The sequence below is a fragment of the Liolophura sinensis genome, chromosome 1 (genome assembly GCF_032854445.1).
Source record: "Liolophura sinensis isolate JHLJ2023 chromosome 1, CUHK_Ljap_v2, whole genome shotgun sequence".
Taxonomy (NCBI): Eukaryota; Metazoa; Mollusca; class Polyplacophora; order Chitonida; family Chitonidae; genus Liolophura; species Liolophura sinensis.
Window position 1 is genome coordinate 54356449 of NC_088295.1, and position 115322 is coordinate 54471770.

The 115322-nt window shown below is 38.7% G+C and overlaps 4 protein-coding genes across 4 annotated transcripts; all 4 read left to right on the top strand.

The window, feature by feature from the left end:
- The first annotated feature begins 1149 nt into the window (after window positions 1-1149).
- LOC135481022 (serine/threonine-protein kinase Chk1-like) lies at window positions 1150-9782 on the top strand. Its single transcript, XM_064760956.1, has 14 exons — window positions 1150-1419; window positions 2556-2667; window positions 3029-3128; window positions 3814-3937; window positions 4155-4219; window positions 4438-4507; window positions 5066-5254; window positions 5607-5711; window positions 6433-6534; window positions 7015-7120; window positions 7480-7651; window positions 8174-8305; window positions 9023-9124; window positions 9576-9782. The coding sequence occupies exons 2-14, from the start codon at window positions 2603-2605 to the stop codon at window positions 9684-9686; spliced, it is 1443 nt and encodes a 480-aa protein (XP_064617026.1). The 5' UTR covers window positions 1150-1419; window positions 2556-2602; the 3' UTR covers window positions 9687-9782.
- A 6705-nt stretch (window positions 9783-16487) lies between these two features.
- On the top strand, window positions 16488-18202 carry LOC135475134 (arginine kinase-like). The gene has a single exon (XM_064754898.1). The coding sequence runs from the start codon at window positions 16553-16555 to the stop codon at window positions 17642-17644; it is 1092 nt and encodes a 363-aa protein (XP_064610968.1). The 5' UTR covers window positions 16488-16552; the 3' UTR covers window positions 17645-18202.
- Window positions 18203-20932: 2730 nt separating this feature from the next.
- Window positions 20933-102222, top strand: LOC135462098 (tubby-related protein 4-like). Its single transcript, XM_064739457.1, has 14 exons — window positions 20933-21044; window positions 33130-33643; window positions 61558-61686; window positions 72043-72207; window positions 73772-73949; window positions 77316-77432; window positions 79352-79494; window positions 81384-81611; window positions 93947-94184; window positions 94701-94903; window positions 95618-95855; window positions 96904-98150; window positions 100636-100830; window positions 101947-102222. The coding sequence occupies exons 2-14, from the start codon at window positions 33386-33388 to the stop codon at window positions 102061-102063; spliced, it is 3456 nt and encodes a 1151-aa protein (XP_064595527.1). The 5' UTR covers window positions 20933-21044; window positions 33130-33385; the 3' UTR covers window positions 102064-102222.
- Window positions 102223-110832: 8610 nt separating this feature from the next.
- LOC135461910 (small VCP/p97-interacting protein-like) lies at window positions 110833-113369 on the top strand. The gene is made up of 3 exons (XM_064739195.1): window positions 110833-111064; window positions 111370-111540; window positions 112909-113369. The coding sequence occupies exons 1-3, from the start codon at window positions 110999-111001 to the stop codon at window positions 112921-112923; spliced, it is 252 nt and encodes an 83-aa protein (XP_064595265.1). The 5' UTR covers window positions 110833-110998; the 3' UTR covers window positions 112924-113369.
- The last annotated feature ends 1953 nt before the right edge of the window (window positions 113370-115322 follow it).

Here is a 115322-nt window from a genome sequence, read left to right on the forward strand (position 1 = left end):
AAAATGCTTGGTTTTTAACGGCCAAATTGGCAATGCCAGCAATTCATTTGTTTTTTTACTTATCTGATTGCTGTGATTTAAAGCTATATTGAACAACTTTTCACTCTGGTAATTAATGGTTTCGTTGTACCAAATATCCTTTCCAAATGCATGATTCATGCTCGTAATATACCCTCTCTGGAAAAAATCAGATATCAAGATGTTGCTCAATATACTTGGAGCCAAGGGGACTTGATTTAAAAAAAAAAACAAGGTGTCAATACATATGTATTTGAGTACATACATGTATAAATACATGTGTACGAAGCACTGTGAAATGCACAGAATGGGTGTGTCGGGCTGGCCTACTACTGGCTGCAGAGTAAACCGAAGATGTGGTTCTTAAATTAAGTTATACAGAGTGGCAATGTGTTTTTCTTTTTATGTATGCCCGTGCATGACCCTCAGTGACAGTGTGATTACCAAAATTGTCATTATGACATCAAAACAAATGTACCAGCAACTCAGATGTATTGGTTGATGTAAATGGTCACACTGGGATTTGAACTCGAATCTACTGATCGGAAGTTCAGCTAAAGGAAAAACCCTCCCAATCACTGCATACACTAAGCCGCACTGAAAAGGTGCTTCCACGATTGTTACATGTGGAGTACTTATTCATGGCAGTGATGTCGGCAGAGAAAGGACTGCTTCTCCAGTGAGGTGATGGCATCAGATTTATCGGTGGAGGAAAACGGAGTGCCCAAGGTAAACCACTACCATTTGTCAGGTACAACTATAGCGGCAGCTATAGATGCAAGCTGGATTTGAACCTTACACCTGTTCAAAAGACCTATAGCGTAGTAATTCTTTGTGACAATATAGATAAATGAATTGACACATGGAGCCAATGTGATACACACGTCTGGACATATCTTCCTGCATTTACGAACACAGTGTAATTTAATTCATTCTAAAAAAAATTCTTTCCCGCCATATTTCTGGCTCATGCACATTACATTCAGTCCCTTCTGTTTGGAGGATGTACTTCCGGTCTTCAAGCAGCTGTAGGCTGTTGTCAAACTCTTCGGACAGTACTGAAAATGTTGTTGTTGTTTCAAGAATCCTCGGGTCGTTTAGACTTGTATTGAGTAATTTATAATTTCTTTCAAGACTTCAACAACTTGAGTGTGCAGTGTGTGTTGCGTTTTGATGCAAAACAAGCATTAAAAACCACTGTTACGATCTACCCGCCTCTCTGACGTGGAGCAGTATCAAGGGTCAAAGGTTAAAGGCCAACAAAAAGCACTTGCTCAGGACACCATTCAGCGCCACCAACTGACCGAGGACAACTCCATCAGCACTTGCAGTGGAACGTATCTTTCATGAGGGAAATGTAACAAAAGAGGCATATTCACGGATCAGGCGTTTAATATGACCGTAAGTGTAACATTATAAGATTATGGCAAACGTGTTTTCCACTATTCAGGTGAAAACTGTACGTAATCAATATTTGGCGCCAATTATGAATCGCAACGTAGTTACACTGTACCTATCACTCTGAGCCTGACTATAACAGTCCGTGGCTTCAAGTTTAGTGTTCGTACAGGCTCAAACACGCGACAGATCCTCAGGCTGATCGCTGTTGGGATCCATATACATCAAAATTCAGCAAGCTGAAAATTTTTCCTCTGTATTTTTGATTATGATATTTACCTGGTGGTGGATGCAATTATCAGACTACATTTATCTAAGCCTACTAGATTTAAAGCATTTATAAACTTTTGACTCTTTGAACTAACATACATGTAGTGTGACATGCCAAATACCACAGTGGATAGCCAGGGAATGGTGTACCAGTACTGAGTAAGCTCCCTGCACTGCCCAAGCAGTCCTCGGTTATACATGCTTGGGAAAAACACCATAATTAGGCTATGTCAGATTGTATCATCTGACTTCTTAAAACAGTGACACTTTATTCCTTGTTTCCCAGCAGTATATTGTGGAAAATTGGTGTGGACAGGGGAACAATTTATTTTCGGCATTATTATTTTTGCAATCTTTTATGATAATCTCAGCTTTTGGTTGTGACAAAATAACTAAATATTTTGTTCAGATGAAAATGGCGTGTGAGCGAAGATGGGAATAGACTGGGAATTGCGTGAATGGCCTTATATCCACGTCGCTTGAAGTAAACATTACAAGCCACAAAAATGGTGATGGGGGCTACCATTGCCAAGGGGCTTAGCATGCCAGCGCAGCGCAATGACCCAGGAGCCCCTCAACAATGCAGTGGCTATAAGTTCAATTCCAGCTCATGCTGGCTTCCTCTCTGGCTTTCTGGCTGAAGGCCTGTCAGCAACCTGCGGATGGTCATGGGTTTTCCCAAGGCTCAGTCTGGTTTCCTCCCAACATAATGCTGGCCACCGTTCTCAACATTCTTGATTATGGCATAAAACATTAATCAAATAAATGAATAAATAAAAGTGATGACTTTCATACAAATCACAAAAAACAAAACACAAAACAAACAGATCCAATATGCTGTGTTACTGTATCATATGTGTCTGTTGTAGATGATCTTGTGGGGTCTAGATGCCTGGAGAGTGATTTGCCAATAAAGATGGTGACAGCCTTTGTGGAAGGCTGGGATTTTGTCCAGACTCTAGGAGAAGGGGCCTACGGAGAGTATGTTCTTATCTTTCTCAGCTTCAGAATTCTCATAAGCAGTAAATATGGAAATCCGAGATTTAGATTCAGATTTATGGTGCAAAAAATTCTCACTGAAAACCAAGTAGAAATATGAATAGTTCTCTCAGGATGTTTCAGATAGTTGCAGAGGTGGTTGAAAAGGTTGAAGAATTACAGTAATATGCTTTATGTTCTTCCGTTTTTTTGTCTTAAGTTGTTGACTTTTCATAGTTCTGAGTTAAATTTGAAAGTATCAAAATCATTTGTTCAATCCAGCTAGCACATGTATTTTGGTGTTCTAAAAATTGAAATAGATTCAGCATCATTGTTGTCAACAATGCTATTATTTATGGTTGAGGGTGAAGCTGGCGGTGAACACAGAGACACAGGAAGCTGTGGCCGTGAAGATCATCGATCTTGAGAGAACACCTGGAGCAATGGATAATGTCCGCAAAGAGGTTATTTTTTTTCAAAGTGTACCCTAAATGACCATAAATTTCGTCCTTGACTAACTTGCCCATTTTACCTCATTCTGAGAGTTGTGTTGATTTTATATAGGGGTTTTGAGGTTTGCTTGGACCAGGGGATGATATTCTACTGGAAAATTCTCAAAATAATATTTTGTGATATTTATTTGCCACTAAAAAATGCACTTTTGTGGGCGAAATTTTAGGTCGTTTAGGGTATTTCACATAAAGGAGTAGAACAAAGTACTTTCTGAGTGTTTACTTCTGCTACACAAATTTGTGTATGTTGGCCAATACTTAAGCAGTTACTGACTTGATATCAGCGACAGTGAAATTTATACTCCCCTCAACAATCAGACAATAGAATATTGCGAAATGAAAGCAAAACAGGCTAAACCAGATCACCCAAGTCAGGTCATGCAGCAAAATAAAAAAATAAAGTGTATTTTTTTTGTCTTCTGCTAAGTATTCATAGCGGTGAAAGTACTGTAAATAGTAATGTGTTGGGTTTTATTTTCGTCGAGATGCAGCACATTGAGGCACTAGAAATCTTATGAATATTCTTGAGGGAGACATTACATTTATCAAGAAGCAAGTGAACAAGTTCTTCAGATTTACTTTCATTCGTTTTACACTTTATCAATCATTTATTTTTGTTTATTTTTTTTTCTTACAGATTTGTGTTCATAAGCTTCTAAACCACGAACATATCATCAAGTTTTACGGCTGTCGTAAAGAGGGCAGTATACAGTACTTATTTCTAGAGTATGCCAGTGGTGGAGAGCTGTTTGACAGAATAGGTGAGTTTATGTATTAAACTATTCTTACAAGTTGCACAAAGTGATTGGGTGAAAGGCTTAGCCACAAGAACAGATGATTTTGCACATGTTTTTTGAAGTTTGAATATAAATATTCATTCATTCAACTCCTACCTTACATTTGTGTACTGTACCTTGTCATGCATGTGGATGCTATCAGTCCCCAGAACTCAGAATGTTTGCTTTGCTGTTTTCACAGAGCCTGATGTGGGAATGTCATTGCCTGATGCCAGCAAGTATTTCAAACAGCTCATAGGTGGAGTAGTAAGTTTCTAGCCTGTTTGGAAGATATGGCCAACGGAGAATTTAAAGAAATATTTGAGTTTACTGATCACTGATTTTAGTCAAGTATGGCTTTATTAGACAGTGTACAATACTAAACTGAAGGCAGAAAATCTATTCTGGTTGAATGCAAATCGATTTGAATCAATATTCATTAAGAAAATTGAGAAAAATTTAACGTTTGTTTTCATTTCTTTCAGGAATATTTACACTCACGGGGTGTAACCCATCGTGACCTGAAGCCTGAAAATGTCCTTCTGGATGATTTTGGTAATTGTAGCTTTCATTGAATTCAGAATTTTGGTGCTAAGTGTATCATGCAGCTGTGTTATGTACATTGAATATTAAAGTCTGCTACATGTAACTGATGTTTTACTGGTAATTGAAGACTTCATTGAATTGAGGTTTTCTCTGCAGAAATTTGGTACTAAATGTATCGCCCTGCCGTGTGATGTTTCATTAGATATTAAAGACTGCTAGTGCATGCAGTGCCGCGGTTATGTTGGTAGATGATGTGACCCAGATATAAATTTGGCTTAGGCTCGGTGACAAATCTAAAGGGTTAGCCCACGCTGGATTAAATGATTAAAGCCCTGGCTTGCTGCAAAGGCCAGGGCCTTGATCAGCGAAGTTCAGATTTGTGTGTTTTTTGGCTGTGAGTTTTAGTCAGGCTGTCCAGTAATTAATTACAATTGGTTGTTTACTCCATTTCGGGTTTCATTCCCATAAAAACCTGGTCAGTTAGGACCGGCAGTGAAATGTCATTATTAAAACATGTATCAAATAAATAAATGAATGAAAGCTAATTGGAACCTGCTGAATTTTCAGACAACCTGAAGATTTCCGACTTTGGACTGGCTACAGTGTTTCGTCACCAGGGTCGTCAGCGAATGATGGAGAAGTGCTGTGGAACAGTTCCATACCTGGCCCCCGAGGTTCTTGTCAGGAAGCCATACCATGCTCAGCCCGCAGACATATGGTCATGTGCCATCATACTGGTCGCTCTGCTGGCTGGAGGTTAGTTCATGCTGCACTGAGGTTTCAGTCTTGTTTAGCTGTTTCACTGTTTCAGTTTATTACTGTACTCAAAATTACTGAGTGGAAAGACAATTATCAACTTGTTTCAAGGTCCAGAGGTCTTTGAACATAACAAGGAAGATCACTGGGACAAGAAAGATTTGTGGGAATGTTTATGAATGACTTGCCTTAGGTTCACTAGGATAAGCTGTATTTTTCTACACACAAAACTGACTGCCGTCATTTAATTGGAAATATTTTCAAGTGTGGTGTTAAGACTCAACCCAATAGATACCAACTAAGTACTGTACGTAATATTTATAATCAACATGTTTTCTTCATCTTAAAACAGAACTACCGTGGGATGAGCCATCATATGCTTGTCAGGAATATTGCGACTGGAAGGAAGGGAAGATAACTCTCAATCCATGGAAGAAAATAGATAATCTGGCCTTGTGTAAGATATGCATTGAAGAAGTTCGTGTTTATCTTACAAATGCCTTTTTTATTTTTATTTGTTTGCTGTTTTACTGTCATTCCAATGAGACTTGCCACTTCAAATAAGATGATCGACAGTGGCTGACAGTTTTTGACCACAGTCACGTGATGCGTTGTGGATTTCTTTGCCATTGAAAATTACGTGTAGATGTATATTTCAGATTGAAGCCTATAACATTGCATGGTTTGAAAGAATGTGTGTACGTTCTATGACTTACTTCATGCTGGCTTCCTTTCCGGCTGTATTTGGGAAGATCTGGCAACAACCTGCGGACGGGCGTGGGTCCCCCCACCGGGCTCTGCCCAGTTTCCACCCACCATAATGCTGGCCGCCGTTGTAAAAGTGAAATATTCTTGAGTCAAATAAATACATAAATCTAAGACTTACTTCTAGCCATAGATTTTTGCAAGTATCCATTTCCAATATACTGTAGAAGACAGGTGGTACTTAGCGTACACCCAGACATGATATAACTGTAGTATATACTTCAGTTACCCATCTATAGAAAACTGCAATAGTATAGGTGATAAGGCACAGTTACTGCCATTCTTCAACCTTTTTGCATGTTTTCAAGTTGTTTATTAAAAAGGGGAAATAAATAAATAGGTCTGCATAACAGTTTTCAGTAAGCCTGTGTGTTCTGCTTTTTTTCCCACATTACATGTCTCATATCTTTCAGCTTTGATACGAAAGATCTTGGTAGAAAATGCTAGCAAAAGATATACTATTCCTGATATACAGAAGCATCAGTGGTTTAAGAAGAATTTCAACAAGCAGAAGGGTGAGTTGTGCAGGACTCAGGATTTTGGAGAGCCTGTTGATCTATCTGTGGTTGACCATTGCAGTTGTTGTCTTTCTAAAGCTTTTTATATATGCTGCCTGATGTTAGCAAATGCATCATGATGCCGGTATTGTATCACACATACTTGTATATCATCTTATACTGTGGCTAGTACTGTCATTACAGATGTTCTGTTTATTATGGGGTCTTTGTAACAATAAATGGTTGACAGTGCTCATATGACTTGTTGCACAATCTAACTTTTATTGAAAACCACTTTCCTTCGACCAGTGTGACCAACATACATGTACTTCACACGTGAAAAAGTTTGTCAGTAACTTACCAAAGGTATGTGGTTTACTTCTCTTTCCTCCGCCTATAAAACTAACCACAGTTGTACTGCTCAGGTGTACATGTGTCTGTAGGTCTGTTGCGACAACAACTCTGTTATTATGTGGACATGTGTTCATGATGTTACAGGGGCGTTTAGCAGGTTCCCGTCCAATTCCCCCTCCCAGTCACCCACATGTACTGCTCCGTTTAAACGTTTCTGCTCAAGACAAGATTTATCGCCACCTGGAGCTGGGTACGTCATTATACATTAGTCTCAGAATAGCAGGTCTTTGTGGTTGGTTGCTAAGTTATGATAATGTAGCGTTCATGGGAATGTCAGGGGACTGTGTGGTTACGTCATCGGTCTGTGAAAACGTGTCCCACGTTCACCTGGTATACATTGTAACAATAACTTGAAAATCTAATGAGTTTCTCATCTTTCCGAGTAATAAAATGCTGTACGAATTATGAAAGTGTGTTGAATATTGTGAACAGTTTCTCTCTCGTCATTGACAGCATAGTTTATGTAGTGAAATCTCAAAGAGAGAGTACGTGGTATTTTCTCGTCTTGTTGGCCTGAGAATAAGTTGGAAACTACTTTGTTTGCTTCAGGAATGGGAAGATCTCGTGTTCACAGCCTGAGGCACGTCTGCTGGCTCCCCCTGGTGACAGCCTGGCAGAGAGAGTGGAGGACGGGGCAAACACAATCAGCTTCTCCCAGCCCCTCCACCCTGACCAAATGTTCCTGGGTAGCCAGTTTGTGGGCACACCTGGCTCCTCACAGGTTAGTCCCTTAATCTTTCACTCTTAGTTGTGTTAGTTACACTTAGGTACTAGTGGATTTCAAGAACATAATTGTTCAAGTATTACAGTCAGGGTGTTTGTTAGGTAGTGGTCAGTGGTTTACTCTGTTTTCCTCCATCCATAAACCTCTCAGACTCCCATCATATAAGCTACAAGTTTGTGAACACAATGTTAATCACCAATCAAGTAAATAAATAAATGAATCCAGAAGATAATTTACAAATAAGACAAGTTGGGCATTTATTAATATACTCTCAAATGAAGCAATTAATTTGTCCATATGTAAATGTTTTCATCAATAAATTGATGGAGAGAATACTGTGAGATCCTTTAAGGAGAATGACATTTGTACAGATTTCTCTCAGTAACATCATTTACCTTATTGTTTTTTGTTTTTGGAATTTTCTCAAGGGTCATTTATTTATTATTTCCCTTGTACCATTTTGAATGTGTGACTTTTATTTCAGATAATTTATCTGGTATGGTCTGTATTTCTTTTTAGACACCACTACAAAGACTAGTTAGGAGGTTGACTCGTTTCTTTGTTAAAACAAACAAAGATGACACAGTGCTACATCTGAGCAAGGCTTTTGATAGGCTGAACTACCTCTGGAAGAAAAACAACAGATCTTTGGTAAGTAGCTGGTATTAATCTGATTGGACAGGGTAACTCTTTGAATCACCATGACCTGTTTCTGACATCCATCTTTCATTGATAAGTGACTAAATGACTGACTGACTGACTGAAGGAGTCAAGGTCAAAACCACATCAGTGAGGGCCAGATTCAAACGATCGTGACCATCATTAAGCAAACGTAGAACAGGTTTACCAAGAGGGCTTCAAGAGTAATAACACTCTCTAGCCTTTGCTTGAGGCTTCTTCTATTATGGAGTAGGACTTTGTACAGTTAAACTCAGTTTCAGTAAGTTATTAAAGTAAAATAAGTAATTTTTTGTGTGTTTTTAAGTATCATTTTTAGAGACGTATTTACAGATAAACTTGGTGTGATACCCTTGAATTCTGATTCTGACATCACACAGTGCTGTAAAGAGACTTGCAGTGTCTTGTTTCTTTTGAAGTCTCTTTGAAGTGGAACAAGCAGAAAATTTAATGTTAAAGTTTCATGTCCTGGGGCCACATTCACATAGCATTGCATGTCATGTTTCTTGTACATTTTTCCCACATCACCTTGCCTGTAGATTATAGCGCCATAAAGCAACATCATTTCCGAGAAAAATTCTGAAATATTGATCTAGTAAGTTTTAGTGAAAGCGGCTTAAAAGTATTGTGGTATTATATTCAAGGTGTTGGTAGGCTAACAGGGTCACTGTGCATATGTTTCTGTTACAGCTAACAATGTCCACAACAGACAGGAGAAACATGCCCCTGGTGTTTAAGGCTAGTCTCTTGGAGATGGGAGAGAATCTCATGGTTGACTTCAGATTGTCAAAGGTGAGCTCACTACCACATGGCAGAAATATCACTGAAATGGCATTGAACCTCAGTTATTTGTTCAGAATTAACCTACTATTAGGCTGCTAACAAAATGCACTAGGAGTAACTTTCAAATGTGCGTGTTTTTTCTATGCTGCTTGTCATAATTTATCTGTCCTCTCTTCTAAAGGTCCCATGTGTATGTCATTAAAGATTCACTAGTTCAGTAGCTTCTTTAAAGAAGTTCTGTCAAGGTCTTGCAAAAGTAGAGCTGTTTCTCTTTTTCACCTGTGACGTTAGGTTGGAATGTATGCACTCTCCAAAAGTGCATGTGTTAATATTCGTTTCCAAGGATTTTGTAGACATGTACATCTAATGCAACCAAAAGCTTTAACATGTACATGTTAGGCATTTACCATGAGATGTCGCATATCAGTTCAGTTTTCATTGGACCTTTGGCATTTTTCAGGGGGATGGTCTGGAATTTAAGCGACAGTTCATGAAGATAAAGGCTGAAATGAGCTCTGTTGTGTGCAAGGCAGCAGTGACTTGGCCCATGGCTCCCTCTCAGGCACGTTGATCAAGGGCCCTGTTCTCACCCAAGATTATTTTCCTTCTTCTTGATGACTGGTTCATGGTCAAGCTGGGGAGGATACCCAAGAAGAGTCATCGGAAGTTGCCTCATTTATATTCTCATTTATATGGCATGTTATGTCTAGCTCTGCTTATTTAACTTAGGGAATGCGTTACAAACTAAGAAAGTTATCAGTAGAGAGAAGGCTCAGTTCAAACTTAGTAAAATCTAGAGGAAACAGGCTTTTCCCTTTGGATATTAGTGGGAAGGCTGAAGATCTGTATCTGTAGGGGTTGTTCTGTACCTGGGAGTTACATGTGAGTATTATGGAGTGTTCTTGTCAGGCCTCTGGTAGGTTCTTCATGTGTCCATGTCCATGTGGCATCTGTGTACTGAACAGTGTGTAAGGTTGAACATTGGTTGAAGTGAAAGAAGAAATCAGGACATTTTCTTTAATGTTTGCCGGCTCATCAGCAGTTTTCATTATTAACTTGGCCATACATTGCTCATTTCACACAATGCAAGTAGTAGGCAATAAGTATGGGCAGAAATAGACTTACAAAAATAAGGACAAAAAGATAGATCTGAAGCAAGAGAAAGACATTGCAGTGCAATACAAAGACAATCTCATTGGGCACTAGTCAATTAGCTTACTTAGAATTATTCATATTCATTTGCTACATTAAGTTCCATACACATGTTAAATGCATATGTTTATAGAATTTTCAAAAGGAGGTTATCAACAGGAAGTGATTGTTATTGTAACTAAAATTAACTTGACTAAAAAAAAAAGTACAATAGACTCTCGAATTTGCAAATGAAGGCAGCAGAAGAGCTTAGCCGAATCTTTTAGCAATGAAACAAATCTTACAGTTCAGAGCAAATGAACCAAACATTTGCTTGCAGATTGGTTTCCTGAAAATCTTGAAAATTGAAAAAAAAAATTGGTTTATTATTTGCTGATGCACTCTTGTTTGATTAGTTCAGGTGTTCTTCCCAGTTTTGATTTTCCCAGATTAGAGCTCTTCCCAACATATTATGTGACACTGTAGGGAAAACTTGTGAAAATGTCAGGAATACTTGTGACACCAGGGAATAACTTGTGAAGATGTTGGTAATACTTGTGACACTAGGGAAAACTTGTGAAAATGTCAGAAACATTTGTGACACGGGGTGGGGGGACTTGTGAAAATGTCAGGAATACTTGTGACACTCTGGAAAACTTGTGAAAATGTCAGGTATACTTATTACATGGGGGGGGGGGGGGATAGTATTATTCTGTTCATTGGAGAAACACTTTTGACCTAGATTGTGGTTTTTAATTATTTCTGGGAATACTCGTTTTATGCCCAGAAAATATTAATATGAAACCTCATGAACACACCTGTACTCATTGCACATGTATGTACTGGTATGTATGATGCTATTTTAGAAAAAAAAAATAATATTACATAAATAAACGTACATGTATAACATGATTTCAAACAAGTGCTCCTTTTTTATTTGTCTCTTATTTCAGAAGTTTAGGGCATCCTTTCTGAACCTGAAATTGCAATAGTTCTAATCAGTTGTCTGGCTCTTGCAATTGCTACTCAATAGGTCTGGTAATCCTGGCCCTTGCCTTCAGTTTGTCCTGAGCAGAGAAAATATGTTGTGTTCTTCGCAATTGCTTAAGTGTACATGTGGTAAAAACGTCATGAAAAAATTGCAGAAATTTAAACCCCGAAGCAAATGATGGGAGGAAGGGCTTTGTTAGCTCAGAAGTTTAAATGACTGTCTTACTCCGACTGTCAGGCCCGTTATCAATTAGGTTGCCTGTTCAAATCCACTTCTTTCTGGATCGGCTTTAAGTCAGGCGGTCTGCCTGGAACATGTTGCAGAAATGCAAACTCTTAAAGAAAGGATGCAAGAATTTTAATTATAGGCTAGCTGGGCCGTATCAGAGATTTTAAAAATGTGTCTCAGATTCTTTGCTAGACGTAGGCTGAAAGGTAAAGGAACTGAATGGCCCTTTTGTGAAAAACACTGTGATTGATTTGGTCAAGTAAAGAGACAAGGAAACAAACCAATGCATAGGTATATCATGCTGGCAGTCTTGTGACGCAAATGTTTTAGTAAATTTCCATGACTGATTTTAACACACAACATTCGGCGGGCACGAGAGTCGGTGGCATCTGGTGGGCCACGAAATCCATAAGCTATTTGCCAAGAATATCATAGGCTTTAATCTGGCTCCTATACGTGTCGTATTAGTTATAAGATTTGTCATGTCAATGGCTAGATATCTCTTCTTCCTTGTTCTGTTACCTTTACCCCACATATGGACTTGACTTTCATCGAATGAAGTGAAATGATCTCTGGTATGGCGTGCAACAAATTACATAGATAAATTAAGCGGTCCATATTGAGTTCTGATTCAAGGTGTATCTCAGTTTTTCCCAACCTGGAACTGCAATGGCCTATACACTGGGCTGTTTAAGCAACAGTGCCATATTTGTGTCTTGAAGTAAGTGCCTGATCGATGATGTAACCTGATTTGACATTTTGAGGGATCGCGAAGTTTACACGATCCTAAGAGTCCTTTGGGCTATTAATGTTTAGAATATTGTTTGTATTTTTCTAATTCCTTATGTTCCCCAAGGTTGCAAGCCATGGTGTGATCCCCAGGAGCAAGATGCTGTCTTTTCTTCCACCCGTAAACCTGACCGCTATCCTGAGGCAAAATGTCCTCGAGTACGGCATCAAGCAGACAAATACATAAATTTTTCTATTTGACATAAAGCAATGGCGACAGATAATTTCCAAATTTTCCTTGATTTTAAGAGTTAGTATACCAAAACGCAACATTTTACTATATCTTACTATATTTTATTGTCTTACTGTTTGCCTCAGAAACTTCGCTTTGTTCCAGTCTCTCTTAAGCGTTTATGAAATTGCAGAGAAACATGTCGCTACATTGATCTGTTATTAGACTGTTTCAGCATCAATGCGATATTCGTGTCTCGAAATCATGGACATAAGTGCGTGATCGATGGAATGTTTGTGACGTTTTCACGCATTTAGATAAGCTTGAGGCCCTAAGACTCACTTAGTTTATTACATTTTGGGAAGATAGTTGTGTTTTTCCTGGCCTTGGGGCATGGCCTACATGCATGGTGTAGGTGATCTTAAATGGTGCCTCATTTTGTTGTCACAAAAGGTTAGAGATAAATTTTAAACACAGAAACTAAAGCTCCGGAATTGGTCTGATGATATGCTGTGGAAATGTTTAGCATCAAAGATCAATTAACCATAAGAAAGAAAGCGAATTATGTGCCAGTTTAATTTTTATACATTGCAAAATGGTGGCAGTAATGCATGAGTGGTGGCGTGTAAAGTTCTTATTGTGCGAAAAACAAAAAAAAAAGATCCATGTCTATGGCATTTGAAGTTGACAAGATAGAAACCTTTCTGCAAACATTCGTGTAGGGCTGCTCAGTGAATCCTGATGTCAGTGTGACCACATATATAAAAACCCTGACCCTATATATATATAGAGAGAGAATGAAAGTGGTTAACACATACACAAAATGAAAATTACTACTTTCACGCAAGAATGATCGCATGTGAAGTTCATTCGATTGTATTTAATACAACTAGGCTATTATTGTCGATAACTTATTCTTAGCAAACATGAACAAAGATATAACGTATTTAAAAGACCTTTTCGCCAGCATTTGTGTAGAGCGATGAGACTCTAAAGCGATGTCAAAGTGACATTATACATGTATTGTTGTAGTAATACTAAGTGAATGAGTGCCTAGGGTTTAACGTGGTACTTAACGATTTTGCAGTCATATGACGACGAAGAAGTCCTTAGAGTGCTTATAATGTGCCTCCTTGTTGCAGGACGGATTTCCATCGCTCTTTTATCCCGTGCTGCTTCACTGAGACGACCTACCGGAGGTAATTAAGCCGCCCCATCCGAGCCATTATACTAACACGGCTCCCCTTAATGCTGAACGCCAAGCAAGGAAGTTACAACTTCCTCTTTTAAAGTCTTAGGTCTGACCTGACCCAGGATTGACCCTGGATTTACCGCTTTCGAAGCGGACGCTCTACCAACTAAGCCATCGGGGTCGGTTTATTAATCCTGAAAACGGATCGGATACCAGGTGCACTATATAACATGGCCACCGTCGTACAGCTACCTGGGTACCGTTCAATGTGGAAGTCAGATCAAATGCATATAATTAAACAGTTCCAAAACCCTACAAATATTACAAAAGGTTTCCTTTAAATCTGAACAACCTGTTGGCTACATGTTGACATTTGTGATTTAAAGTAATGTATGATCATGGTTTTCCACCATGTTCAAATATTTTAAAGTGGGATTTTTTAAAAAGCTGTATGTAAAAGTATAACTTACAAGAAGTCCGTAGTTTACCTCGAGTGCTCCGCTTTCCACTATCCTTAAAACCCACCGGTATCATATATTTGTTTAAAACTCTTAACAATCATGTTAAGCAAAAATCAGACAAATAAAAGGAATGGTTGAAAATTGAGAAGAATAAATAAAACTGCTCTTCTCCTTATATATCAAATTAACTCTTAGTCACTGTCGAGTAGGCTTGGAACTTAAACGGCTGCATGAGATTACAGTCTGTTGAACACAATGAGATACTGGTACTTTTTGCTTAGGACGTTACACGTCAAGCATACATCTATACATGCATTTCGTTAATTGTAAATGTTAAGTTTGTGAGTTGATTACAAGTACTGTTTAGCAGCACCATCTTCTCGATCATTTTGGCTTCCAAGACACCCTCACGAGCTATCCATTGCTATGCATGGCAGGTGACCGGAAGACAGTGTCAGTAAGGATGTTAACCATGTGTATACATATACAATTAGTGCTATGTCAGTTTAAGTAAAATTCTTTGGATTTAGTTCATGTCTCCTATATATCACCTGGCACGTTTAACATGACTGTACCTTATACATGTACAGTACGGACATTTTTAGTAAAGAAATTAATCACTTTTTGAAATAAAAAATGTATCTCCCATAGGTTTATAGGGACGGTTGCGTTCGAGGGAACATGTAAACTCTATTTGGGCTTCCATCAACAGTGGCCGCGTAGATTAAGATCGATCAGTATACGTGTATACATGGTCAATGTAAGCTTTGTCTGGGCTTGATGCATGGTCGGTGAATGTATCCAGCCGGTACATGCCGTCGGGCATGTGGGCAATTCCATGCAAGACCCCTATAGTAAAACAACACTTGGTGTGTATATATATATATATATATATATATATATATATATATATATATATATATATATATATATATATATATATATATATTTTTTTTTTGTTTATAGAGTATGTAATGTAACCCATATCAAACGAAGGAATAATTTTGACACTGGTACACCAGCATATGGTGTATATAGAGCATGTTATGTACCCTAGTACACCGGCATGAGCAGTTACCCCTTTCAGAATTAAGTCAATGTGTTGTATACCTTGTAATTATATATCTGGTTTAATTGTTCCATCTGACGAACATATAGCTTGAGCTACATAAACAAAATTAAAGGCTTGTTGGGCTGTGTGTAAACGGATCCGGACCTGTACAGTATGGGACATGTTTATAACATCTATGGATTAATCACGTAGGGATGCATTGTAATCAGGTAATTTAGTCTCACACTAAATTTAATTGGCCGTATACAAAAACAGTCCCAATCATCTGTTCACTAATTTACGTACGTTGCTGTATTCCGGCAGGGGTCGTGCCTTTAAAACCCACGTCTCGGTCTAGTATGCTTCGTCAAGATTTTATGTACGGGACAACCATACAATAGCTGAAGAAGAACTGAGACAAACTTTGTTACTGACGTTAGAGAAGACCCAAGTTGAAGAAATGGAAATAGCCTTGCATTAACAGTGACGTAGGGTCAGACTGATTAACCTATAAATAAATAAATGTGTTTTCTAGTCACGTCAAAGTTTGTGGGGTTGTTGTCTGGGCCCTGGCTATAGCATTTCGAATCATTCTACTGTATAAACCTATATAGAACAATGGCGTGTATTTGTAGGCCTATTTAAATGGAAGAAGCTGTATAAGATTGCACATGGAACGAGAAGATCGTACCGCCTGATGTATTTGTTTTTCCCTTTGGGTGACCCGTATCTTAGAAGCATCTGTGCATATTATGTAGTTCATCTTCTAGGATTCCTGTATGGATTTAAGTGGATTTATCAAATCTTGACCTATAAAATGGCTCTAACATATAATAATAAATATTATACAAAATAAAAACTTACATGTAGAAACTTGACATATTTCCAATGACATCAATCAAAATTGTTTTATCAAATTCGCACTGTGCCACGGGTCTGTCATGTATCGATACAAGTATGTGTCAAGGAGCACTGAGTCGTTCAGATTCACGTCTGTTCATAAAATAACAATAGTGCTTTAGCTGCAGAAAACTACATGTAGTTAATAAACCATTATCCATTGCGTACAAGCCAATATCAATATATAAATCGTTCTAACATCTATAAATCACTCATGCATGCTTCCATACAACCTTTGTCCAGTTGATCACAATAGATGACACGAACGGGCATTAACATTACTGGTCATTCCTGGTCACGCCCGATTACTGGATTAAATAACTGCCAAGGTAACACTGTTTGTCAGTCACAACAGGAACAATAGTGTGCGCGAGGCCCCTTGACAACGCTTCACAATATATAAACACCATCTGACATATTGTACTTCAGTCAGTGTGATCGGTTTGGTACTCTGACATTGTACCGATTCCATAGAGGAATATACATATACTGTTGTTAGCTATTTTGCCTTGAAGACTCAAGATGTCGTCCCTAGACGAACTTTGGGAAAAACTGTGCGCCGCCGAGGACAGCAAGTCTCTGTTGAAGAAACATTGTACTGAGGACGTGTACAACAAATTGAAAGACAAGCAGACGAAATTCGGCGGAACCCTAGCGGAATGCATCAGGTCTGGGGCAGAGAACCCCGAAAGTGGGGTTGGGGTATACGCCTCTGACCCCGAGGCTTACACCGTTTTTGCGGACTTGTTAAACCCTGTTATCATGGACTACCACAAGGTCAAACAACTAAAGCACCCAGCTTGTAATTTTGGCAAAGTAGACAAACTTGACTTTGGTGATCTGGACCCATCTGGTGAGCTCATTGTTTCGACGCGCGTGCGGGTGGGACGCAGTCACGCTTCTTATGGATTTCCACCAACACTCACCAAAGAACAACGAATAGAGATGGAGAAGGTGACGAGGGAAGCCCTGGAGCAGTTGACTGGAGAGCTGAAGGGTACTTACCATTCTCTGGACGGAATGTCCCCAGAAACGCAAAAACAGCTTATGGAAGACCATTTTCTCTTCAACGACAGCGACCGTTTCCTGAAGGCCGCCGGTGGTTACAACGATTGGCCTACCGGAAGAGGGATCTTCTTCAACGACAACAAGACTTTCTTGGTCTGGGTAAATGAAGAGGACCACATTCGTATCATTTCTATGCAACAGGGCGGAGACCTGGCCGCCGTCTACAAGAGGTTAGTCGAAGGTATCAAAGAATTGGAAAAGAAGTTGGACTTTGCTCGCCTGCCCACATTAGGCTATCTTACGTTTTGTCCCAGCAACCTTGGAACAGCGCTACGAGCCAGCGTCCATGTTAAGATCCCCAAAGTTGCGGCCATGCCAGACTTCAAAGAAATTTGTGATAAATATCACATTCAAGCCAGGGGAATTCATGGCGAGCACACGGAGAGTGTAGGTGGGGTTTACGACATCTCCAACAAGCGCAGGTTAGGATTAACAGAGATTGAGGCTATCCAAGAAATGAGGCAAGGGGTGCAGGAATTGATACGACTGGAAAAGGGAGAGGAGAAAGCGCCTTCTCCGAAATCCAAAGGCTGCGTTATTCTATAGATGAACTCTTTTAATATTGTGAATCATCATGTGGGATCCATTTTAACAGCTACTGCACATACAGTCAAGATGTGAGTGTGGCCCGTTTCACAGAGTAATCTTATGCTTACATCCAAAACTTCTTTAGTTTAGAGTTTTATCGACTTGATGCATATATTTAAAACTTCAATTTAAGTTACAATTTTAGCCTGAAATGGCTTTGTTAAAGGGTCCCCTGGTACAAAGTGCATTATGGCCTGCATACATTTTCATTGCCAATAATTATACTTATAACGGCCTATATCTTACAAAAAGTACGGTGAAAAATGATTTAATTAGTTACTGTTATATGCCAGTTTAAAACTCTGCTTGCATAAAGATATGAACACTTAAAGAGCGTACACTGTGATATATATTTTGTCAGATATGCTGCAAATTTGTCAGACTATCAACCCTGGGGTTTGAACAATACCCCACGTGAACGAGAACCGTTATAATTGGTGAAATTTCCAAGAACATATTCTTCTGCCAACTTTATATCCTCAATAGTAGCAATGTTTGTAGCCATATAATGTTCGGTCACACTAAATATATGCATTTTGTTGACGTCTGCATTATTAATGACGGAATAAATCTGCAATAAATTCACTTTTTTCCAAAACAAAGTTCCCACACGTTTATCCAGTTGTGTCTTATTTAATATGTGCGTATGTATATGTGTGTATATAACACGATTGCCAACTGCCGTCCTTGCGTTTACAATGTGACAATGTATATGCTAATTACAAATGACTGGTAGGATCGTTTGGGACATTAAAAGGGGAGATGGAAGATCCAGATATTGCCTGCTTTGTGTATTATTTCATATTGGATGTCTAACTAGGATATAGCACAGCTTTGAGTAAATTGGGTTATATCTTTCACACAGCAGACATAAGAGCTGAGAAACTTAACATTTTTTCAGTCATGTGACGATGAGGAGTCCTTAGGGGTGTGTACATATATTGTCTTCTTGTGCCGCCGTTGAAGTATCATGCTTAAAGACCCCAGGCATTACAACCCACCCAGGACGCAAATGAAAAGTTGGGGTCCATTATCCCAACCAATGATTTATTTATTCATTTATATCATTGGTGTTTTACGCCATACTCAAGAGTAGCTAACACTAAAAACAATAGAAAACACTTATACGACGGCGGGGAGCGGCGGTGGGAGAAAACCGGGAACAGCCTGGGAGGAAAACCGCTTCGCCATCCGCAGGTTGCTGACAGGCTTTCCCACGTACGGTCGGGGATGGACTTGAACTTACAGCGACGGCATTAGTGAGAGGTTTTTGGGTCATTAGGCTGCGCTATCGCGCTAACCATCTGAGCCACGGAGGTTCCTCCTGCCAACCAGTGAGGCGAGGGTCCATGGGCCCCGGAAGCTTATGGACCCTATATAGCAGCACGCGCGTTTGAACTTGTTCTAAGAATGAAAAAATAAACATTCATCTTCAAGGTTGTGATGAAGAAGGCCTATACTGCACATTGGGGCACAAATTTAAGTTTCGGATCGCTTCCATATTTCCCATGTACATACTTACTTTCCGTTGAAATACCGATACGCGCTATGTGAATCGTAAAATATTTACTCTAATAGCGCATGCGGTTAAAGTGAACAATATTTATTATGCACTGACCGGAGTAATGAGGCCTGTAGAGGCAGAGAGGTGGTGGGGTAGTACATGTAGGCAAGCGGAACGACTAGCCCAGTCAATTATAGGCGGGCGTCCATGGGCCTTTAACTTGAAAATATTGAAAACTTGTGTGCTAAGACGAAGATCATCACAATAGGAAGCTACAGAAGTGTCCACAATATCACAAAGGGAATTCCTATCCAGCATTACAATAAAAAACCTAGGTAAACTGGATATGTATATTCTTATGTTCTTTGTGATAGAAGACATGGATGCATGGCTTCATAAATATAATTAATGACGTACGGCATGGAGAGTGTGATAGTTGGCAAATGGCCACACTTAGCCCGTGAAACATGACCTTTTTTCTGTTTAGCTCAGCCAGGGTTTTGTTCTAACTGTTCATGCAAATGCATAAATAGTAGCAATTTACACGCCCCCTTTAGCATTAGCACCGTTTGTATCATCGCCTTGCCGGATGCTGGGTGCTGGAGGATAAGTGACCTTCCGGAGGAATTACTAGACGTTGGTTTTCACTTGGTTTGAATGCTGAGTTACATTGCCCAATTTTGCAAATTACAAAATTTCAGACACCATGACAACATCAACGCTTTTCCCCGAAGTTAAAATATCTAAAATTACAAGGCGTTGAACAAAATAAAGAAATATTTTAACATCCAATTGAAACAGTGAAGAAAACAATGAACATTAAATATTTTTTTTGTATGTTTGGGTAGAAAGGTGTTTTTGGGAGTGGGGGGGGGGGGGGGTAGGGGGTGAAGAACATGCTCCCCTACCATTCCCCTACTTCTGAGACTGCGGATGGTCGTGGGATTCACCCGGGCTCTTCCCGGTTTCGTCCCATCATAATGCTGACCGCCGTGGTATAAGTGAAAAATTCTTGAGCACGGCGTAAAACACCAATCAAATAAATAAATAAATCAATTGACAGGTATTCTTTTCTAACTCATAGAAAATTTGCAATGCTATCCATGATGTTCAAAAGCTGTGGCTGGAAGACAAGGATGTAGAAAATTGAGAAGGTTTTCTTGTTTTTCTTAAACCTTTTCTCCACATCAAAAAATTCAACTTTTCACTGAGGTTTCCAACTCGCATATAGACTGCAGCTACTCGTGTATAACAATATCATATTCAGGACCTGGTAGAATGTCAATAATAGTTCAGATATTTTGAAAATTCAGGTCAAGTTGAAAGGTTATTACCTGTACCCGTGCAGAGAGCACAGTATGGTATACTTAGCTCAAGCTAAATGGGCTCGGGCATACTGCTTGTAGGCCCTCCAGTAGGAACATATGTGCGATACATCTTTTAAAGTTATGAGTCTGCGAATAACTTAGTACGATTGGTGCTTCATAAATCTAAAGAGAGAGTGTTTTAATTGGTGATAAAGATTTTACTCATCATTGAGACATTTTTTGGACGAGTTGAAACACAATCGTCCGTTTCAATGCTCAAGGGAAGGAACTCTTGAATCTTGACTCAGCAAGTGTTTACAATTAACTCCCTTTAGTTCTCCTCATATCCGGAAGCGGCAATCACAAAGATGCGCAGATGCTGCTGGTTGCTGTCAGATTTGACGCGGGGATGAGGCTGCATTCGCACATGACTTACTGACTTTTGTGTCGCTCATCACTTTCCAGTTGTTAATGTAAATGTAAGAGGGCTTGAATGAAACCGTGATCGAGCTGGTTAATCATTCAGAGGTTAGCTACGCTGGGCCAAGTAAGTATAGCTTTTTGAGCGAGATAGATATCTGTCAAACATGACTGTGTGGTGTCATAGGTTTGGGTCTTGGAACAGTTGTTCCTTTGGCTGCCTACATCAGAGCAGTGCAATGCTCTTAACGAACACAAGCATGTCTCGTTCTAAAGGAAAAATTGTAACCTAAATGTACGATTGTCGTTGATTTTAAAAATATATATATACATATATCCCGTGCTAAGCCCCTTTAAAATTTGAGACGGGCCCATGTATAAGGGCGCCTCCGTGGCTCAGTTGGTTAGCGCGCTAGCACAGCGTAATGACCCAGGAGTCTCTCACCAATGCGGTCGCTATGAGTTCAAGTCCAGCTCTTGCTGGCTTCCTCTCCAGCCATAGGTGGGAAGGTCTGCTAGCAACCTGCAGATGGTCGTGGGTTTCCCCCTGAGCTCTGCCTGGTTTCCACCCACCATAATGCTGGCCGCTGTCATATAAGTGAAATATTCTTGAGTACGGCGTAAAACGCCAATCAAATAAATAAATAAATCTTCCTATATAAGGCGAAGATACAGTAATTAGATATGTTAGTTTTGAAAACAAAAACATGCATTTATGTCAATGTATTTTATATACAGTACCACTTTGCACTGAAGCAAGTAAGAACTCTGACCCGACCCTTTTACAGCTGCATGTTATTTGTTATTGTCACACTTACACAGACACAGTGCTGGTGTTGCAAATATATATTCTAGACATAGATGGCAGAAATGCCGTAACACTATTTATATACTAACTATAAATAACAAGGTACATAACTTCAATGCCTGGGATAGAAGACCCATCATAAAACACGAAAAAGTAGTCCAATCTCAACCAAATATCATGCCTTTGATAGCTGACACATTAAGCTTTACATTGATGTATGAATCAGGGAACAAACATGCTTTCGTTTGGCTACACAAAGCCGGAAACCTGTATATTGGTAAGGTTTTCTATTTTAGTCTGACAATTCCGATAACAGGGAAACTACCGTCAGGTGACAGCTCTGGCTTGATTTCTCTGCTATGAAAGTCACTGGAGCCACTGTATTTTATCATTGACCAAGTGAAATGTTGTTTTAATAAAAAACTTGTAAACACCTTGATTGGTTACGCTCTATAAAAGTTATGCGGCTGTCTTTGTCTTTTACTCCATAAAGGTACAGCTGTCAGTTCAACTTGCATCCATAAAAGCTTTGCTCTGATTGGTCACTTATTTGTTTGCAAGGACTGTAAAAATTACTTTCGTCATGAGCATATGAATGTGTTGAATATTCTGAAATATACAAAAATAATTTGCATATCCATATAGTATATTAATGTCTCAAAATGTGGTGGAGATCATCCAGGTGTTGGCAGACATTTAAAGAATATACAGTTTGCATCAAGGTTGGTTTACACCTGGTTATTGTCAGTTTTCAATGAACGACTAGTATTCAAAGAATCTTAAACAGGCATTGAATATTTTTTTTGGATTTTTTTCAACCCAATGAAAGTTTAGTGAAACTTGATTTTGACAGGGCTTCAACACCAGCTAGGCAGTATATGACAGAAAAAAGTTGTGGATGTTGGCAATGAAAGTCAGAGTGACCAACAATTTATAGATGCTTTCCAGAAATTAGACACATCAGAACAATATTACCTCTTATACTGCTTAAACTGTTGGTGCAGTTGTACTTTTGAACGCCTGTAGATCAGCAAACTGATGATGGTTGTGAGTTTCATCCTTGCCCTGCCTGGTTTCCTCCCACCATAATGTTGGCTGCATTGCAGTATTCTTTGGTAGTCCCAAACAAAGTAAAACTTGATCAAATAAATAAAATAACTGTTGATACAATAGGCCTACTATCATTTACGAGGATTGCCAGCTCAGTATCTGTGGGTTTGTCTCATGGGTGATTCCTCAGTTACAACGTGTGGCCACTGCCGACGGGTTGACCTGTGACCCAGTTCAGCTCGCTTGCTGATACAATAAGGGCTCCTGGCTCAGGTCACTGTCTCTGGATGGGTTATGCTGGCGACGTGACCGCCAGGTAGATGTTTTCAAAATTACAACAGCATTGTTATAGGCTGGGATTCATGCTAAGTTTTTAAAACTTTTCTTTCTGACCTAAAGATTGCATACGTCTGATAAAACCCATCAGCTCCAACACTACACTTGAATAATTGTACTGATTTTGATACGCCCTCACCAGTAGGCAGAGTGTATTAATACTGAACTCCATCATCCAAATAATTTGATACTACCGAGATGTGTTAGTCATGACATTAGCTACAGTTTTGTGGTGTATCGTTATTTGATAACATAATATCAGTTTGGACTGCAGATTGAACTGCTGTGTTAGATATCAATATCATATATCCAGTCAGTTTACAGCTGATAGATCACACGGTACTGGTATACTTACTTAAGTACATAGATAAAAGAAGGAGTAAAATTTGTATAGGATATGTGTTCAGTTACAGGTCAAGTTTGACTTCTATTCTATCCCAGCATCTTGTGTTGGAAATGATGTGAAATAGTGTTACATTTCCTTGTTGCTCCTCAACATATTCTGGGTAAATGTTTCTGTAAGTCAGCCACCAGTTTTCTGGCAGCCTTTGGTGTTTACCTTTTGAAATGTTTATCCTTGTTCATATACATGTATGAACTTATAGCAGTCTTTATTCCAATATGAAGTAAACCCCATCTGTCCACTCAGTGGTCAGCAAGCAGTTGAGATTGGCATTGAATGGTAATGTCATTGATTATGTGTAAAAAGCTTCTTCTTGGAGAATGCATGGGCGTGTGTTTGGTAATTAATTCATGTAAACTGGTGGACTGGATTACAGTGTCGGGTTGGTGACTCATTTCACAGAACTGCATGACTAAGTCGGTTCCAATGAGCTGTGGAATGGTCATTGTGCGTGTGGATGGATGTAAAGCTAGGCTAACCCACAATCTATCAGACTCTCCATCTGGATGCGTTAGCCTACGGATGAGTATGTAATGATCCTAATTACACATATATATGTGTCATGTTTAACTAAACATCTGACACAATTAGGCATAAGCATTGTAGATCATTCAAGATCAAAGTTATAATGTAGTGTAGTCTCTTCACATTTATTTTTTACTGCAAATATAGAAATGTCCTTATTCCCATCTCTACTCCATCATTCATGACCTCCAGCTGATGCTGTAACAGTGACCTTCAACCAATGTTATAATGTTGACCCCCAACCAGTAATAGTAATGCCCAAACATTGTTGTAACAGTGAGCTCCAACAAGTGTTGTAACAGTGAGCTCCAACAAGTGATGGAATAGTGACCTCCAAACAATGAATGACCGCCTTCAACTGATGAGTGGTTTCAAAATAATACTGTTTTCCCAAGACTGTGAAGTACATATTATTCGTTGGAATTTATTTTCGTGGATTTACTTCAAAAATGGGTGAATGGAAATTAATTTTCGCATATTTAATCAAAGCAAAATCTTGAGAAATTGTCTTAGTTATGATATGGCCGAAATTACACAAGTTTGTCAAACAGGTATTATCAAGGGTGGCTTTGACCCTCTTTCATTTCCCGCGATGTCGCTAATCCTGGATTAGAGATTAAAACCATGGGGGATGTATTATAGATATGTAAGATTGCCTTGAACCTACTGTGAGCAGTATTCAGAGAGTTGTCACTAAAATTCGCACCTTTGATGAGTCATTTTAATCAACAACCAGTATTTCAACCCCAGTCATCCATTCTTGACTAACACAATCAAGCAACACGATTAGTTCCATTCGAAAATTAAATACTTCACAGTATATTGTCACTAGATGTTGATTTTGGTGGAGTTGCATTTGATTCCGAGCTAATCCTGGGCCTATATTTCCAAAAATGTCAGTTAAGAGAATTATAAGGGGAAATCCGTGGTCTAAACTGTGAAAATGAGGCAATTGCAAATATTCCCACAATGCAGCATTCGTTTATGGATTGCTCACGTAAACATGATAGCGAATTATAAGTCAAGTAAACCAAATATGATCTTCCTTTCTGTCAAACTTTGTTCAGCTGATACATATCCCTGCATAAAAATAGAAAGTATATTTTTTTGATTTAATTTAAAAATTTTTTTTGGCATGAATTGTGTTTGAAGAACTTGTACAATCATGTTAAAATCTGACTGATTTGTCATTTGGCATGTACATATTGAGAAGTTTATCAGATGCCATATGCTTGTGAAGTGGTTTGCCTTCCCTGGTTCCCTCCTCCGAAATTGTACAACTAACTAAAACAAAAACAAACATTAAAGCTGACAAAAATGTACTCTCTGACACTTTAATCCATAAGTAATATTGATGTTCAGCACCTGTTTGTGTATTAAAATGATGTGTTCATATCATGCTGTACATTGGATCATCCAGTGGCCTCTGTGCCTATGCATTCGCTGTGAGTTCCAAGTCCAGCTCATGTTGGCTTCGTCTCTAGTCGTATGTGGGAAGGTTTGGCAGCAACCTCAGTATGTTTCCGTGTTCCCCCTGGCTGCATCTGACGTATACCTTGTTTGCACGGCCAAAATTTAAACCGGGTCAAATCTGAAGTGGTTTAAATCGAAGCCAGTTGTAAAAGACTAAATGCCCCTACTTTGCGTTCACGTAGGTAACGTCAAACTGGCTCAAAGCCACTTTAGCAAGTTAAACCAGCTTAACTTTGCCCATGTGAATTGGGTATTATTTGCTGTATAAGTGAAATATCCTTGACTACAGCGTAACACACCAATCAAATAAATAAATAAATCTCACGACACCCACACTGAGTTGTCTAGATAGTTCATTCCTGGTTGACCATGAGGTGTTGTGGCTTCTGTCATATATTTATTATCCAAACAAAGACTGATATGGCTGTAAATATGCTCAGGTGAAATTTTTGACATTTTGACAGACTTGCCTGGCTTCTGTGAGTTGTTGGCAGTTAACACAGGCCCTGTTTACCTGTTATGTTTACCTTGATATACATGTACCACACCTGTTACCGTGACTGTTCACACAGGATGTGTTAGCTGTCCCTTATAGTATTAAATAATACAACGATTTGCACAGCAACAAACAGCCCAGTTAGTCATTGATTGTAGATCTTTTTGTGGGTCAAACTTTTGACATCTTCTCTTTTAACATGGGCCATTCGATTAACAAAGCACCAAGTGCATCCACCGCTAGTTTTTTGGTTTTTTTTTTTAAATTCAAAAACTGATTTGTGATCCTGATAAGATTGTGGGTTTCTCCATGTAACTGGCATCAATTTGTTATAAAGTGACAGTAAAAATGTTCACCAGCTCATCTGACAGATGTGTTTTAACACATAAGCTGTTCATAGATATCTCGAGAATGTATTTACCGTCATAAAGACAAACAGCTTGTCAGTAAGTCCATATTCACACTTTTTGACTACAAAATGTCTACACATATTAAAGATTACTGTTTAATTTTTACGTTTATCCATATCATATGTAACTGGAAGGAATCCCTGTCCTTTGATTTTCCCCACAGCCGTTCAACTGCATCATTGCCAGACCTCATACATTTCGGGTGCATTTCTGAAAACTCCAGGAAGTGCAGTGTCAAATTAAACGATAATGACATCACAAATTGGCAATGCACTGAATACTCAAGTAATATGGTTGCCAATGTTTTTTTCTGGCTTACAGAATGTACAGCTTTTAATACCACCAAGAAGACTGGCTCTTCAACGGCCAGAACTGACTTAATGAGGTGTTCATCCCCTGATGCTCAGTGATGTAATTCTAACACATCTTGCTCTGCAGCTTAGCAACTGAAGGATATTCCCACTGCCAACTTTGCCTGGTGACTCACTTTTTGCTTAGCTTTACTTCTACATGTATTTCTGAATTTAAAAAAAAAATAGGCCAAAATCAGGTGTTATTAAAAGCATTTTGCCATTACGACAATCATCCTGCAGCACAGAACATATTACGCAGTCCTGAGGGATGGTTACAGAATTGTCTTATGACAGTGCTCAAGTCCCTTCTACTCTGACATCTGATGGTAACCTGCAGCATGGAGCCTGCCATTTAGATCCTAGTTCCACTGCATGACTCCCTGTGGCATAAATGGTAGAATGTTGGTTATCCGTGTAAAGCGGTAATTATGGCAAAATACAGTTATTTTTTATGTATAGATGTACATGCGAGTGGAGAAATTTTGGAGCAGATCAAGAAAAAGTGTCATGTTACACAGACAAGTAAAAAAAACAAAAACTATAGACAGGTAGCAACTGTGAATATGATTTTGTAGATCAAAGTACCTAACAAACTTAGAGCGAGTGAGTGAGTGAGTGCTTGGGGTTTAACGTCGTACTCAACAATTTTTCAGTCATATGACGACGAAGGAATCTTTAGGGTGCATGTACGTGTAATGTGCCTCCTTGTAGCAAGACGGATTTCCACTGCTCTTTTATTTAGTGCTGCTTCACTGAGACGACTTAACGAAGGCAAGTAAGCCACCCCGCCCGAGCCATTATACTGATACAGGTCAACCAGTCGTTGCACTATCCCCTTCATGCTGAACGCCAAGCGAGGAAGTTACAACTTCCTCTTTTAAAGTCTTAGGTGTGACTCGATCAAGGATTGATCCTGGATCTACTGGTCCTGAAGCGGACGCTTTACCAACTGTGCTATCCGGGCTGGTGAACAAAGTTAGAATGGACATGTAAATTTTAGCCACAGACTTGCATTTGGGAGCTGAATAAAATGCATGAAGCCCCCAATTTTTTTTTTGTGTAAAGCAGTTTTAAAATTTGTCCACATCAGTCTGTATTAAATAACACATGTATGAAAATGACAGTTTTGACATTTGTTTTCTTATGAGAGGACTTTAAGAAAAGCACCCTGATTATGAAGACAAAACTATTTTGGATTGGTTGTCAAACTTCAGGGTTTCAAAATGTCTAATTAAGGCTGTTATCCAGCAGCGTTGCTTGGGTCCATGTCACTAGTCCTTTACCACTTCTGGTAGTTGTTTATCAATTTCATGATAATGGAAAAGAAAAAAAACATTGAAAAAATGGAAAGGAATGTACTGGATTTGAACCCTAGACTGCCAGATATCATTTACAATTTGCCAAGGACTGAAGACTAGCACAGAGATAAGGCGGCTTTGATCATTTGCTGAAAGCCCAGGACAAAAGACAGAAGGTCAGTATGTTGTTGCAAAGTTGTTACCTAGAGCAAAAGACAGAAAGAATACATTTTTGCAAAGCTGATGCCCCTTCCTACCTTAAACAGCAGTCAGTGGTTTCATGCAGTCAAGCTCAAAGCTCCCATGTTGTTTACAAAGGGTAGTTTTGTCAAATTGGTGATAATATGAAAACAACACAGTACAAAAATAATTTTTGCAGATTTGTAATTGTGACGTCAAGGGGCGTCGGATAGTGTGTTTAATGATTTTAAAGGAAAAGACCTCTAAAAGTCAAAGTAGGCATCACTAAATAGACCACTTAAGACTATGCACAAATATACTTTCATTTATTTTTTAGATTTTTGTGAAGAGAGTTCAAACCTTTGAATTCTGAGGTGGAATTTATGGACCATTATAACTATCAGAGTTCAGGAACACAGACTTCACAGGAAATTTTTCCAACTCTAATCATGACACTGAATGTTCGATTAACTCTTTCTACACGAGTAAAAGATTACTGTTAAAAGATTCCCAAAAGTTCCTGCCTTCTGGTGAACATCAGGAAAAAGGTGATGTGATGTCAGAGTTCCTAGATAATGTCAGTATAGCTCATAAAGCCCACCTTATTATTAAAATATTTCAAACTTTCAACACCTTAAAAAAATCTAAAAAAAGTAAATGAAAGTATTTTTATGCATAGTTTTCAGTTGTCTGTATGATGAACCTTACTTCGCATTTTAGCTTTCTTTTACTTTAAGCAATTTTACAAATTGACGTACTTTTGAGCCAAGTTTATTGGTCAGTTTTGGCGTTATTTGCATACCAAACTAAAACTTAATATGGGTATTGTGATCCACCCAAAAACTGAAAACAAAAAGTTAATCTTGACAGGTTTAGCTGTTTTGGAGAATAAGATTTCTTTAGCTTATCAATAAAATTCAAAACGACTGCTAAATCATGTGACTGGTAAAACAGCACAAAACGTCAAAAGTTGCTTCATATGTTCCTCATTTGGTTTTTCTGCCTTCACCAGTTTTCAAGATTTTTGCAGTTTTACGAGTTGACCAAGAATAATAAAAATAATAATCTGAACGATTGCAAGAGGTATCTCACTAAGATACTAGTTTGGACCCCTAATCATACCCCCCTTCAGCCAAGTTAGGGTGGGTGAGGGTAGGGGGTGGTATACTGGAATCACCCCAATTGTCTTGTCCGTAGATATGATTTTGTCCATGCATCTCTTCCCAAACTACTGCATTGATTTTGATAAAACTTATCATACATCTTGCCTATCATCTGAACTTGTATTTGCTTCAGTGTAAAGGCAAATCGGTAATTATTTTCATACTTATGACCATGTACATGTAAGACTTTGCATAAGGGTGCTCTCCATGCATTAAGATTTTGTCAATGCACGTCCTCCCAAACAACTTTGCTTGTCCGTCGATATGATTTTGTCCATGCATCTCTTCCCAAACAACTTTGCTGATGTTGATGAAACCTACCATACATGTTGCCTATAATCTGAACTTGTGCATGCTTAAGTTTAATGGCAATCAGGTAATTATTTTCATAATTATTTTCATAATTACCCCCATTTAATAGTACATATGGATTCTAGATTAATCTTAATCAGTCTGCGCAAATGCAAACATGCCAAAAGGTTGAAAAATTACAGTATATAGAGGATTATAAATTCTGTGAACAGGACATAAATACCTTACATGTAAATCCATCAACTTTAATTTGCTTGGAATTCTACTTGTTCAAACTTCTTTAATTTTAAGAGAAGAAATAAAAGAAATAGAAAGTAAATTATTCATGTACATGTTTCCCTGAAGTAATAATAATGTGCTCTGTATGAAGAAAATATTTGTTATAAAAACAAATATAAAATATAAATGATGGCAATTGAAAGAAGAAAAAAATCCATCACCACTTCTAAATGGACATTGATCTTGCATTTTTAGGGTACAATTTGATGCTAATCCTCATTCTTATCTGTGTCAAAGACAGCATGAATTTCACATTTGACAATTGACATTTCACAAATAATTCATATCACACAAATATGAATGAGGATACGTGTGAAATTCAGGGAGACTTTGACACTGGCCTAACCGTGTCTGTATCTTAAGCTGCTTTGTACACATCCCACTACATGAAATGAAATAAAATGGATCTTGATGTGAAATTATTGAATTGCTAAGTACATGTATACTTTGGAATCAAAAATTCCCAAAGAACAGCTTTGGAACAACTATCATTTTTAAGTGATAGTCCTCAAAAAGACAAAAACGTGTCGTGTGTACAGTGTTTCTGGAGTTGACAATCATGTTTGAAGATTCTTAGCATTTGTTGCTGAGATACTGAGGGGATTTTTGCTCAGTGTACGTGCTCATGTTATTGTAGCGTGCCAAATTAATACAAGTGAAACGGTTTTGACTTTCATTACGAAGCAAACATGGAGCAAATATAAAATTATGATCAATCATTCAGCGTCTGGGTTACATTCGGCCATGAAAGTACAATTCCGGGAAGCTACATGCGTTCTGTCCCACCATCATATTAAGGTGATGGTTTGGCTGATTATATGGTGGCTATAGCAATGTGCATGGCTTGCCGTCAGAAGAGGCACAAAAGACTCCAAAACATTGAATTTGTTTTGCCGGCTGGCACCTAGCCACATAGTATGAAAGTAATAAGACTGGCTGGATTTGCCAATTGGTCGGGGTGTTTTGTTCAGTTAGAATGTACGTATTGGTGATTGCTGGAGCCTGATGACCATTAGAGTAATCCTTCCATTGTCAGAAGACTTCAACGCATTCTTTTTAATATCTCTAAGCTCTTGTGTTGTCACATGGCTCAGATGATAGAGAATTCTCTGTATCTGTTTTATTAGCTGAATAAGGAGATTTAAGGAGATTTTCTAGAGTGTGGAGAACAGGTATAACATAAAGGAAATACAAAATAATCTTAAGTTCTATGTTGTTTTATTGCAACTGTTTTATTTCACGTAAGCTCTGTTTACATGAAAAACACCCACTGTTTAAATTCCTCAAAAATTGTTTGAAGTGAAACTCTACTTACGATCGCTATAAGAACTTGAGGTGGTAGGACTTCAAAATTGTTTTGAATAATTGATAGTCGGTTTTCAGGTTTACCATCTTGACTTTCAAAAAAAAATTAGATGCTTGGTTAACAGCCAGCTTAAGGAGCTTGGGACCACTTCACATTATCATTTATGGTGGCCAAAAAACCAAGAAAGACAACCACTATCTCGGTGCTTTTGTACTTTTTTGGCAATGATCAGAATTTTTCAAGACTAAAGAGTTATAGGTTGTTTTTGTAAATACTCTCTACTGCTTCACTGTTTCAAAAAAAAAGGCACAAAAACATAAACAAGTATACGTATATTTTTAGTGAAAATGAAAATTTCAACCTCAATATACATGTATACTTAACTACCATGGCAACATAGTACGGTTACATTTACCTGCAGTACTAATGAATGTGAAGGTTACATCATGTCCACTTTTTGGAATATTCCCCGTGAATGATAATATGGATATATAGCTTAAATATGTGCATGTAAGTATTAATCCATCACTCAAGCTCTGCTTGTCAGGTAGCCCGCTATGTATAATTGATCAGTTAATCAATGTAATGGTTTACTGTAGTCTACCTCTTGCAGACAGCGACCAGCTTTGACTACAGTGCCTGGCAGTTTCTCGAGAGTCTGGAGCTGGATTACACCACTGCTGTGTGTATAACACTGAACAGCATCAAACAATACTGAACTGACAAGACTATTCTCTTGGAATAAGCTAGGGGTGTTAACCTGATTCTGAATGTCAGTCGCTGCCAGGGACATATGCTGCCAGGTTCAACAAGCCTTAAGTGATGTTATATCAAATTTAATCAATAAAAGGCTTGCTCAGAGGAAGGGTTTCTGCAGACCTTTTAAGAATTCTCCATCCTCCACAAAGCCTGAAATGTAATAGTTTAACAGCAACAACTTACAAATCTCTGGTATGCTGCGAAAGCAAGGTCATCTGAAAGCCATGAAAAGGTAGTATGATGATTTTAGGTACAGGTAGATTCTGTGGTATGTTCGTCTTGGGTTAATCTTGTAATAGGTAGTGTTGAGTGCCCTTATATCAGAGCATAACAGGTATAGAGAATTTATCCTCAAGATGATGTAGAGTGGTCACAATACTGTGAAGACGCATACGTACACATGTTGATATTGTCAGTGCGGTCGCTGTGAGTTCAAGTCCAGCTCATGCTGGCTTCCTCTCCGCCCGTAAGTGGGAAGGTCTGTCAGCAATCTGCGGATGGCCGTGGGATTCCCCCGGGCTCTGCCCGGTTTCCTCCCACTGTAGTGCTGGTCGCCGTCGTATAAGTGAAATATTCTTGAGTATGGTGTAAAACACCAATCAGATAAATAAATAAATATTGATAATGTACACAAGATAAAACAAGAATTTTGTCAGATGTTCATGTCTGCATAATAACCTCCTTGACCACCACTTGCTCAGTGGCTTGCCAGGTTGTCTGTTGGTCTACCTTATATAGTGCTGCTAAGATGGATAAGCCAGCAGTACTACACATGATGTATTGGTACGTCAGGTGTACTGGTGAGGGCATGCAGGCCTTAATGTGGTCACTGCCTGGTTGATAAAGCCAATGATCCGATTGCTACAGACCAATTAGTCTCAGCTCTTGCTTTACGAATTAAAGACAGATCGTCAGTAGGAGTGGACTCCCTGCTGTAGCCCGCAGACATATGCTGAGTTTGTCTGCCACCTTAACCATTGCTTCCAACAACTGTAAAGCTACTTCAGTTAGCTTATCCCTCCATCCACGTTTCTCAGACGTTGCTTTTATCCTCTTTGCAGTTGGCCGAACCAATGCAGAATATTCATTGGAGGTAATCCAGAGCCAGGATGGTACTGTGCTGGCACATACAAGACAGCACGGCTGGGATGTGTAGAACATGGCTCCATGGATACAACACAGGCCTTGCACAGCCGTAGACCGGCACATAGCAGGGTGAGCGAGCCAGAGCTCTGGGACAGGATCACAGTGTCGTCATGTAACTCTTCTGCTTGTCCTCACTGGTAGCCTGGCCGGATCAGGCCTGGACTAGCAGTCATGCATGTCCACTTTGAGGAGAACAGTTCGTCGCGCTGTGACTGCACCATTCATTGCCTCTCCTGGATGGGCAAGGTGCCCGACACCCTGCCCGATGAGGAGGGCTGGAAGCTGAATCGCACCCAGTACTACCAGGAGGGCTGGCTGGCTGGAGGCAATAGCAAGGGCGTAGTGGGAGTCACCTTTACCACCAGCCACTGCAAGAAGTATGACCCACCTGCCAGATCCAACTTTAACCTGCGAGGTCATCGCAGTGAAGTAAGTATAAATCACCGTATTTTGCCTAAAATTTGGTGCTGGTATGTAAAAGTGAACGTAAATGGCTGAAAATAATACTTTTGAAAACAATGCTTTAAGTTTTTGTGCTAGGAATTACAAGAGAAAAAAACCCTTTAAATGTAGGCAAAAGTTGGATAAATCAATCAGAATCAGTCAAAATGAATTACTTGAAATGTGGTGAACTTTATGTGAATATGGTTTCTTGAGTTTGTTTTTAAAATATGAAGTAATTTTGGTAGAATTTCATTACCTCTTCAGATGATCCCCAAAAGACTATATGCACTGAATTAATGCTGGCAGATTTTGTACATTCACTTTAATTGCCAAGTAAGGTTACACTTGGTTTTTAGAGATTTTCACGAATTGTTTTTCAATATTATATAGTCTACGGTCACTCCTTTAAGAAGGGATTTTGTAGTTTGTTTGTAAAATTTTGATGCCAACGCTTAAGCTTTTGTTACAGAAATTAATCAAGTTGCACACACGAAAAAAAACTCTTTAAATGGCCGTAAATGGTGGACGAGCCAATCAGAACCAAACTAAATGTATTACTTGAAAAATGCTGAACTTTATTTGAAATATTGAATATGGTTTCTTGAGTTTTTGTTTTTTAATTTTAATTTAATGAAATTTTGGTAGAATTTCATTACTTCCAGTGATCCCCACAAAACTGTATGCACTGAATTAATGCGGACAAATTTTGTTCATTCACTTTAATTACCAGATAAGGTTATTCTTGGTATTTAGAAATTTTCTACAGTGTTTTGTTAAAGAAGGGATCTTTGTTTCTTGTTTGTGAGCCCACTTTTTTTTCTGCTTTGATGAACTTCTAGTGTAGTGAACTAGATGTCTTTCTGGTGTAAATGCTTTTCCAAGAAGTCAGTCTTGCATTTGCATGTCATATAAACATGTATGACAGCCCGGTGACCAGAACCAAGAAATGATCTTTGTGCTCTTTTGCGCTACTGCCATGTAATGACCCAGTAGTTTATTACCAATGCAGTCGCTGTGAGTTCAAGTCCAGCTTATGCTGGCTTCCTCTCAGGCTGTATGTGGGAAGCTCTGCCAGTAACCTGAGGATGGTTGTGGGTTTCCCCTGCGCTCTGCCTGGTTTCTTCCCACCATAATGCTGGCCACCATCGTATAAGTGAAATATTCTTGAGTACGGTGTAAAACACCAATCAAATAAATACATAAATAAATAAATAAATGATTTCAAATTTCAACCGCAATATACAGTGGAGGGCCCATATGTAGGATGTGAATATGTATGTACTTGTATGGGTGTATGTCTTGGTCACATGCAATACGCATGGGATATCATTCCTCAAATATATATATGTATTTCTCTTGGTCATATCTACATGAAGTGGATCACAAGGTTGGTTGCCGTACATAAAAGTACACATACCTTGTAGTTTATCAAATTTTAATTTAGAGGCTTAATGAATAGGGATGACTAAAAATGGACCCGAGCTCATTGAATATCCCGTCTTTTTTAGATGCCTCATTCATTGATATTGGAATGTGCCCACTATATCCAGAGGGTTATTAACGAGTGTTGATCGACTTGCACATTATTATTTGAATATTTAGATAGAAAAAGGATTAATTACTACTATCTGTTGCAGTCCTTAAAAACAACATTGTCAAATCTTGATGGAAAGGCATTTGTTACAACTTCAAAAATGAAGTTAAAAGCTTAGCACTAATACTCTGCATGATACAGACCAGTATCACAGCTTACATCTCTATGTGGTTTGATGTTATCAGTATAAACTTCACATGTAAGTGTTCTGATGTATTGTTTGTGTTACACAGTGAACATCATTAACTGAAATAAAAAAAAATTGATAATCGATTGCCTTTGTCAAGGCCCTACCTGGCTAAGACCTGCAGTCGTTTTTGCTTGAACATTCTATTTTACTTTTATACCTTATAAAGCTGACTGCCATCATATCAGTGAAAAAATCTGGACTACAGCATTAAACAGCAATCAGATGAATTAAATACTGTATTTGATCTAAAATTTTGCCTCTTCTCAGAGTACTGGTCATAGAAATATGGTTTGATTTTTATTTAGAAGGTTGGATTATATTCTATTGGACAATTGCACCAAAAGTAAGCCTTTTTGACCTTTATTTAGCTCAAAAAATGGACTCAAATTTTTAGGGAAAATACAGTAAACAAACATTCCTTGCCTTGTTGAAAAGTAAACCGTCGAACGGTTAATTGTCGTCATATGACTGAAAAATTGTTAAGTACCACGTTAAACCTCAAGCATGCACTCACTCCGAATGGTTAATGCAGAAAGACAATGTTAGTATGTCCTTGCTGGCCATGAAAATTTAATACAGTGTTTACCATAGTACACAAAGGAAATTAGTGTTGGAAGAACTGTGTACCATGGTGACTGTAACCAGTGCAGCCAGGGTGGTGGTGTACTCTTGGTTTCCTCCAGTCATAATTTGTCCTGTCCGATGTTGTATAAGTGAAAAATGTTCGATACAAACACCAAGCAAATAAGAAAATAAATATTAGGATCTTCAAATTGGTTTGAAAGTTTCACAAACAATTCTATGTTATTAATAGCAGTTTACTGTATGCTTTAAGGACATGATCTGAATAATGGAGCTTGTGTTCTGTAGTTTAATGGCATGTTTGAGGGCACTGGAGTGAAGTTGTGAGTCAACAATTTCAAGGCTACATAGTGTCATGAATATACACAATGGTTAATCCAACATGTTGTTGAAACAAGAAAGTATATTTGTACAGGGAATTATCGATCGTCAAAAGCGGCTATGGTCGGGAAGACAGTGTTATTGTATCCAGCCATAATACAGTATTTATGATTGCCAACCTCTTTACAGTGCTTGTCACTGTCAATATTTGATAACTTTCTGCTCTAATTACCCCTCTCAATCAGGCCACTCATCACTTGTGAAATGGGTTATTTGCTTGTAACCTGCTTGTTGAATGGTTTACATGGCTGTGAGCACCTGGATGTATTGCATGTGTGTGTGAGTATGTGGAGTTAATACTGTGGTCAGTTTCTTAATATTCCAAGCCACACATGTACGCTGTATGTAACTTGTAGATGGGTGTTTACCCTAAAACTTCAGCTCTAAAAGTACATTTTGAGAGGCAGGTGCTGAGGCTTACATCTTTCAATATAAGCTTCGACCCTAGCTATCGAGCAAACCTAAAAACACCTTTCTAAGGTCAATAGAAAGTTCTCCCAGAATCAGGCAAAATGAATCACTTAGTTAAGGGGCAAACTTTAGGTCTTTAAAGGAGAAGAAAATTTAAATATCAATCAGATACCATTGAAGAGAGTATGAATTTCCTTGCAGGTGCATACCATAAACAATATTCTAAAAAGTAACCAAATTGATAAATTATAAATAAAGTCAGCCCCAACCTCCGCTGTGGGTGACTCCATTTTGCCGAAGAACTATTCCTGAAGTCTTCTGTGTTAGGAGGAGAATTGCCGTCGAAAACCGCCGAAGTGCAGTTTGTACATTTCCTGTAGAACTCTTCTTCCCAGAAGGTAGCGGACAGTACAGTTCGTTTTCCGCTTGACGATCGGGAAACCGGAATGTTGGATGTAGGTTCCAAGTTTACACGAACCAGCCAGCAGTTTTAACGACTCTCATTGGCTGAGAGGCAAGACACCCCCAGCATAAATTACAGGGTGTTAAAGATGGAGGACGCGATGGACTCAGTGATTTATGCCAGCTTTGCTGTTTTCGGGCTTTACATGTATGATGAAGAAAAACTGCAAAATTATGCAGCAGGCACCACCAGATAGAATAAAATGTGCTCTTTTCAGCCTATAGTGTCGTTTTTTAAAGTTTTCTTCCCCTTTAATATACAGTAAATGCTATATTACCAGGTTTAAGACATAATTATGTTCCAGTTGCTAACTGTTACTGGATGTGAGGGTTGCACTGTGTGTGATGTGAGGGTTACAATGGGTGGTAAGGTTCTAATCTCTAACTAAGGGACTGACAGGTGACTGGCTGTAAGTTACCTGTGGCGGTGGCTGATGATGAGGGTTACAATGGATGATGAGGTTCTGGTCCCAAACTGAGGGACTGACAAATGAATGGCTGTGTGTTACTTGTGGTGGTGGCTGATGATGAGGGTTACAATGGATGATGAGGTTCTGGTCCCAAACTGAGGGACTGACAAGTTACTGTCTGTGTGTTACCTGTGGCTGATGTGAGGGTTGCGATGGATGATTAATCAATCTTGCTTGTATTTGTACTCAACATGGGTTATGAAACAGTTAAAAATATTTACAGGGGGCCTCCGTGGCTCAGTTGGTTAGCGTGGTAGCGCAGCGTAATGACTCAGGAGCCTTTCAGCAATGTGGTCGCTGTGAGTTTAAGTCCATCTCATGCTGGCTTCCTCTCCGGCCGTAAGTGGGAAGGTCTGCAGCAACCTGCGGATGGTCGTGGATTTCCCCCAGACTGTGCCCAGTTTCCACCCACCATAATGCTGGCCGCCGTTGTATAAGTGAAATATTCTTGAGTACGGCGTAAAACACCAATCAAATAAATAAATAAATAAAAATATTTACAACAGGGACTAGCCAACTAGTTTTTAATTGTAAGTGTTAAACAACAGTTATAGTTTACTATCACTTAGTGCAAGATGGTGTGAGTTGTAAAGTGACTGATTTGTTGTCAGCTACAATCCCTTTGGCCTCTTGTCCTAAACTCAATTGCCGACAGTTAATGGTATAGTAATGGTTACGTGCATATGGATAATGAGGTACTGATCCAAAACCCGTCTGACACATGTATTATAATTGGCAGATTTTACATTATGGTGCTAATCAAGAGAATTTGCTAATGGTTTGGCCAGCATGCTTCCTGTACTAACTGGAGGCTGTATAGCTGACCAGAAGATTTTGAGTAGCTGAAGATTTGTATACCTGTTTTTCTGTGCATATTGTTATTTTACACAGTTGACTAACTCATGGGATATAGGAGAACGGAAACTGCTCTCTTATTTTTTTCTATTCTTGGTTGAGTTTGGTTGTGTGAAGGTACACAGCGTGTGGTCAAATCACAGGCAGGTTTTGTGTTGTTGTTGTGTTGCTCTAATTGTTTTACACATGACCATCTCTCTGCATGCCTACTCATCGTTTTGTCTCCTATTGATTTTCTTTCCTTCTCCCAGCAGATAACTAGCCTGAGTGTACGGATAGTCAGATTCTTTGGAGCTTGTCTTCACTTCAGCCTGTCAATGCTGACGACCTAGCTTCACTGCCTTTCATTTATATGCTAATCTCGCTGTTCTTTTGCAAGCACCTTGCAGGTCTTTGTTACCAGGTAGCGGCAAGTAATTGGCCAAATTGTTCAACATTCACCGGGGTGATTTTAAAATGTTGGTCCCCGAAATGCATTTAATCTAGATAATTTGATTGATTTTCCGTAGTTCAATAGCAGGCTTTGTGGTATCTCTCAGAATCACTTGGATCAGCATTTCTGTGACTGGGAGGGTATGGGGATAGCATGATGGAGGTATGTACATCATGAAATAGAAATTGATGGCGTAGCTAAATTCACGAGTCTTCGTTACAAATAGTTTAAGTGTGTATGAATCATCTCATGGCAAACAAGATATATAGTTACAAAAATCTGGCTCGGAATTAACAGTGAGCATGGTGTGAAATTGAAACATTAAGCAATCCTATCGGAAGAAATAGTCTTAGGGTAGGTCAGTTATGAATTTTTAAAAAAATTTTTGTAATGAAAATTCAAGATAAGGATTTAAAGGTAATAAATATTGAGAGGAAAAAAACAGTTATGTGTAGTACCTGATTTTGGAGGGTCAGTTGGGTTACTCCCATGAACATATTTAATAATGGCTTTTATAATGAATAGTATTCATGTGCATTTAAGTATACATACATGTGCATTTAAGTACACATGCATATGCATTTAAGTATACACACATGTACATTTAAGTATACACACATGTGCATTTAAGTATGTACACATGTACATGTAAGTAGAAGAATTTTAGCAAGGGCATAATTGCATCTTTCATGGTAAGTTTTCTATTGTGGATACAAATATTCATCTGTTTAGAGACATGTACTCTCATCTTCGTTGGTCAGTGTATTGGGAAACGTTATTATTTTGGTGTGAGCCCATCTTAACGATATATATATAGTTAGGGCTTGGTAGCTTCGAACAGTTATATATCCTGTACAAGTATACACAGATGTAGGCTACGACAATACTGCTAAATAATATCCCGTTCTACGGCTATCAGTCACAAAATTGTGATATGCGGTACCTGTGGGAGTAAATAATAATAAATAATAAATAGTAAATAAAAGGTGTTTTCTGTGAGTTATACATGTAGGTGCTGACCTTCTAGTGGAGCTAATTCATTTTGAAAAATCCCAAACACATTTATCTCTAATTCATCACATCTAATTCATCATTCATTTCCCTGGCCTTTACCCTCCAGTGAGCCGTGGACATTTGCTTTCAGCCAGGGGTTTCGCTTTTATGGGATTTGTTGACATAGGGCATTTTGTTGAATAATGTGAATAAGCATGAAATCCAAGTCAAAGACATCTATACATGTATATACATTGGTGTCCCTGATGGTATTGTAAAAAAAGCGCAATATTGTTATAATCATATTTAATATGATATGTCTTGCTTTGAAAATCACTGTGATTTTCCTGTGAAGCAATATAGATTCTTTCCTAACTCTGATATCGATACACAGAATGTCCTTTATCCCCATCAGTAGATAACTATTATTTATAGGGACGATCCTGTTGGAAGGCGAATGAGGATAGTAATGGAAGCCCCATTGTCCTGACAACTAAGGTCAGTTGTCTCAGTTGTTCTGTGGTTAAACCTAATGAATTGATCTAATAACGACTCTGGCCACTCACTGACTTGTCTGATAGATTTGATCCTTTGCGAATGATGGTCGACCGTGGTGTGTCAAGTAAACGTCAGTATATTCCATCGAGCGAGTGATGATATGAAGTGGTTGACTAATTTGCCTGCGTATGGCTGTTGTTGCACATGAACATGACCAGAGTTTCCTGTCCATGTCACAGTAACCGGGCACCGCCGGACTGAAGATCATCTCACCTTTATAGATTAGTTTGGCTGCTTTCCAAATAATATTCCCACTGGTCATTTATTTTTTGTGCTTGTATTGTGGATGTCTTGGTTTTAGCGGTATTAGAGGCATTGTTGAAATTATTAAAATACAGTGTTCATGTGATAAGTTCTTTGGTACTGTACATACATCTAGCAGAAATGCTTTGAGAAATGTCCTTATAGAGCTTGTAATGCATTATGTAGTTGTAGAACATTTTTTTTGCCTTATTAGCTATTTATTTATTTATTTATGTATTTGATTGATGTTTTACGCCACACTTGAGAATATTTCACTTATACAACGGCGGCAAGCTTTATGGTGGGAGGAAACCGGGCAGAGCCTGAGTGTGGCTTATTGGAATGATGAAAGTTAGTAAGTTACGTTAAATAATAATTTTTATTAACCAAAATGGGAAAAGACAGTGCGGTTACATGATATCAGTACATTTGTACATGCCAGAAGTTGTTTTCCTCATTTGAAGTGAAACAAAATTACTAATAGTGACAGTTATCTTCATTAAATATGGCTGAGTCATTTTCCCACCAAACTTTGTATTGAATTGTAACAATTTTGTGTTTCTTTGATTGGTGTGTTTCTTGTTCCATATTCCAAAATATTTCACTCCTACAACTGGAGGAAACTGGGCAGAACCTGAAAGAAACCAAAGGCCATCTGTAGATTGCTGGAAAGACCTTCCTATGTACATGTAGGACATGAGAAGAAACAATGTTGTAAGACATGGGTCTTACTGTATAATCACTGCCATACACTGGCAGCAGGACTGTTTTTTAAGCATGGAAAAGCAATCTGATGTTTCGTGGCTATGAAGTGTTTTTCAGAGATACATAAACACATTGCAGCTTTAAAAATGATGCTGTTCTAAATTTCACAAACATGTGGTAAAGTGTTTATCAAACGTTTTGGTGACATTACATACATGCAATTTCACAGGAAACTTTCATCTATGCCGGCTTCAATTATTGTGTCTAATATTACAGAGACTGTATATATGACTTATGTAGTTTAATTTAGCTGGTAATATACTTTATATCATCTATTAAGGTTTAGTATTTTCCAGTTTTCACTTTTTTACTTCTGTATCACAGCTCCATCAACATTGTATGGCCACTTTAATAAAAGTAATTGTGCAGTGATTAAATTCTTACAAGAAATACGTGAAATTTTGGCATTAAAAGTATCATTATAAGGCATTCTGGTGGTCCTGAAAGTGCATTTTGACATCCCAAACTTTGGGTGAAGTACAGTAGCTATAGTCTGTCATTGGGAGACCCTAGCTAATTGCACAATTCAGCACATGATATAAATCATAAATGTAAAGTGAAAGATAGAAAAATAAATTAACACAAAATATACCCATACTCAGCTATCCAAGCTCATGGTGTACTTTAAAGTATTGATCATGAAAGTACAGTGTAAATCAGATTTTCAGGACTAGACAGACTATAGTCTCATTGTTGTTGAAAAACTCAAATGGTATTGCTCTACTTTGGCATTGGAAATCAGTTGTATTGAGGTATTGCACTGGCAGAAGTGCATATTGATGTGTGAAAGCTCATATATGTGCACATTTATTATACATGTGTTTTCATACAATGTACTAGCATTTTGTCAGTGTGTTGGAATTCTGAGAGATGTGGGCATGTGGTTGTCTGGGTTATGATACCTGCCTGTCACAGTATGGGGCTGCGTCATCATTTTAACATACCCTTACCTCTATTCACAATGTTAAGAATTAAAAATTTATTTATTTATTTGATTTGTGTTTTACGTCGTCCTCAAGAATATTACACTTATTCGATGACGACCAGTGGTATGGTGGGAGGAGGAACCAGCCTGAGCTGGACTTGAACTCACAGAGACGATATTGGTGAGAGGCCCTGGGTCATTGGACTCATTGGCATTCCAACCACCTTGGCCATAGAGGTCCCCAGAATATGATAGAATGTTTCCACGTAATAAAGACGAGGAAATGAGAAGACACAGTATACCTACGCATACCTAGATGTAATGACTCGTCATCATTAAAGAACTGAAAAATTATTAAGTATGGTGTAAAACCCCAAGAATACATACATATACACATATACATCTATATTGGTGTCTTAATTCACTTAACTGTTGTTTGTATGAAATTGGCTATAAATGTACATGCATAAGCTCTGAATCAAGGTACCAATTAATACCAGTATGTTAGTTTAAATGAAATGTTAAAGTGTATAGATGAAAACACAAAGACGTCCATGCACTCTAATAGAAATGCCAACATTTACAACTGAGCATTCAGAGTCAAATAATAATGATTTGTGGACATTACATAATCTTAGTATAAAAACTATATTCAATAATATTTGATGTACACAACAGTTAAATGAAGTATTTAAGGCATTTAGCTACTCATTTTTATACAGTGAACCTCTCAGCCAGACCCCATGTTGGCTTAACAGACTAAGAAATAAATATTTCATAGTTGGGCACACTAGTGGTTGAAAAATTAAAAAAGAAATTCAGATGAGACAAAGGCTGTTAATATTCAACTGTACATTGTTGCAAAAAAGTTGAATATGCTTCAATGAAGCTCTGAAACACCAGTGTACAATGTATTACAAAGTTACAATCAGAAATCAGGAGGAGTCATTTGGGGAAATAAAATCACACACTGGAGAGCAGTGGTATACGAATTCATAAACAGATGGTTGCTGTATTCTTAAATTTCATTTTCCAGGTCCCGGGATTATAAAGCAATCCTAGACTTAAGCCAGAATTTTTCTTGGTAACATAAAGCACGTTATTCTCTTGTATTATTTCTTTGAAATTTATTTGATAATGACATACACAGAATTTACGATGTCAAGCAATATTTTGACTTTGTTGCGTAAGAAATAACAGTTTTAAAGTGATGTGAAATTTTGACATAAGTCTAAAATTGCTTGGTAATTCGGGGCCAGGAAAGAAAGAAAACATTGCTAATAATTCTTACACATTGAATGTGTCAAAAGTGAGGTTGAACAGCCTTGTTAATTATTTGCCCAGGTTACATTGTAGAAGGTGATCCTGCTACATACACGTATTGCAGCTTCAGTTTTTGATGGTTTGAGTTGTTGGCTTGTATATGTTGGGACTACCGTTGTATTGATCAGAACTTGCTTCCACACCTTAGTTCATGACTATTAATATAATATGTTTTTATTATCAGAGAAGCTGTCTGTTGTATGTGTTTGTCCGTCTCCAGTTATTCAAACTCCACAGTGTCCTGTCCATTGTGTGAGTGTCAAGTTTTTTACGTTGGTTACACAATGCGAATTTTGTGGACATATCATTAGCCACACAAGGTTGCCTTGTGTGTGTGTTTTGCAATTCTTCTGGGAAGCTTGGCCTCCCATAATCGGTTTCTAACCCCCAGTAATTACCCCGTTGCAGTTTGTTTGGCATGTAAGTGGATAATTGCTTTTTAGATAGGCTGATTTTCTGTGGCAGTTAGGATGAAGCTGTTCGCCTGGAAACCAATGCATGCGGATAGTGCCTGAGGGCATACATCCATAGTGGTCACCAACAAAAACGCTGAGGGACTGAACAGAGCTCGTGAGGATGTGGCAGGCTACATTACTTGTACATTAATGCAATCCCAGAGACTTAGTCCTGAAAGGAAACCTGCTCAGATTTGCTGGCTTTCTGCTGACAAAGGCTTGTTCTTCTTCTAGAGTGTCAGCAGAAATAAATGTAGGCTTTGTTTGTGGTTTATTGGCTATGCATAGAATTGTCAGGCTAACATTCCATGGTGTGTAAGGCACTACCCTGTTGGGAATTATAGTGCTGATGTGATACAACATATGTGATTTAATTAGACAGGATTCCTGTCAGTTAAATTTCCTCACCTAGACTTTGTGCATCGCTTTTGTATGTAGGCTTTGCTACGAAGTCCACCAGATTGTCTGTAGGATCAAAATTCTTTGTGAAAAGGTTAACATTTGTCATTACTTACAGCAATAGGGTGTAAAATGTCTTTTAAGACCTAGATTTCTATAAAAGCAAGAATATAAACTTATATAACGTTACATTGGGCCATCATTGAAAATATGTTTGTTTTATGTAACCCTACCTACCCAGCAGAAAAAAGGCTGTAGGTAAATGCATTTATAACTTTTTTTCCAGATAATCCCAGAGCCATTTGTCATTAAATTCAAAAGTTTATTGAAGTAGTAAGAAAAAGAAAATACAAACATACCAACCATAATTTTCTGAAGATCAGTGAAACAAGCATATTTTGAAGGTTGGCCTTGTCCATTTATGCTTCACCTAGCTTTATACCAGGTTTTTATGGTTGAGTAATCATAAATGTCTGTACTTCTGGCCCTTGTTGTTGGCATTGATCTGGTGAAAAAGAGATATTTCCTCCACTATCATTTTCTCCCTTTCCCCTAACATTTTCCTCACCTTGTTATCTTTATGCATCGATGTACGTGAACTAGCTGTGTTTACCGGTAGTATATGCTTCGTATAAAATGCGCTTTGCAGTTTTGTATTAGGATATCATTTATCATACATTTGCAGTGGTACACAATAAAAGCATGTCAAATGTGATGGATGTTTTTTTATCATGCCATAGCAATGGATGGGATTGGCCTAAATGGATTGGAATAAACTGAGAAGCCAATCTATGCAAATTACTACCTGTGACAAGAAGTAAAAAAATGCTTTCCATCAAAGGAACCTGTTGCAATTTGTTGAAATCAAAAAAAAATCTTTTAAAACTGGGTGTCTGCACAACCTAATTGTTGTTCACTGTGTAATTAACATTTATTGTATACTGTTGACATGTCCACTCTATGTATGGGACTGTTATGCCCAAAATACATATTTGTAGAGATGACTATCGTTTTACTCATACTTTGATCTATGCATTTGATTAAATGATTCTTATCTGCATTATCTGTATGTCAGTGGTATTGTCAGGTACCTATTTAATTTTTCGGTCATGAGATCTAGGTTTCCACAACACATAAACCTGATTTTTTTAGGGCTTGTGTAAATGTGTCCTTACCCACCAATAAAGTCTAAATCTGAAAACATTATGACAGAGGTTATTTTCTAAAACAAAAAGATGTATTATGTCAAGATTTGGCTATATTTTCTATTTTAAAAGTGTTTGATAGAATGGAAGGTAAAATTGTCAGATGATAGAAAACAGAATTAAACGTAGAATTTGGTAAAAGGGTGTCCATCCATGATGGAAGATTTTTAGTCTCTTTAACTATGTTTTGTTTTGGTGACTGCAGTTTGTACGTATAATTTTCTTGTCCTGTCTCAAAGACAATGCTGAAAGTGCATGGTGAAAAGGTGGGATTACTGAGGGTGTAACAGGGCAGTAGACTGTGTTCTGTTGCAATGACAAATCCGACTGGGTATAGCTGGTAGGATTCCTGCCTGGGAATCGATACTGTACTGAACCAGGGCATGGATCGAGTAGCAGTGATCAATGAGATTTTCTGGAGAATCCCATATAAACCTTGCTGAATTGGCTGGCAGCCCTGACAGGGTTGTGGTGGGATAGTAGTGTCCCGGCCATGCTGGGGATCAATTCACCCATTGCCCTTCCATGGACCTGTAAACCTGACAATGTTTAAAAAGCCCCTGTTTACACATTGATTGGGTACGTAAGAAAACCCCAGCCGATGCCAGATTGACTTGAGATGCAATGTTGTTGAAATTGCCAGTTTTATTACATGCCCACCGAGAAGGCAGATTATATTACTTGTGTGTGGCGGTGATTTTGTCGTTCTGTCTTTCCATGTCTTTGTCTGTCTGTCCATGTCTTTGTCTGTTGACGTCTTTGTCTGTCTGTCCATGCCTTTGTCTGTCTGTCCATGCCTTTGTCTGTCTGTCCATGTCTGTGTCTGTCTGTCCATGTCTTTGTCTGTCTGTCCATGTTTTTGTCTGTCTGTCCATGTCTTTGTCTGTCTGTCCATGTCTTTGTCTGTCTGTCCATGCCTTTGCCTGTCTGTCGACGTCTTTGTCTGTCTGTCTGTCCATGCCTTTGCCTGTCTGTCCATGTCTTTGTCTGTCTGTCTGTTCCTCCCTCTGTGTGTTTTGTCAAGTCAAGTCAAGTCATAAGCAATTCTTGTTAACGGAACTCCTAAAGTTTTGTCTGGATTATGTTTTAAGGGGACTATTTGAAGATGCACAAGTGACTTTTTGCAATCTGGACATGGAAAACATGAAAGCACATCAAAGCAGTTCATGAAGTTTTGATGGCTTTTGTAAAATTTCGATGATGTGTTTAAGTGGGATAATATATAAATGTGCACATGTTTTTTGGTTAGCATTCATTGAATTATACTTCAGGTTATCACTTGGAATGAAGTCTGGACTGGATTCTGTACAAAACTCATACAACTTTCAACAGGTTTACATAAAACTTTTGTAAGTGTTAATTATGGTGACAATTATCTGAAGATGTGCATGTAGTTTGTTGGTTACAGTACATCATTTGAGTTTAAAGAGTAATGAAATTGTCATTATCCATGATGTATGTAACGTGGGGTGCGTGTGAAGCCAGGGGATATTTCATCTTCTGACTTTTGATATGATTCTTGTTTAGTTTTTGGTGATATCAGATATTTTTGTCTGATAAAGTGTCATGAACTACACTTATTCACTTCAGAAGTTACCATGGTAACCAAATTGCTATTAACCTTAAAACAACTCCACTACAATTTTATGTTCTGATTAAACTCTGAGACTGTTAGAATCCAATTTGTAGGCTACTATCTTGACCACATTGCCAGTAGCCTGTCTTATTAGCTGAAGAGTTATTCTGGTCACCGTTGATTGGGTCGTGACCGAGGTCATAGGCTTGAATCCAACTCTTTGCAGCTTCGATTGCAGGGTGTAAATCTGAAAGTTTTTTAGGTACTGTACCTGGTAAAGAATGTTTTCTTCCCTGAACTTTGCAATTGGAAAGTTCTTGAGTGTGAATTAAAAAAAAAATATTAAATACCTTTATTTATCAACCTTGGGGAAGCTGGACATCACCAAAAGTATCATTTTGCTCTCAGAATATGCTTGAATAAAGATTTTAGAACATGTGAAAAGAATTACAGTATGTAAACAAGTTAATTTTTATGAACTCTGATTCAGGTAAATATCATTACAAAATTGCCTGTAGATTCAGACCTACAAGTGTAATAAGTGGGGGATAATGTATTTATAAGCTGATGTGTTGCAACCTTCTTGTTCAGATGTTACCATATTAACCAGTTTGTCCTTACCGTTTATTATTTGTTTTATTTCATTGGTCAAGAATCTATAAGTTAAAGGAAAACAAATGTAAACCACGACAATTCTTTGCCAGGTACATGTGTAGACTGCAACCTGACTGCTGGATTCGAGGTGAAGCTTACAATGAGAGAGATGAGGACGTTGCACGTTGCAGTGCTTGTGTACTTCCTATGTATTGTGAGCACACATACACTGATAATTGTGACGTAACATAGGAAAGAACAAAATGATTTCACAGTTTTGGACACGGACGAGAAAGAGTTTTACGAGTTCCTCATTGTGACGTAGTAAAGAAAAAACAAACAAATGAGCCCACAGCTTTGAACCGTCTTGATACAGGCGGAAGGAGTTATACCATTTCATTGGTCATGATAAAACAAGTTTTAGTCCAACCGTTATTACCTATTGGCAGTTCCACATTAGGTATTTAATTGTTGTCCAGGTTACATGTACTTGTACATGTATGTGTATAACTGGTGTTTTATTTAGAGCAAGAATAAAATTGGAATTTTTAAAAAATTTTAATCTTTGCTTTCAAACATACATGTGCCAGTTTTCCTCCTACCATAATGCTGGCAGTTCTGAGGTAACCATCAACACCAGATTTTCATGGCCTGCTTAAATAAATAGGGTTTTCTTTTGGCGAATTGTCCATTTTGCTTGAATTATGATTACCTTGTTGTTTTCGAATTTACCAAATGCAATTCCATTGTTTTTTTTTTAAACAAGATCCTCTCTCTATGCTATAAAGCTGAATTCATTTGCCATTTCCATTCTTCCAGTGATCTGTCATGTGCAGACTGTAAACAGATCATCAGAATTTGCATTTCATGTTGTACATGGATGTATTTTGAGGTGTAAAAACTTGAAAAAAAAAAAGATGAAACTCTTTTATGATGTGATTTCCTATATTCATTCATCATCACACTGTGCAGTTGTCGATTTCTACTGAAACCATCATCACTTTAAAATTTCATGTTAGGCTTCATGTTGCTCTGACAGTGGGAATAATGGAATTTTGTAATTCCTCATGCGAATGTTTTAGATGGAAATTTGAAAAGAAGTATGATGAAAAAGACTTAATGAGAGCGTGTCATTGAATTAATGCATGGCTTCTCACCTATGACAAATATGGGTAAAAAAATGACGATACGTGTTCATGTAATTTGTATTACCATTAAATACATGACATGTTTCAAGGAAGTTTGTTAGCGCAGCTAAATTATCCATAAAAGAATTGAATAATTCATAGGTTAGCATCTGTCCTCAGATGTGCCGAGTTTTCTACTCACTACATTGCATTCTAGTATTCTGCGTCTGACGAAACAAACTCCTGTATCAAATTCTTGGTGTGGTGTCTGACTAATGGAAAAATGATGGTTTCATCAGTTATCGAGGTACACTGTAATCGCTGGACTGTTTTATTCACTGTACACTTGTTTTAATCATGCGGTGTACTTTTAGAAGAAATTGCGTGTTTGGTTCTCAGACCAGATTTGCTAACACTAGCTAGCTAGTGTTATCCAATAACAGGGCTTTAACACCTGACCTGCCTGAACCGGATGCAACCATTTTGGCCAGTGGTTTGGAGTTCAGTCATATTTATAGTCCCAGAGGATGTAAATTATACAAAATATAAAGTTACAGTTAAGGCCGCATGTTTTTTTTTTATGCTCATTTTTTTCTGCGCAGTGCTGGCTGAGTATGATTTATTCTAAAGAACTTTTGTCTCTTCATCAGAACTTTTTCACATGTTCCTTCTAAACTTTGTTTCGATGTTGAGAACAACCAAAAGGCTTTGAATAATAACTGACAGTGAGACGAAAACTTTTTATATTGAACAAACCAACCTGGCAGTGGTGTGATGTACAAAGGGAGTATGAAAAGCCATCAGAATATCTGAGGCAGAAACATTTAAGGCATGTAATTATCTCCCTTTTGCAACTGGTGCTGAATTAAAATTTCCCTGCCCCAAAACGCTATGTTTGTGCGTCTTTTAAATTAGGTTTTGTTTTAAAAAGTTGTGTTACTGTCCAATACATGTAGCAGCAATCTAATATTTATTTGCGTCAGGCAGCCCCTGCGAATCTGATCGATCAGGGGCAGGGATCCATTTGACAAAGTTCTGACAATGCTATGCCAAGCACATTTACTGTGGTGATGTATCTCTTCAGTAATATGGATTTCACGTCACACAAATGTTGCGACAGCTTTAAAAAGGCAGACTCCTGAACAGTACTCTGTCAACTAAAGCTTGAATTTCTGTGATAACTACTAGCTGTGTTTGCTGATCAAGTGAACAACCATTGTGACTTTCTGACCATTGTGTCTTTCGAGAAGTTAAACAAGCTTTACTTTATTTAATTGATTCTTGTTTAAGATCATAGTTGAAACTTTTGCAAGTGTACATTGTCAGTCATTTTTATGGAATGAGGAAAAGAGAGTGCTTTAGGTAATAAACCACACACCATTGGAAAGTTAACGATTAATTTTCTTATGTGTGACCTAGCTACTCACCATATTGATAGATTTATTTATTTATTTATTTATTTATTTATTTGATTGGTGTTTTACGTGGTACTCAAGAATATTTCACTTATACAACGGCGGCCAGCATTATGGTGGGTGGAAACTGGGCAGAGCCCGGGGGAAACCCACAACCATCCGCAGGTTGCAGGTCCCTCTCCGGCCATACGTGGCCGGAGAGCCAGCATGAGCTGGACTTGAACTCACAGCGCTGCATTGGTGAGAGACTCATCGGTCATTACGCTGCGCTAGCGCGCTAACCATATTGATAGAAGGCAAGTGGTCACCATTGAACTAAAGACTGAACAAATTGCCCCCTAAGAGCACCATTTAATTTAACGAAGCCCTCCTAGGAAATGATGCTTGGGGATTAAGGAACCCTGTCCACGGCTGTGATTGAACCAACGACTCACCTGCAGAGTGGTTGGACTAACCTGCAGAGTGGTTGGAGTTACCTGCAGAGTGGTTGGACTCACCTGCAAAGTGGTTGGGCGCACACACCTTTCCCTTTTACCATTGAGTAGTTACATTCTGTAGACTTAGTTTGTGATGCATGTGGACTGTGTAGAAGAAATAGATCTGTGATACATGTAAACTGTGTTGAAGAAATAAAGTTGTTATTATTAAGTTATGTATTTAGTTGACTACAATACCGTTTGTTTGAAAGCCATTGTAATGAAAATCTTGTCTGGAATCTTGTGAATTGTTTATTTTTTTGTTGTTTTGGACAAAAAACATGCCAGTGAAGGAAATGCACCAGAAGCAATGTTTCATTCACTTTGATTTTATTTTCCGAGAGCTAGATTGGCCCAAGGCATGCATATTTTCTTTTCCTGTAGCTTCAAAGGATTGAAACGGGATCCCATAGGCATAGAGGCTTCATATTACACTTATGAAAATCAATGAGTCTTCAGACAGTGCCTTGTGGGACTAAGGCAAGAGAGAAGGCTCAGTAATGAAAACATGACAGTGACAGGAGATAGTCATGCTGATTATCTCACCATTGAAGCATGTGCATACCAGCCGTCATAATGACATGATATTGTTTTAGAGGACAGCCGGCGATCATGTATGTGATGAAGATGTATGGGAATACTCACTATGGTTAAACTTTTATCTTTATCGTTGTGAATGTTAGAGGCATTGTGTGTTTTTATCTTTGTAACAGAGAATATTTCATATATATATATATATATATATATATATATATATATATATATATATATATGGTGGGCCTATCCTTCCATCTCTCCATCTGTCTCTAGGTCTATCTGTAGTCATTTCAAAAACTTCTGGAGAGGCACTTTCATGTGAGTTTTTGATGGACTTTCACTGAATTCACTGAAGTCTCACTCAAAGTTCCAAGTGGGATGCTATGAGCAATCCCAAATGAATTTCCATAGGCTTGATATACATACATTGATTATACATACAAAGTTAAAGACCTCTCTTAATAATGTCAGCTTTGATCACTCTTCCAAGGCTGATAGCGAAGTCTTAGCTTGTCATAAGAAGCCAGACTTCGTACATTAAGATAAGTCTCATAATTTCAGCTGGTCTTCCTTTAGTTTCTGGACACACACATACGTACATGGTGTAAATGTACAGGTAACATGATGTAAATGTACAGGTAACATGATGTAAATGTACAGGTAACATGGTGTAAATGTGCAGGTAACATGGTGTAAATGTACAGGTAACATGATGGCACTTGATGATGGCTGTGAAATACTGCAGTACATGTGCTTAGAGAAAACATCGGAAACTTACTGCTGGACGGGTGATCAATTTCAATCTATATTTGTAATTTAGAATTTGTACTAATCGATACGTGTGACGATACTCAGTCAATATGGATTGATGTGATTTAGAAAATGGTTTAAATGAATGTATAAACGACTTTGGCGTTAATAACTCAGCTTCAACAGTATTTCAGTCATATCATGGCGATTAAATGGTTATGCAACAGCATTATCATTATTTGATTTATTTATTTATTTGATTGGTGTTTTACGCCGTACTCAGGAATATTTCACTTATATGACAGTGGCCAGCATTATGGTGGGAGGAAACCGGGCAGAGCCCGGGGGAAACCCGAGACCATCCGCAGGTTGCTGGCAGACCTTCCCACATACGGCCAGAGAGAAAGCCAGCATGAGCTGGACTTGAACTCACAGCGACTGCATTGGTGAGAGGCTCCCAGGTCATAACGCTGCGCTTGCGCGCTAACCAACTGAGCCACGGATGCCCGTATCATTATTTGGGATCAGGCTTTATAAATTAATGTAGTATTCAATATGGACTGACGGATACACATAGATGTGAATAAGGTATGACATGGTTTAAGCAACAGCATTATCATTATGTGGAATAAGGATTTATTAATTAATATAGAATCCAATATGTAGTGACGGATACCCATAGATGTGAATAAGAAATGACATGGTTTAAGCAATAGCATGATCACTGTTTGGGATAAGACTTATTATTATAGATACACTGCGTTCCAGTATGGGTTGATGGATAGGGGTTAATTAGAAAATGGCTTAACCATCAGTATTAGTTAGATGCATTATTATTTGGATAACACTTTCTGGGTAAGAATTGTAATACTGAAAATTAGCTGCGACCAGCGAGGGGCTGGGACCATGCAGTGATCTCAGAACCTGGGACCATGCAGTGATCTCAGAGCCTGGGACCATGCAGTGATCTCAGAGCCTGTGACCATGCAGTGATCTCAGAGCCTGGGACCATGCAGTGATCTCAGAGCCTGTGACCATGCAGTGATCTCAGAGCCTGGGACAACTTTCCACACCATTCAACCTACAGGCTTCATACAAAGATACAAGTACATTTTGGGGGTTTGGCCAAATAGATAGATTTATAGTGATCATGCTTTACTCATCTGATGATCAGAGAGACGATACAATTTCCATAGGCTAGAACAGGTACCAATAAACAAAAATTCACCACTTTGTTTGAACCGAGTGAGCATTCTGTTTTCTGAATGTTGTTCAGAATATTTTGTATTCACTGCATTTTTTTTTTATTCTGAATACTTTTTAAGTCACTGAAATAACCTTATTCACTTGATTCTAGCAGTTAAATTCTGATCGTAGGAAGGTGTTTTGATGCTTGTTTGAAAGGGAAGGCGATATCCCCTCTGGAAAAATGAGTAAGTGTGAACACGAAAATAATGGTTTTGTTTGCCTCTAAAAATGCACTAAGGAGTGGGTTGGGCTTTATGGGAGGGGGTGGGGAAGAGTTGAGGGGCAGAGAGGGCAATTTTTAAGTCATGTATACTAAGAAATTGATCCCCATATTGTTCATTTGTTATACAATCATTCCATTTATTCTCCTATTTCGTTTTAAGAGTTGTAATTTTGGACAGGAATCTGCAGATTCCTTCACTTTGACAGCCTCTTCTGGTCTTGATGTCAGAACATGTATGTAGCCATCAGTGCTTGTGTGGGTGTTTGTGCAATTGTTGAAGAACTTTTGTCTCTGATAGGCCAGAGGTTGGTGGTTTATCCCAAGCAGTCAAAACTTACGGTATTCAAGCCAAAGTACACTGTATACTGTAGGGTAGGACTTCCCTGTAGTATCAGTTGTAAAAAGTTAAATTAAATGTAGGTCTTGCTAACACTGCCTTTTAAAGTTTATGCCCAAATTTAACAAAATCCTAACAAATGGCATGTGAGGAGTTCCAGATTGAAAGTCTCTGACCTTTCAGACATACTTCACTTTAAAAAATCATTTTGTGTTTGTGCCAATGTATCAGAGAGGTTTTTTGCATCCAGTATATTAAATGCTATTGACAGAAGTTCACTCCGTGTACTTCTATACAAAAGAGAGGCTGTTTTTCTTTTCTTACAAAGAGAAAAAAACCCAGACTCTTTGAAACCCCAAGGCTTCTAGCCCTTGTTGTCACACACTTCTGCACAAAGGGAAAGGATATTATATTAATTTAGGTTTGTCTGTCATGGATTTGCTTTTGTGCAACACCTCCTCAAACGTTGTCTGATTTGGATAACGTTTTGCGTGCAATTTCTTGAATAGATGATCAGGTTTGAAAACCAGCCCAATCTGTTCATAAATTTTGCATATTTAATGAATTCCATGATTCTCATTGGTTGTTTTCTGTGCAACATATGTAACGGTTCCAAATATTTTCCAAATTTGATAACATTTGTGAGTGAGTGAGTGAGTGATTGAGTGAGTGAGTGCTTGGGGTTTAACGTCGTGCTCAACAATTTTTCAGTCATATGGCGACGAAGGAATCCTTAGGATGTATGTGATGTGCCTCCTTGTTTCAGGCACGCTCTTTTATCTAGTGCTGCTTCACTGAGACGACTTACCAAAGCCATTATACTGATACGGGTCAACCAGTCGTTGCACTATCCCTTTCGTGCTGAACACCAAGTGAGGAAGTTACAAACTTCCTCTTTTAAAGTCTTAGGTGTGACTCGACCCAGGATTGATCCTGGATCTACCACTCCCGAAGCGGACGCTCTACCAACTCTGCTATCAGGGCCGGTCGATAACACTTGTGTGTGGGTTCATTTTGTGTGGGTTCATTTTGTGTATAGCTCATATCAAATTCAAAACCCAGCCTGATCAGTTGTCGTTTTAGTGTGAGTTAAATATTGTCTGATTTTGATCAATTTTTGAGTTCAGATCCATTTTGTGGCCCCCGGCAGATCACGTAGTTAGCAGACCAGCTTCATCTGTGCTTAACTTTTGAATCTTTAATGGCAGATATAAATTCTGCTACTAATAGGCTACTGATGATGTTTTTCTTATTATTGGTACATGTATACTGATGTGAACTCAAACGGAAAATGGTGTACAACCTTTTTCACTTTTAATACTTTCTTGTAAAATGGGTCAGTCATTAACATGTGATATACTCTAGTTTTGTTAAGGTTAAACAAATTTAAGTCTGAAATGCACATTCACGTTGTTGCAAAGTATATGACTGGGCGTATATTCCTGAAGGAATATGTTGTGTTATCAGCTGCAGCAAGCTCTTTGTATTGTATAGAAAACTAGGTAGGCAAGCCAAAAGCTTGGGCAAAAAAGAAGTAATTTGACAAATAGCCTGAAGAAGGGTTCATCTAATATTGAACTGAGTGCTGACTGTCAGTGTATCTCTGATTAAGGCTCCATCGATTAAACTGTTTGTGTGGCTGGCAAAGTCATAGATCAGCAGGGAGTTGTTTAAGCTGAATTCAGTCAGGATACACAACACCTTTGTCTATGGAAACACCACAACACCTTTGTCTGTGGAAACTCCACAACACCTGTGTCTGTTGAAACACCACAACACCTATGTCTATGGAAACACCACAACACCTTTGTCTGTGAAAACACCACAACACTTTTGTCTATGGAAACACAACACCTCTGTCGATGGAAACACCACAACACCTTTGTCTATGGAAACACCACAACACCTATGTCTGTGGAAACTCCACAGCACCTATGTCTATTGAAACACCACAACACCTTTGTCTATGAAAACACCACAACACTTTTGACTATGGAAACACAACACCTCTGTCTATGGAAACACCACAACACCTTTGTCTATGAAAACACCACAACACTTTTGTCTATGGAAACACAACACCTCTGTCTATGGAAACACCACAACACCTTTGTCTATGGAAACACCACTACACCTATGTCTGTGGAAACTCCACAACACCTATGTCTGTGGAAACACCACAACATCTTTGTCTATGAAAACACCACAACACTTTTGTCTATGGAAACACAACACCTCTGTCTATGGTAACACAACACCTCTGTCTATGGAAACACCACAACACCTATGTCTGTGGAAACTCCACACCACCTATGTCTATTGAAACACCACACCACCTATGTCTATTGAAACACCACAACACCTTTGTCTATGAAAACTCCACAACACTTTTGTCTATGGAAACAAAACACCTCTGTCTATGGAAACACCACAACACCTTTGTCTATGGAAACACCACAACACCTATGTCTATGGAAACACCACAACACCTTTGTCTATGGAAATACCACAACACCTTTGTCTATGAAAACACCACAACACCTATGTCTGTGGAAACACCACAACAGCTTTGTCTATGGAAACACAACTCCTCTGTCTATGGAAATACTACAACACCTTCATCTATGGACATACCACAATGCCTTGGTCTATGGAAACACCACCACACCTTCGGTTATGCAAACACCAGCACTCCAGTCTCTATGGAAACACCTCAACTTCTTTGTCTATGGAAACACCACAACACCCTTGTCTATGGAAACACCACCACAACTTCGTCTATGGAAATACCACAACACATTTGTCTATGGAAATACCACAACACCTTTGTCTATGGAAATACCACATCACATGTGTCTGTGGAAACACCACAACACCTTTGTGTATGGAAACACCACAACACCTTTGTCTATGGAAACACCACAACACCTTTATCTATGGAAACACAACACCTCTGTCTATGGAAGCACCACAACACTTGTCTGTGGAAACACTACCACACCTTTGGTTATGGAAACACCACAACACCTTTGGTTATGGAAACACCACAACACCTTTGTCTGTGGAAACGCCACAACACTTTTGTCTATGGAACACAACACCGTGCTCTATGGAAAACCACAACACCTTTTTTCTATGGCCATACCACAACACCTTGGTCTATGTAAACACCACAACACCTTGGTCTATGGAAACACCACAACACCTTTGTCTTTGGAAACACCACAACATCTTTGTCTTTAGAAACACCACCACACTTTTGTCTGTGGACACACAACACCTTGGTCTATGGAAAATCCACAACACCTTGGTCTATGGAAAACCACAACACCTTTTTTCTATGGCCATACCACAACACCTTGGTCTATGGAAAATCCACAACACCTTGGTCTATGGAAACACCACAACACCTTGGTCTATGGAAGCACCACAACACCTTTGTCTATGGAAACACCACTACACTTTTGTCTATGGAAACACCACTACACTTTTGTCTATGGAAACACCACAACACCTTTGTCTTTGGAAACTCCACCACACTTTTGTCTGTGGACACACAACACCTTGGTCTATGGAAACACCACAACACCTTGGTCTATGGAAAATCCACATCACCTTGGTCTATGGAAAATCCACATCACCTTGGTCTATGGAAAATCCACATCACCTTGGTCTATGGACATACCACAACACCTTGGTCTATGGAAACACCACTACACTTCTGTCTATGGAAACACCACAACACCTTTGTCTTTGGACATACCACAACACCTTTGTCTATGGAAACACCACCACACTTTTTTCTGTGGACACACAACACCTTGGTCTATGGAAACACCACAACACCTCGGTCTGTGGAAACACCACCAAACACTGCTTACGTCTGTCTAATTCTTGTTACAAGTTGCACCATATTAGACACCAAACACAACTATATAATATCACCAAGTTGATCTTTATAACATTTTATTATAGTTTCAAAAGCCCATGAAGGACTCCTTTGCTTAAAGAAAACAGGAATGTAAGTTTAAGAATATATATGTTCAATATATTTCATTCATTAGCATTAAAAACCTGTAGAAATTTTCTGAAGATAACCATTAACTATATGTATGTGCATGCACCTCAAGCTTTATTAGCTTTCAATCCTTTGAAAGATATTTTCTAAAAGCTCTACACCATTGACGGTGCGTTCAAAGTGAGTTTGTCAGTTTATCTGACATAATGGAGTGCATTGGCTAACATATTGTGTTTCCTCTGGGTGGACAGATTAGGGATGCCATACTTAGCACATCACATAATTCCTTCCCCCAGGGACTGAGCTTAAAGGCCTCAGTTCTGCAGGTAATCACACTAAAAAATCAATAAACTCATCTCTTATGTGTATACGTGTATGTAAGTGTGGGAAAAGCAGTTGATTTCTGACAGCGTGAAATGCATTTGGGAAAAAAAAACTCAATAGCAGACTTTTGCATGATCTCTGACTGAAGTACACCTGTGTAAAAAAAAAACAAACTCAAATTTGGGTGTGATGTAAAGAAGCATGAATTCTGAGTGAAGTAATTTTGGGTGAAAAGCTTAAGACCAGACTTGTGCATGATTCTTGACTTTTGGATGAAAATCTTAAAATCAGATACGATATATGTCTGACTCAGGTATATTTGGGTAGGAAAAGCTCAAGGGCTGTGTGTGTAAGATTTCTGACACGTTCATGTGAGTAAAAATATCAAAAATCAGAATCATGCACGATGCAGTATTTTTATGTAAAGCTAAAACAAGAACACCATAGATGAGATTGTGTATTTGGAATCCAGTTCCGCTCTACGTATGCAGACAGTTTGCACAGCGGTTTTTTTTCTTTATACCCCGATAAACTGTAAAAAATAGTACAGTTAATTCTTAAGAAATATAAACACATATTCATAACTGGACATGTCCATGAATAACAGTGTCCATAATTGTGTACACGTAGGGTTGTGCATACAAGGTATTTGCAGTGCTTTTAGCATTGTTTTTTTTTCATATGCTCTATCAACTGAGCTAAAGGGTAATTCCCACTAGCTTCTGCTAGTATAAGCACTGGAAAGCTGGTCCAGTTACACTCCTCCCCACTTAAATCCACCCCCCCCCCCCCCCCCCCCCCAACACACACACACACACACACACACACACACACCCATAGGCCCAGAGCCCCACGCTTCTTGGAACCTGGTGTGTCACCCCAGAATTCCAACTTGGGTCTCAGCAACCCACATCCAGCGCTCCAAACTTATCTATAGGGAAATTCTCACTGTCACAGTACTATACACAATGCATGAAGAGGGCTTGTCTATTTTTGGTGTGAAACTGAAAATACTCAAAACAAAACCAGATACATCTGTAAGGTAAAAATATAAGATCTCTCATTGAACATTGAATGGAAAACCATGTTCAGGGTGACTATACATGTACCTGAAAACACAATCAGGCGTCCTGTTGCCCTTGGCACATCATTAGCTGTCAGGAAAGTTGCACTGGGCTCTTAAGAGTGAATGGATATTTTAGTCACTCCTTAAGATGTGTGAAGACTTGGCTCTTGGTCAAAGAAACTACTTTGTCTTCTGTGAATATAGCTATAAAAGAAAAAACAGCTGACAGGTGCTACAATTAAGTAACTGAAATATTGTGGATACAGCATGGGTTGATCATGCAATTGGACCCCAGTGCAAGAAGGGGATCATGCCAGTGGAGGAAACTGAACTGTTGTAGAAAATCTTATTGTCATGTATTGTTGTGATAACCCCCTGGATTACAACCCTTGGGTCACATCTTTACTACATGCATTGTTTTTACTGGCATTTTTTCCACCAGAATTAGATAGGCTTGTTTGAATTTCCCAGCCTCTATAGGCTGAAGATGCTGTTCAAAATTGTTGACAAGTTTTCTACGAGTGTAGATCTGTTTTGTTTACAGTTGCTGGGTTACCCACTCTTCCAAGAAAGTTAGTCAGTACAAGAGGGGGCCTCTGTGGCCTAGTGATTAAGGTGCTAGGATTGTTCAATGACTCAGGAACCTTTTACCTATGTGGTCACTATGAGTTCAAGTCCAGCTCATGCAGGGTTCTTCTCCGGTCATTTGTAGGATGGTCTTTTAGCAACCTGGGGATGGTCATGGGTTTTCCCTCAGTCTATGCCCGGTTTCCTCCCACCACAATGCTGTATGCCTCCGTTGTAAAAGTGAAATATTCTTGAGTACAGCATAAAACACTATTCAGATAATAAATAAATAAATAAGCATATGGAACAGTGGCTTTTGACCATTGAAGTTATATCCCAGGTCACATGGCCTGTTTTAAGAATTCAGCAACAGTAGTGTAATAAAGTAAATAAGAAAATCATCCATATGTATTTTGAAAGTGCAGACGCGACAGTCTTGATGATATGTATTTAAACAAGTATGAAATCAAACCCTGCAAACACTGATCCTCTCTTATCATATCGAAGAAGATTTTGTCTGACTTACACATCAGGAAAGAGAACTGTCTTCACATTTGATGCAATATATTTTTCCTGTCTTCACTCGGCAGTCCTGTGATCTACATTACAGTCCCCTGCAATTCAAGGCTTCAGGTCTGATCACATATGACACTTTCTTTCAGTTTATTGTATGGAAATTTTTACAGTATCCTGACTCTTTGTCTTTACAACAACAGTTTGCTATGATGATATAGCTAGGCGCAGGTACAGCAGAGTTTCTATAATTTTAGGATTTTCTTGATTCATCCTGTGCGTTTAACATTGTCACATAGCCCAGTATACAGTGTATGATGCCTTGTTGTCATGTGATAGTCGAATGTTGTGAGATATTGTGATGATGGTAATTCACATTATGATGGTGGTAATTCACATTGTGATGGTGGTAATTCTCATTGTGATGGTGGTAATTCACATTATGATGGTGGTAATTCACATTGTGATGGTGGTAATTCACATTGTGATGGTAGTAGTTCATATTGTGATGCTAGTAATTCATATTGTGATGCTAGTAATTCACATTATGATGGTGGTAATTCTCATTGTGATGGTGGTAATTCACATTATGATGGTGGTAATTCACATTGTGATTGTGGTAATTCACATTGTGATGGTGGTAATTCACATTGTGATGGTAGTAGTTCATATTGTGATGCTAGTAATTCATATTGTGATGGCAGTAATTCACATTGTGATGGTGGTAATTCATCTTGTGATGGTGGTAATTCACATTGTGATGGTAGTAATTCATATTGTGATGGTGGTAATTCACATTGTGATGGTGGTAATTCTGGTGGATTTTAAGTGATGTGGGATCCTACATGACCAAATGTATCTACAATGTGATCTTGTCTCGGCAGGTTGTTTTGGTGCGCTGGAATGAGCCCTACCAGAAGCTGGCCACCTGTGATGACCATGGTATCATCTTTGTCTGGATCAAACATGAGGGGCGCTGGTCTATAGAATTGATCAATGATCGTAATAGCCAGGTAAGTTTATGAACCTCTTATAAGTAAAGAACGTTCATACTAAACCTGTCTTGAATGACAAGTTATCAGAGATTGGTAGGTTTCATTACTGATACTTCTTATTAACCCGGGGCCATAATTAGGAGTGACATGAGTTCATTCCTTTGCTGATATAAACTGTCAAGTAAACATGGGGTGTCCAGAACTGTTTATCAAACTTTAACAACATGTGTACCTTGCCATATATGGAGACTTATGACAATATCTCAATTTTATGTAAAGTACACTCTGTCTGTTGAACTATTTAAAATAAAGAAAACTCCCAAACAAAGATGATTTTCAAATAATTAGAAATGTAAGATCTAGTTCTAGTGACTTCATATATTTTTATTTTTCACTAAATAATTGTTCACTAAACGTAATATACGTAAAAATACATCATGTTCATCTCAAATACACCAGCCATCCAGTTGAACCCTGTAGCTCTTTACAAACTGCTTGGAGTTAGATTGAATAGCTTTCAATACATTCGTGTGTTCACTTTGCTGTCGGTGTCTAACGCCACATATCAGCCAACAGACCGTTCTGTGTGCAGACAACCAGATCAATGACTTAAAGTCTTTCGGATCATAGATTTAATTTATACATTCAGGTTCACAATATGGCTACCTTGCACAAAGGAGAACTTTTGCATGTTTTTCTTATCATTCAGGAAAAGGATCCAAAAAATGAATTGATAAGAGTATTTGGACTAACCTTCACTATCTTTTTATTTTTTTGGGAGTTACTGTTTTATTGAAGTACATGTATCACTTCTCGTTGTATAAACTTACTTAAATGTGGCCATTTAATTGAATTAACCCATACTTTGTATTGTAGGCATCTAGCAGTAACTACAATTTTACATTATGTACATACATGTATATACTGTAAACTGTTTGACTGCAGTGAATAAATTCAGTAACTAGCATATGTAATCAGAATAATGGTCTATTAAAAATATTGTACTTACACTTGTGTAGTTTAACACTGGTTACAAATTTTCCAAAATTCACAACATATTTGTATGGCTTTGATTTAACGTCTTGATATTGAAGTTACAGTTGAGTTGTAACTACAGCTATGAGGAATCTTCGTTAGATATGTCACAATGTATTTGTCAAAAGTCACAATGTATTTGTGTGGCTTGATTTAATGTCTTGATATTGATGTTACAGTTGAGTTGTAACTACAAGGATCTTGATATTGAAGTTACAATTGTTGTAACTACATGTATCTTGATATTGAAGTTACAGTTGAGTTGTAACTACAAGTATGCATCTTGTCAGCATACTCGTCAACTGGAATGGTGCATTTAGGAGTTTCCACATCTAGGTTTCACAGCCCCTACTTCTTTAGAGGATAGATATCTTCATTAGATATGTATCAGCTACTTCTTTACCTCAGAAATGGCTCTTGGAATTGACCCCCCATTCACATTACAGCGGCAGTTCTGTCTGTTTGTTTGTGGGCTGGCAGTTTATTTCATCACACTTTGATCTCTGCAGTGGTTTTCTAAACACACTCATTCTCTGCCCCCAGTATTAAGGGAATGATCACTAGATACAGCTTGCAGACTGGCACAGCTGCCAAGATATCATGGTAAAGTGGGATCCAAAGGATGAAACAGCTGATTTATGTTAGTAATTTGCTCATGGTCGTCCATTGTTGTAGGCTTTCTTGTAGAAGGGAGAAGTTCACCCTGAAGCATCTGGATAATTAAGTCGTTTAAAAGCCAGCCTCTTTTTCATGACTATGCATGTACATGATTGTATGCTCACTCTACACGTGCATATCCCATAAGATTTCATAGACTTGAAACATATTCTAAAAATTCATTGCTTATTGAAGAAATCTGGAGATAATTGAAGAAGTTTGAAGAATTTTTTTGACAGTGGCGTTGAAGCTCTACTGGATTACTTGAATCAGACAGCTTGAAGATTTGAGCAAGCATTGAGGAATTCAGATTCTTAGTGCATGGAATTAACACGCATGTACCTGTATATTTATACATGTACACTGTATTAAAAAGGCAGTTAATGTGAACGAGGGATAAGCACTGATAAGATAAGGTTGGCAGCCAAAATTGAAAGAACTGGGGATGGCTGTGATGCTTTTATTCAAGACTGTAAACATCTCTTCAGACTTCACACCCTGCTTATCACACTGCATTCTACTTAATGCTGGTGGATAAGTGTAGGTTTCCAAGGGATATATTTGTGAGCTGTTGAAAACCTGGAAAGTGTGCAAATTCAACTATTCTGAATCCAGTGTGGATTGAGTCGGTAAATAACAGCATGACCTCCAACTGTTTATAGCATATAATCTTACTGTATTTGCTTGTTTAGAGTTTGCGTTGTTTGATTGATCTAGGTGATGGAAAAACACACATTGTGATGGGAATAAGGATTTAGAATGATTTAATACAGAATATTGCTGATAGCACTTTAGCCCCTTGGGACAATCTTAGATTTCAATGCTTCTTTATAGTCTTCTAACTATCAATTCAGGGAAATTCATTTTGTCTCTACAAGAGTGTATATAAATACTGCTGAGGTTACTGCCGTGTTCTGGTAAAGCTCACATCATCCTGCACATGCAAACAGTGTTACAGTGCAAGTAAATTAAGGGACATTTACTTTTTATGATCACAACCATGTAGGAATCGGTAAAATAAAACTAATAAAGAAGACGTTTTCTTGTAAATGTACATGTAGAACGCAAGTAAATTGTTCTGTAAATTAGTTGAGATTTGACAGACCTGATGTGAATGAAACGCTCGTATCATTTAACAATGTCAAAACTTCTTCAGAGATATATTTCAGGCTTTGCACATGTATGTGTATTGTTTGGATATTCTGTAGCTCTTCACACTTTTAAGGGTGTTTTTTGTTTGTTTGTGCAAAGTGATTTGCTGTAAATTTATTATGATAGAGTTTCCTTCCTAACTCATTGTGTCATTTGAGTAAAGTTAGAGAACATTATCAAATATTGCTATGTATTGCATATTGTAAGCAAGAGGAAACGGAATTCACCTGTTCATTTTCAGTAAAATCATTGCCATATGCTCTCAATTTGCAATAAATATTGTAGCAAAATTGCCATTATTAATGATGGACACAATATAATTGGTAGTAAAGGCCCTTTAGGAATCCTTCTCTTGATGGATAATAATGAAGTTTCTCATTCCATTTTTTGCTGAGCTCAGAAAGTGATCGCTTATTGCTGCAGGGCAGGAAATGAAATGAGTGTAATATAAGTTCTACTTCTCATGCTTTTTTTTTTTATTTTAGGAAATTTTGACAGATGAACTGAATGTGGTAATTTCTGCCAGCCACATGTTTGTGCTGGTTGATGTATGTCACCCTATTATAGATGGACACCTGCCTCTGACGCATAGGTTTATAAAAGGAAGTGTCTTAGTGTCGTTGAGAAAACAAATTAACGTAGGAGAAAATTTGGAAAAGAAGCACCCTGATCTCAGATTCTGGCTAAATCAATGTTCTGAGAAGATCTTACCCGTCCAATACCCTGCTGAAATGTTGAAGATGTACATGTATGATGATGGATACACATTCTGCCAGAATTTCTTTGTGTAGGCATTAAGACAGTTCCTCTGGGGTGTATTTGATTGAACCCCATGTCCCCAATTACACGAGGTATATATGCATTATCAGCTTTAGCCATAGCAACTTGCGTGAACATGTACATTATCAGATGTGCCTGCTCAGGTGATTACTTAATGTTTCATATTACAAATCATGGCTTTACACTGTAAATGATGCATCCATGCATGTTACACAACGCTGTTTTGTTTTCATTTGTTAAATGGGGAAACGTTCCAGTGTAAAGCAATTTGATCCCATGGGAGATAGCCGTGGTCTGGTGGTTAAAGCTTGCTTTTCAAGCACTGCATATAGTTTCAGTACTGCATGGCCTTGGACAGGTAATCTATAAATCACCCCCCCCCCCACCCTTCCCTTCCCATTACTAGTGTTTTATTGGTGACAAGACTTGGTAAGCGGTACAATTGTGGCCATCTGCACAATATATCTAATATTCATTAAAAACTACTTGTCTGTAGCTAATATGATGTACATATCTTATGTTGTATTTGGAAATGTTCATTAGGGAGATTTCCATGTCCTTCACCCATAAAACTGACTGCTGTTGTATGAGTGAAAACTTCATGAAATAAATAATTTGGGCCCAGGCTGCTTGGTAGAGAGCAAACTGGTGATGTAGTTCTCTTGTATTTCAAGAATACAGTTATCAATTCGGTATTAATTCATGTCACCGTTGAGTGTGAAAAGATACCCCATTGTGCAGGCATCATTCTCTGTAAGGAATTGTGTACCTAGTTTTGCAAGCCTTCAGAAGAATGTGGAAGCTTTATATTGACAGCTGCCATATCAGGTTTCTTCCTGTGCATCTGTCGCCCCGGTAGAGTACCAATCCTCTAGGTGACCTGAACGCCACAAATCACAGAGTTCAGACGGTTGAATAATGTATAGCTGAGTGTATGGTATTGATTCAGTCCTTTGGCCAAGCCCTTTGTATTTGGTCACAGCATAAATGCCTTTGACAGATGAGCCATTGGTGGACACAGCAAAACAAGATAACAGTTATGTGACTGTTAACTGAGGCTAATTTTAGGCTACAGGGACACTAAGTCAGGCAAAATTGAGCCTTTGGGACTTGATGGCATCACATTGTGATGGACTTCACATCAATGCAACCCACATATGATGTACAATACTGACATCCAGTATATATTTGATTTTGGGTGGTCTTTAAGTTATTACATGTATACCATGAATTGGAGGATTTTCTAAAAAGAAAAAAAACGTAGTACCTGCAAGATACCATTTTTTTTCAGGCCATAATTTTGTATGAGTGTTATAAAACTGAATTATGTATACACTAGGCTGGTGTTTTTAATGCATTGTGAAAATACTAACAATAAGCAGTAGGCGTGGGTTCTCAGGTAAGTTTCTCAGCTTGGATTAATGCACAGTCTATTGTGTAATCATACATGGCTAAGGTTGAAGAATTAAACAAGAGTTATTCTTTTACTTGATTGATGTTTTATTTAATTTATGTGATGTATTAGAGTTTATTGGTGGAGGAAACTACTGATCCTTGTAAAAATTCGGGTCAACCTGCTGACATGGTCCCCCAGCTGACAAGAAACTTTTTTATGCCAATTTCTGGGTCACCTGATTAAGCATTATGAGACCAATAGTCCAAAAGCTACATTACACACGATTACTGTATTATGAGACATGTAAAACCATGTATGTGTTTGTTTATATGGAAAACATCTAGGGCCATATGCTTGTACGACTGATACCATCATGGAACATCAAGCAGCAAATAATTTATGACCTCCATATTGTAGAACAATTCAAATGTCACATCACCCGTTGATCACATTAATATAAAACACTGTAAAAAGCCATATACATGCAGTGATCAATTGACGGTGAAACCATTAAAGAATCACCTGATCATCACTTGATTATGAAATGAATTTGGTTTATTGGACATAACATGTGATGATTCCATGATTAAGGACAGCTTCTTTCCACACTTAATTATGGAAGGTATACTTGGACGTCTGCCTGATGACCACCTGATGATAGACGCTTGCTGGATGACCACCTGATGATAGACGTTTGCTGGATGACCACCTGATGATGGACGTTTGCCGGATGACCACCTGATGATGGACGTTTGCCTGATGGACACCGGATCATGGATGTTTACCTGATGACCACCTGATGATGACCACTTGGTCGTGGACGTTTACCTGATGACGGACATTTGCCAGATGACCACCTGATGATAAACGTTTGCCTGATGACCACCTGATCTTGGACATTTCCTGATGACCACATGCCTGATGATGACCACCTGATCATGGACGTTTGCCTGATGACCACCTGATCATGGACGTTTGCCTGATGGCCACCTAATCATGGACGTTTGCCTGATGGCCACCTAATCATGGACGTTTGCCTGATGACCACCTGATCATGGACGTTTGCCTGATGACCACCTGATCATGGACGTTTGCCTGATGACCACCTGATCATGGACGTTTGCCTGATGGCCACCTAATCATGGACGTTTGCCTGATGACCACCTGATCATGGACGTTTGCCTGATGGCCACCTAGTCATGGACGTTTGCCTGATGACCACCTGATCATGGACTTTGACGCGATGACCACTGGATCATGGATGTTTATGTGATCACCGCCTGATCATGGACGTTTGCCTGATGACCATCTGATTATGGACGTTTACCTGATGACCACCTGATCATAGAATGTTTCCTACATCATCTGATTTAGTCATGACGACCTGATTATGGATCAAGTCCAGCTCATGCTGTTTTTTTCTCTGGCCATACATGCCAGCAACATGTAGATGTTGGTTGGTTTCCCACAGGCTCTGCCTTTTTTCCTTCTACCATAATGCTGGCTGCCATTGTACAAGTGAAATGTTCTTGAATACAGTATAAAACACAAACACAAATCAAATAAATAATTCTTGGAAGTGTCCTTGGTGACAGCTGATTATGTAATTCATCTTTGTACATTTACCTCATGACCACCTGATTATGGAATGTATACTTGGACATTTACCTGATGACCACCTGATTATGGAATGCATACTTGGACATTTACCTGATGACCACCTGACTATGGAATGCATACTTGGACATTTACCTGATGACCACCTGATTATGGAATGCATACTTGGACATTTGCCTGATGACCACCTGATTATGGAATGTATACTTGGATATTTGCCTGATGACCACCTGATTATGGAATGCATACTTGGACATTTACCTGATGACCACCTGACTATAGGATGCATACTTGGACATTTACCTGATGACCACCTGATTATGGAATGCATACATGGATATTTGCCTGATGACCACCTGACTATGGAATGCATACTTGGACATTTACCTGATGACCACCTGATTATGGAATGCATACTTGGATATTTGCCTGATGACCACCTGATTATGGAATGCATACTTGGACATTTGCCTGATGACCACCTGAATATGGAATGCATACTTGGACATTTACCTGATGACTACCTGATTGTGGAATGCATACATGGATATTTGCCTGATGACCACCTGACTATAGAATGCATACTAGGACATTTACCTGATGACCACCTGAATATGGAATGTATACTTGGACATGTACCTGCTGACCACCTGAATATGGAATGCATACTAGGACATGTACCTGATGACCACCTGAATATGGAATGCATACTTGGACATGTACCTGCTGACCACCTGAATATGGAATGCATACTAGGACATTTACCTGATGACCACCTGAATATGGAATGCATACTTGGACATTTACCTGATGACGACCTGAATATGGAATGCATACTAGGACATTTACCTGATGACGACCTGAATATGGAATGCATACCTGGACATTTACCTGATGACCGCCTGATTATGGTATGCACACTACGACATTTACCTAAAAATCACCTGATCATGGAATGTTTCCTTCATTTTGTACCTCATTAATCATCATCAGCCAATGAATATGGAATGGCTGATGGAAAGCTTTCTTTGTCATATACCTGGTGATGTTTCCCTGATTTCTCAGCCAACACTGGAGTTTAGTTTTACATATAGCTACAGATGGTATGGGACAGTTGTACATGTTGATCTGATATTTGGGTGTTCTTTTTCTCTAGACCTTAGAATGGTGTGTACACTGTACATATATATGGATGTGTGTGCTTGTATTTACTTTAATTTGTTGTTTTCAAGGTTGCCAGACAGCTCTATTTCCATTCAACTCTGTATGATTTGTATCCATGCTCAGCTAGCTCTGGAAGCAGGTAACAGTATCAGTTTCACGAAGACAGTCATTATTGTTGCCCGCCGACAGCACAATCACAATTCCAGTGTTTCATGGATGGAAAAGAATATCAAAATATTCCTCAAAGGGATTGACTTGCTATTTGCTTGTAAATCGAAATGCACTTGGTAGTGCTGTTTTACTGTTTGATTCATACATTCAGACTGGTAGGAAGTTACCGGTATATATGTGCTATACGTGCTATGATATTTGATATAAATTTATTCAAGAAGCCCTTATCTGTGGAAATCCAGCATTTATGTAGTGGAGACATACAGACTGTTGAAGTCTTCCAGACGTCCAGTCCAGTCCTCTAGATGGATTATTGAGTGGTGATTTGTTTCTCATTCACCAGACAACCATCGCAAGTCCTGGCCTCAGCACATTCATACATGTACTTCATGTTTACAGTGTATTTCTGTGAATGTGAGCCGAGCAAAATTTATTCAAGAACCATCCATCTCTTTGCATGTAGGCATAATTAGGAGCCTCTTTCTGTAAGTGTGATTTGACAGGCGTCAGACCCCAGAAGGGCAAGTGAAATGGTCTAACTTCTCTGAGGCATGCAATGTTATCATAATCTCACCCTATAGATCCTGATGTCACATTTGCCAGCTAGGGCATGATATCCCTCTGTGGTCTTGGCAATTTCCTCTGCAATCTCACAGAGAACATGTCAGGTTCTGGGCTTATATACATGTACATGTACTTTGCTTATACATGCTAACATGCAGTGGCTTTATTATTCATGTACATGTAATGTATTTGTGTGTGTTAGGGGACCACCATTGATTGGTGATTTCGAGTCTCATTTGGATAAAATGGCTTCTGATAATGGCAACATTATCTTATACCTTATTGATATTCAATTCAGCTGTTTTAGTCATTTAGGTACCACCCAGATGGTAGCTTTTTTAGAATGGTCACTATCAATGACTTTTTCTTATGTACTGTATATATATTAAATACATGTAGGAATATATTTGATCAGGCATATATTGGGTTCGCCTGAACTCACGTCTTAATTAATTTTTAGTTTACCTCTCCCTGCAAGATTATGCATCTCGGAATAAATTTTTTTTGTTGAATTTCTGAAATCAACATGCACTTTTCAGTTGTTTCCTGGAAGGTTTGGCTGTCTTTATGCAACTCTACTGTAGGCTATTTCAGATTTTGTACATCTTACCATAGCAAGCAACCCAGCAGAACTAGCAGTGGGGATCATTGTTAATGTTTTGTGTGTCAATGCATACGTGAATCATCCTTTATGATTAGCAGGAAAAATCTGGTTATTTCTTCAGTACTTTAAGATATTTATCATTTTGCTTGGCTTCCTTTGTCCATTTTTTTATCTCATTAACTGGTGCATGGACATGAATCAACCAGTACTAGATCTGTACATGTAACCCTTATCTTATAATTACATAATGCCATCGTGGAAAGGGGGCCTCCGTGGCTCAGTTGGTTAGCGGGCTAGCGCAGCGTAATGACCCAGAAGCCTCTCACCAATGCGGTCGCTGTGAGTTCAAGTCCAGCTCATGCTGGCTTCCTCTCCGGCCGTAAGTTGGAAGGTCGGCCGCAACCTGCGGATGGTTGTGGGTTTCCCCTGGGCTGTGCCCGGTTTCCTCCCACCATAATGCTGGCCGCCGTCGTATAAGTGAAATATTCTTGAGTACGGTGTAAAACACCAATCAAATAAATAAATAAATAAAATCATCGTGAATAGTACTTGTACATTAATATACATTTTCCTACACCATCTACAAAGCTAAACTCTTGAGTATTGTGCTAAACAATATGCATACTCTACTTCCTCAACCTTTTCGCATGTGAAAGATCAACTTTCAGTGCAGTTTATGCATATTTTAATTTGATTTTGGAGAAAAAAAAGTATTGGTTGGGCTTGCCAATTTCAGGGCTTCACAGATGTATAATTTTATAAGTATACAGAGAATGATGCTTTCAGAATATGCTTGAATAAACACCTTGCAAATGTGTGAAAAGGTTGAAAAATTACAGTATATTGCACTACTTACAAAGCTGTTATGCTACATGTGTAGTCGAGCATCGGACCAGAGCCAAGGACTTAATTCACAAATCGCCAAATTGGTAAAGTTAGTAGTATTTTAATAACTTATGCCCAGGAGAGCGAAAAATAAAACATGAATATAAAATCAAATGATTTTTTTTAGGAAAAAATTATAAATTGTAAGATAAATTTAATATTAACAGAAATAAATCAACAGCTAACTTTAACCTACCATCATGAACTGCTACATCATAATGCTCAAGCAGAGAAGTGCAGGCCTACCTGGGAAAAACAAAATTAGTATGAAAGAATTAAATTAAAGGTGGAATTTGTTTTACATATATAATTGAGAAATTTCCTGTGAATTGTGCCTTTGTGTTTGCAGGTGACTGACTTTGCCTGGTCTCATGATGGACGTATGGCACTGATTTGTTACCGGGATGGTTTTGTTTTGGTGGGCTCAGTTGCTGGGCAGAGGTACTGGTCCTCCATGTTAAACCTGGATGACTCTTCCATAACCTGTGGAATCTGGGCTCCTGATGACCAGAAGGTACATATGTGTATGTCAGTTGTGTATCTGTAAGATCAGACTCCTGATTGTCAGAAACCATGTCACTTGTGTAGTCAGGGACCTGCGTAAATTGGGGGTGGACCGAGTACTGGGGGTAAGAGCCAGGTAAGTCTTGATAACTCCTCCATAATCAGTGAGATCTGAACTTTGATGATCAGAAGGTAAGTCATTTGTGTAAGGCATTTTGGAGATGGGAAGTAAGCCAGGATGATGCCTCCATAACCTGTGAGAAGTGACTTTTGATGATCAAAAGGTATGTAAGTTGTGCACTGAGGGATTGCAGGTAGTAAACCTCGATGAATCCCCCATAACCTGTGTGTGTGAATTGCTCTGGTGGTCTAAAGCATATGCATCTTGATCAGGAGACCAGGAATCAAACACGGCTTCCCAAAATGGCACTTGTTGCTGCCACGCTTCTTTCAAGGTTAGAGCAAGCAGGGAAAGAGGACAGGTAGGGCTGGTGTCAGTATAATGTTATTGGAAGGATGTCAAGTCTGGTATCTTTGGCATGATATTTCAGTGATGGCATGGACTCGCCCTGCCATAATAAGACAGTATATGACACACACCTAATGACTCCATGTTGTCATATGACCAAAAAATGAGTATGGCACTAAACTCCATGCATACATACATATTCTATAACCTGTGACATTTGAACTGTGATGATCAGAGGGTACATATTTTTCTGTTGTTTAGTCAGAGGCCAGGTATGTGTCTGGCAACTGTGTAGTCAGAGACCAGGTATGTATCTGGCAACTGTGTAGTCAGAGACCAGGTATATGTTTGGCAACTGTGTAGTCAGAGACCAGGTATCTGGCAGCTGTGTAGCCAGAGACCAGGTATATGTCTGGCAGCTGTGTAGTCAGAGATCAGGTATGTATCTGACAGCTGTGTAGTCAGAGACCAGGTATGTGTCTGGCAACTGTGTAGACAGAGACCAGGTATGTGTCTTGCAACTGTGTAACCAGAGACCAGGTGTATGTCTGGCAGCTGTGGAGTCATAGACTAGGTATGTGTCTGGCAACTGTGTAGTCAGAGACCAGGTATGTGTCTGGCAACTGAGTAGTCAGAGACTAGTTATGTGGCAACTGTGTAGTCAGAAACCAGATATGTGTCTGGCAACTGTGTAGTCAGATACCAGATATGTGTCTGGCAACTGTGTAGTCTGATATGTTTCTGGCATCTGTATAATCAGATACCATGTATGTGTTTGACAACTTTGTAGTCAGATGCCAGGTATGTGTCTGGCAAATGTGTAGTCAGATACTAGGTATGTGTCTGGCAACTGTGTAGTCAGATTACTGGGGTATAGGTAGTAAACCTGACTAGGCTTATGATGTTTGGAAGTATTTATCTTTGTAGAGCACAGTAATATTGGTTTCCTCCAGGCTTTGCCCAGTTTCCTCCCACCATTGTGCTGGCCGCCATTGTATAAGTGAAATATTCTTAAGTGTGGCATAGAACATCAATTAAATAAATAAAATATTTTTGGAGATATGTTAGTATTAATACGATCAAGTTTCCCGTTGTTGTGTGTCAGGTGATGTTTGGAACAACGGACGGTCAGGTGGTTGTGATGAGCTCATCAGGTGCCATGCTGGTTCAGGTCACCATCCATGAGGGCATGGAAATCACCACCATGATGTGGTCATGTGAAAAGTTCAATATGGATGAATCAGACAGTGATAAGAACATCAAGAAAACATCCTCCCCATCAGGTGAGTAAATTCCGCTCTCATTAGAACATGTTATTTCAGCACCTCAAGTTGTCGTCAGGAGGTGTGGGTTGATACCCAGCCTTGGACAGGGATATGTGTAGATTACTCCTCTCTCTCACTGTTTGTAGGGGCCTTGGTGACAGCCTGCATTGAAGACCACCTATGTCTTTCACCAAAATGGTGATGTGCATATCTGCATGTGACATGCAGGAAAGTTTGTCAGTAACTTTGCAAAGGTCAGAAAATTACCCTAAATGTGAGCGTCAAGTCCGACATTCATATACCATTCGTAGTCCGTAAAGGGCGTTCCAAGTCGATAATCGCAAGATCCATTTCCAAAACAACGTTTAACACTAACTCCCAAAGACAAAGGTATGTAAGAAATTATACAAATAAGAAATAAAGCCGGTAACACACAAGAGAGGAGCGGTCATCAGTTTTCAATGATGCCGGGCAGACAATGAATATTCCAGGCATGAATTCCATATCAGAGTTCAAATTCGTAGTCCGTGAATGAGTTCCATGTCAAATAACAATTAAACAAGTATCTCAGTCGCGCTTTAATGGCAAATGTTCATAAAGGCATCATGCTGATGTAATTAGCATGGCTACCTTTACGGCCCCTAGCCCCAGGTTAAGCGGTATTAGATACAGTTTGAAAATGACGAGCGTTAGAGACCCTAACCGATCAGATTGTGATTCAAAAGTAACAGACGATTACGCCTAAGCCACTCTGTTGTCTTCCTTTGATAAAACTGACCTCTACCATGTAAGTGAAAAATTCTTCAATATGGTGTCAGGCAATAATGAAATCAAATCCAGAAATTATGGCTGAGTGATTGATTGCATGATGACATATTTTGTTCTGCTTGTCTGTAATCAACATGGCTGACTGCAGGTTTAACTATATCCACTTCAAACATTTTAAAATGCAGGAGATTTTCATGAGTTCAGTGTCCACCTGGGTCATGCCTGTAGTACATAGTATTTTATCAAATTTTTTTTCAAAGAACCTTGGTAATTGATTTCTTCATTGCCAGATTGTTGGGTATGACTGTAAATACAGCATGAGCAGCGTATGTGGGTGTGTGTCTTGATATGTCTCATGGTTTGTGAAATCCTGTCACAACATGTAGTTAGTTTTATGAATGAACATTAAACCAGAAATATGCATGAAAAAACTGTTTTGTATTTAAGAAATAAGGTGAAAGAGTAATTCAGATGAATTGACTTTGTTATCACCAGCAGATGTTGACTTTGTGGTGGGCTTCCGTCTGTATTCTGAACCAAAACTCTGTATTTGATGTTCATTATTCCATACACTCACAGCGTAGGTACGGATTCCTGAAAACACCATGGGAGAATTAGCTGTCAGCAAAAGTAACGATGGGTTATAATGAGGTCTGGGGCTTCTTCCCCAGAAGCTCAGCCCAAATATATTACCACCCTCATGGGTATATCGCAGGCAGCCACTGAAGTCACTTTGTAGGGGATTTCCCCATATATATGTGTGATGGAAGAGTCTAAATGTCAGAACTTTTTCACCCAGGCAAAAATTCATTGTGACAGCTAGCAGTAGTGGTGAACACGCAACAAGCAGTTTTCACATGTCTGACGTGTGGTATAAGCTGATCAGGTCATGTTTAGACTCACATGCATATATATGTATATATATATATATATATATAAATGTTACTTAAACACTTGATTGTCCTTGCATGCAGAAGGAATGATAGCTCAGCAGGATGCCACATAAAATATACATGTAGATGTCTGCTGAAAGGCTGAAAATCCACTGTCAGAGTTAAGCGAAGTTTAGAATTTTCATTAAGGCATTCAACAAATACACACCTTGTGGGATGGATTAAAATATTAGTTTCTTTGAACAAATTCTGAGTTGTGTCTGAAGTGGTATTTATCCCAAAGAATTCTGCCATGATAAAGCATTCCACGAATAAGGCCACATGTTCACATGTAATCCAAGTGTGTACCGTGTTTGACCTGGAATTTTGAACATGACTTCATTACTAAAGTTTGTCTAATTCTGAGAATTCTATTTATCTTAAAAAAGAAATTTGAAAATCTACTGGTAAGAGAAGGTCAAAATCTACTGTTTTAGTTTTAGGACCAAAAGTAATATGTTGTGACCTTTGTTTGCCTCTGAAAATGTATTTTTTAATTGTACATGCATATTTGAAGGACAGATGTGGTAGTTTACTGTCATATTATGGGATGATCTCTTCTTTAGCCAAACCTGCCCAAATTCTGCACCAATGACTGGTTTGTTGAGAGCATCCTGCCATTCCGGAGAGGCCCCATAAATGTCACTGTAGTTATTTAGAGGAATGCATCCTATCTGAAAACACAATAAATATTTGACATTAAATCAGTTCAGAACATTTTATTGTTAACTGGTTCTTTAGTGTAGCTGCAAAATGTGTGTGGATGATATTCAAGGAGGCATCAGATGGAAGCATATGACTTGGGAATGAAACTAGATGTGTAAAACAATATGCAGGTTTTAATGTTGCAACAACTGAGTGACATCCCTTGGTGACTTGAAATCATCGCTTTACGCCATGGTAGAACATATGTGATAGGGTAAAAAAAATCTTATTAAACAAGATCATATGAATCTTTCGAATAATGCTCTTGGAAGGGTTTGGGAATAAAATATTTCAAAAATATTGATATTCTGACAGCGGTTTATCTAAACACTGTTGTGTTGAGAGAGGGACAAATAGCTCTACCATTTTGTCCCAAATAGCCCTACCATGTTGTCCCAAATAGCCCTACCATTAGTAAACTGGTGACATCATTTCCACTACATCACTTCGTTGTGGTAATGACAGAACTTGTAGTGCTGTAGTGCTGCTCTATGTTGTAATGTTCTAATTATGGTACATGAAAAATGAATAAAGGTGGAGGCATGTCTGTCTCTCCCTTGCTTTGTCTTGTACTGTGGGTCAAGACATTTGTTTTGGTAATATATCTGGAAAGCCCGCAGTTGAATGTTTTCATACATGAACCATTAAACTTGCCTGTGCATGCACACATTCCCTCAGCCCGTATATGGCTTTTCTACATGTACTTCTATTTTAATAATTAACACAGTTGTTAAAATGTGCAAATATTTCATTTTCTGTTGCTTTTGGAACTGCATACTCTATGCATTGATTGAATGCAAGTTTTGTTTTTATAACTTGCTTTTGTTGAGTGTTGTCACTTAAAATCATATTATCAGGTATTAGGAAGTTTCACCTTTTATTTTGGCTTTATTATGGCTTTAACTATTATTACTCGGTATATGAACATACATAAAAATTGTGCTGATCTCTATAAAGTTAAAATCTTTTTTGTTTGTAGATACTACCTCATCACAACGAGACCCTCGACTCGCCATCTGCTTTAAACATGGTGCTATCTTCCTCATGTCCAGTTATGACGATGTCTGTCCCAGAATTATCAATACTATGCTCACAGGTATGTCTGTCTCTGTCCCAGAACTATCAGTACAATGCTCACATGTATTTCTATCTCTGTCCCAGAATTATCAGTACATTGCTCTCATGCATTTCTCTCTCTGTCCCAGAATTATCAGAACAGTGCTCACATACACATGTGTCTCTGTCCCAGAATTATCAGTACAGTGCTGACATGTATTTCTGACTCTGTCCCATACTAATCAGAACAATGATTGCATGCACTTCTGTCTCTGTCCCAGAATTATCAGTACACTGCTCACGCTCACATGCACTTCTGTCTCTCTCCCAAAATTATCAGTACAATGCTCACATGTATTTCTGTCCTAGACTTATCAGTACAGTGCACACATACACTTCTGTCTCTGTCCCAGGATTATCAGTACACTGCTCACGCTCACACGCACTTCTTACTCTGTCCCAATGCTAACAGTACAATGCTCACATGTAGTTCTGTTTCTGTCCCAGAATTATCAGTACAGTGCTCACATGTATTTCTGTCTCTGTCCCAGAATTATCAGAACAGTGATCGCATGCACATCTGTCTCTGTCCCAGAATTATCAGAACAATGCTCACATGTATTTCTGTCTCTGTCCCAGAATTATCAGAACAATGCTCACATGCACATCTGTCTCTGTCCCAGAATTATCAGTACAGTGCTCACATGTATTTCTGTCTCTGTCCCAGAATTATCAGAACAGTGATCGCATGCACATCTGTCTCTGTCCCAGAATTATCAGAACAATGCTCACATGTATTTCTGTCTCTGTCCCAGAATTATCAGAACAATGCTCACATGCACATCTGTCTCTGTCCCAGAATTATCAGAACAATGCTCACATGTATTTCTGTCTCTGTCCCAGAATTATCAGAACATTGCTCACATGCACATCTGTCTCTGTCCCAGAATTATCAGTACAGTGCTCACATGTATTTCTGTCTCTGTCCCAGAATTATCAGAACAGTGATCGCATGCACATCTGTCTCTGTCCCAGAATTATCAGTACAATGCTCACATGCACATCTGTCTCTGTCCCAGAATTATCAGAACATTGCTCACATACACATCTGTCTCTGTCCCAGAATTATCAGAACAATGCTGACATGTATTTCTGTCTCTGTCCCAGAATTATCAGAACAATGATCGCATGCACATCTGTCTCTGTCCCAGAATTATCAGTACAGTGCTCACATGTATTTCTGGCTCCGTCCCAGAATTATCAGAACAATGCTCACATGCACATCTGTCTCTGTCCCAGAATTATCAGAACAATGCTCACATGCACATCTGTCTCTGTCCCAGAATTATCAGAACAATGCTCACATGTATTTCTGGCTCCGTCCCAGAATTATCAGAACAATGCTCACATGTATTTCTGTCTCTGTCCCAGAATTATCAGAACAATGCTCACATGTATTTCTGTCTCTGTCCCAGAATTATCAGAACAATGCTCACATGCACATCTGTCTCTGTCCCAGAATTATCAGAACAATGCTGACTTGCACTTCTGTCTCTGTCTCAGAATTATCAGTACAGTGCTCACATGTATTTCAGTCTCTGTCCAAGAATTAGCAGTACTTTGCTCACAGGTATGTTTTTCTTCATGTCTGTCCCAGAATTATCATTACTTGAAAATGCTTACAGGTATGTTTCTAGAATACTAAAAAAGAACAATTAATCTTGACTCTGAGCCTAAAACAAATCATATAAATGTATGCATCTATCATAATTAGTATAGACAATTAGTACAATGAGTACAGTTTCTCGTTAGAGTTTTAAATTCCCATATTTTTATCTATCCTATTCCAGTGAAGAATGATTGATCACCATGGCTTTGTGCTTCAAAGGCAACCAGTGAAAGAAATTCTCCTATTTTTCTCTGGCGCCTTTCATGTATATTTAAATGCTTTCGCTTCAGGTTTAAAGTTGGACTGGTCCAATTGTGGGGAGTTCCTGGCAGTAGGGGGTTTTGTCCGCTTGCCTAACCTCCACTGTAAAAGTGAGATCCACTTCTACTCCAGTGATGGAAACCTCACCTACAAAATACTTGTCCCCACTCAGGTATGCCATGCTGAGGGACAGATTTGGAGACTGATTGCTTCAGTATTTTTACTTATATTACCCATTCAATATAGATCCACTTTCTCTGTGTAAATCAGTGTTCTCTTGTGGGTAATTAGTCAGGGTTCCAACAAACCTGCCTGAGGAGAAAATATTCTGGGATTGCGTTATTTATATCAAGAACAGTTTCATTTACTGTGGCAGATTCTGATATTTCAGTAAACATGTTAAATGTACATGTAAGGTAAGAATGAAGTATAAACTGACTCAGTGATAACAGAATGAGATAAGTCGTGAATGCTTCATATCGTTATCTTTATCGTTATCTTATCGATAACATTGCCCGCAAAGTTCCAGTTATTTACTTGTTTAAAGGGGTGAAAATTCTCAGTACTTATATAAAGACGGGATCCAGATGATCAAGTACACCATCGATAATGGTGCTTCACTGAAATGCATGGAAAATGTTCAAATGAAGTGTGTATCAGATAAAAAGCCATTAAACATTGTCTGGGGAAAAAATTTGATTTGTTTCTTTTTTTTTTTAAGAACTTTTTCCAGGCGAGTAAAATGCTTTTAAAATATTGGATTGTATTTTAAATTTAAAGGACATTTTTGTGCACCGCTGTGAAGTCTCCAACTTTTTTCATTCAAGCAATGTTGTGGAGCTTCTGTACACTCAATTAAGGACTTGTCACTGGTGCTTGCGGATGCAAGGAGACATTAAGTATAAATAAGACAATGATTTGACAACAATGTTCACAAAAGCACTAAAGTCATGTAAATAAAAGTAGTAATATCTGACTTGACCACAGTGCTAACAGAAGCACAGATATGACTTTTAAGGGAAGAGGTTGTATCCATAAGCATTTTACACATGTCATGAAGAATAATCAAAGTTTACTTCTTCAAAGCCCTGGAGTCATCCAGCCTGTCCAGTCTAGTTTAGTTCTCGTGGTCATCCAGTAGGTGCAAGATTGAATTCAGAGGTGCCATTTTATTTGTGAAAATATTAGAATTACAGGATGATTTATCAAACTTTCATTGGTATGACTGCTACCACCTGTTGTAGAGATGGATTCCTATATGTAAATGTACATGTTCCCTAAATTCTCAACCTTTTTGCAGATGAAAAAGCAACTTTCAGTGTAATTTAAGCACATTTATAGTTTGATAATGTAGGAAAAATTACATTGGTTGGCTAAGTCCAGGGCTTCACAAAAAGTATAATTTTATCAACCTACACAGAATAATGCCCTCAGAATATGCTTGAATAAACACCTTGCAAACATGCAGAAAGGTTGATGAATTATAGTGGGTGTAGTTTTAAAAATCAGCCTCATCTTTGGGTCAGCTCTGTCACCGATATGACAGGAACTTGGCTGTGAAATAACATGGCCAATAACTTAGTAGATATCCTGATATTTCAAACCTCTGCTCCAGCTAACTGTACAAAGAAAAATATGTTTTTGTGTCCAATCTCGCAATGTTTAAAAATCTCTTAAATGATTTCAGTGTATTTATTTTATTTGAATGGTGTTTTACACTGTGCTCAAGAATATTTCACTTATTTGACCACGGCCAGCATTATGGTGGGAGGAAACCAGGAAAAGCCCAGGGGGAAACTTATAACCATCTGCAGGTTGCATGCAGACTTTGCCATTTTTGACTGGAGAGGAAGCCAGCCCAATTTGAACTTGAATTCACAGCGAGTACATTGGTGAGAGGCACAGGTGTGCTAACCACTAGGCTACCTTTGTATAATTCCTGAATTGTGCACGAGACTTAATCCAAATCGGTGCTTGACGTTTGCTGACTGAAACATTAATACCATCAAAAACATAACCTCCTTGACAGTTAATGATTGAATGTTGGGTTTATTTTGACAGGGAAAGCCTCTCACCGCACTTACCTGGGGACATAATGATAAGCGTTTATTTGTGGGGGCAGGCTGTGTCATACACGTGGCTTGGGTTACCAAACATGTGGCAACTCTGCAGTTCCTCAGTCATCGATGTATACAGAAAGTCATCCGTCTAGAAAAAAATATCAGTAAACTTCGACTTCCCTCCAAGTTAAAGAATGGTGTTCGAGCATTGTTCTCTCCAACAATAAAGGTAAGTATCATGTTGGAGTACAGCGTACATTGCCAGATTAAACAAACGGTCACTCTTACATCACTGTTTCTGTATAGTTGTTTGTTTCTTAAAGCAAAGAGGTATGTGCGGTTCACAAGCATTTTTTAGTGATGGTCATCGTTAGCAGATGGTGATGGCCTGCTAATGTTACGTCAGAAATTGATTGTAGTGCAGCATCTACAATTTTACAATTTATCAGCTTTTCACTGTGGCGCCATTATGATGATCTGTGAAAGGAATCTTTGATGTCAATATAATGGCGTCTGGTCTGGCTTAAATTTTTACTGGATGTTTGCTGGATCCCCATTTCTTCATCAAGTTTCACTGTCCATAATTTTCTGATGACTGGTTATATATATGTATGTATGCATTTTTACCCCTCAGTCAACTTTTGACTCTTGTCAACATCATACTTGTATTTTCAATACTGTTCATACCAAATTGAGTGAAACTTTCAGCATGCGTAAATGCACATGAAGGGAGTCACAGACCAGATACACCTGTGGTGAGCACAATGAAGCCTTGGCTAACTGAATTATGGCATACATGTATTATTTACATTTGATTCATTAGCTGTTACAAGCATGCTGGTGCATTGCATAATGTAGCCTGTGGAGCTATGACGCATGTATTTGTGACAGAGCCAAGAGGCTTTGGTGTTTTCAAATTGAAGTGCGAACCTAATAATTATATGTCATTATGAAAAGATTTGTGGTATCTGTGGGGCAGGCTTTGGTGTTTTCAAATTGAAGTGCGAACCTAATAAGTATATGTCATTATGAAAAGATTTGTGGTATCTGTGGGGCAGGTTTTGGTGTTTTCAAATTGAAGTGCGAACCTAATAATTATATGTCATTATGAAAAGATTTGTGGTATCTGTGGGGCAGTTAAAAAGGTATTTAAAGATGGCAATTAGATTATAAAATTTGAAAAAAATTATTTATATCTGAACAGTTATGAACAGATCATAAAAACACAAGGGATGAAGTCGTGTGAAATGTTCAACATTTATCCACATTTGTTTTCACATGAGTAACAGGTATGTTATTCTAGGAGTTATGTATGTGTTTTCTGTGATGTTGAGTTTGCTACACTGGCAAATGGCATAGACTATACTTGTATATAAAATATCCAGCCTCTTGCATTCAAATGGTAGATGAACATAATCATGTCTCATACAGTCTGTCATCTGAGATGTAACATGTACCTCTTTAATACATACATTGTTACAGAAACTTACAAAAATATGCCAATTTTAAATGAGAGATGTACCTGGGAAGTTTTAAAGTTGGATGACTGCTTTAGGTTTAAAGATTCAGATAACTATGCGGTGTAAACCTCAAAGGTTGTAAATTTTGGATGACTGTGTTACAAGTATGAAAAGTTTTATCTGTTGCGTTTCAGTGCATATAGTGTAAACGTGGAAGATTTTAGTTTTCATGTGACTGTTGTGTAGACCTTAGAGGTTTTATGATTTAGATGACTGTGTGAGGTGTAACCCACAAATATAAGCTTTAAGATTCTGATGAATGTTAATTTGTGGTGTAAACCTCAGGAATTTAAAGTTTCTGATGGCCGTTTTTTTAGTGTATGACCCATGAGCCCATTTTACTTACAGTGTTGCTTAGGCCAAATGTAACTTTTATCACCACACATATTGTAGAATCGCCAGGGTACATGTAATTGTGTTTGATTTTTCATTCTTGTGCATAAAACAGGCTCCCATAGGTTTTAAGTTTTCTGATGGCTGTTTGTAGTTTAAATCTTTGAGGACTCAAACCCTTTTGTAATGCACTGAGAACTTCATTTCAAACAAATGTAGGGCAGTGGCATGCTAATAAAGGCCGATGATCAAAAGCTGCATGGAGAAAAACCTTCTGCATCCTTCATTATTTCGTATAGGCATTATACATAATGCATCATTGCATCTTTCAAATTAGTGTTATTAGTTTGTTGAGAAGCAGAGGTATGTGCATAGCCTCCATGAAGAGCGTTTTGCAGTGCTGTTGGTGGTGGTGGTTGCGCAGTGAAGTGTTCTCAAGTAGATGCTGGCCTCAGGACATTCTCCTCCAGGCATGCCAGGCCAACCCTTGTCACATCATTTCCTGTTGACAGAATGGGCTGCCTTTATAAAATAATTTACTGTTGCCTCCTTAATGAACCATTCGATTGCAGTTGTGAGAAAGCGCTGCTCACACTAATCTGCTGGAATGCTTAGCGGCATGGCTAGGTTTGGCCTGGCAAACACGTAATCTGTTGAAGCATTGTAAACAGCAGTAAAAGTTTCTTGCATCAAAGCTTGCTCATTAGGCCACCGCTCACTTTCTGTATAGCCGAAAGTTATGTTCTACATAAGAAAATGGTTTTATTGGCGAACCCAGGATTTCCATCTTACGATGATTGGTATTATGAGGCGTCCAATTAGATTAGGACTTCTCTACTTCAATTTCCAAGTTTTCGGCAGTCTGCAGGATCCAATCAATTTTCTTTATTAAGTCAGGCGCAGGATGGATCGGTCTGGAAAAAGCAGTATGTTGTCTCAATGTTCGCCCATTCAAGTCTACTTTCTCTGTGTGAGGCACTGGTGTTGGCTTTTCTTAGAATGGTCAGGCTTTGAACGTAGGAGTTTTATAGCCTGTGAGTCAGCTTCTCGATTCTCTCCGCTTTATTAACCTGTCTGGTGTACTGGCGGTCTCTTATAGCCTTGTTCACAGACGGAATGTTTTTAGTATGATAATCCAAATCTGAAGTGATGTGTGCTAATGTGGACAGAGGTCAGAAGCCAAGGTTTTCCCGGTCCATACCCTGAGAATACCAATCCCAGTGGATACCTTCACGGCCGGTCAGCTTTCCTCGATAAAGAGCCTAACAAATGAACACATTACACCGGTCAAGACCAAATTATTATCACCTCCTAAATTGAACTCCTTTGACTCCAGTATTTCTACAAGCTAATAACAGATAGCTAGCTAGCTAGCCAAGCAATCTTTCTGAAACATCATATGAATATGTCTGCTGCTAGTCATATTCATTCTCGGTCTATTTTCATTTCCGATGATTATAATGGCAGCAGTACAATTAATATCTGTAACAGCGGAGTTCTTCTTCCAGAACTGTACTTGGCTTCCATGTGGTTATGTTTCTCAAATTGCAGTGTTTTTCATTTTGTAGTTTGTCTCACTTTCTCCAGTGAGCCCATGCTTTTGCTGAGGCAAGTGGAAGTGACTTGGCTTCTTGGGACTTGGGTTAAAAAATACTTTATCTAATGATAGATGATTATGGGTATAGCCATGGGCTAGGATAATGTTTACAGTCAGTAATGTAATCCCGTGAATTACTAGAAATGGCATTGGTGAGCCAAGGGTTTGTATCACGTTGCTTTACCTCGCATAATACATGTACAAAACCCCAGCATTTGCTGAATTAAACACAATCGGGGGCCTCCGTGGCTCAGTTGGTTAGCGCGTTAGCACAGCGTAATGACCCAGGAGTCTCTCACTAATGCAGTCGCTGTGAGTTCAAGTCCAGCTCATGTTGGCTTCCTCTCCGGCTGTAAGTGGGAAGGTCTGGCAGCAACCTGCGGATGGTTGTGGGTCTCCCCCGAGCTTTGCCCGGTTTCCTCCCACCATAATGCTGGCCGCCGTCATATAAGTGAAATATTCTTGAGTACGGCATAAAACACCAATCAAATAAATAAATAAATTAAACACAATCACATCCAGTTGATGGGATACATGAGGTCTGGGTTCATAACCATTCATGGACAACAGATTTGTGAATTCCTGTTTGTGTCAGTGTTCACCTGAATACCTTCATTATATTGTGGGGCCCTGATGAGTATATAATGGGGTCAGATTTATCAAGAGGCAGAGGCACTGATCCAGTAATATGTGTGCCACTGTTTCATAATTATTTCATATAAAAGTATTAGTAATGCTGTGTCATGATTCTAAGTGGTCAATCATTACTCATGTTTCACAGGTCAGTGTCTGTGCTACATATTTCTTAACAGCAAAATTGTACGTGCAGTGGGCTGTCTCATCCTACAGTACTGTAGACCTAAAGTGTTTAGACTTGAGAAAGAATGTCAATTGAGCTTTTCCACCCTTCAGCACTGTTACGCATGTAAGAGTGTTAGCCTCTAAACAGACAGAAAGGGCATGATGGCACCTTAGTACTATTTGCATAACAGACAAGTTCCACCCTTCAGCACTGTTACGCATGTAAGGTTAGAGCGTTAGCCTCTAAACAGACAGAAAGGGCATGATGGCACCTTAGTACTATTTGGATAACAGACAAGTTAAGTGTTAAGTGTCCTATCACATGTTTAAATGTTAAAAAGATTTTTTGAGGTTAATTAAATGAATATGTAATTGTATATATATATATATATATACACACATATATACATACACACACATTGTAAACACTGAAGCACGCTGCTCAGACTGCAGGTACTGTGTAGTTTGCCTATACAGAGAAAAGTGGGAGCGGATTTCATACAGTGGAAGCAGTGTTAAGATATTAAAATGTTAAGGGCAGTACCTCAAAAAGCGCTGCATCTATTTTCAAGCTGTCCATACCTGTAAGGCACAACAATACAATGCATTGGTGCCCTCTGTGCATATTAATCACTGTGGATTTCAAAATTCATGACTTTGTAGTGTCTTTGTATAAGAATGAATATTTTGAGTGATATCTCAAAAGGTATTGCATTTAGCTGAGGCTGCGTAATCATGTAAAGCACAATAACGTACAGTTGGTGCTCCAGCATTGATACCCAGTGTACATGTCACCATAAACTACAAAATTCATGACTCTTTGAATTAGAATCATTGTTTAAGGAAAATTTAAGAGCGGTATCTGAAAATGTGTTGCATATACATGTAAAGCACAATAACACAAAGGAGATGTTATATCGTTCATTTCCTGCATGTGTGTTAACTACCGTTAGGACATTTTGTATTGAGCTTCAGTTTTGCATTCATGTATGTGTCTCCTACAGGCATGCTCTTTGGTAGCCTTGGAAGCAAATCTATTTCTACCTTTCCTAATACGAAAGGAGTGCTGGCATAACCCTGCTGTTATGTGGAGCCCTCTGACATGACTGAGTGTTATGTAAGCATTACTACTCAGTCCCTGAGCCCAAGAATTACAGAGTAATTGCCTGTGGCTCCCTGGGCCATTACATTTCTTGTCAACTGAGTATAGTTTTGTGGCTTGCTTGGATGCAAAACCCTGCCTGATTAGATTATGTTGTCTCAGTGCAATGAGTAAAATCCACATTACATAAGGGGAAACAGAAATAATTTGTCCCTTGGATCATTACATACGTGTGTATCTCCTCATGGAAGGTAATAATGTTCAGTGGGTAATATGAGAATGTACCAAGATGCCAATTATGTTCCCAGTCAGTGGGGGACGCAATTTTCAGCTGGTTAACATCATATGACTTGTAGGATGTACTTATATTATATCCACTCAGAACTCCTCATACATTATGAAGTGAGACAGCCATTAAAAAGAGAGGCATCCAAACCCTTTATCAAAAAAAAAACAAATGGTTTATGAATTCCGGTGTTGTATGTTTAAGATGATGTTCGTAGTGAAGTGAAATGTCAGTGTTTCTGAAGTAATATGTCAACCTTGTGTTAGAGGAAAGGGGAACAGTAGAAATAACTATGCCTGGATCATAATATTTGTAAATAGAGTAAGGATGATGTTTACATTCCCAGTGTGAGATAATTGCTATCAGATTTTTATGCCTTGGAGAGCTGTGGGAGAAGCCATTGTGTGAATGGGTTGTTGCCTACTGGCCAGCTCATATGACAGGCAAACAGAATGGGCTTGGCTCAAAATAGTTATTTATTTATTTGATTGGTGTTTAACGCTGTACTCAAGAATATTTATTTTATTGATAAAGCATTCGTTTCCTTTTTATTTTTGCGATGTTACATAACCAAGGTATCATTGTTCAGAGAAAGTAAAATACGATGCAACAAGTATGCGCCTACCATGTATCATCTATTTTAATCAGTGTAGCTATTTCTGCCGAAGTCAAGCAGATCCCTGTTTGCTTTGTAGCCATATGAGCATGGGATATGGATTATACAGCATTGTGTTTCTGGTTTCTCTAACATGGCGTATCACATGGTCGGGTAAAATTCCAGATTAAAAGTTGATTTTGAGAGCTACCAAGCACATCAAAACAAAAGGGCAAGGGCCATTTAGATGTTTTCACCCCTTTTCCAAACTAACTAAGATTATATTAATTGGTGTCTTATTTTGTGTAAATCCAGCATTCATGTTTTCTGTAGAATACAGCCTAGGGTATGAGTTTTATGTGTAGCTGGGACATCAACTGATACATGCAGCTGTAGGTACATGTATAGCCACATTCAGGAAGTATTTCATCTAAATTTCATAAGTAATGAACACAATCAAGGTGCATGCATGTAGAAAACGGAACAGAGCCCATGGGACACCACTACACTTTGCCAGCTACCTGACAAATGTCCTCACTAAAAACCACAGCCAACCAACAAGAGCTGGACATGCGCCGTGGCTTGTAATGTTGCTCAAGAGTTAGTTATAGGGAACTCAGTTCTGGCAGAAGCCATTAAAATAACGTCTTTTTGTTTTGATTTCATTTCACTATTATTGATAATGTATGGTTATTTTAATATCAGAAATCCCCTTTTTAATCCATGTCTGTAAACTTATACAAAGTGTTTTGTGTAACTGAGACGTCAGTTAATAAAGAAATCTGTGTCATGTAACAGAATAAGAGTTGTGCTGGAAAATTGACGAAAAAGTTTGGAAGGATTGTGATGTATTGGTGTGCTACTTGGCCTCAGCACTTGATCATATGTCTAAGTCATCTAGCTGGGAAAGTTATTGATTTTTTCAAAGATCCCAAAAAGTAAGAAAGAGCAGATAAGGAGTAGTGTTTTTTTCTTTTTTTAAGGAATGTAATTTTAATAACTTTGAGCTGTTCCTCAGAAAAAAAGTGGAGACATCTGATGGAGCCATTAAGCATGTGTGATTAATCTTTAGGCAGAGGTAATCGTTCTTGAAACTCTAGCAGCATGAAGAAGTGTTGCACTAGATACCACCACCATGTCTGCGTGACTCCAGCCTCTTATTGGCGGGCCTCAGATTTATCAGGGAATAAGCCAGAGTATTGGATGCTACATATAGTTGGGCATGTAGTTATGCATTTTGTCAGGTTCATCTAACAGTTGTATTTGGAAAATAAAGTTTGTATTTTGAGTTCCAAACTGTAGCAAAACATTTTTCATGGATTTAATACTAGTCAAATATTTAGACTGAGCAGAAGCATGCGTAATGTCTTCATGTGTTGATATAAGGTCACAGGTAACAAGTATGCATTCCACCATGAATGAATTGGTTAAGATATTTGTCTCTGAATTGTTTAGGCATACAAGATGGTGGTTCAATCTCAGCCTCTGGCAGTACATTTTGGATAGCCCCATGACTGCACTGTTTTAAGGAATCAAAGACATGGCCCCCTGCCTCCACTGTTCAAGGGGGTCTTGACTGGTGGTGTTGGTAGGGCTGCTGAGTTCATTGGAGATCCCTTATGCTCCACCAGTGTATTAAAAATACCCAAGCTTGCTCATCAGATAATAATCTGTAGTGTCACAATTGTGAAAGCTTGTCTGTTGTTCCCTCCACATGTAAAACTTAAAATGCTGTGCTTTCGGTGAAATATTCTTTAGTTCTTGTCAAACACCAGTCAGTCATTATACATCCATCATTTGTTTGCTTCAGTGGTAAGAGTGGACGATATCAACTACACAGCTTTGGTCCAAATCAGTTTGGGCAGGAAAGGTTCTTCATTGTTATAGTTTTGTGTGGCTACATTGTCTGAGGTCAAACCATGCAATGCAGATTTAAACTATGGCTGTTTTGGGTAAGGTTCCTGGTTCCCCATGGTTAGTGCTTTGTGTGGCTAAGTGTCTTAGGTCACACCATGCAGTGCAGATTTAAACTTTGGCTGTCTGGGTAAGGTGTCCTGGTTCCCCATTGTTAGTGCTATGTGTGGCAACATGTCTGAGGTCACACCATGCAGTGCAGATTTAAACTTTGGCTATTTGGGTAAGGTGTCCTGGTTCCCCATTGTTAGTGCTATGTGTGGCAACATGTCTGAAGTCACACCAGGCAGTGCAGATTTAAACTGTGGCTATTTGGGTAAGGTGTCCTGGTTCCCCATTGTTAGTGTTTTGTGTGAATAAGTGTCTGAGGTCACACCAGGCAGTGCAGATTTAAACTGTGGCTATTTGGGTAAGGTGTCCTGGTTCCCCATTGTTAGTGCTGTGTGTGGCTAAGTGTCTGAGGTCACACCATGCAGTGCAGATTTAAACTGTGGCTATTTGGGTAAGGTGTCCTGGTTCCCCATTGTTAGTGTTTTGTGTGAATAAGTGTCTGAGGTCACACCAGGCAGTGCAGATTTAAACTTTGGCTGTTTGTGATAAGGTATCCTGTTTCTCCATATGTGAGGCTGCACATCTGAGGTCACACAAATGCAGAGTTAGACTTCAGCTATTTTGAGTGAGGTGTCCTTAACAAGGTTATCATGTGCAAGATTCACTGCTATAAACCACTTAGTTTGTCTATTTAACACCCAAGCTGTCTTACTTCTTTGGCCATTTCAGATACCCCAAATTTTTGATCTGGCACAAGGGGGTTTATTTGAGCCAGTTTGTACATTTCTATTTCCGACTGCAGATGATTCACTTCTAGATATTTCCTTTAAAATCGACCTTTTAATTTCGGAACATGACCAGTAACAATTTTATCTCTTGAGATCTTTCATTCTGTGTGGATGTATTTGGACTGGCAAGACGCCCATTTAGATTGGATTTGCTGGTGGATTGTGCTTGGAATTGAAAATAGGCATTTGAGTAGTGCTGGGGGAGTGATTGCTGTCTGCTGACTATACAGCTCGATCTTGTGGCCTCAACCCCAACTCGTCTGGATGTCTCTAACAGTTCATTCTAAGCATACATACACATACTGTTACCCTGAGCAGTGCAGCAGAAGCCTGGGGGAGAAATTTAGGGGGAAGTGAATGTAATCAGGCTAGCTTAAGGGACTAGAATGGGTTAGTGTGAAATGAGACAAGAGTCCAGTGGATGGTCAGTGTATATGTATGTAGTCAGATCAGCGGTCAGGCTATAGTACGTGTGGCCAGACGGGGAATTGACACACCAGGCCGGACTTCATCAACTACAACCAGAGATAAAAATACACGAAACTGAATAAAGTTCTCGAGCCAATTGTGATAGCCCTGTCTTTGATTCTTGTCAGTGTAATGTGATTATCAGGAATGGGGCTAGAAAGGCCAGTTATCCACTGACAGAAAGTTGAGGTGGGATGGTTAGTGGCAAAACTGGTCAGCTCGGGTGTTCAGTTATTGATTACAGCATCGGGTTGTACCATAACTATGAGCCTCCTGTGCTATATACATTATGTAGACAGCTAACAGTGGGATTGGGTGGACTGTATATGTGTCCTGCTGTGGTTTTGATCTTATTCTTCCTCAGCCCATCTACCTTTTCTTGTCAGCTGGGTTATCTCTCCTTGCATGTTTACAACCATGTCACTTCTGGGAACAATGTTTACTCTGCTTAATTAAGACTTGGACTTTTGTGCTGGGGGTATAGTTGAAGTTGAAGAAACTTCTGATCAGAAATAGCTGTCATCTTGCCTACGTGTGCATTGTCCATCTTGTGCCTCTACAAAGGTGGACATTGTCCAGTTGTCCAAATTTACACCAGATATCTATATCTAGAGATGTTTATAGTTACAATACTGTAATTCATCAAAGTTTGCAAGGTGTTCATTCAAGCAACTTCTGAGGGCATTATTCTGTGTAGACTATTAAAATTACAGTTTTTGTGAAACCCTAAAATTGGTCAATCCAACCAATGTAGTTCTGTCTTCAAAATCAAATCAAGAACATGCATAAATTGCAATGAAAGTTGCTCTTTCATTTAAAAAGGTTGAGTAGGTACATAAACTTGCCAAGCTCCAAAATTACTACATACAGTGTAGGCTTGGTATATCTCTGGACAAGTAACAGGATCCACTGATAGTTCAAAGTGCTTTGGAAATTGGCAGAGCGATATATAGAGCTGGCATCAGAAAATAATAATCCAGTATAGAAGGACATATTGATTACCAAGATATTTATGAGAATGGAGCGGTTGAAGGTGAGCCATTGCTGCTTTATAACAGTGCTATTTATTTCACCTTCTGGCCACTGTTTGACATCCTTGGAGATAAGTGAATTTGTCTAGATGACTGCTTTCAGAAGGCTGCCTTATTGCCATTATGGTATGAAATGCATGATTGGAACTGGAGGCCTGAGTTGACAGCCAGGAATTCAGATATACCGGTAATACCTTTCTTGGTTGATCAGCCCCCAGGATCATTACTGAGGCTACAGTAATGATTTCTGTTGTTTGGCTGGATGGGCAGGGCAAGATATAGTGAAAGCTGCTGATCATAATGTAGCCTAGTTTTCTAAGCTACCCTTAAATCCTCAACGTATTGGATCATTCTTCTATAAATTTAGATGAAATGGGGAGCGTAATAAACAAGTCTGAAACAAGTCAGTCTGTGCAGTGCACTCTTTTGTTCTTTTCTTTTAAACATTACAGTTTCTGTGTAGTTGTGCTTGTGAAGCAAAGAGGTATTTCTTGTTACAAAACTACAAGGCAATTCAAAGTGAGAAAAAAATAAACAAAAGCTTCCACTCTCTTGGGTATATGCCATATTGTGAACCTAGCTATAATTAGATCTTTGTTCCATTAACCCAATGAGAAGGCAGAATTGTAGGAAATCCCCTGATGTCACTGACATCAAGGTTATGTAGCATGCACCCTCTTGTAGTCGCATGTATGTGGTAGCAAGCAGACACGAGAGCAAGGTGAATATACAGAAAGCATTGAAGAGTTAACACAATTACCTCCAGACACTGAAGAGCTCAGGGTCCCAACTAGCCAAACATGGCAGCCCCCCAGTATAATTAATGTCAAAAAAATTATGAACACACTAAAGAGAAGTTTGAAGATTCAAACTTTTTTGGGGGGGTTCAGCATTTTTTGAGAGTTACAGGTTTGACTTTACCTTTGGCTTGTTCTTTTGATACAGTCCATCAGTCTAAGAAATCAACTAGATATTTTTGTTTGTTGTCATGTCTTTTTTATCTACAGCCAATTATTGTTTATCTAGACTATTTTGATTGCTATGTGTGTGGGCTCATCTTCTACATTTATATACTAAGGCTTAGGGATTATCTGGGCGTGAGGGGACCGGTGCAGGTCACAACCAGTTTCCTCTGTTTAAGAGCTTCTTGTCACATAGACAGTCTCCTGATCAGAAATTAATAGCCTGCATTGACAGCTTGACCAGACTGTGGTGTGACACTAGGGGAATTACAAACTGTGAGTGCTTGGTCATTTCTTTATGGACTCTCTAAGATTGGTTCGATCTGCTCCGGTATAACTGCGTGTTAATGGGCACATTATAGAGCCTAAGATCCATCATGTCTGCTGATGCACTGCACATTTCCAATGTCTGTAATGTAAAACCTGTAACTGTAGTTTTCACTCAAACTGTAAATTTAAGGTAAAAATATGTTACCTTGATGTCCCAAAAATTTAGTACATAACTTTTCCCCAAACTACCCTGAGACACTTGTATAGTGTTTGTATCTCATATGCCAGCACACATTTAATTATGAAAATGGTATTTGTGACTGTGTTAATGGTTTGATGCATCAATTGATGCACTAGAATTTAATTCACCATGTGTCCATTTGGTGTTTTCCCATTTATGCATCAGTGAGGCAGTATGTACTGTATGATATCAGAACTGTTCTGCGTCAAGCTCCTGCGCGATACATGTATGGTTGAAATAAGCTGTGAGACAATGTCCATTGGCTTGCCTCATGTTGTCACGAACATGATTGCCTCCTAAAATATTCCTGTTTCCGTGAAGTAGTGAAGTTACCTGTGACATTACATGTTCAAATCCTGCTCAGGGTTGCTGTTTCGGCTACAGCTTTGAGTGAAGATGTTTATCAGGTACTTCTTTGTAAAGGTCGATGGTTTACACTGGATACCCTTGCTTCCCCCACCATTAAACCTGACTACAGTTGTAGAAGTGAAACATTTTCGAATACAAGAAATACATTATTTAAATGTAATTAATTTAAACACCTTGTACATGTATGTAATGCTTGAAGAATTAAGTAGCATTCTTCATTTATCAATTATTTTCAGAGCTATATACCCGACCCATTTAAGTTGCGTGAGTTTGTGAGTTCCCTCCCCCCTGGCAATGAGCGGCTGTACTGTACGATGATTCGTCATGGTGATGAGACGTCAGGGGGTCACTACACCCTCTATCTGGAGTATCTTGGGGGCCTGGTGCCACTTTTAAAGGGGAAGCGAGCCAGCAAAATACGACCAGATTTTGTTATTTTCGACCCTAAGATAAGGACTCTGGGTGGCAGATCCAGTAAGTGTCATGTTATTATACACTTGGTAAAAACAATAGAATGCCTACATTGACTTTGGCAGTATTTTAGTTACCGTACCAATTGTGCTACCAAACTAAGTTCAAAGTCAGTGTGTTTCTCCCTAATTATACAAAATAACCCTAAATGTGGAACCCTCTTCACCTCTAAAAATAGGCTTGTTAGGACCTTAAAATCTTGGATCCTTACCTCTCAATTTGGGGCTCAGTATATGGCACAGCCTTGGTGCAAGCATACTGTGCCTGGGTAAGACACATCATGTTTATGGTGGCATGCCATTCCAGTGAGGCAGCACTGTCAGCATTGGGTGCAACATGCTACATAAAGACACAGTCCTGAAATGGGCGAAATTACGTCAAGCATATTTTAAACACTGAGTAAGCAAGCAAACAAACAAAACTATCTTGCTAAAGGTAAATGATCGTCATTGTACGAGTGGAAAATTCTTGACTATTGCATTATAAATCAGAAGTCAGAGAAATACGTCAATATTTTAGCAGCTGCAGATGAGGAACACACCTGTTTGAGTAGTGGTGGGGAGAGTGAGCTGGACTCTGACAGTGATGTGTCCGTGGATGGCTGTGGCTCACCAAGAATGCAAAGAAAAAAGCGTCAAAAACATTTCCGAGCAGAGAGGGTAGAGAGGAGCATAACATTCCGTACTCTCGATGAGCTGTTCTACAATGACAACCTGCCAGAGGTAGGCGTGGGTGATGGGGTAGCAAGGTTTCTTGGGGTAACAAGCACTATAGGATGAAATATTCTCCCATTCACAGATAACAGAAGTTAGAAGGGGCTTTGTGGGCTCAGATGGTTAAAATACTAGGTTGCTATGACTCAGTCCCATGACTAGTGGGTTTGTGTGTTTCGATATAAGTTTTGCCTTTTTCATAGGGGCTTTATATCAGAGGGTTTGAGAGGTAGCTGTTGATTGGTTTACTCCAGTCTTCTCTACCAATAAACCTGACCAACGAAAAGTTCTTGAGTAGTATTGTATTCAGGATTTGTTTTCATTTTATGACACTGTTCTTACATGAAGTAACTGGGTACTCTCTGTTTGTAAATGTGGACTGCTTCTGTTACCATGACTACAGGAGTACAGCAGCTATCTTGTAACTCAGTACAGAATACAAGTTCCTAGGCTCAAGTTCTACATATACAACAGTGTTGTCCTGCAGCAAGAAGTTTCATCAAGACATTATAGACATGTGTATAACCTTCTCGCATTTGCTTATCAAAGCAGCATCACCCGAAAGTCATCCAACAAGTAAATCTGGTTCTTTGTCTGGTTCTTTGAGATGTCTTAATACCCACATTGTATACTTTCATCCATGGGGAACAAATACCTGTGTGTAGATGAATATTTTGAAACATGATGAATACTTCATACAGTGACATCATTTGTGTTGTGTAGAGTAACAAGCTTGTGGAGATCACATCCAACATTTGGGGGACCAAGTTCCGAATTGTTGGCACAGCGTCCTACCTGCCCGAGGAATTGGGACAAGTGCTGTACAAGACTAGTCTGCTCCACCTACAACCTCGTCAGATGACGGTCACTGTGGCAGAGCTGGCCTGTTACGACCTCCAGTCATACTCTCGTGACCCCAATTTCACGCCTGCGGGGATGAGCGAGGATGAGGATGAATCAGGTGGGGATTGCCCCCCCAGGGGTACCTTTTCCACAGGCTGAAGTGATATCTTATGTCATTCGCACCCGTACTTGTGGGTCATATTTGAAGTATTGACTTTAATATCCGCCGTAGATACTGTGGTTACATTTTGTTACCTGTAGAACTGGCATAGTTGTATGGTTTTAGGGGGCGGTGTCTGTCCGTCCGTCCATCCGTCTATCAACATGATATCTCATGAGCTCTTCAAATCTTGCTTATCAAGCTTATAACACATCCATTTGGTCATCAAGTAGAGCCCTAATAAATGTTTAGAAGCTTTGGTGTTTTGCTTCAAGGTCATTAGGGTAAATCAAGTTATATTTTTTGTCTTGCTTGTAAACTCTTGTCGTCATGTTTACCAAACTTGAATCACAAGTGCACCTATCCATGGGGAAGAAACCTATTGATTTTAAGCGACCCTTATCAATTTTTCAAGGTCATTTTATTTAGATATGATTGCTGAACTTATTCGTCATTGGACTTGACATAGATCAATGAATTTAAATTTTAAAAAGATTTTCGAAAATGCATTATCTCTTAAAAGGTGATGAGAAAGCTCCTGTGAAATTGCTGTGCTGTGGTTATACAGCCAAGGGTATTATAATTAAGTGCGTTAGACAGTAGATTTTTCTCACCAATGCGGTCACTGTGAGTTCAAGACCAGCTTATGCTGGCTTCCTCTCCGGCCGTACGTGGGAAGGCCTGCCAGCAACTTGCAGATGGTCGTGGGTTTCCCCCGGGCTCTGCCCAGTTTCCACCCACCATAATGCTGGCCGCCATCGTATAAGTGAAATATTCTTGAGTACGGCGTAAAACACCAATCCAAAAAAAAAAGAAAAATCACAGTAGTTTTTGTTATGATGTGAGTATGGATGCATCTAATGCACATTGTAGGAATTTGATTTTCTTTATTTGACAAAATTGATTTATTCTAAGTTATTATTTGTTAGCAGGAACACATCACCATGGCATTATATGCACATACATGTACCTGGTAAGAACTCAGTATATATTTTTTGTCTTTCAGATTTTGTTGATCTGGAAATATTACATAATTTTTCTGATGACCAAGGTGTTAGTGTGGCTCCAGTCGATGCCTGTGTACATACGTGTTTGACTCAGACAAATGAACTACAAGATTTGATTGGTGGAGATGTGTTGCTGAGCAAGCACTCAGAACCATGCTTACAAACTGATGTTGAAAGCTGTAAGAGTGGACAGTCCTCAGGGAAGATTAGTGAACAGTATAGTCCCACCAAGAATGGTACACCTCTGTTTAGGTGTTCCGGAAAACCCCGCCGCACATCCAGCATTAAATCACGATCACTGTCTCCCGCTGAAAATCATGCAACTGCTCAAAACAATGCCTTCCATAGCATTTTGGATCAGGACTCCAGTGATTTGCTCAAAGACTCCTATGCGCATCAAGGTGCTAGGCCCAAGCTTCTCCAGCCTTCTGACAAGCATGGCCATGTGGAACAGATTACCTGGGACAGTTCCGTGGGTGTCGTGCCAGCGTCTTCCAGTCGCACAAGCAACAGCGTCCAGCACATTCAAAGTGTCCCACCTGCTGGCCAGTTGCCCAAGCCTGACCCCAGCACCGTGGGTAAAGTGCTGCAGCAGGACCTGCAGAGCACCAGTATGCCACGCTGGGCTGACCGTGCTTGTCAGGGTATCCGCTTCATTGATGATGAAACCTGCGAAGGCATGGACATTCCTGTAGAAACCAACACCATCTATGACTGTAGCAATGTGACACTTAGTGTGAACACTGAATCACAGAGGCGTTTATACCTAGCTCACTCTGAGGCTTCGGCCAACCAGACCTGTGCGCCTGATGCACCTGCCCCCTCCACTGACCAGGGCTTTAGGCTTGGGGAATGCCCCAGTGACAGCCAAGAGTCATCCCTTCTCGAGGACGCCCATCGGGGCTTGAACAGAGAGGGGCTGGTGGGCACGGTACTCTCCAAACATGGTTCTCTGGACACGGGTATCAATGTGCTAGGTTTGAAGCCAGAGGTGAATGGACTAGAGGAGGTGACTAGCACATCGCTGCCTGCTTCACCCATCAAAAGGAGCCTCGTCTCCAAAACCAAGAAACTCAGGCATGAGGTGCTCCTCAACAAAACTAAACTCAGTCCTCTGTTCAGTCGTAAAGGACGATCTCGCCATGTGGAGAGTTCTGAGGAGGAGTTGTCTTCCCTGGAAGAGATTCGTGCCAGTCAGGGATATAGAAATTTGGAGACATTCCAAAAAGCACAGCTAAAACAAAAGGTGAGTTGTTGAATGAACAGGACAAGGCATATTCTCCTTACTCATACATGTGTATGTGTGAGGTTTACTCATACATGTGTATCTGTGAGGTTTACTCATACATGTGTATGTGTGAGGTTTACTCATACATGTGTATTTTATTTTATTGTTGGTTGATTTGGATGAATGAAATTGCTGTGTAGCTGTTAAAACAAACAAGGCCAGGAAGTGACCTTGCACAGACACCGCCACTTAGCTAATTCAAAATGATCAGCAGTTTAAATTTTGTAAAGTTTTGTACTTGTAGTTATTTAAATGTAAACCCTGGCAATCAAGCATTCTAGACAGCTGGACTGGCATCCTTCACCTGGACAGGTCATGTGACCCAACAAATCATATTGTCCAATCAGAATAATCAGAGTGCTTCAGTTGTCCCAGACCCTTTTTGTCGATCACACTGTGAGTGACTAGAAATCTTCTGAAGTCCGCATGAACTGGACTTGAACTCACAGTGATCACGCTGTTGAGAGGCTCTAGGGCCCTTGTGCGGTACTAGCACATTTACCATTCGGCCTTGGAGCCCTTAAGACTTTGGTCAATTATTTGTCTGTGAATGTGATATTGTTGTGCACACTGTGGTGATTTTATCTCACTAATAGTCTGGTGACCTTTGCTGTTGTTTTCTATGGTCAGCTGTGAGGTTGCACCACATTCAGATGGCTGTGTATATATGCACAAGTATGTTAGAACTTGGACAAGCTGTTATATATATATATATATATATATATATAATTCTTAGAACTAGATTGATTTTACAAAAGTATTTTGAGGATGGTTGGAAAGGTGGGATGATGTCATACAGGGGAAGTGTAATTTACAGCACAAAAATCATACATGTATATTATAAAATTTATTTGCCTCTAAACATGTACTTTTTTTTTTGATAGAAATTTTATGCCATTTGGGGTATCTGCAGGAGTATATGTATCAAGTCCCTAATATCCATCAGCCACATTTTTCTTGCATTAAAGAAACTTCAGACACACAGTGCATGCACACTGAGGGAGAAGTGTCCTTTTATGATACAGGTCTGTTGTTCTCACACACATGTATCCCTTTGGCAGAAATGATATCCATGTTTCCACGAAATTCGTTTTCAAACAATTTTATTTGACTACATATGTATATACTTCTATATAGTATATACCCTAGTTTTTAATTCAACGGCAAGAAGTTGCAGTAAATGTGGGTGCTTCAAAAATTATGACTTCTTGTTATATATATATTCATCATTTTTTTTTACAGTACAGCCGTTTCAAGATGTAGACAAATTGTGGAATTGTTTGATAGAATAGAAGCCCTCTCCTGGGCATAAAACTTTCAATAATTGGTGGCAAGAAAAGTTATTGAGAGTTGGCGAGTCTTGAACAGCTGCACATGTATGCTCGCACTTTGTCTCTCCCACAGGAAACATGTGTCTACCCCACAACTCAGGTTTATCCTGGTTTATTGCCCGCTTACCTAGTAATGAGAAGTTTGCTATTAAGATTGCTCCCAAATTGATTCTTTTTTTTTTTTCCTGTTGTTATTTGTCAATGTTTTCTACCTATCTTCTGGTACATGTATATAGTGCAGGTGTTTATTGATTAAAGCGGCTGTGTCTGTTCGTGAGTTTCTGGCAGTTAGTAGCGATCTCCTCAGCAATGCCGGTCTCAGTTGTCCGAGACTTTACCAGCGAGCTGTGGGAGCTGAATTACTCGGTAAATATGTCTGAGAGGTTGATCTTAGTGTGGCTGAATTACCCATCACTCTGCCAACACAAAAACCTTTTAAGATAGCAAGGCCGCTAAACTGTTGGCAGACTGATTGGTAGGGAGCAGTGACCTTGATTACATTTTACCACTAAAACTTTCACCAGCAGGTCTTTTACTGTCTGTGTGCGATGGAAGTTTAGCTGTGTGGTGGGGAAAGAGCCTTTGTGATCATGGGACATGCAAGGAATTGCCTGCATGAACATCCAAAGAAATCAGAGGCCTAAGCAAAAAAAATCTGTCTTTGTACTGACTACTTGATCCTCCTCACACAGAAAAGTATACAGTTTTAGTACTCTATACACGGACTAATGCCCTTAGAATTTGCCTGAGTGAACATTTTGCAGACGTGGAAAAAAGCTGATTGCATGAAGAATTACAGAAGTCAGATGTATTATTAAGAAAGGTTTTCTCATGGACTTCCTGAGTGCACAGTTTGACAGCTTTCTCTCCTGGGAAATGTGGTGCTCTATCTGTGTTAGATTTATTTAGATCTCACGAGTCACTCAGTTAGAAGGTGTGGTAAATTTGTTCCTGCTGATGTCTGATGTTCGGTGGTTGGGAAAATTGCTAATCACATTATGAATTGCCTTAAAAAAAATTATTTCCTGCCTTGCAAATAAGCAGGTGTGATGTCTTTTTTTCCTCCTCGCTCAGCACTTGTGAGGTAAAGCTGTTAGCTGTGTATGTTACAGATGAGGAAGGCCAAGAGTAAAGGTGACAGTGATAAATCTCCACGAGCGGGACATGGTGTGAAGCGTAAACAGCTGATCATGCATAACAAGGCACCACTGTGGAACGAGAGCAGTCAAGTCTACCAGCTGGACTTTGGCGGCCGAGTCACGCAAGAGTCAGCCAAAAACTTCCAGATAGAATTTCGTGGCCGACAGGTAGGCAGGCAGGGTTATAGTATAGCTGTCCACATGAACAACCCACAGCTGGGTGCAGATGCACCTGGCTGCGGTGACTCAGATGTCAGCTTGTATATTAACAGCACTTTAGATACCTACTGTACATGTACTCCAAGTACCGTATTTGACTTCTGTACATTGTCTAAGCTACAGACATGACTGTGTTATTTGTTTTACCTAAATCTGAGAGTTCTATTGATCTTAAATGTTTTGAGGTTTTTTGGGAAAGGTAGATTATCCTAATGGGAAAATGTAAGTTTCTGCACTAAAAATAATATGAAAAAAAGACTTTCTGGGTGGGCCCAGCTTTACAATATGTGAATGCACAGGGGAACTTTTTTGAGTTGCACTACCTTTGATTTTGAATCTTCTTCATGATCTTTATTTGCCTCTACTAATCTCCTTTATAGGGATTGATTTTAAATGAAGACAGTAAATGGTTATAATGTAGAGTCAGAGGCGTGACTGATTCACAGCCGTTACGCATAGCCCACAAACTCTCAGTCAGTGAGTTCACATGCACAAATCTTGTGTCACCTTTATCATCAGCAGGGTTTTCAGATATCTGGCGGGATCTGATGGTTTCCTATGCCCACATTCCTCTAGATGCACCCGAATCTTATAAATATTATTATAGTTATATAAGGAACATAGTATTGTCTACATTGTTTGAGAGTAAAGTCTCTGTTGTCTACATGTACACTGTGTATTTGCCAGGTCTGAATTGCTTGGCAGAAAAGTTATTATTTTTTTAATTTAATAACAGTACAATGTAACTTTGAAGTCGTGCAGTATTGTCTTAAATATGAAGCCATGTGACAGAGAAGTCAGTATGCTGAATGAATGGCTGGTTTGGTATTTTGATTAGCAGAGACCAGTTGTTCAAAACCGTATTAGCAATTAAGCCTGCAGTATAAACTTCAGCCTGGACTTAATTCTCATTACTTTTTTATTAGAACAAGACTGGTATAAAGATTTAAGCCAGGCTTAACTTTGATATATTTTTGAACAACTGGCAGCAGGTTTGGCTTAGCCAGTTTTAGCAGGGACATACACATGTAGAACACTGATTTTGTCATGTCTGATGTTTTTCAGGTGATGCAGTTCGGTAGGATTGATGGCAATGCCTACACCTTGGACTTCCAATACCCATTCTCAGCCCTGCAGGCGTTTGCCGTGGCACTGGCAAATGTCACCCAGAGACTCAAATGATCAAATGTCTCTGGCATAGCACTTTATTTCTGCATACATACACAAAAAGCTGTCAGCTTAGTTGTCATACATTTCATATGTGTAACTTGTGCTTACAAGGAGAGTGTAGCCAATGCTATGTTACAGACAAACTGTTCTTATGTTGATGCTGTAAAGCGGGTACTTGTTTTGTTTATTGGTTGATGTGGCTTCGTCTTTTTTAAAAAAAATTTTTTTGGGGGGAGGGGATGAGGATAGAGGGAAATTTGTTAAGATATCTAATTTGAACTATATATGTCTGTGTTATTGGCTGATATTATGTTTTTAGCATTTTGTCTGGCATTTAAGCTATATATTTTTACTGTGTATTCTGGTTTCTTCATGGGAATAAGGGAATTCAGTGTTTGTCTTCTGAGACAGGCTAGGCCATATACTTTCAATTTGACCGAAAATCATTGAAAATTTATTCAGCCGAAAATCATTGAAAATTTATTCAGCGAGCTGTAAATGTACCTGTTTCTGGCTACTGTATAATCGCAGGACATTGACCTATAGTTATATATCACTATCGTCTGGAACATTCTAACAGTGCTTTACTAAAAATGTTTTTTTTAAGGAAACATTTTTACATACATATATGTTATACAACATAGACCAAAGGTCATAATTCAAGTTTTGTGATTGTAAGTTAAAATTTTTACAAAATATTTCTTAGAGATATCCATAATTGAATTTCAACCTGAATTTCTCCTCTTTTGAAAACTTGAGAAGTAGTTGATTTTTGGTTTGTTTTGAAAAATCAAAAATGTTTTAATATTCAACAAGTGCATATGCTGGCCTCAGGATGCCAAATTGTACCATTTTTCACTTGTCAGAAAGGATAGGCTGTTTTTGTAATTTGACCTTAATATCTTCTGTTGATGACCTTCATGATGGTTCATGTCTTTGGTTTTCTGCCAAAAATCTGTTATATACAGGATGTTCATACATATTGTGCTGGGCATGCAGAATATCTGTACTGGTTTAACAATTAAGGCACACAAATAGACCATGATGTGTACATTGTTATAGGAGACCTACACACTATGTGATCCTCATGGCTGTGTACTAAAGCCTGTAATTTGCATTTTTTTTTTTTTTTTTGCCTTCAAGATGTGGCTGAATGGCGACCATTCTATAAGCATGTGTAGGCATGAAGTTATAGCTAAGTCTGAACTGTTATACATGAACATGTAAGAGGTAGATGGGTGCTGAGGTACGGATTATGTATGTCCCATACATTGTTACAGCTCCAGACTGTTGTCAGAGAAATCCCTCAATTTACTGGCATTCTGTAGCCAAAACACGTCTTCTGTTATGGTTTATAGCATATCTCATATCAGCATAATGGGGAATATTACTGCTTGCAAAGCATTTCTCCCCATGTGTTTATGGGTGGGCATAAAAAAATGGACCGTACTTTGATGCTGCATTGCTCCATTATCCTTTGTTCAAACCCTTTCAAACTTTGGACATTGGCATGATTTTGGTAATATACTGACCAGTTTTCAAGGTCATAGTTTGAGTAGTCTGTACACAGGGTTAAAATGAAAACATAGCCTCAAAAACGCACTTTCCGGTGACCCACATTGCATCACCTGTCAGGTGTCATGAGTAGAGCGTGCACTGCACCTGTGTGACATGGGTCAATCAAGTGTCGTCTGGAAAAATTGTCTGGCTCTAGTGTCAGAGAAATCCTTCTGCCAGATAGCCACAAGTTTTGCTGAATCAAGATGGTTTTCTCTGTGCCGGACAAGGAATTGATCACCTTTTCAATTAAAACAAGGTAGAACATCATTTTGAAATGTCCGGAACACGCGTTTTTGACACTATTTTGATTTTGGTCTCATGAACAGAAATTTTAAAGGATGGAATTTAAATTTGGTCTGTATACTTAGGACATAATGGCTCTTGAGTGTATAAATTTTTTAGAAGCTGATGTAAGAGGGTTTCGGAGATATTGGGCGTCAAAGTACGGCCCATTTTTTTATGCCCGGTCGATATGTAACACACAATCACAAGGCAGCCAATCACACATGTGTATGACAGCTTTGTGTGTTCCTTCAGGCACATATTCAGAATCAAGATTAAATCCTTCAACAAATCTTCACACATAATATATCTATGCATCATATGTCCATCAAAACCAGTTTTACTATGTCGTAATTATAAACCAGATCATGTTTACAGTTGGACTACAGGTTCATACAATAACGGCCATATTAACATATATTAGTATTTTTATTATAAAGGACAGGTGTGGTGATTATGGAATAGCTTAGTTGGCCCAACTACCATTGATTGAAATGAATTTGATCAGTATTTGAATTTGGCATTTGAAAAAAGGGGTATTGTTAATAGGAATATATTGTCAGAAGTGTTCTCACGTTGTAAAGGGTTATTACCAAAACACTTCATTTACTTTTTTAAAACGGCTTTCTTTCACAGATATACTGGATTTCGTCATTGCCAGTATATTTTTTCAGTAATTAAAAACATTTTATGGTTGACTTATATTAGCTATGAAATGTTCTGGAAAATAACTTTATATATCAGGTATACACCATGGAATTGTATGTATTTTTATTATGTCTAGGCTCTGAAATCTTTCTGTGGCAAATTTTTCTTTTTCTTTTTTTTTTTTTTTAACTTAAACCACCTACTACATTTACCTGAGGTTGATCTGGATTATACAAATAGCTATTGCCTGTTGTTTGTTGCCCTGAACAAGAACAGATTGTAATTAAATCCAAACTGTTTTCAAGTGTTTAAAATTAAACACTTATACAAGAATCCCTTCCTTTGGGTCTTAATAAAACTACTTTTTTGTGGTCACTTTAGTTTTAAGAGAATGGTATGAATTAATTCCACCATGCAATATTTCCACCGTAGTTGTATCAGTTGTTATATTCCTACACTGGGCATGTTGTCTGCATGTATATATACATGTGTTTTGTGATCAGACTTGATCAGTGTTGGTATCTACATCATGGTATGTCTCTGATCAGCTTTGATCAAGACCAATTATTCAAACTCATTCATATACTTTCGTGTTTACAGACATATTGACATTACCCATAATATTAATGTGTTTCTCTATGTGTTATAAATGTAATGTATTATATAGCGTCTGGTGTGTATTAACATTGTATAAATATACATGAATTTGTATGTACATGTCATTGTGAACAGCAAACTTACTGCCGATTGACACCATTTATTACATGTATTACAAACAGTCCTGTTGCTCCACACACTGTCAAACAGTTGTATTGTCAGACAAACACATTGTTCAAGGTTCCATGACTATTTGGACAAGAGAATATCTTACTGTCAGTTTGTGTTTTTATTTGTAATAAAATTTATTTTTTTTTGTAACTGTTGATCAGACATCCACCAATGGTATTCAGCAATTTCTCACATATACAGAGAAGGGTTGGATATAGTTGTCCTGGTAAGTGCACTTTGGTTTGGGTCAAGTGAGGCCTCATTTTCTGTTTTGGTCAGTGAAAGCTAAATCATTGTCTGTAGGTAGAATATACACCTCAGGTAATGTCCACTGTAGCCAGAACAAAAAAATAGTAATGCCCCAAGGTAATATGAGAACAAAGATTTCATTTTGCACAACCAAAATTTCTCAAAACATTCTGAAATCTACATGATGATGCTTAATTGACAGTAGAAGATTCTGTTTTACCATACTTCTTGAGGTATCATATGATTATAATACATATGGGTACTACTCAGGTAACAGGTAGGCATACTTTGGGAGTAATTGTGTATCATGTTCCAAAGTTGCAAATGCAGGTAACTTGTGGGTTAAATAGTAAAACAGTGTACTGGTATTTCATACCATTTTACTGGTACTGCCATGTTATTGCCACATATAATTTCTTGAGTCAGAAGGTGATATAAGGGTAGAAAGTCATGCAGCATGTCAATGTGTGAAGCACTATATTTGACCTAAAGTTTCTTCTGTTGCCCAATTTACCTGATTCTAGAGAGTTCTGTTCATCTTAGAATGATGATTTAAGGTTATGAGCAGATATGTGTGGATATTCTAAATAGAATTAAACCTCGGTGATCTTTATAGATTCACTACACTGTTTATCCAAGATACCTACCTGTACCAACCCACCTGCTATAATGACATTCATGTACGTGTGTTTGTTCTGTATACAATATTGGCTTCCCCAAGATTTTAAATGTATTGTGTAAGGAAGGAAATGTGCATTGCTTAGATCTGTACATTAGTGTAAATTTCTAACTTGTAAACAATCAGATGAGATGAATTTTATGGACTTGTGTTTTTGTGTTTATGATTGTAATAGTCAATTTATAAATATGAGGAAGAGTTTATGTGCAAGATAACTATGTTGTGTTTTATTTTTAGAGTAAAAAACATCTTGTCTAGTCATTTACCATGCATATGTAAGGTTTTTATGGTAAAGGTTACTTGTACATGAATGGGTACAGAAAGATCTTTACATGATTGCCATTTTATCATTCCATCCAGTTTTGTAGGTATGATACTACACATGTAACATGATTTTGTTGATGGATAGTGTATATATATATATGTGTATGTGTGTGTGTACAGGCTTCTTTTATTTCTTGCATCATTTGATATCTGAGTATATTAGGATGGCATGCAGAATTAAGTGATGTTCAATATGTATGCAATGGAGAGTCCAGATGGCATGACATGTTTATGTCACATGTAGAAATCTGGGTCATCACTTTAATATATGCTTGGACATTTTTGAACATTTTAATAATTTATATTTTATACAATTCAACTAATATGTCATTGATTCATTTTTGTGTTGTGATATTTTGCAGTGTGAGCATTATATTTGAACATTTGTTCCTCATTATGGTGATATTAAGTTTTCATCATACAGCCTGCCACTTTGGACCTGCAGCCCATTCCTGTAGCCCACTTTGGAAATGCGACCTTTTGCTATAATCCACTTTGAACTTGCAGCCCATTCCTGTAGCCCATTCTGGAAATGGAACCTTTTTCTGTAACCCACTTTGAACTTGTAGTCCATTCCTTTAGCCCACTTTGGAAATGCAACCTTTTTCTGTAACCAGCTTTGGATCTGCAGCCTATTTCTGTAGACCACTTTAGAAATGCAACCTTTTTCTGTAACCCACTTTGAACTTCCAGCCCATTTCTGTAGCCCTTTTTGGAAATGGAACCTTTTTCTGTAACCCACTTTGAACTTGCAGCCCATCCCTGTAGACCACTTTAGAAATGCAACCTTTTTCTGTAACCAACTTTGAACCTGCAGCCCATTTCTGTAGACCACTTTAGAAATGCGACCTTTTTCTCTAACCCACTTTAAACTTCAGCCCATTCCTGTAGCCCACTTTGGAAATGCAACCTTTTTCTATAACCCACTTTGGATATGCATCCCTTTCCTATAGCCCACTTTGCACATGCATCTGTTTCCTATAGTTGACTTTAAACATCCAGTCCTTTGTTGGAAGCCTGATTTACATAGTCACCTTTAACATTTTGTTGTTAAGTACAAAGTAAGTGTGTGAGAGAAATTTAATCCCCACCAAGTACAAACTGCAAAAATAAGAAAGACTAAAGAAACTAATTTAAGTTAAGGATTCATACATGATAGGTTAGATAGTTGTCTGCAGAAACCCACCAAAAACCACAGAATGTACTCCTCTCCAACCACCTGTAGGTTTAACCTTTTAGCCAAGGGCATTATAATGAGCCCAGTGAACAAGACATTCCTCCAAATGTTCACCTCTGTAAGTGTTCGTGTAACTTCAGAACAACAGTTCAAGCAGAAATATGCAATATGCTCCTTCTGTAATCAACATGATCTTCATTGTTCTAATTTTCCATTGTGTACAAACTCAACATGATATCGCAGCATTATCGAACATTGGAAATAAGCCTCATTGCTTTCATCAAGGCATTGTGCTCATTTGAACAAGAATGTGTAGATGTACTTTTTTATCCCTTCAGTATACATAGATAAAATTGATGCTTCCAAAGTAGAAATAAATTGCTGCTTTTCTGACAAACAGCATGTGCATGTAGTGATGGTGATTGAGGTGTAACTAGTAGCTGCTTAGTGAGTTGTGAGTGCTTAGAGAAATCACTATATAACTGTACAGTTAACTGTCTTTCTCTCAATTCCCTCTAATACAATCTAGCCTAGCTAGCTAGTACAGTAGTTCTACGTAGTGGCTGTGTTGTAGTTATTCCAGTGCGCTGCGTGAACCACAGTGTGTTCAGCTGGATCAGGAGAACCAGTACAAATTTCTATCTCATATCATGGTTGTCATGTTTCTGCCAGTCATCAGTTCATGTTGCCAAAGATTATGTATAACGAATTTTATGGTTTTAAAACCATTACTTTTCTCTTGTTTTGGAGTAAAAATAAATTTCAATTTGAAAGAACTATCTGGCTGTATTCTTGTGATTTCATTTAATACCTCATGCTGGTTTATTGATTTACAATTATCGAGTTGCAGAATGGAGCCGGATATGGCCAAGAAGTTAAGATGCCTGTCTTTCGTTTACTTGGACATACAACATTGGTTCAGTTCCTTGGACAGGGCATTTGTGCATTCCTCCGGTTTCACTGTGCATTGGGTGCCAGTTAAAGGTTCTCGATCTCGGTGTGTGTGTTGGTAAAGTTTAACATTTGTTGAAGACCACATGGTGTCAGCCAATATAGTGTGCATATCTGTGGGAAGATTCACTGGGAACTCGCACCGGCCCGGATAGCACAGTTGGTAGAGCGTCTGCTTCGGGACCGGTAGATCCAGGATCAATCCTTGATCGAGTGATACCTAAGACTTTAAAAGAGGAAGTTGTAACTTCCTCGCTTGGCGTTCAGCGTGAAGGGGATAGTGCAACGACTGGTTGACCCGTATCAGTATAATGGCTTGGGCGGTGCGGCTTACTTGCCTTCGGTAAGTCATCTCAGTGAAGCAGCACTAGATAAAAGAGCGGTGGAAATCCGTCCTGCTACAAGGAGGCACATTACACGTACATGCACCCTAAGGATTCCTTCGTTGTCATATGACTGAAAAATTGTTGAGTACGACGTTGAAACCCCAAGCACTCACTCACTCACTCACTGGGAACTCGCCAAATGTTGAGGGTTTAGTCCAAAGTAAAGGCTGCCATTCTTGGGTATGACATTAAAAGGAAAAGACCTAAAAATTGAAGTAGGCATCACTAAACAGACTACTTGAAACTATGTGTAAGTAGTCTTTGTTTTAGATTTTTGTGAAAATAGGTAAAGGCGTTCAAACATTTAAATTCTAAGGTGAGCTCTATAGACGATATCATCAGAGTTTACCCATGAGTAAACCCATGAGTAAAAGATTACTGAAGTATTATTCCCAAAAATTCCTTCCTTCTAGTGAACATCAGGGAAAAAGGTGATGTGACGTCAGAGCTCCTTGATACCATCAGTATGGCTCATAAAGCCCACCAAAGTATTCAAGTATTTGAATGCCTTTTAACACTCTTAAAAATCTGGAAAAATAAAAGGAAGTATTTACGCATAGTTTTCATTTGTCTATGATGTACCTTACTTCACATTTTAGCTTTCTTTTACTTTAAACAGGAAAATCAGTTTGCGGCTTTTCCCATACAAGTCTTACACTGTAGTTAATACAGCTATATGTAACTCATTCAGTAATCTCAGTTAATACAGCTATATGTAACTCATTCAGTAATCTCAGTTAATACAGCTATATGTAACTCATTCAGTAATCTTAGTTAATACAGCTGTATGTAACTCATTCACTAATCTTATTTTCATAACGCGTATAAACTAAAGTAGAAGTTGTCAGTTTCATACAGTTTTGACGAGTGAATTTAAATTTTCAAATTAATACATAAACCTTATGGAAATTATGGATTTCCTTCATTGTGTACCAGATGAACTTTGTAAATGAACTGGTACAGACCTTGAACCTACACTGCATAAGGTCTGAGGAATCTGATCGACTTGTCAAAGCGCTGGCCCACTTTGACCCTCATCCTTGACCTCTGTGGTTGCATATTCAAATCCACCTCTTGCTGTTTTAACTGCAGCTTCCTGGAGTATGTTTGTGAGGTCACTCAGTGGTTTCCTACACCCATAAACCAGGCTGCAATCATATAAGGGAAATATTTTTGAGAACTGTATAAACACCAAACAAATAAAACATTTGAAAATTTGCCTTTTATTTTCATACACTATAAGGAAACCAATGTGTGTAAATCTTAAGAAATAGTTAAGGGGAGACAATTCCGCAAGCAAGCCAAATCATTGGGATGTCACTTGGATAACAATACAGCTCATGTGATAACCATTTCCAAAACAATTTTACTGATGAAGCCTTTTAGAGGTGAGCACATAAGACAAGGCTAACTATTTATAACATTTATGAAATTAATTACTATGCTGTGAGATAGAACATGGTGTATTCCTATACTTTCAAATACAACCAGCTAACAGGCCAAAATATTAATAGAAATACTTTAGTTAAATTATGTGTTGGCCAAGTAACATTGATACCTAACAAGATTTTTTCATATTTGAATGAATTTTCATGTCCCACACCTTAACATTAAACCAGTAAAATTATACCTGTGTATAAAAATCAACTGATCTTTTTGTACCGTTGAAGAACACCAAAATCAAGTGTACTTGCGTACGTGATGTCACTTCCGGTATACAAACTTCTCTTGACAGTCAAGATCACATGTTATGCATGTCTGCAGCTGGTGTTGTGGGCGTTGTAATGTCAAGCACCCTTCATGTCATTCGCCGACATCTTTTTGAAGACGTATTGAAGAGGATTCTTCTTCCTTGATAGCTACTTTTGTTGCGCTATTAACCCAAAATTTGGAGACCCTTGACAGCCAGGTGCTGTTACCGCCATGGGACTTTGTCTGGAATGTTTGAGTGGTTCTGCTGCGGATGACAGCGATCACACACCTGACGCCGTAAGACAAACATTTAATGGAAGTTCTTGGCATACATGGGCTCTAGTTCTAGAATACATTTGTTTTGTTTTGTTTTTTTTTTTTGAAGTGATATTTTTAGTTAAGGTGAAATTTAGGAATCTCAGTGTTCAAAAGATGAGGTTTTTTTTGGCGGGGATGGGGCTGTATATCTACCTAAAATTTCACACCCCACTAAGTTGCACATTTTCCCTTAAAACACCTTTAATGTAAGAAAGGTGTTTTGAGGTTTGGGTAGAATTTTCAGTGATTTGCCATACGTGTGAAATTTTGATTCTGTCTGTCAGGAAACCAGAAGGGCACAGATTGCGCAGGCAGCTGAGAAAAGAAAGCATGACTCCGAGGGAAGAGGAGTCAAAGATCCAGAAGGTCTAAAAAGGAAACAAAAACGACGGGAAGAACTGGAGAGAAAATCTGAGCTGACGCAGAATGCAGGACAAGAAGAAAAAGGTCTACGGGTAAGCTCAGGTTCATTCAGCTTGGGGTTTGTGTATATAGAAAACTGAGTGTCCAGCTTGTTTTTAAGTACCGGGTATATGTAGAGGCTAAGATGCATGGCTCACTGCAATGGGAGACCGGCAGAAGTCCGAAGTGGGGCGTATTACATCCATTCAATGACGCTGGACATTCCACTGCAGCGTCAACACTGCTAATGTCACAGTGGGTAGACCAAATATGTCACAGATGAAACCCCAGCACGCAATATGATTGGCGTCGTGCAACAAAAGACTTGTGACGTGCAAGTCCTAATTAACACTAGCGCCACCTGTTGTCGGGAGAAAACCTGCCGGTATCCCATTGGCCCTTGACCAATGAGGTCCCATGTTGGAATCAGTTGCCATAGCTGTTTCAGCACGGTTTTAATGAGGGTGCCTCCTTGGCTCAGTTGGTTAGCGCGCTAGCACAGCGTAATGGCCCAGGAGTCTCTCACCAATGCGGTTGCTGTGAGTTCAAGTCCAGCTCATGCTGGCTTCCTCTCCAGCCGTAAGTGGGAAGGTCTGCTGGTAACCTGCGGATGGTCGTGGTTTTCCCCCGGGCTCTGCCCGGTTTCCTCCCACCATAATGCTGGCCGCCGTCGTATAAGTGAAATATTCTTGAGTACGGCATAAAACACCAATCAATCAATCAATCAGTTTTAATGGGGAGGATTGTCAGGTATCTGGCCAGGGTGAGTGTTTCACTCCGGGCACCTCAGTTTCCTCCTCCCAGTGAAACATTCTTGAGCGTGGTGTTAAACTGATATCAAGTCTCTGTGAAGTTAAGATGTATGAAAGATGTTCCAAGCTATTAAAATATGTTTGAATGATGTTTGTTTTGACTGAGGAGAATGGGGTGCAAGACCTCTCATAGGTATATTAATTCTTCTACTCTGAGATATATGCAGAAAAATATATTTATCTTTGGTCATTAGTTTCTTTGTTGTCCGTATGAAATATATATGAGTAACTTGATCTCGAAAATAAACAAATGTACTGTGCTTTACACTGAAATCTATTAGTGAAACAATTAGTTCATCCTTGTAGCTGCTAACGAGGACCTGGCAAACGCACCTGGACACCATTTAATTAACGTCAAATGTTCCATTCCCAGATCATGATTGTGATGTCACATTAAATACAGTACGAAATTACACTAGAAACTAATATATTGTAACATTGTAGAAGTTGTGCTCCAATCCAGTTTTGACGCATCAATGGCTCAAGATGCTGCTTCACACTACCACCATATCGCAGGATTAAAAAGTATGCTGACTTCCCTTTATCAGTCAGGGATCCTTGTGTGCAGTCATTTGAACATTATGACTTTGTTTTTTTTTTGTTTATCAGTGGCAAGTTGGTTGAGGTGGTTGTGGTAAGCTGGGGAACACGAAGTGGATCAAGCTGGGCGGACCATTATGCTTCTATAATGGCTTAACTTCAGGGGACAGGTATACATTCTCAGAACTGGTGTACTGTTCATCTTTGACGTGTGGGCTCTACAATACATTCTAGCGATTTGTATGAACAACATTTATTATATAGCTATGAATATGGTCCAATGAAATCAGTCGGATGGTACCATGTAACCATCCTGTACTTGGAATGATATTGGATCCCGGAGAGCAAAGGGAGGTAACCTTAATGAGCTAAAATCATTGAGCGGGGACACCGCTGTGTTTATCGTTTGCTCTCGTCATTTCTGTAAACAATGACGAGGAAATGTGGACAGGGGAATAAATTTCATTATTTCTTGATTTCCGAATTCCGCAAAATACTAAAGCGAAGATCAAAAGCGACCTAGGAATATACAAGGGCTGGATACAGAGTGCGTTGTCTGCCGAGAACAAGGAGATCGAAACAACTTCTGCCAGGTTCAGCTATATAATAAATAGATCATTGTGAAGTGTTTAGTACATAATGGAGTGGTACTGTACTCGTCCATGTGGTGTTGGAAATCTGTGCCGTCTTGTCCAATACAATAACCTAATAATACTAAATCTGGCTAAGGAGCTTGTCCTTCAGTCACTAGGACACAGGAGGTATGGGTTCAAACCTGATAATTGACAGGTGATTATGTAGATTCCCTAGCTCTCTCAGTTAACAAAGCATTTGTGACAATAAGTGGTCGACGGCATTCGCACAGCCAGTTGCAAAGTCTAACGTTCATTGAAGCCCAGTTGTCTTCCACCAATATGGTCACATGCGGGAAAGTTTGTCAGAATGTTGTCAAATGCCAACACATCTATGCGCATAGACATTTCCATTTTCTTAACCCATAAAACTGAACACCATCATATGATTGAAAATTTTTAGTATTACGCCAACAATCAAATTTAATCGAATGCTATATTTAAGATTTGTTTCATTCTTCCCAGTTGGACTTTCCAAAATACAGATCTGTACTCTTCCATTTACTAACCTGAGATTTGTTTCATTCTTCCCAGTTGGACTTTTAGAAATTCAGATCTGTACTCTTCCATTTACTAAACTGACACTCACTTTTTCCACCTGTGCTACCCTCAGAACTGTTGGAGCTTTGCCCCACCAAAACAGGTTTAAAAGAAATTATTATAATTATGAATTAAATACTTTTGTTGTTACACCACAGAGATAAAAAAACATTGACATATTTGTGAGAAAACTTTTTAGGGTTAGTCATAAAAAATTTGAGCCCAAACAGCTAGAAAATCATGTACAGAAAATGCTCTCATTTTATAGGGAAGAATGACTGAATTAAGGCTAGCAATGCAGTCAGGCAATTCAAAATGAGATTCAGTAGTTTTCCTTGCTTTCCGATGAGCTGGCCGATTTTGTTATTTATTTGATTGTTGTTTTACACCGTAATCAAGAATATTTCACTTGTACGCTGATGACCAGCATTATTGTGGGCGGAAACCAGGGCCTGGAGGAAAACATAATTTTAGAGTTATTAAGGTTACACTGTGAGGATTTAGGAATGTTGAGCATCTCTTGTATTGATTTTTCAACTGCAGTTATCAATAGAAACTTGTAAAATTCACTTATTTGGTAGGAGACACTTCCAGTATGTGTACAGTACCTCAAGTTTAAAAACAATAACATCTCATTTTTGTACTACTGTTCATCTATTTTGACTTTGACATATTTTTTTCAACATGTTGCGCTCAGGGAACATTTCTGTGTAACCAACTCTCATCATGTCACTGTGGCCCACTTGACCATTCGCATCATCCATTTCCTCTCCCCAAAATCCCCAGCCATTTCACTCAAAACTCATGTGTAAAGTGCCCCAGATTACTCTGGACATTCTTATTTCTCCACCCTTAAGCTTAACAGGTAGCTTTCTGCTGAGTTACAGATAACGTAAATAATAACATATATCTTGGGACCACTCCGTTAGTGTATGCCTGGAAATGTTTCATTGTTTTTTGTATCACCTCTAAGAATCTCCGTAAGGATAAACCATGTTTATCACATATGTATACATGTGTGTTTTGAAGATTTCTATTTTTAGAACTTCCTAAATCACTTGTATTTATGACTATCCTTTTGGCTCATTGCCTACACAATGTATATTACAGGTCATTCTGTATCTTCATTGTAGCTGATCTTTCACATGTATGGTTTTCTTAAGGAAATAACACAATACTGTGGTAATTTATGGATTTTGACCTTAACATGAGAAGAATTGCTATTGAAAATTTGTACAACTGACAAGTTTTGTTTTTCTCTTGTATCAAGTTGCTCGAAATCCGTCTCTACATCTGTTCTTTTCCTCTTTT

Excerpts from the sequence above, each read along its gene's own strand:
- LOC135461910 (XM_064739195.1), top strand. The coding sequence starts at position 110,999 with ATGGGACTTTGTCTGGAATGTTTGAGTGGTTCTGCTGCGGATGACAGC. Across the intron at positions 111,065-111,369 it reads GCGATCACACACCTGACGCC|GAAACCAGAAGGGCACAGAT; the intron begins GTAAGACAAACA and ends TCTGTCTGTCAG.
- LOC135462098 (XM_064739457.1), top strand. The coding sequence starts at position 33,386 with ATGCATGTCCACTTTGAGGAGAACAGTTCGTCGCGCTGTGACTGCACC. Across the intron at positions 73,950-77,315 it reads GAAAACATCCTCCCCATCAG|ATACTACCTCATCACAACGA; the intron begins GTGAGTAAATTC and ends TTTTGTTTGTAG. Across the intron at positions 94,904-95,617 it reads ACAATGACAACCTGCCAGAG|AGTAACAAGCTTGTGGAGAT; the intron begins GTAGGCGTGGGT and ends TGTGTTGTGTAG.
- LOC135481022 (XM_064760956.1), top strand. The coding sequence starts at position 2,603 with ATGGTGACAGCCTTTGTGGAAGGCTGGGATTTTGTCCAGACTCTAGGA. Across the intron at positions 4,508-5,065 it reads TGTCCTTCTGGATGATTTTG|ACAACCTGAAGATTTCCGAC; the intron begins GTAATTGTAGCT and ends CTGAATTTTCAG. Across the intron at positions 6,535-7,014 it reads GAATTTCAACAAGCAGAAGG|GGGCGTTTAGCAGGTTCCCG; the intron begins GTGAGTTGTGCA and ends ATGATGTTACAG.
- LOC135475134 (XM_064754898.1), top strand. The coding sequence starts at position 16,553 with ATGTCGTCCCTAGACGAACTTTGGGAAAAACTGTGCGCCGCCGAGGAC.